Source organism: Oncorhynchus keta, chromosome 28 (genome assembly GCF_023373465.1).
Source record: "Oncorhynchus keta strain PuntledgeMale-10-30-2019 chromosome 28, Oket_V2, whole genome shotgun sequence".
NCBI lineage: Eukaryota > Metazoa > Chordata > Actinopteri > Salmoniformes > Salmonidae > Oncorhynchus > Oncorhynchus keta.
This window is the reverse complement of record NC_068448.1, coordinates 64,814,140-64,958,318: the sequence shown is the minus strand read 5'-3', so window position 1 is coordinate 64,958,318 and position 144,179 is coordinate 64,814,140. Positions and strand designations below refer to the sequence as shown.

The window sequence follows — 144,179 nt, the reverse complement described above, 5'->3', positions numbered from 1 at the left end:
AAGACACAAAGAACAGTAGAGAGAAAGAAGAATGGAGGGTCATCGAGGAGAGAGAGAGAGAGAGAGAGAGAGAGAGAGAGAGAGAGAGAGAGAGAGAGAGAGAGAGAGAGAGAGAGAGAGAGAGATGGCAGTGCAATTAACAGCTAACAGTCTGGTTTCCCTCTCCTTACTCAACTGTCACTGAGCATGATTAATCTACAGACCACACACACACACACTCACACTCACACACACACACAGCTTCATGGGTGCAGTTAAAATTAGATGTTGTAAATAAGACTGAGGAGGACAATACATACTGTAACAGTGCGCTGGACCAACATTAATAGTTCATATTGTTATAGTAGAGATCAGATTTGATGTGATCTGATCTAGGGCACATCTATGATTTATACCAGGGGCGTCAATCCTCCTAGGTGTGCTGGTGCCCTGTGGATCATGTAGATTCAGGTATGTAAGAGCAGGGTTGGAACACAACCAAGCAGGCGCACTAGAGTTAATGTATAGCCTACACTGAATCCAAATATAATCATCATCTTTATTGTGAATGATTTATTTGTCATAGATATTCACTGCTGAGAAAATAATAATAATAATAATAACTGACCACCCACCAAATGACACATTAACTCTAAACACGCTACAGACAGGTCTCCAAAATAATCGAGGCGATCTGCAATGGTAACCCCATAGCTTTAGCTAGATACACGTTGACAAACTCTCCAAAAAATGCAAGTGGCAACCAATCAAAGCATGAAGTTCCACCACCAGCATGTTTTTCTCATATAGCCTACCTTTTCCTCTCCGCACCGGCTAGGCGAGCATCCCTTCATGTATAACTGACCCTAGACAACAACACCAGCCCGGTTCTAATAGCGTAAGACCATTTAGCTTTGGGTGAATAAGAGGGAAATGGTCTGGAGCGTCGAAGCTGCACCATCACATACATTCACATACGAAACACTAATGACTAAATACAATCAGTTGACACCATCTACAAAAATACATGTTCATAACGGCATCAAGCCGTATCCATTCCGTGCATCAGCGTGCAGATCGGTTCTCAGCCCTCCCTTCCATCATCCCCTGCCCCAGGATGCACCCGAGAGCCACCACCACCACTAAACGGAAAATGACGAAGAAACAAACCGGTAACTTACGTGCGAACGGGAGAGCTCCGTGCAGGCTGCGGAAACTGTTAAAAATCCACAGCATTGACGTTAACGTGAATGTTGAGACCAGCCCAGGACGGTGCATCTTCGCGTTGATAAAATGCCGAGGGAGAAAACAGGATAAATGAAAGTGGCGGAGAAATATATCCTTTTAGCACGAGACAATGCCTCCCTGCCGCTCGAGAGCTACAGACTGGCGAGGAGAAGACTCCGCGCGCGCGAATCTCTCTTTTCTACCACTTGTTCTCTCTCTCTCTGTCTCTCTCTCTCTCTCTCTCTCTCTCTCTCTCTCTCTCTCTCTCTCTCTCTCTCTCTCTCTCTCTCTCTCTCTCTCTCTCTCTCTCTCTCTCTCTCTCTGTCTCTTTCTCTCTCTGTCTCTCTCTCTCTTTCTCTCTCTCTCGTTCTCTCTCTCTCTCTCTCTCTCCCTCAATCTTATTGCCTACCAACCAACAGTAGCTATCCTATCTCATCAAGAGAGCGGTGCTCGCGATCCCCAACTTTAACGACGCCACAACCAATAACTAACTACATTAGAGGATAGATAGAGACTGTTAATAATTGTTACAATATCAAGCCATTTTTCAGGTAGGCAGCACTCAATGCACTGTCGACTAGTAAGATTGAAAGCTATTTGCTGATGGCTTCATGAAAGAAGCTTCGTTTCGCTCGGAAGTCCAGTGCTGATTGGTGCTGAAGTTGCTCTCTCGCTCTGTCCCTCTCTCCGCTTCCCACTTTCCGGTGGCAGTTGGTATGTTCCTCGCGACGTTCCCGCTGGAATCCTCTTGGGACACCATGTATTTGTAACCAGCTCTCATATTTAGAAAAGATTGCCAGACCTGTTGATTTTTATACATTTAGGATTATTTGAGTATAGATCTACTGTGTTTTCCAGTGATATTCATTGAAACGACACCTATTACAATAACAATTAAACACATTATAGATAGCATATGGGCTATATAAGCCTACTCTACACATTTAAAAGGGATTGATTCAGGGATTGATTCAGGTGATTCAGTCATGATTCAGGTATTACATTCACATTAAGTGTTAAATTAACAGTCATTGGTGTAAAAGAACCACAGTGTTGGTGTTAATAACTAGTGTCAGCCCAAAACCACACCCATCAATATCACATTTCCCAGCATGCTCTGTTTTTGGAATTGTTTGTTTCAATATCTATGTTTTTACATGCACATTGATTGAGTAATTCATATTATGCTACTCATACATAAATAACATACATTTGTCTAAACCAATCTGTTACCTGGATTTTTGCACTCACTGTTAAAATAGTTATTCCAGTTTAAAAGGTTATATAAGATGTATACAACAGTAAAAAGGGTAGGTAGTCTCATAGTGTAGTCTTCCCAAGCTAGCAGTCATTCTGGATGCAGGTTGTGGGTGAATAGTCATTCTAAATGTTGGATATCCCCACTCTGCTGAATTCCAATAGAAATTACACATCACTTTGCAAGCCAGCATAATGTGATTTACAGGCCTGATGTGACCTGTAAACAAACTATGAGTTTCAGGCGACTGTAAAACTATGCCTGCAAAATAAGGCCTTCTGAAATACTTGCTGTATTGCGTTAAGGATTTACATTTTAATTATAACATATTTAATTTCGATTTCACTTGGTGAAGGCCACAGGACTGAACATAGTTTAAAGAAACAACCATGTCTCTTGTCACTAACAGATACACATGTACAGTCATGGGTGGTAACTCTACAATTCAATCAAAAGTCAAGGCATGGTATAACATATGCAAATAAAGCTATAGACGAAGCAGTGTGTTAATGTAACCCTGAAAAGTGTGGACCCAATTTAACACTGGAGAATATGCTGTATCGTCAACAAGAGTGGGATAGAGAAAGGGTAGGTTGATCACTCGGTCATATGTGAATTTGCATTCCAAAAATGTAAAATGTTAATGTATCTATCCCTTCAAGAGTATCTTAAATAAGACAAAACATCTGTCGTCAAAACATCTGTCTTCAAAACATCTGTCGTCAAAAAATAAAAAAGCTGTGCTTTACTTTTCCTACTCGCACTGACTTTGCTGATAGCTTCTTTATTGAGGAAAAATATACTGACTACGACTGTTATATGTGGGGGTCTCTCCTAGCTATCTTAAGATGGATACGCTAAGTCGCTCTGGATAAGAATTTCTGCTAAATGAGTCAAATGTGAAGTGTGAAAATGTAAATTAGTTTCATGATATGATCTTGTAGACCTATATTTGATAGATACTGAAGTATACTAAACTCAGAAGCCTATCAACTAAAATGACTGTAAATTAGTTTTTTCAAAGTTGCCGAATGCCAAGTATGTCCACTTATATCAGTGCATTCGTAACCACCTAACCATTACACAACTTATGTTAGAGCAAGCTTCACGCAGCAAATTAGCAATTACATTTTTTGTTAACCAAATTCAACTCTCTCGTTGACATCCTTACAAAATTCCTCACTTCCTGGTCTTATTTTCGTGGGCAGATTTTGTGCGGAGGAGACGCTTCACCGTTTCCTCTCTGACAACACATAAGAATGCCAAAATGGCTCCTACACTAGACTATATTTTCAGCATTTCGCTCCTAAATGAAATTCTGCAGAATTGACTTATGTTAATTAGTGACCTTCAGTGTCAATCGCTCTGTGGATTATTAGCATATTCTCAAAATAGCACTGGAAATACTGAAGATTATAAACATCTACACTGTCTTGTGCACTAAGCTTTCCATATGTCTGCTTGTATTATGTCACACTTTACACCATTATTATAATAATACCGTATGTAGTCTAAAGTGTGACCAAATACAAGAAGACATATACATTTCAGTAGGCTAATGTTAGAATATTACTAATATTAGTAGTAATATTATAAAATGATTATTATAATATGTATTATTATATTAAATAGCCTAGCTTCTATCAGAATAGATCATTGTATGTTATAGTATCTGAATATACGGTTAGCCTACATGTTATATTGTCAGAATGTACTGTACTTGTGTACAGTATGTTGAATGACTGAAATATACAAAAAGAAAAGTGGGTTGAGCACACACCTGTGGAGGAAAACATTTTGGAGTATACAAGTATACCAATGTCCTGGGGTTCAAATAGGTGTTAACTCCAATATACTCCCATTTGTTTTTGTAAGCATACTATACTGTTGTAGATCAGTGTGTTGTGAAAAGCCAGAGCAAGGCTTGAACCAGTGACCTTGTAATTACAGGGTAAGTACATTATCTCCTGTGCCATAAATGCACAGACTACTATGTCTGGGATTCTTGAATGTCAGGACAATCCTAGTCTGATAGAGAACATTTATTTTTATAGTAGAGCTACATGTATATTTTTTATTATTTGAACTTTAAAAAAAATACATTTAGGGGTATTTTTCTAAATATTTTCAATATTATTAATTTCCATGTCAGGAAATTCCCTTCTCCAGAGCAAAGGATCACATTTTCAAAAAAACTGTCAAGAATAATCAATAACTGATAAAGGATCTCATGTAGTTTCTTCCTAATAGCCCTCTCTGACTAATATTTCTCTCATAACTGTGATTCCTGAAAAAAAAACTAAATGAATCAGAAATGAGCATCTATACCATGACAACTCCTTCTTCATCTCCTGATTACGTGTAGTGCAATGAGACAACGCATGGTCCTGAAAGTCGTCTACTTTTGAAATCACCAAACAATATCGAAATCACCATGGTCACAACCATAACCTGTCAACTCCATCTCCCTTATAGATTAAGATAGAATATGAGGTTTTTTTCAAATATGTTCATTTTAAATAGGTTTTATAGTCATAAAGCAACTGAGGAAAAACACAATTGCTACTAAGTGTAGCACTTCAACAATGAAGAAAAGATGCAATTTGTCAACTCCGTAAAACAGAAACTCCATCAGATGTTTGACAGTCACCACCGTCAGAGTGCTGAAAGGTCTAATAGAATGGTTATGTTTTATTGGGGATTTTCAAATTAAGAATTTTTCACATTTTACAAATGTTTTTATTGAACTTTTGTTTTTAGAGACAAAACTGTCTTTTGAGTATCTGTTGTCAACTCCATCAGAGGCTTGTCAACTCCGTCACGAATGGCTAAACCCCTCTAAGATACATTTTCTTGTCAATATTTGGAATGCATTTTTAATCACTGTTCTGCAAAATATGCTTAAATTAGTACATTGAAGTACATTACACGGCCAAAAGTATGTGGACACCTGCTCATCAAACATCTAATTTCAAAATCATGAACATTAATATGGAGTCGGTCCCCCCTTTGCTGCTGTAACAGCCTCCACTCTTCTGGGAAGGCATTCCAATAGATGCTGGAACATTGCTGTGGGGACTTGCTTCCATTCAGCCATGAGAGCATTAGTAAGGTCGGGCACTGATGTTGGACGATTAGACCTGGCTCGCAGTCGGCGTTCCAATTCATCCCAAATGTGTTCGATGGGGTTGAGGTCAGGGCTCTGTGCAAGCCAGTTACAGTCTTCCCAATGATCTCGTCAAAACATTTCTGTATGGAAATTGCTTTGTGCACGGGGCCATTGTCATGCTGAAATAGGAAAGGGCCTTCCCCAAGCTGTTGCCACAAAGTTGGAAGCACAGAATCATCTACAATGTCATTGTATGCTGTAGCGTTAAGATTTCCCTTCAATGGAACTAAGGGGCCTAGCTCGAACCATGAAAAACAGCCCCAGACCATTATTCCTCCTCCACCAAACTTTTCAGTTGACACGATACATTCGGGCAGTTAGCGTTCTCCTGGCATCTGCCAAACCCAGATTCGTCCGTTGGACTGTAGGATGGTGAAGCGTGATTCATCACTCCAGAGAACACATTTCTACTGCTCCAGAGTCCAATGGCTGTGAGCTTAACACCTCTCCAGCCGATGCTTGGCAATGCGCATTGTGGTCTTAGGCTCGCGTGCTGCTATGAGGCCATGGAAACCCATTTCATGAAGCTCCCGACAAACAGTTCTTGTGCTGAAGTTGCTTCCAGAGGCAGTTTGAAACTCGGTAATGAGTGTTGCAACCGAGGACAGATTATTTTTATGCGCTACGGGCTTCAGCACTCGCCGGTCCCATTCTGAGAGCTCGTGTGGCCTACCACTTTACGGCTGAGCTGTTGTTGCTCCTACATTTCCACTTCACAATTAAACACAAAACACTATTATTTTCCATCAATATTGCCCCTGTCTGTCGGTGTGGTGCGTGCGTTTGTCTAACACTGTGTGTAGCCAGTTGTGATAACCATCTTGTGGCTGGGTTGAAATAAATACTTTCCCCAAAACCTTATCAATTAAATGTTAACTGCAAAATAGGCTTACCTAACAGAAGTATAACATGACTAAGTATATTATTTGTATCTATTATTTGTTATTTGCAATCTTTGCCATGAAATGAGCAGCAGCAATACCAAACCATCTGCTATACCGTCACATTAGATGACACTTTCATTACTAGCTAGATGCACAATTAAAGGGCCAGATATGCAATTAAAGGGGCATTACACCAGCAACAAAAAAAATCGAAATTTGTTTGTTTTCTTCCAGACTTTTTCTTAATTAAAAAAAAATTCTGATCTGATTTATGCATTGACATGGACACAGAACATTCAAGTTTGTTGTTTCTGTATGAACAATTGTAATTCTAAAACCATGAACATTTTCAGAGTGGTGCAGCGGTCTAAGGTACTGCAACTCAGTGCAAGAGATGTCACTACAGTCCTTGGTTGAAATCCAGGCTGTGTCACATCCGGCTGTGATTAAGAGTCCCATAGGGCGGCGCACAATTGGCCCACCGTTGTCCAAGGTAGGCCGTCATTGGAAATAAGAATTTGATTTGAAGTGACTTGCCTAAAATTGAGAACATAATTTGGGAAAATAAAGATTTTAAATCAGTTTTTTATGAACCCTTAATTTACCAGGTATATTGACAGAAAACTTTTATAGTGCAACTAAATATTAGGAAGGTGTTCTTAATGTTTTGTACACTCAGTGCTATAAAACAAAACAAAAATAAGTTTGGAGATGTCTATTACGTATTTGAATCATCTGATGTTAGAATGAAACAATCCAGGCCTTTAAACAGTCCTCGGACAATACATGTAGATGTACAAAGCCTTTTATGTTGTCTGATGGAGTTGACATAAATCCACTTTATTGCATTTTATGAAGATTCATTTTTTAAAAGTTGTTCATTTACATAGACTAAAGTATCAGCTATCACACCATTTAAATATATACAGTGACAAGAAAAGTATGTCAACCTTTGGATTTCCTGGATTTCTGCATACATTTGATCTTCATCTAAATCACAACAATAGATAACCACAGTGTAGAGAAACTAATAACACAAACATTATTGTTTTTTTCTTGAATACATAATTTAAACGTTCACAGTGTAGGTTGGAAAAAGTATGTGAACTCCTAGACTAATGACTTCTCCAAAAGCTATGAGATTAAGAAGAATCCTAGAGTGTCAGCTAAAGACTTCCAGAAACCTCTGGAACATGCTAACATCTCTGCCGAGTCTACAATACGTAAAACACTAAACAAGAATGGCGTTCATGGGAGGACACCAAGGAAGAAGCCACTGCTGCTGCACCTCTGAAGTTCGCAAAAGAGCACCTGGATGTTCCACAGCGCTACTGGCAAAATATTCTGTGGACAGATGAAATTAAAGTTGAGTTGTTTGGAAGGAAGGAACACACAACACTATGTGAGAGAAAAAAAAGGCACAGCACACCAACATCAAAATCTCATCCCAACTGTAAAGCATAGTGGGGGGAGCATCATGGTTTGCGGCTGCTTTGCTGTCTCAGGGCCTGGACAGCTTGCTATTATCGACGGAAAAATGAATTCCCAAGTCATTTTGCAGGAGAATGTTAGGCTATCTGTCTGTCAATTGAAGCTCAACAGAAGCTGGGTGATGCAACAGGACAACGACCCAGAACACAGAAGAAAATCAACAACAGAATGGCTTCAACAGAAGAAAATACGCCTTCTGGAGTGGCCCAGTCAAAGTCCTGACCTCAACCCGATTGAGATGCTGTGGCATGACCTCGAGAGAGGTTCAAACCAGACATCCCAAGAATATTGCTGAACTGAAACAGTTTTGTAAAGAGGAATGGTCCAAAATGCCTCCTGACCGTTGTGCAGGTATGATCTGTAACTACAGAAAACATTTGGCTGAGGTTATTGCTGCCAAGGAGGGTCAACCAGTTATTAAATCCAAAGGTTCACATACTTTTCCACCCTGCACTGAGAATTTTTACACAGTGTGTTCAATAAAGACATGAAAACGTATAATTGTTTGTGTGTTATTAGTTTAAGCAGACTGTGTTTGTCTATTGTGACCTAGATGAAGATCTGAAGATCAGATCAAATTGTATGACCAATTTATACAGAAATCCAGGTGATTCTAAAGGGTTCACACACTTTTTCTTGCCACTGTATTTCAAATGTAGTTAATATAATGAAAAGATTATAGATTGTCCCATCGTTCAAACATCTCTGAGGTAGATGATGCAGTGCTCTGTCATACAGAGATGTCTACTTTGGTTGCCACTTAGCACTGGCCCACTTCACCCATTAATTGTCATGTTGCTATCTTCAGGTTTCTGCACCCAACATTCTGCTAATAGGCTATTCATTCCATGACAATACCTACCTCTGGATGATGTAGCGTTTCTGTATTCTTGTAGTTCCAAGCCTCCAGCCAGCCAATGACGTTAACATCTATTCAGTATTCAGGATAAAAGATCCAATATTGCCATGGCCTCGCACTCATATGTTCATTCACTCCCCAAATTAACTAAAGATCCAATTTAGCACCTTCATAATGTTCTCCCGTATCTGATCTCAAGCTCTTTTCAACCCCAATAACATGACACAGAGGAGAATTCAAAGGTCTGTCATATCAACGCAGGTGAAAGCTACTGTACATACACTAAGAAGATAGAGAGTAAGAAACAGAGAAAGGGAGGGGAAGAAACCATCACTTTAGAGCAGCGGTCTCCAACCTTTTCTAGCATCAGAGCTACTTTTTTAAAAAAGTAATATGTTGCAAGTTGCTCATGTTTTTCTAGCTTTCAAATGATAGAATAACTATCTTTGAAGTAATGACTCGGGATGTCGGTTGTAAGATGAACACTTATTTGTAGTAATAATACTTCTGTTACATTTTACCACTTAGAATTCTACAAAACAAAAAAAGTTGCTAGCAAAAGCCAGAATAATCACTTGTCACTTGTACATAACTGCCACGCTCTCGTTTTTCTTACTTCCTGTTTCAAGGCATTCTGGTACTTGTACATTATTGTACGTATGTAAAAAACTGTAAAAGAAAAATCTTTAGATACAGCTCAATTAATTAACTGTAAACATTCACTCTCTAACCCATTAAAGTTACAACACAAGAAGGCACATTCTTCACTTCTTCTCTCCCTTGCAACTCTTCCGAAGGTCCTTAGTGTACAAGAGAAAGTAGTGCACTATCTTTTCTGTTAATACACCTGGTAAATCTGAGATTTTTTCCCGAAGTCCGTTTGATATTTTCCCAAATTATCTTCTCAGTTGACATTTCCTGGTTTTAGATTACTTTTGTATTTTTTTATGTCTGGAAGAAAACTATCACGTTTATATATTTTTGTATAATTCCCCTTTAATTGAGCATCCGGCCCTTTAATTGCACATCTAGCTAGTGAGGAATGTGCCATCTAATGTGCTGGTCTAGTGATGGTTCTGTACTGCTGCTGATCATTTCATGGTAGAGTTTGCAAATAACATATAATATACAAATTATATACTTCCTCATGATATACTTCTACTAGGTAAGCCTACTCTGCAGTGAACATTTAATTGAGAAAGTTTTGGGGAAGGTATTTCTGTCAACCCATAAGTTATCACATCAACTGACTACACAACTGGATTGATAGACAAACACTCGCACCACACAGACAGACAGACGGGCAATATTGCTGGAAAATAATTGTCAGATATTGTGTTATGTTTGGCTTTTTAAGCCAAGAATGGCTAACCAGGGGTGTGATAATGTCAACATTGCGTTGATTAGATAATAGTTGAGAGCTCGCCGTGTCAGATACTTGTGAGATTTGTTTATGACAGTTTGTGGTGTAACGTGAAAATTGCATGTACTTTCAGAATAGTTTGGCGAGCTGCTCGTAGGTGGACTGCGAGCTACTGGTAGCCCATGATCAACCTGTTGGAGACCTCTGCTTTAGAGTGAAAGAAAAAGACAAAAAGAGAAAGGAAATTGCTGACCTCATTGATTTACTGTTAGCAAACAGGAAAAACAATTTCCCTTTCCAAAAACCTCTAGGGTCATACAAGTTTCATTTTCTCAAAAAAAGAGAGAGGGAGATAAAGTAAGTGCTCTCACATAAGCAGCTTTATTGTAATGAATAATGTCAGGGAGTAATTGGTTTCTGAAACGTTTCATGAGCTCAATTAGCTAAATGAGTCTAAAGGATAGAGAGAAGAGGGGAAAGAGAGAAGGAGAGGCAGAAGTAGGGACAGAGAGAGAAAAATAACATATAGAAAAAAACAGAAGAAAGAAACGGCACAGATCCTGATGACACCCTCTCTCTCCTTCCCCCATGATTGGTTGGGCAAGGATTCTGAATATCTACTTCCTTTGTCCTCATTGGCCCTCAGATCTCTAAGAGCTTAGGATAGGTGGAAGAGAGGAACATTGGGGGCATTAACCACAGAACTGTTCACATCAGAAAGTTTAGTTCATTATAGCATTACAGAATGGTGCTGTCCTCACACAGGTCAAAGAAAGAAGACACTGATGGTGGTATTTTGTATTTGTATTTATTATGGATCCTCATTAGCTGCTGCCAAAGCAGCAGCTACTCTTCCTGGGGTCCAGCTAAATGAAGGCAGTTCATACCATTTTAAAACATTACAATACATTCACAGATTTCACAACACACTGTGTGCCCTCAGGCCCCTACTCCACCACTACCACATATCTACAGTACTAAATCCATGTGTTTGTATAGTGCGTATGTTATCATGTGCGTGTGTGTGTGTGTCTGTGCCAATGTTTGTGTTGCTTCACAGTCCCTGCTGTTCCATAAGGTGTTATTTTAATCTGTTTTTTAAAATCTAATTTTACTGCTTGCGTCAGTTACTCTATGTGGAATAGAGTTCCATGTAGTCATGGCTCTATGTAGTACTGTGTTCCTCCCATAGTCTGTTATGGACTTGGTGACTGTAAGGAGAGACCTCTTGTGGCATGTCTGTTGGGGTATGCATGGGTGTCCGAGCTGTGTGCCAGTAGTTCAGACAGACAGCTCGGTGCATTCAACATGTCAATACCTCTCATAAATAAAAGTAGTGATGAAGTCAATCTCTCCTCCACTTTCAGTCAGGAGAGATTGACATGCATATTATTAATATTAGCTCTCTGTGTACATCCAAGGGCCAGCCGTGCTGCCCTGTTCTGAGCCAATTGCAATTTTCCTAAGTCCTTTTTTGTGGCACCTGACCACACGACTGAACAGTAGTCAAGGTGCGACAAAACTAGGGCCTGTAGGACCTGCCTTGTTGATAGTGTTGTTAAGGCAGAGCATCACTTTATTATAGACAGACTTCTCCCCATCTTAGCTACTACTGCATCAATATGTTTTGACCATGACAGTTTACATTCTAGTGTTACTCCAAGCAGTTTAGTCATCTCAACTTGCTCAATTTCCACATTATTTATTACAAGATTTAGTTGAGGTTTAGGTTTTACTGAGTGTTTTGTTCCAAATACAATGCTTTAAGTTTGAGAAATATTCCTTGCCACCCACTCTGAAACTAACTGCAGGTCTTTGTTGCAGTCATTTCAGTCGCTGTAGCAGCTGACGTGTATAGAGTTGGGGAAGTTATTATTATTATTATTATTATTATTATTATCTCAGAGCTCATAACCTGAGGGGAGATGGCCTGAGGGAAGATGCAGTTAGTTTCAGAGTGGCCCGAGAGCCCGTGGCCTGAAGGGAGATGCATATAGACCACATCCCCCTCATCCAGATTTAATGTCAAAGTATTAGATATGTACTCATTATACCCATCATCCTGGACATTATTATACATCAGTCTCTTGTCATTGTGGTAAGGGTAAACACCAAGGGTTTGTAAACTGCACTCCTCAAAGGCATCTGATGTAGTAGACTTCTCTCACTGGTGCTGTGAAGATGCCTGCATCAGAGGAGAAGCAGGGAGTGATCATCACTGTCCATCTCTCATAGACACTGCTAGTAATACTGAACTGTAGCTGGATCCAGTGTGTGTTCAACTCACATTTTATTTGTCACATGGGCTGAATAGAACAGGTGTAGACCTTACTACGAAATGCCCCAAGACATTTCGAACTGGCAACAGACAAACAGAGAACACAGGTATAAATACACAGGGGATAATGGGGCGGATGGCCGACACCTGGAGGGGGGTGGAGACAAGCACAAAGACAGGTGAAACAGATCAGGGTGTGAAAGTCAGTGTCGAGGCACAGATCTGGGGAAGGGTATCAAAAAATGTCTGCAGCATTGAAGGTCCCCAAGAACATGCCTCCATCATTAAATGGAAGAAGTTTGGAACCACCAAGACTCTTCCTAGAGCTGGCCGCCCGGTAATCGGGGGGGGCTTGGTCAGGGAGGTGACCAACAACCCGATAGTTCCTCTGTGGAGATGGGAGAAACTTCCAAAAGGACAACCATCTCTGCAGCACTCCACCAATCAGTCCTTTATGGTAGAGTGGCCAGACGGAAGCCACTCTTCAGTAAAAGGCACATGACAGCCCGCTTGGAGTTTGCCAAAAGGCACCTAAAGACTCTCAGACCATGAGAAACAAGATTCCCTGGTCTCGTGAAACCAAGATTAAAGTATTTGGCTGGAATGCCAAGCATCACATCTGGACGAAACCTGCCACCATCCCTACAGTGAAGCATGGTGGTGGCAGCATCATTCTGTGGGGATGTTTTTCAGTGACAGCAATTGGGGTGAAGGTTCACCTTCCAACAGGACAATGACCCTAAGAACAAAGCCAAGACAATGCAGGAGTGGCTTCAGGACAAGTCTCTGAATGTCCTTGAGTGGCCCAGCCAGAACCCGGACTTGAACCCAATCTAACATCTCAGGAGAGACCTGAAAATAGCTGTGCAGCAATGCTCCCCATCTAACCTGACAGAGCTTGAGAGGATCTGCAGAGAAGAATTGGAGGAACTCCCCAAATACAGCTGTGTCAAGCTTGTATCATCGAGGCTGTAATCGCTGCCAACGGTGCTTCAACAAAGTACTGAGTAAAGAGTCTGAATACTTATGTAAAAGTCAAGGGGTCTGAATCAAAAACACAATGAAAACCAAACATCAATTCTACTTTTTTTATAAACAGGAATTCAATTTGAGTTAATCAAAAATGTTGATTAGACCATTAAGTCACAATTAGATTGAATGATCCGTGTTCATTTCCTCTCTCTTCATCTCCTCCAACTCCGTCTCACTGGAACTCAGTCTGCCCTCCAAGACTGCAGTTAGTGAAAAACAGTAGTTAACCAATGTAATGGAGTTGGTCTGGTGAGCCATGCTCCTGTGATGAGTAACCTGGACTGAGAACTAAAGGCTTGCATTATCTCCCTAACCTAAGCGTCTTTTAGGACAGACAACAAAGGTTCAAACCCACTCTGTCACACTCACATACACTAAAATTATGCGAAGGATTATAGTGAATCTCTTCTTTTCCTTACCTGCTTTCCCACTCTCGCTGGCTGTCACTCTGGCCTCCGGGGTTAACATCACTTGCAACCAAACACACACTGCGCCACCCGGGAGGTTAGTCTTTAATTTGTCACTTTAATTTGTAAAGTGACTACGCATAGATAATAAACAGCGAGTAACAGCAGTGTAAATAGTCTAGGTGGCTATTTGATTAATTGTTCAGCAGTCTTATGGCTTGGGGGTAGAAGCTGTTAAGGAGCCTTTTGGTCCGAGACTTGACGCTGCGGCATCGCCTGCCATGCGGTAGCAGAGAGATCAGTCTAGGACTTTGTTCCCTGTATACAGCCATGTTGTTTTTCATCGTTAGTGTTACTCTATATACACTGTGTTACTTCCTTCTGTCACTATTTACATTTTTTATCTTATTGTTTTAATCTTATCTTTAACTTATCTTTAACTTACCCGCGTAAGTAATGCCACGTTTAGATGGTACGAGGTAGACGGTAGACCAGATGTCGCATTCTGTTCCTCCAGCCAAAGTTGAAATCGTTGCTCATCTACCAGGTCCCCACTGTCCTTCAGTTTTATCTCCTTCTCTTTATTCTAAGACTCAATCATGGACACTCTTACTGACAGTTTAATCTCTATCTCTTTATTCTAAGACTCAATCATGGACACTCTTACTGACAGTTTAATCTCTATCTCTTTATTCTAAGACTCAATCATGGACACTCTTACTGACAGTTTAATCTCTATCTCTTCATTCTAAGACTCAATCATGGACACTCTTACTGACAGTTTAATCTCTATCTCTTCATTCTAAGACTCAATCATGGACACTCTTACTGACAGTTTAATCTCTATCTCTTCATTCTAAGACTCAATCATGGACACTCTTACTGACAGTTTAATCTCTATCTCTTCATTCTAAGACTCAATCATGGACACTCTTACTGACAGTTTAATCTCTATCTCTTCATTCTAAGACTCAATTATGGACACTCTTACTGACAGTTTTATCTCCATCTCTTCATTCTAAGACTCAATCATGGACACTCTTACTGACAGTTGTGGCTGCTTGGCGTGATGTTTTGTTGTCTCTACCTTCTTGCCTTTGGGGTGTTGTCTGTGCCCAGTAATGTTTGTACCATGTTTTGTACTGCTTCCATGTTGTTGTTATGTGGTGTTGCCATGCTATGTTGTTGTCTTAGGTATCTTTTTATGTAGTGTTGTGGTGTCTCTCTTGTCATGATGTGTGTTTTGTCCTATATTTTTTTTTTATCCCATCCCCCGTCCCCACAGGAGGCTTTTTGCCTTTTGGTAGGTCGTCATTGTAAATAAGAATTTGTTCTTAACTGACTTGCCTAGTTAAATAAAGGTTAAATAAAATAAATTCAGCCTGGCTTCAATGTTCTTCAGCAGTCTTGGACAGTCAGCTCCGCTCTCTGTTTCACCACCATGTCTCTCAGCTCCTTTAGCCGTCTCTGTAGCTTCAGTCTTTTGGCTCTCGATATGAACCACTTCCACCCTGATCTCTCCCTTCACTGTGACCTTGTTGAGTGATGCCATTATCTCTGACCCCTCCACTCTCTCTCTGACTCCATGCTCCAGACAGACAGACCAGCAACACCAGCAGAGCTACAGCACCACTTATTCTGAAATAAAACCCCTTCGGAAATGATGTAGCCTATGAATCTCAGTCCCCTTCTTTCTTTAAATACACTCACAACATAGTGAGCCAATGAATTAGAATTTAGCATATGTTTCTGAAGCACACTTTAAAACTGAAGCCAAGTATTCGGATAAAGGGAGAAACTGGGTGAAGTGACCACAGCAGGTCATTTAAATATGTTGCAAAAAGGCCTTTGGAGGGTGTATTTTTATATTCGGAAGCTTTTATCGGTAAACTGGTCACCAAAAAAAACTTGTTCGTAATCGCCAACATGTTGAGTTGTGTGGGGTGTCATATGTTGTAAGGGTTGTATCTCTGTGGCGTTACCACGGTGACAGTGGGAAAGTTTGTGTCAGAAAGTCATGTGCTGCAATGGCTTAGGCTGATAAGTAACATGACTGAGTCATCATTTTAGGTCTGCCTCTGCCGCATATGCCTCCACTCCTCCCTTCTCCCCCCTCTTCCTCATCTCTCCCCTCCGTACTCCTCCTTTCCTTTCTCTTCCATAATCTTCCCCTCTTCTCCTCTCTCTTGCCTCCATCCCCTGTTCTCTCCCTCTCACTTGATCTCCTCTTTTCTTTCTCCTTCCTTCCTTCCTTCCTTCCTCTCTGTCCCTCTCCCCTCTCTCGCACATCGACATTAACCTAATTATCTAGTGGCTGTTAGTTTACAGTAGGAAAAGAAGAGAAACCATTTCCAATTACCTCTAGGGTCATACAAGTTTCATTTTTCCAGGAAAGAGAGAGAGAGAGCTACGGTATGGTCTCAAATAAGCAGCTTTCTTTTAGTAATGTCAGGGAGTAATTGGTTTCTGAAACGTTTCATGAGCTCAATTAGCTAAATGAGTATAAAGGATAGAGAGAGAAGGGGAAAGAGAGAAGGAGAGGCAGAAGTAGGGACATAGAGAGAACAAGCAAGAGATAGAGAAAGAGGGAGAGAAACAGAGAGAGACAAGGGGAAAGAGAGAAGGAGAGGCAGAAGTAGGGACATAGAGAGAAAAAGCGAGAGATAGAGAGAGAGGGAGAGAAACAGATAGAGAGAGGGGGAAAGAGAGAGGGAGAGGCAGAAGTAGGGACATAGAGAGAACAAGCGAGAGATAGAGAGAGAGGGAGAGAAAAAGAGAGAGAGAGGGGGAAAGAGAGAAGGAGAGGCAGAAGTAGGGACATAGAGAGAGCAAGCGAGAGATAGAGAGAGAGGGAGAGAAACAGAGAGAGAGAAGGGGAAAGAGAGAGGGAGAGGCAGAAGTAGAGACATAGAGAGAGCAAGCGAGAGATAGAGAGGGAGAGAAACAAAAAGACAAAGAGAAGAGGTCAAATTTGAGAAAAACGTCAAGGATCCTGATAAAGCAATAATCCCCTTTCTCCCTCACTCATGATTGGTTGACAAGGATTCAGATTCGGTAACTCTCTCCCCTTCCTCTGCCCTCATTGACCCTCAGATCTCTAAGAGCATAGGATAGGTGGAAGCTGAATACTATAGCTCCAACTTTATCAGGATAAAGCAATAACAATTCTTATCACTTCAAGTTGCTGATACTAAAATATCAATGATACAAGAGAGGGTTATCTGGCTTTTGTAATGCTTATTTATTGGTTAGAGAGGAACATTGGGGGCATTAACCACAGAACTGTTCACATCTGTAAACAGGATTAATTACAGCATGGTGCTGCCTTCACATAGGGCAGAGCAGGAAGCCACTGAAGGTGTTGTGGTTATTACTATTATCCCAGAGTCCACGGCCTGCAGAGAGACGCATGTAGACCACATCTCCCTCATCCAGCTCTAGAGACAAAGCATTAGATATGTACTCATAATACTGATCATTGGTGTCATTATTAAACATCCGTCTCTTGTCATTGTGGTAAGGGTAAACAGCCATGGCTTTCCCAGTGCGGTTTTCAAAGGCGGTGAACCTGATGTAGTAGACTCCTCTCACTGGTGCTGTGATGATACCGGTATCAGAGGAGAAGCAGGGAGTGATCATCACTGTCCATCTCTCAGACACAGTTAGTAACACTGGACTGTAGCCTGATTCAGTGTGTGTTGGATTAGTGTGGTCAGTACTTGTAGTTGTGTTGTAGGCCCTGCCAGTGTTGGTGAAGACTTTACTGTAGATCAGTGTGGTGTCAGTATTGAAAGGTCCTACCCCTCCTGAACGAGTCAAAGCAGCAGAGAGGCCACTTTTGATCTGTCTGAACACAGATGATGTACTGAAAATAAGCACACATTATTAAAATGCATCTTCATGGCCTTCAGACCCAGGTTCGATCCCAGGCTGTGTCACAACTGGCTGTGACCAGGAGTCCCATAGGGCAGTGCACAATTGGCCCAGCGTCGTCCGGGTTAGAGGCTTTGGAGGGCGGACTTTACTTGGCTCATTGAGCTCTAGCGACTCCTTGTGGTGGGCTAGGAGCCTGCAGGCTGACTTCGGTCATCAGTTGAACTGTTTTTTTCTGGTGCAGCTGGCATCCAGGTTAAGTGGGCAGGCATTAAGTAACGCGGTTTGGCAGGTCATGCCTCTCCCGAGCCCATTGGGGAGTTGCAGTGATGAGACTAGATCACAATTGGATATCACGGAATTGGGGAAAAGGGGTATTTAAAAACAAATGCATCTTCATACTGAGAAGAACAATTGATATTTTTTGTCAACGACTAAATTATAATTACCTTACAATCAATGTAATGAGTTTTTAATGGCGTTCTGATTTACCTGCGTTCTCTGCAAGCACATGTGCATATCAAATACACTGCTGGAACGCCGATTAAGGTGTTTACTAATAATAAGAATGAATGCTCAGGAAAGGAGAGACAGAAAAGGTTGTCATTTTCAAATAAAATGGAATTCAATATAAGATGATGTTGATTAGATGATGTTGATTAGGCTTATCAAGTAACAATTAACTTTACTCATCTGTTTCAGCTGCTCCACCTCCCTGTCTCTGGTTTGCAGTTTGGCCTCCAAAGCTGGATTTAGAAAGAAACATTTGTGCAGTTTTACTTAGTTAACCTATGTAATGTAATGTAAGTGGTTAGGTGAACCACGCTCATGTGATGACTAACTGTCACATCTACTCCCTCTTCCCCCCCTCCGGAGTTCGACATCGGCAGTATACTAACATAGGTCCTGGAATCCATCATTTCACACAACTGGCACCAATCATTACGCACACCTGCACTTCATCATGAGGCACTCCTGGACTCCATTACCTCGCTTATATCCTCCCCTATATCTGGAACTCCCTTAGGTTTTCCCTCAGTCAGTATTGTTTATGTGTAGACGCCACTGCTATGTTGTCTCGGTCTGTGTTTGTTGTTTTATTAAACGTACCACCTGCTTCTTGACTCTCAGTGTCTTTGTTACAGAATACTGATTCAAACAATGGAAGCAGCAGGAAAACAGTATCTCCCAGACAGTCGATGAGCAGGGCTACCTTCTTTGTCAAGACCACGACCAGCTGGCACAACTGGGGACTGCTATGGAAGAGGTTCTTCGCAGTGTGCAACGTCTCGAATATACCCAGGAGGCGTTGCCGTCAACTAGCGGAGGATACTCTACAACCAGTCCACCCAGCAAGCCAGCACAACAGCCCATTCTGCAACTCGCTCAGGTCAGCAATGCCCGTTTTTCCCTCCCGGATAAATATGACGGCACCCCATCTAAATCCCGGGGCTTCCTACTTCAGTGCTCCCTCTACTTTGCCACCAGATGGGAGCCCCCACCACCAGGAGGTCCAAGGTTGCCACGGTTATTTCTCTAATGACTGGGCGGGTGTTGGAATGGGCCACAGCCGTCTGGGAGAGAGGAGAGGAGATGAGAGGAGCTAGATTCATATGTGGGGTTCATGGCTCTGTTTAAATGTATCTTCGATAATCCCTCGGAGGGCAGGGAGGAGGGGGGGTGGTGGTGAGTACCTACTCCAATTACGGCAGGGGGACCAGATGGCATTAGCCGGTGTTTTGTACGGTATTCAGAAGAGGTCTGCGAGAGGAGGTCCAGACGGAACTGGCCTGTTGAGACGACAACCTCTACATGGATGCACTCATTGCGATGGCCGTCTATCTGTATAATCTACTTCGCGAGCATCAGTACTCTCATCGCCTCACTCCCTCCCTCAGGGAACACGCTGGTTCAGAGCCTGAACCCACTGAGGTAGGGGTCACATGCCTCCCTGCAGCAGAGCGATGCAGACGGAGACATCTGGGGCTCTGTCTTTATTGTGGTCAAGGAAGGCACCAACTCCAGCAGTATCCTGTACTTCCTAACCTGGGATCCATCATAGCAGCACCATCATCTTCCACCTCCTGGGGAATGAGTGAATATTCCCTCTTCGTCACTTCCTGCTAAACTCTTTTTTGTGTCCATCACACTAGTTGACTGTCCCTCATGTACTGTGTCTACAGCATTAGTGGATTCCGGTGCTGCGGGGAATGTTTCGGGAGAGGGTCCTATCCAGATTGTACCTATAATCCCATCCTTTCCCAGCCCCTGTGGTCTGGGACGTAGATGTGGACATCAGTCAGTCTCTGGAGAGGGAGCCCGCACCCACTAACTGTCCTCCCGAGTGCATCTATGTTCCCACAGGGATAAGGGATTGGATCCAGGTATTTCTCGCACTACCAAATCCATCTCTGAAAAGTACTGGTGGCCAACCTTGGTGCAGGATGTCACTCGCTACGTCGTTGTTACTGATCTCCCCTCTTCTGACGGTTTTTCCAAATACTGTCATTTTATCCGTCTCTGGTCTCTCAACTGCTCTCCAGGTTGCTGAGGCACTATTCCAGCAGGTCTTCCGGCATTATTCCCTTCCGGAGGACATTGTCTCTGACCGTGGCCCCCAATTCACATCACGGGTATGAAAAAGCTCGGGGTCACGGTCAACCTCACTTCCGGGTATCGGCCTCAGTCCACCAGGCAGGTGGAAAGGATGAACCTGGAGCTGGGGAGGTTCCTGAGGAGTTACTGTCAGGACCGGCAGGTAGAGTGGGCCCGATTCCTTCCATGGGCCGAGTACGCCAAGAATTCGCTACATATATATATATATATATATCACTCCTCCACTGTGCTGACTCCCTTCCAGTGTTCTGGGTTTTCAGCCGGCCCTGGCTCCGTGGACCCCAGTCCAGACCGAAGCTCCTGCAGTTGATCAGTTCAGGCATGCAGAGGTATGGAGCGACATTCATGTGAGACTCCGGTGTGCTGTCTACCATCAGAAGGAGCAGGCAGCCCGCCACCGCAGTGCGACCCCCGTTTTCCATCCTGGAGATCATGTCTGGCTCTCTGCCAGGAACCTCCCACTCCGCCTGCCCTGTAAGAAGCTGAGCCCCTGGTTTGTGTTGCCGTTAAAGGTTCTCTGGAGGATCAACGAGGTGATGTATAGGTTACAGCTTCCCAGTGGGTTACCTTATCTCACCTTTCATGTCTCCCTTCTCAGGCTGGTGGTTCCTGGTCCCCTAGCTGATGCTGTCCACACAACACCCCTCGGCCCCCCCTGGACATCGAGGGGTTCCGGCCTATGCCGTCAGATCCCTACTGGACTCCTGACGTCGTGGGGGTCGGCTCCAGTAATTAGTGGACTGGGAGGGGCATGGCCCAGAGGAGCGGTGTTGGTTTCTGGTGGAGGACATTCTGGATCCCAACAACATCCATGATTTCCACCTTTGCTGCCCGGACCGGCACACTCCTCGTCCTTGGGGCCGTCCCTCTGGTTTGTGTCGTCCTGCCGTAGGAGCCGCGTGTCGGGGGGTACTGTCACGTCTACTCCCGTTCCTCCCCTCCAGCATTCGACATCGCCGGTATACTAACCACCAGTCCTGGCATCCATCATTACGCGTACGTGCACTTCATGAGCGACACCTCGACGCTATTACCTCCCTTAGATTCTTTCCCCAGTCAGTATTGTTCCTGTATTCATGCGTAGATACCACTGCTATGTCTCGTTCCATGTTTTACTGCTTCTCGACTCTCAGCGTCTTTGTTACAGTAACCTTGACTGTCACAAGCTAACGGCATATCTGACTGACGGTCTTGCAGCATGCAGAAAATGCCAGTTCAAACCCAGTCACTCGCCTACTTATACAACAGATGGCACTGTCTTGTTTTCCTTATGTGGTCTCAATCTCACTGGCTGTCACTCTGGTATCCAGGAATAACACCACACGAAAGGAAAATCAGTTAACTAAACAGTCACTTCTGAATGAACAACCAGTTCAATGATCACGAATTGCTACAAAATTGTAACCTTCATTTATTCTTACACATTGGTCATGTGTGATGTGGATTCAAATCACCTGCATTCTCTTTCTGCAGATCCTCCACCTTGTTCTCTCTGGCCGTCACTCTGGCCTTCGTGGCTGACAGTTCCGCTGCTTGTCCTGGAATTATGGGAACACTATTTAATTCTCAAACTGATCTTTTACTGAATTATCCTCAAAGAATGACCAAATGATCTTCCATATCCATGCATAGTGGTCGCTTACCTGAGTTCTGTTTCTCCAGTTCCCCCACCTTGTTCATTTGGCGCTGCAGTTCAGTCAGTGACAGTCAGCTCTACTATGCTCCACCACCATGTCTCATCTCCTTCAGCTCAGTCCAGATGTCAGGGGTGGTGGTAGTCTGGCCAGCCATCTGTTTGTGGGTCGTCTCTGTAGCTTCAGTCCCTTGGCTCTCAATCTGAACCTCTCTCTCCTTGCTCTCTCCCCCTTCACTGTGACCCTGAGTGATGTAATTCTCTGACACCTCCACTCTCTCCCTGAGCCCATGCTCCAGACAGACAGAAGAGCAGCACCAGCAGAGCAACATCACCACTTATTCTGAAATAAAACCTCTTCAGAAAGGATGTGGCCTGTGAATCTCAGTCCCCTTTCTTTATATACAGTCACAACATAGTGAGCCAATGAATGAGAATTGAACGTGTTTCTTACATAAGCTTTAAAACTCAAGCCAAGTATTCTGACCTCATAGAAGGTACTTTGAATCAGATGTTATAAAAAGGCCTTTGGAGTGGTGTATTTTGATATTCCTATGCGTAACAGTAAACTGGTCAATCTTATGCTTTGTTGGTAAACTGTTCAATAAACTCTCCTCTTCCACCTACATTTCCCTTCTCTCCCTCCTGCTCCATCTGCTCCTTTCTCCCTCACTCTCTCTCACTGCAGAATTAGACGTTCATCCACGTTTTCCAAACGTTTTCAAAGTGTTTTTGTTGCTCATGCTGCTCTGTATCGTTCCATTTCTCCAAATGTCAAAATTTGATGTTAAGGGTTAAGTTTAGGCACTAATTCCCTAAAGTTTATTGATTCACTGGTGTGTCAATCTAAGTAAAAAAATAAAAATCCCCATAACAATCTGTCAGTTTAAGCTAGAGACATGTTTTTTGTCCATTGGATGCATCTCAATCCACCACATCAACCAGTGTCACACTTCCGTATCAGTGGTGAAAGGTGGCAGAGCTACAGCGCGGTTTGTCAGATCATGAGACATAATGAAAATTGGTCTTCTCACAAAAACGTCTGTAGGGTCCAAACTGTTTGACCTACAAACTTTTATTATGACCACTTTCAGTTTCAGAGGACTCGTCTGAAGTCGGTACCATCGATGTGCCAACATCTGTTTGTAGCGTCCGAACCGTTTGGGCTACAAACTAATGTGACCCCACTGTGGAAAGGGGAGATTCCCACAAACAATGTGGTGTACTCCATTGTGCTCTTCAACCCCTACAAGTGTCACGGGACTTGTCTAAAGGTAACTGGTACCGTTTGTTTTATGAATGGAACTATGAAGGTGAAATGGGATTAATGAAAAGGGGTTAAATACAGTGCCTTAAGAAAGTATTCATACCCTTTAAGTTATTCCACATTTAGTTGTTACAGACGGAATTCAAAATGGGTTAAATATATTTGTTTTCTTACCCAGCTACACACAATACACCATAATGACAAAGTGGAAACATGTTTTTAGACATTTTTGCAAATTAATTGAAAATGAAATACAGAAATATCTAATTTACATAAATATTCACACCCCTGTGTCAACACTTTGCAGAAGCACCTTAGGGTAAGCGATTACAGCTGTGAGTCTTTCTAGGTACTTCTCTAAGAGTATAGCTTTCCTCACCTGGATTGTGTAACATTTGCATGTTATTATTTTCCAAATTCTTCAAACTCTGTCAAATTGGTTGTTGATCATTACCAGACAATCATTTTCAGGTCTTGCCATTGATTGTCAAGTAGATTTAAATCAAAACTGTAACTCGACCATTCACTGTCTTAATGGTAAGCAACTAGATTTGTTTTATGTTTTAGGTTATTATCCTGCTGAAAGGTGAATTAATCTCCATGTGTCTGGTGGAAAGCAGTCTGAACAAGGTTTTCCTCTAAGATTTTGCCTGTGCTTAGCTCCATTCCATTAATTTTGTATCCTGAAAAACACCCATTACTTAACAATTACAATCATACCCATAGCAGCCACAACTATGCTTGAAAATATGGAGAGTGGTATTTAGTAATGTGTTGTACTGGATTTGCCCCAAACATAACACTTTGTATTCAGAACAAAAAGTGAATTTATTTTCCACATTGTTTTGCTGTATTACTTTAGTGCATTGTTGCAAACAGGGTACATGTTTTGGAAGAAATGTATTCTGTACAGGCTTCATTTTCTTCACTCTGTCAATTAGGTTAATATTGTGGAGTAACTGCAATGTTGTTGGTCCATCCTCAGGTTTCTCCTTTCACAGCCGTTCAACTTTGTAAATCTTTTAAAGTCACCATTGGCCTCTGTTTTCTTCCTCCCCGGCAACTGAGTTAGGGAGGACGCCTGTATCTTTGTAGTGACTGGGTGTATTTATACACCATCCAAAGTGTAATTAAGAACTTCACCATGCTCAAGGGATATTCAATGTCCATTTCTTTTTATACCCATCTACCAATAGGTGCCCTTCTTTGTGAGGCACGGAAAAACATCCCTGGCCTTTGTGGTTTAATCTGTGTTTGAAATTCATTGCTGGACTGAGGGACCTTCCAGATAATTGTATGTGTGGGGTACAGAGATGAGGTAGAATACTTATTTATTTCAAGACATTTCAGCTTTTCCTTTGTCATTCGTTTGTAAAAATTTCTAAAAACATTAGACATTGTGTGTAGGCCAGTGACAAAGAAATCTAAGTTTGATCTATTTTAAATTCAGGCTGTAACACAACAAATGTGGAAAGTCAAGGGGTGTGAATACGTTCTGAAGGCACTGTAATGAATTAATGAAATTCATTACATTTTATTTTTGTGTCTAATGTCCAGTTGGCAACCCATCACTTATGGGATTAATTGACACATAAACAAACATTACAATAATTCAATGTGATAATTCAGTGATAATTCTTCTTCCGGTGTTCTCTGCAGTGCGCATCGCATACAGAGTGAAACAAATTAAAGATAAAATCAATACGTAATAATAAATAAGGTTATCCAAACAATTATGTCCCTAGAGCAGTAAAAAATATACTTACTGTACATACATACATGCATACATACATACATACATACATACATACATACATACATACATACATACATACATACATACTGTACATACATACATACTGTACATACATACATACATACATACATACATACATACATACATACATACATACATACATACATACATACATACATACATATATACAGATAAATAAATAAATAAAATGAAACAGAAGGCATTTGAGCCCAGTCTGACACAAACAGACGATTCATGTGGGAGACAATTTCAGTTTCTCCTCATCGCTCAGCCTCATAATGCCAGGGTATATCTGGTGTGCTTTCTGGAATAAGATCAAGCGTATATCGTGGAACAAAGGGCAATAGAGAATAACATGAGTTTCATTCTCTATTTCTTCGAGATCACAATAGTTACATCGTATTTTCTCTTCCATTTCACCACAATACCTGTTTCAATACGCAGACACAATATCCCTGATCGTACCTGTTTCAATACGCAGACACAATATCCCTGATCTTACCTGTTTCAATATGCAGACATAATATCCCGATCGTACCTGTTTCAATACGCAGACACAATATCCCTGATCTTACCTGTTTTAATACGCAGACACAATATCCCGATCGTACCTGTTTCAATACGCAGACACAATATCCCTGATCTTACCTGTTTCAATACGCAGACACAATATCCCTGATCGCACCTGTTTCAATACGCAGAGACAAATACCTGATCTTACCTGTTTCAATACGCAGACACAAAATCCCTGATCGTACCTGTTTCAATACGCAGACACAATATCCCTGATCGTATCTGCTTCAATACGCAGAGACAAATCCCTGATCTTACCTGTTTCAATACGCAGAGACAATATCCCTGATCTTACCTGTTTCAATATGCAGAGACAATTATCCCTGATCTTACCTGTTTCAATATGCAGAGGCAATGCAATATCCCTGATCTTACCTGTTTTAATATGCAGAGGCAATATCCCTGATCTTACCTGTTTTAATATGCAGAGGCAATATCCCTGATCTTACCTGTTTCAATATGCAGAGGCAATATCCCTGATCTTACCTGTTTCAATATGCAGAGGCAATATCCCTGATCTTACCTGTTTCAATATGCAGGGGCAATATCCCTGATCTTACCTGCTTCAATACGCAGACACAATATCCCTGATCTTACCTGTTTCAATACGCAGACACAATATCTGTAACGTCGTTCTTCGTTTGTAGAAAGAGAGTCGGACCGAAATGCAGCGTGGTGGTTACTCATGACTTTAATGGAAAAAGTGACACATGAAATAACTATATACAAAATACAAAACAACAAATGGAACGTGAAACCTAATTACAGCCTATCTGGTGAAACTACACAGAGACAGGAACAATCACCCACGAAATACACAGAGAAACCCCGGCTACCTAAATACGGTTCCCAATCAGAGACAACGAGAATCACCTGACTCTGATTGAGAACCGCCTCAGGCAGCCAAGCCTATACAACACCCCTACTCAGCCGCAATCCCAATGCCTACAAAATCCCAATACGAAACACAACATATAAACCCATGTCACACCCTGGCATGGCCAAATAAATAACGAAAACACAAAAATACAATGACCAAGGCGTGACAGAACCCCCTCCCCTAAGGTGCGGACTCCCGGACACACCTCAAAACCATAGGGAGGGTCCGAGTGGGCGTCTGTCCATGGTTGAGGTTCCGGCTCGGGACGTGGACCCCACTCCATTAATGTCCTAGTTCCTCCCCTTCGCGTCCTGGGATAATCCACCCTCGCCGCCGACCATGGCCTAATAGTCTTCACCCAGAACCCCACAGAACTGAGGAGCAGCTCGTGACTGAGGGGCATCTCGGGACTGAGGGGCATCTCGGGACTGAGGGAGCTCGGGACTGAGGGGCAGCTCGGGACTGAGGGGCAGCCAGGAACTGAGGGGCAGCCCGGAACTGAGGGGAAGCCCAGTACTGAGAGGAAGCCCAGTACTGAGATGAAGCTCAGGTAGGTAGTAGGCTCAGGTAGATCCTGGCTGGCGGATCTGGAAGATTCAGGTTGACTAGCAGATCTGGAAGATTCTGGTTGACTGGCAGATCTGGTAGAATCTGGTTGACTGGCAGATCTAGAAGATCATGGCTGACCGGCGGATCTAGCTGCTCTATGCAGGCTGACAGCTCCTTGCAGACTGACAGCTCTTTGCAGACTGGAGCTCTGGCTGCTTTATGCAGACTGACAGCTCTGGCTGCTTCATACAGACTGACAGCTCTGACTGCTCCATGCAGGCTGACAGCACCCTGCAGACTGGCAGCTCCTTGCAGACTGACAGCTCCTTGCAGACTGACAGCTCCTTGCAGACTGGCAGCTCTTTGCAGACTGGCAGCTCTTTGCAGACTGACAGCTCTTTGCAGACTGACAGCTCTGGCTGCTTCATGCAGACTGGCAGCTCTGACTGCTCCATGCAGGCTGACAGCACCCTGCAGACTGGCAGCTCCTTGCAGACTGACAGCTCCTTGCAGACTAACAGCTCCTTGCAGACTGGCAGCTCTTTGCAGACTGACAGCTCTGGTTGCTTCATGCAGACTGACAGCACCTTGCAGACTGACAGCTCCCTGCAGACTGGCAGCTCAGGCTGCTCCGAACAGGCAGGAGGTCCGGCAGCGCTGTAGAGGAGGAAGGCTCTGATAGCGCTGAACAGGCGGGAGACTCCGACAGCGCAGGTGGGAAGGAGGGCTCTGATAGCGCTGAACAGACAGGAGACTCCGGTAGTGCAGGAGAGGAGAAAGGCTCTGATAGCGCTGAACAGGCGGGAGACTCTGACAGCGCAGGAGGGAAGGAAGGCTCTGGCTGTGCTGAACAGTCGAGGCGCACAGAAGGCCTGGTGCGTGGTGCTGGAACTGGTGCTACAGGATCGAGGATACGCACAGGAAGCCTGGTGCGGGGAGCTGCTACCGGAGGACTGGTGTGTGGAGGTGGCTCTGGATAGACCGGACCGTGCGTGCAGGCGCACTGGAGCTCTTGAGCACCGAGCCTGCCCAATCTTACCTGAGCCTGCCCAATCTTACCTGGCTCGATGCCCACTTTAGCCCGGCCAATACGAAGGACTGGTATGAACCGCACCGGGCTATGCACCCGCACTGGAAACACCGTGCGCTCCATAGCATAACACGGTGTCTGCCCGGTCTCTCTAGCCCACCGGTAAGCACAGGGAGTTTGTGCAGGTCTCCTACCTGGTATAGCCATACTCCCTTTAAGCCCCTCCCCCAATAATTTTTTTGGGCTGCTTTTCGGGCTTCCATCCGTGTCGCCGTGCTGCCTCCTCATACCAGCGCCTCTCCGCTTTAGCCGCCTCTAGTTCTTCCTTGGGACGGCGATATTCTCCAGGCTGAGCCCAGGGTCCTTTTCCGTCTAATATCTCCTCCCATGTCCAATTCTCCAAGTGGTGCAGCCTCTCCCACTGCAACTGCTCTTCACGATTAACAGGGAGAGTTGGCTCAGGTCTGACTCCTGACTCAGCCACTCTCCCTCTGAGCCCTCCCCCAATAAATATTTGGGGGTGACTTTCGGGTTTCGCTCTGCGCCGCCTTCTCTTTCTTTTCGACTCCATTCGCCTATAGCCCTCTTCGCACTGCTCCAGCGAATCACAGGCGGGCTCCGGCATTCTCTCTGGGTCGGCCGCCCACCTGTCTATTTTTTCCCATGTCGTATACTCCAAGCCTCTGCTGTCCATAACGTCCTCCCTTCGCTGCTGCCTGTTAACACGCTGCTCGGTCCGAGTGTGGTGGGTGATTCTGTAACGTCGTTCTTCGTTTGTAGAAAGAGAGTCGGACCAAAATGCAGCGTGGTGGTTACTCATGACTTTAATGGAAAAAGTGACACATGAAATAACTATACAAAATACAAAACAACAGACGGAACGTGAAGCCTAATTACAGCCTATCTGGTGAAACTACACAGAGACAGGAACAATCACCCACGAAATACACAGAGAAACCCCGGCTACCTAAATACGGTTCCCAATCAGAGACAACGAGAATCACCTGACTCTGATTGAGAACCGCCTCAGGCAGCCAACACCCCTACACCCCTACTCAGCCGCAATCCCAAATACTACACAACCCCAATACGAAACACAACATATAAACCCATGTCACACCCTGGCCTGACGAAAACACAAAAATACAATGACCAAGGCGTGACAATATCCCTGATCTTACCTGCTTCAATATGCAGGGGCAATATCCCTGATCTGTTTTTAGTGTAACAGTAACGTTAAAGGCCTACCATGCTATGCCATTATATTCAGTTCTGTTATGTTATGTAAAATACTAATCATTATGTGATCTTGCATGACACTGATTCAGCTTCAGGAATTATTTCCCAGAAATGATTTTTACCAGCTCTGTGTATTTGCAAATTGAATAAAAGTGAGGGGGTGCCGCTCCCGCGCACACCGGCAGCACTACATCCCTGCTCAGCTGTCTTCCTAAGCCCCTGATCCCCCCCAACATTAAAACCCACCAGACTCAAATGAGAAAACCTGCTTCAGGAAACTACATAATTCCCAGCTAGCACATTTGCTTCCTTGAAAGTTCTGGGAACGTACGTTTTTTGTTCCCCATTGGTTCTGGGAACATAGCCATAAGTTTCTTGTAAAACTGCACATTATTCAAACTTTCTGAGACCGGAAGTGAATATTTAGCCTGTTCTTGGAATGTACATTTTTAGGTTGCCGGACGGTTCTGAGAACGGAAACCATAGATTATTGGAAGGTAATTAAATAACATTCTGAGAACGTGTTTCAATAAGACTTTTAATAACACTGCCGGCTTAGGTTATATCAGGGTTTCCTTGGGACCCCAAGGGGTTCATGTTTTTGGTTTTTGCCCTAGCACCACACAGCTGATTCAAATAATCAACTAATCATCTAGTTTTGATCATTTGAATCAGCTGTGTGGTGTTAGGGCAAAAATGTGCACCCCTTAGAACTACGTTTGGGAAATGCTGGGTACACTGTTTTGGAATCCAAGCACATAGAAATGAATTTGCTTAGGCATTAATCATTCAAACCCATTAATTTTTTTATTGTGGCGTGGCATCAGTGAGATTTGAATCTACGATCTTTTGTTCCCTATCTATGTAATTAGTCCAATTGGCCACGGACGGAGCTATTGTTCAATGTTCTTTTATTCGTACAAAGCTGTTCATTTTTGTCTATTCAAACAGACCCCATTTCAAAGGAAACAAGCACTAATTAAGATCATGTGTGGCCAATTAGTAGACCCGGCCAACACACCTGAACACACTTAACCTGTTGGGGATAGAGGATGGAGAGAGTTTTTGTTGATGCCGAGAATGGAATGTATATATTTTAAAAAACATTCTTAGAATGTTTGCTAAAGTTTTCTTGTGGTTTTTAGAGACAATTTTCTTAACGTTCTCGGAAAACAATTTGACATTAAATAAAACCATGAGGAAACCTGTAGGAAATGTTATGCTGAAGTACTGAAATTCCCTCAGAAGAATGTTGTTTCTTAATGTTCTCTGAACTATTTGAGAACATTCCCAATGTCAAACCGGTTGGAGAACGTTCCTAGAACATTGAAATTAAATGTAACCATGTTTGAACTTTTAGGAATCGTTCTATTAAAGTAATGAAATACAAAGAAAATTCAATTTTTTATCGATTTCCTTAAATGTGCTGAGAATGTTCCAAAGCCAAGCAACTATCCTGCACCATTCCCAGAAAGATGTGGGAAGGTTGTATGCAAAATAACCATAGGAAAATCACACTCTCACCGAGCTCAATGGAACATATGATTCTAAGAATGTTATGCTCTTGCCACGACTCCCACCAAAGGTGGCTCCCCTGCCTGTTCGGACGGTGCTCGGCGGTCGTCGTCGCCAGTCTACTAGCCGCCACCGATCACTTTTTCCTTTTCTGTTCGTTTGGTCTTATTAGTTGCACCTGTTCCCTTTTGTGTTTCTTGATTTGTGTCTATTTAAGCCTGTTAGGCCCGCGGGATTGCTATGCTGTTAGTTTGTGGATGTTCATTTGTATTTAATGTTTCCGGACAGTTTTGGGTCCTGTGTATGGGCCGGTCAGTTGATGCTTGTGTTTTTGGCGTGACCGTTTTTCCGGTAATAAAAAATATACATTTATTTGAACCCTCTGCTCTCTGCGCCTGACTCCAAACCCACTGTTCTTGAAGAACTCTGACAGAATCCCGCACCAGGTGTGGTCGGAGAGGACACACTGCCGATCGGTGCTGGAAGAGCTCGTCTGGGAGTCAGGATGGCAGGCAGAGCACTCCTCGTTCCACCCAGGTGAGTCAGCACCAGACTCATCCAGAGCTCCCTGTTGGCCAAATGTTCTTATTATTTTGTTCCCCTGGTTTTTCTCCCTCTCTACAACATAAGGCGCTAGTTGATTCAGGCGCAGCTGAGAACTTTATGGATCGTGGGCTCGCGTTAAGGCTAGGGATTCCCCTGGTGTCATTAGACCACCCTTTCCCCATGCACTCCTTAGATAGCCAACCATTAGGGTCAGGGCTGATCAGGGAGGCCACGGTTCCACTGGACATGGTAACGCAGGGGAATCATAAGGAGCGGATTAGTCTCTTCCTTATTGATTCACCTGCGTTTCCAGTGGTGCTGGGAATTCTCTGGCTGACTAATCACAATCCGGAGATTTCATGGAGACAGGGGGCTCTCCGAGGGTGGTCAGAGGAGTGTTCAGGCAGGTGCATAGGAGCTTCCATCGGTGCGACGAAAATTCCATCACAGTGGGGTTTAGTTACCCACTACCTCTCATTGCCATGGCGGTGGAATCATTTCACGGGGCGCGTTTCTTCACAAAACTGGACCTTAGGAGTGTGTATAATCTGGTGCGTATCCGGGAGGGAGATGAGTGGAAGAGAGCGTTTAGTACCACATCTGGCCATTATGAGTACCTCGTCATGCCGTATGGGTTGATGAATGCTGCAGATTCTCAGAGACCTGCACGGGCAGGGGATGGTAGTGTATATCGATGACATACTGATCTATTCTGCACGTGTCTCTGGTGCGTAAGGTACTTGGGCAACTGCACATCTGTACATCAAGGCTGAGAAATGTGTGTTCTCCAAACAAGCCGTTTCCTTCCTGGGTTATCGCATTTCCACCTCTGGGGTGGTGATGGAGTGTGACAGCGTTATTGTCCGGCTCCGACCGTGGTAAAGGAGGTGCAGCGGTTTTTAGGGTCTGCCAATTACCCCGGAGGTTTATTCTGGGTTTTGGTCAGGTGGCTGGTCCCATTACCTCACTGCTGACGGGGGGGGGGGGCAGCGCGCTTGCTCTGGTCAGCAGGGGCGGGCAGAGCTTTCAGTCGCCTGAAGGAGCTGTTCACCAACGCTCCAGAGGGCTCATCCGGACCCCTCTTTGGCGTTCATAGTGGAGGTGGACGTGTCCGAGGCTGGGGTGGGAGCCGTGCTATCACAGTGCTCGGGCACGCCACCAAAGCTCCGCCCCTGCGCTTTTTTTCGAAGAAGCTTGGTCCGGCAGAGTGGAACTATGACGTGGGGAACTGGGAGTTGTTAGCTGTAGTCAAGGCTCTGAAGGTGTGGAGACATTGGCTTGAGGGGGCCAAGCACCCTTTCCTCATCTGGACTGACCATCGTAATCTCGAGTATATCCGGGCAGTGAGGAGACTGAATCCGCGTCAGGCCAGGTGGGCCATGTTCTTTACCCGTTTCCGTTTTACGATTTCATATCGGCCAGGCTCCCAAAATACGAAGGCCGACGCGCTATCTCGCCACTATGACACCGAGGAGCGGCCCATCGAGCTGACTCCCATCCTCCCAGCTTCATGTCTGATGGCACTGGTGGTATGGTGGACGTGGAGATCGAGCAGGCATTATGGTTGGAACCTGCACCCCCTCAGTGTCCAGCAGGGGTTCAGTACGTGCCGCTTGGTGTCCGTGATAAGTTGATTCGATGGGCCCATACACTACCCTCTTTGGGCCATCCTGGGATCGAGAGGACAGTGCGGAGTCTTAGGGGGAGTTACAGCCCCTCCCCATTCCACAACGGCTGTGGTCGCACTTGTCGGTGGACTTTCTCACCTACCTTCCCCCGTCTCAGGGAAACACCACGATCCTGGTCGTTGTGGATCGGTTTTCTAAGTCCTGCCGTCTCATCCCGTTGCCCGGTCTCCCTACGGCCCTCTGGACTGCGGAGGCTCTGTTTACCCATGTCTTCCGGAACTACGGGGTGCCTGAGGACATTGTTTCTGATTGGGGTCCCCAGTTCACGTCCAGAGTTTGGAGGGCGTTCATGGAACGGCTGGGAGTCTCGGTCAGCCTGACCTTGGGTTTCCACCCCGAGAGTAATGGACAGGTGGAGAGAGTAAACCAGGATGTGGGTAGATTTCTGCGGTCGTATTGCCGGGACCGGCCTGGTGAGTGGGCGAGGTATGTCCCATGGGCGGAGCTAGCCCAGAACTCCCTCCGCCACTCCTCTACTAAAATGTCTCCGTTCCAGTGCGTGTTGGGCTACCAGCTGGTCCTGGCTCCATGGCATCAGAGCCAGACCGAGGCTCCTGCGGTGGAGGAATGGGTGCAGCGCTCAAAGGACACCTGGAGAGCCGTCCAGGAACCTTTAAAACAGGCTAGTGGACGGCAGAAGAGGAGCGCTGACCAGCACCACAGTGAGGCCCCCGTGTTCGCACCGGGGGACTGGGTCTGGCTCTCGACCCGAAACCTGCCCCTCCGCCTGCCCTGCCGGAAGCTGGGGCCGCAGTGTGCATGGCCATTTACAGTCCTGAGGAGGATAAATGAGGTGTGTTATAGGTTACAGCTTCCTACTTACTATCGTATCAACCCCTCGTTTCATGTGTCTCTCCTCAGGCTGGTGGTGGCTGGTCCCCTGCAGGAAGGTGAGGGGCCTACAGTACCTCGTGGACTGGGAGGGGTAAGGTCCGGAGGAGAGGTGCTGGGTACCGGTGGGGGACATTTTGGACCCTTCTCTACTGAGGGACTTCCACAGCCTCCGCCCGGATCGCCCAGCGCCTCTCCCCCCGGGTCGCCATCGAGGCCATTGGCGGTTTGCTGCAGGTACCGCGCATCGAGGGGGGATACTGTCACGACTCCCACCAAAGGTGGCTCCCCTGCCAGCTCGGATGGTGCTCGGCGGCTGCCACCGTTCCCTTTTTCCTTTTCTGTTCGTTTGGTCTTATTAGTTGCACCTGTTCCTGTTTGTTTTTCTTGATTTTTGTCTATTTAAGCCTGTTAGGCCTGCCTAGGTTTGTGCGGAATTGCTATGCTGTTAGTTTGTGGATGTTCGTTTTTTTTTTTTTCCCCGGACAGTTTTGCGTCCTGTGTATGGGCCGGTCAGTTGATGTGCTTTGTGTTTTGTTTCTCCGGACAGTTTTGGGTCCTGTGTATGGGCCGGTCAGTTGATGTGCTTTGTGTTTTGTTTCTCCGGACAGTTTTGGGTCCTGTGTGTGGGCCGGTCAGTTGATGTGCTTTGTGTTTTGTTTCTCCGGACAGTTTTGGGTCCTGTGTATGGGCCGGTCAGTTGATGTGCTTTGTGTTTTTGGCGTGATCGTTTTTTCCGGTCATATTTAAAAAAGAAAATTCAATTCCTCTGCTCTCTGCGTCTGACTCCAAACCCACTGTTCTTGAAGAACTCTGACAGCTCTAGCTGGGAGAGAAAGAGAGCCCCCCCCCCCACAACCCTGCACACTTGGCATAACCCATGACTCAAGTTCCACTCTGATAACACCAATGTACACAAGCAAAACTCCACAACGTCCACAAACACACAGCATGCACTCTCTCGCTTTTCCTCTTCTCCTACTTCTCCCTGCCATCTTGTTCCATTATAAGGCATCTTTACACCCAGGCTGGTATTAGTATTATGTTAGTGGTGAGTGGGTGGGATTGGCTCCTATATAAAACCTGATTATAGTGATGAGGAAGGATATTTTGTGGTGCAGTTTAGCAACTGATTTGAGATGCCTGGTCAGTCAGTATATGGAATCAGAGGGAGCTGAAAGTAATTTACATATGCCCGCTGCACTGTTGTATGATAATACTGATTTATTTCATTTGTACAGTACACTTTTTATTTTTAAATCATCATCGCTACGTGCTTAACGGCAATCATAAAACAGATTATCTCTCTCTATCTCTCTCTCTCTCTCACTCTGTCTCTCTCTCCATCTCACTCTCTCTCTCTCTCTCTCTGTCTCTCTGTCTCTCCATCTCTCTCTCTCTCACTCTGTCTCTCTCTCCATCTCACTCTCTCTCTGTCTCTCAATCTCTCTCTCTCTCTCTCTCTCTCTCTCTGTCTCTCCATATCTCTCTCTCTGTCTCTCTCTCTCTCTCGCTCTCTCTCTCTCCATCTCACTCTCTCTCTATCTCTCGCTCTCTCTCTGTCTCTCCCTCTTTCTCTCTCTCTCTCTCTCTACCTATTGGCATGCACATTCTTAGTCTCTAACTTTCTTTCTTCCTCTCTTTCTCTTGTCTCCAAGAATATTGCCATTCAAATTCTTAAGCGCTGGATCCACCCAGAGGGGGAAATACAAGGGTTTATATTTGATCTCGTCTCCTCTCTTCCTGTGTGTGTGTGTGTGTGTGTGTGTGTGTGTGTGTGTGTGTGTGTGTGTGTGTGTGTGTGTGTGTGTGTGTGTGTGTGTGTGTGTGTGTGTGTGTGTGTGTGTGTGTGTGTGTGTGTGTGTGTGTGTGTGTGTGTGTGTGTATGTATATATATATATATATATACATATATATATATATATATATATATATGCACGTGTATGTGTGTTTGTTTGTTAGTATGTGTGTGTGTATGCGTGTGTCAGATGAGGTAAATAAGAGCAGGCATCCCCATCCATCGCTGTCTCCATCGATCTCTAGAGATGACAGGCAAAGTGCTGACACCACCTTATTTACTCTCTCTCTCTCTCTCACACACACACACACACACACACACACACACACACACACACACACACACACACACACACACACACACACACACACACACACACACACACACACACACACACACACACACACACACACACACACACACACGAGCGCACGCTGACACCAACTTATTCTAGAATTGAATTTAATAAATCATAAATTTCTGGTTTAATGTAAGAGGCAAATCATGGGCAAATAACTCTCTTGTTTCTGTCTCCCTCTTGTTTCTCTGTCTCTGATGTTTCTGTCTCTCTCTGCCTCCTGTTTATTTCTCCTACCTGTTTATCTCTCCCTCCTGTTAATTCTCCTACCTGTCTCTCTCCCTCCTGTTAATTTCTCCTACCTGTTTATCTCTCCCTCCTGTTAATTTCTCCTACCTGTTTATCTCTCCCTCCTGTTAATTTCTCCTACCTGTCTCTCTCTCCCTCCTGTTAATTCTCCTACCTGTCTCTCTCTCCCTCCTGTTAATTTCTCCTACCTGTTTATCTCTCCCTCCTGTTAATTCTCCTACCTGTCTCTCTCCCTCCTGTTAATTTCTCCTACCTGTCTCTCTCTGCCTCCTGTTTATTTCTCCTACCTGTTTATCTCTCCCTCCTGTTAATTCTCCTACCTGTCTCTCTCTGCCTCCTGTTTATTTCTCCTACCTGTTTATCTCTCCCTCCTGTTAATTCTCCTACCTGTCTCTCTCCCTCCTGTTAATTTCTCCTACCTGTCTCTCTCTGCCTCCTGTTTATTTCTCCTACCTGTTTATCTCTCCCTCCTGTTAATTCTCCTACCTGTCTCTCTCCCTCCTGTTAATTTCTCCTACCTGTCTCTCTCCCTCCTGTTAATTTCTTATACCTGTCTCTCTCTCCCTCCTGTTAATTTCTCCTACCTGTCTCTCTCTCCCTCCTGTTAATTCTCCTACCTGTCTCTCTCCCTCCTGTTAAGTTCTCCTACCTGTCTCTCTCTCCCTCCTGTTAATTTCTCCTACCTGTCTCTCTCCCCCTCCTGTTAATTTCTCCTACCTGTCTCTCTCCCTCCTGTTAATTTCTCCTACCTGTCTCTCTCCCTCCTGTTAATTTCTCCTACCTGTCTCTCTCGCTCCTGTTAATTTCTCCTACCTGTCTTTCTCCCTCCTGTTAATTTCTCCTACCTGTCTCTCTCTCCCTCCTGTTAATTTCTCCTACCTGTCTCTCTCTCCCTCCTGTTAATTTCTCCTACCTGTCTCTCTCCCTCCTGTTAATTTCTCCTACCTGTCTCTCTCCCTCCTGTTAATTTCTCCTACCTGTCTCTCTCCCTCCTGTTAATTTCTCCTACCTGTCTCTCTCCCTCCTGTTAATTTCTCCTACCTGTCTCTCTCCCTCCTGTTAATTCCTCCTACCTGTTTCTCTTTCCCTCCTGTTAATTTCTCCTACCTGTCTCTCTCCCTCCTGTTAATTTCTCCTACCTGTCTCTCTCCCTCCTGTTAATTTCTCCTACCTGTCTCTCCCTCCCTCCTGTTAATTTATCCTACCTGTCTCTCTCCCTCCTGTTAATACCTCCTACCTGTCTCTCTCCCTCCTGTTAATACCTCCTACCTGTCTCTCTCCCTCCTGTTAATTTCTCCTACCTGTCTCTCTCTCCCTCCTGTTAATTTCTCCTACCTGTCTCGCTCTCCCTCCTGTTAATTTCTCCTACCTGTCTCTCTCTCCCTCCTGTTAATACCTCCTACCTGTCTCTCTCCCTCCTGTTAATTTCTCCTACCTGTTTCTCTCTCCCTCCTGTTAATTTCTCCTACCTGTCTCTCTCCTTCCTGTTAATTTCTCCTACCTGTCTCTCTCTCCCTCCTGTTAATTTCTCCTACCTGTTTCTCTCTCCCTCCTGTTAATTTCTCCTACCTGTCTCTCTCCCTCCTGTTAATTTCTCCTACCTGTCTCTCTCTCCCTCCTGTTAATTTCTCCTACCTGTTTCTCTCTCCCTCCTGTTAATTTCTCCTACCTGTCTCTCCCTCGTCTGTCTGCTTCTTATTTCTATTTCACACCGTTCTCTCTCTGCCTGTTTTCTCTTCCTCTTTCACTACTCTTTCTTTCTCTCTCTCTATCTCTCACTCCTCTCTTAATTATCCCTGGCGAAGACGCATCCAGCTGTATAAGGTATACAGTATAAGGTATGTATGATATAATATACTGTATAAATACATACAGATAATTTTAGCATACTTTATACCACAGAGTATTCAAATTAACATTCACATTCAAATCAGTTCCCTGTGATGGAAAGTGATCTTTGTTTCCCTGTAGCCTATAACCTTGCTTTCTTTTATGTGTGCATTTCATTAGATTCCTGTACAGCCATTAATGCTAGAGTGTGTGCATGGGAAATAAAACATGTTTTTTATGGGAGGACATCTTTCACGCACACACACACACACACACACACACACACACACACACACACACACACACACACACACACACACACACACACACACACACACACACACACACACACACACACACACACACACACACACACACACACACACACACACACACACACACACACACAGAGCCACAAGGAGTTCCTATAAGCACCCTAGTGTGTGTGGTCATCTCGCACCATGAGGAGGAGATCTGTCATCTTAGACCAACAGTATTTTTCTCTCCCTCTGAGCACAACATTGTGCCTCAGCCTGACTTTGTTTATAATTTGTTAAGTGAAATGTTGGGGTTGGGACAGGTGAAGTTGGAAAGTCATTCATCTCTACCTTGCCTCCCTTCTCTCCCGTGTAACTAGCCAGAGGGGATGTGTGTGTGTGTGTGTGTGTGTGTGTGTGTGTGTGTGTGTGTGTGTGTGTGTGTGTGTGTGTGTGTGTGTGTGTGTGTGTGTGTGTGTGTGTGTGTGTGTGTGTGTGTGTGTGTGTTTTGTGTGTGTGTGTGTGTGTGTGTGTGTGTGTGTGTGTGTGTGTGTGTGTGTGTGTGTGTGTGTGTGTGTGTGTGTGTGTGTGTGCCAGCCCTAGCCAGAGCAGACGTTTCAAGCAGGGTGACAGATTGGCTAGACGATTGCTTTTAACAAGCCAGAAAGAAAGTAGGGCAAAAATACTAATGTCTTTCCCCATAGGCTACTATCCCACTCTTTATACACACTCTCTTTCCAGACAACTGGATAGAATGTGCGTGTGAGTGTGTGTGTGTGTGCGTGCGTGTGTGTGTGCTTGTGTGTGTTGGTGTGTGTGTATAAATGCCATTCAATGTATTTTTGCATTCCTGCATGTGGGGGGCAGGGGTTGTATTTGTATGCACTTGAAAATGACTGAAGGTTTTAGTAGACTGATTAGTTCATGGGCTCCATATATTTATACCCCTGATTCACAGTATATTTTGAATTCACCCCCTGTATTGTCTGTCATGTTGCAGGATACCCTTCAGATTAAGGTTTTTACTTTTGGAGGATTAAACCCCCATCGGACAGACAGCTGGTGTACTGTGAGTGTGTGTGTGTGTGTGTTGGTTTTGGGGGGCATGGATTATGATTCACTGTTGTTGTGTGTGGCTCCTAAGACTCCAACACAATCTATATACATATATTTTTTTATTTTATTTTAAATTTGACCCATTTTTCTCCCCAATTTTGTGGTATCCAATTGTTTTAGTAGCTACTATCTTGTCTCATCGCTAAAACTCCCGTACGGGCTCGGGAGAGACGAAGGTTGAAAGTCATTGGAGGAAACACAGTGCACCTGGTTAGCGCGAACTGCGCCCGGCCCGCCACAGGAGTTGCTGGTGCGCAATGAAACAAGGATTTCCCTACCGGCCAAACCCTCCCTAACCCGGACGACGCTAGGCCAATTGGGCGTCGCCCCACGGACCTCCCGGGCGCGGCCGGTTACGACAGAGCCTGGGTGCGAACCCAGAGTCTCTGGTGGCACAGCTGGCGCTGCAGTACAGCGCCCTTGACCACTGCGCCACCCGGGAGGCCCGACTCCAACGCAATCATTAAGTTTGCCGATGGCACGACGGTAATAGGCCTGATTACCTCCTATAGGGAGGAGACCTGGCAGTGGGGTGCAAGGACAACAACCTCTCCCTCAACGTCAACAAGACAAAGGAGCTGATCGTGGACTACAAGAAACTTAGGGCAGAGCACGCCCCCATTCACATCGAAGGGGCTGTAGTGGAGCGGGTCGAGAACATCAAGTTCCTCAGTGTCCACATCACTAAGGATCTACCATAATCCAAACACACCAATACATTTGTGAAGAGGGCACGACAAAGTCTATTCCCTTTCAGGAGCCCGAAAAGATCTGGCATGGGTCCTCAGATCTTCAAAAAGTTGAGAGCATATTGACAGGCTGCATCACTGCTTGTTATGGCAACTGCTTGGCATCCGACCACAAGGAGCTACAGAGGGTAGTGCGTACGGCCCAGTACATGACTGGGGACGAGCTCCCTGCCATCCAGGACCTCTATACCAGGCGGTGTCAGAGGAAGACCCTAAAAATGGTCAAACTCTCCAGCCACCCAAATCATATACTGTTCTCTCTGCTACTGCATGGCAAGCGGTCCCAACGCACCAAGTCTGGAAGCAACAGGACCTTGAACATCTTCTACCCCAAAGCCATAATACTGGTAAATATTTAGTTAAATATTTAACCAAATAGCCAACTGGATTATCTGCATTGACCCTTTTTGCAGTAACTTTTTTGACTCCTCACATACGCTGCTGCTACTATTTACTATCTGGCACTTTCTTCCTAGTTACAGAGTGCATTTGGAAAGTATTCAGACCCTTTGACTTTCCCCCATATTGTTATGTTTCTACCTGATTCTAAAATTGATTAAAACATTTTTTTCATCAATCTACACCACAATACCCGATTATGACAAAGCAAAAACATTTTTTTTTAAATCTTTGCAAAATAAATACAGAAATATCACATTTACATAATTATTCAGACCCTTTACTCGGTACTTTGTTGAAGCACCTTTGGCGGCGATTACAACCTTGAGTCTTCGAGTCTTCTTGGGTATGATGCTACAAGCATGATTCACCTGTATTTGGGGAGTTTCTCCAAAACTTCTCCAAATCGTCTCTGCAGATCCTCTCAAGCTCTCAAGTCAGGTTGAATGGGGGGCATCGCTGCACAGCTATTTTCTGGTCTCTCCAGAGACGTTCGATCGGGTTCAAGTCCGGGCTCTGGCTGGGCCACTCAAGGACATTCAAAGACCTGTCCCAAAGCCACTCCGGCATTGTCTTGGCTGTGCGCTTAGGGTTGTTGTCCTGTTGGAAGGTGAACCTACGCCCCAGTCTGAGGTCCTGAGTGCTCTGGAGCAGGTTTTCATCAAGGATCACTCTGTACTTTGCCTCGTTCATCTTTACCTCGATCCTGACTAGTCTCTCAGTCCCTGCCACTGAAAACATCCCCACAGCATGATGCTGCCACCACCATGCTTCACCGTAGGGATGGTGCCAGGTTTCCTCCAGAAGTGACGCTTGGCATTCAGGCCAAAGAGTTCAATCTTGGTTTCATCAGACCAGACAATCTGGTTTCTCATGGTCTGAGAGTTCTTTAGGTCCCTTTTGGCAAACTCCAAGCAGGCTGTCATGTGCCTTTTACTGAGGAGTGGCTTCCGTCTGGCTACTCTACCATAAAGGCCTGATTGATAGAGTGCTGCAGAGAGGGTTGTCCTTCTGGAAGGTATTCCCATCTCCACAGAGGAACTCTAGGGCTCTGTCAGATTGACCATTGGGTTCTTGGTAACCTCCCTGACCAAGACCCTTTCACCCACGGATTACTCAGTTTGGCCGGGAGGCCAGCTCTAGGAAAAGTCTTCTTCCATTTAAGCGACTGTGTTGTTGGAGCCTTCAATACTGCAGAATATTTTTGGTACATTCCCCAGTTCTGTGCCTCTACACAATCATGTCTCGAAGTTCTACGGACAATTCCTTTGACCTCATGGTTTGGTTTTTGCTCTGACATGCACTGTCAACTGTGGGACCTTATCTAGACAGGTGTGTGCCTTTCCAAATCATGTCCAATCAATTGAATTTACCACAGGTGGACTCCAACAATGTCTCAAGGATGATCAATGGAAACAGGATGCACCTGAGTTCAATTTCGAATCTCATAGCAAAGGGTCTGAATACTTATGTAAAAAAGGTATTTTCTGTTTTCACTTTGGCATTATGGGGTATTGTGTTTAGATTGATGAGGACATTTTTTTATTTAATCACTTTTAGAATAAGGCTGTAACGTAACAAAATGTGTAAAACGTCAAGGGGTCTTGAATACTTTCTGAATTCACTGTATGTACATACCTTAATTACCTCGTACTCCCCTGCACATCAACTCTGTACTGACATGTAGCCAAGTTATCATTACTTGCTGTGTATTTATTATTACATGTTTTATTTTTCTATTATTTGTCCATTTTATTTTTCTCTACATTGTTGGGAAGGACCCGTAAGTATTTTATTGTTAGTGAACACCTATTGTTTACGAAATATGTTACAATTCAAATTTGATTGAGGCACAGATCTAGGATTCATTCTCAGTACTGGATAGATGGACCTATAACCTAAAAGTCATTATATTTTATGTTGGCTCACCGATAGATGGCGCCATCACAGAGTCTATGGACCTTTTCCACCAGAGCAGGATGTCTTGCTGTCAGATCCGGAGCTGTTGTTGACTATACACAAATCTGACCAGGAACTCTTGCCGTTAGTTACTTTACTCAGTGAGTATGAATTTACACCTAAATACGACATACATAATTGTTCTACCAAAGTTACATAGCTAGATGTGTTGAGAGTAAATGGCGATTGTAATGTGTTTGTGTATCTAAGCATGTGAGAGCAAACTCGGCATCTCTGTCCTTGCCGACTCCCGGTTTACTGAGGTAAAATGAGTTAATATTGAATATTCGTTTTTTTAATTCACAATCGGGAAGATGGACAAATGTATTTTTATTTTTGGGGTCTTTCAAACTTCAATAGCTCTTACACAAAGCGTGCCATGACTGAAAATGATCCTGTATATTCTGAATCAGGGAGGATAGAGAAAAATCTAAACAATTTGTACTTTTTCGTTGTTGTTGTGTTTGTTGATTATTTTACTCCCTACAGAATTTATTCTGTATAATGGGAACCTGTTGACACCATCTGTCTTTAACCATGTCACATGTAAAACCTCACAATATATTGACTGTTGTCATAGTATCTGCCGCTCTGTCACTTTCAGTTACCCTCAAATATTATTCAGAACTATTCCCACCACTCTTCATATTGCTGAGATATAACTAACTGGTATGAAGCTGCCAATGGCTAACTGATCCAAAGTTCAGGTTGCAGATTAGAGATTTAATTATTTTGCTACGCTCAGATAAGCAATCAGTGTTGGGGTCAGAGGTTGTTAGAATGTTGGGAAACCTGTTCCTTTAACTTATTCCTCCTAGAGTCTGCCTCTTGGCTTGGCAGGTATGGTATGTTGTTGACATGTAATTGGGAGGAATTGCCTTAATAGTGAGAGTTTATGATAATGGTTTGTTACTTGTTTTCAAACTGTTGGGTGTCAGGCAATTATTTTGAAGGTTTGATGAACTTTGAAGAAATAAATAAATAAAGGAAGAAAGAATAGTATGGAGTGACTGTGTGTGTTTCTCTGTTCCAGTTGAGTACTTCTGCAGAAGAGACGGAACATCTGGATGATCATGGATGAATTCACTCCTTTAGACTGTCTGCTGCCTACAGGTACTGTATTCCCTCTCTCTCTCTGACAGACACACTTAAAAAAAAATATATATATATTTCACCTTTATTTAACCAGGTAGGCTAGTTGAGAAGAAGTTCTCATTTACAACTGCGACCTGGCCAAGATAAAGCAAAGAAGTTTGTCACATATAACAACACAGAGTTACACATGGAATAAACAAACATACCGTCAATAATACAGTAGAAAATAAGTATATATGCAGTGTGTGCAAAGGAGGTAAAATAAGGGAGGTAAGGCAATAAATAGGCCACAGCGGTGAGGTAATTACAATATAGCAATTAAACACTGGAGTGATAGATGTGCAGAAGATGAATGTGCAAGTAGAGATATTGGGGTGCAAAGGAGCAAGATAAATAAATAACAATATGGGGATGAGGTAGTTGGATGGGCTATTTACAGATGGGCTATGTTCAGGTGCAATGATCTGTGAGCTGCTCTGACAGCTGGTGCTTGAAGTTAGTGAGGGAGATATGAGTCTCCAGCTTCAGTGATTTTTGCAGTTCGTTCCAGTCATTGGCAGCAGAGAACTGGAAGGAAAAGCGGCCAAAGGAGGAATTGGCTTTGGGGATGACCAGTAAAATATACCTTCTGGGTTGGTGCTGCTATGGTGACCATTGAACTGAGATACGGCGGGGCTTTACCTAGCAAAGACTTGTAGATGACCTGGAGCCAGTGGGTTTGGCAACGAGTATGAAGCGATGAGCCAGCCAATGAGAGCATACAGGTCGCAGTGGTGGGTAGTATTTGGGGCTTTGGTGACAAAACGGATGGCACTGTGATGGACTGCATCCAATTTGTTGATTAGAGAGTTGGAGGCTATTTTGTAAATGACATCGCCGTAGTCGAGGATCGGTAGGATGGTCAGTTTTACGAGGGTATGTTTGGCAGCATGAGTGAAGCATGCTTTGTTTGCGAAATAAGAAGCCGATTCGAGATTTAATTTTGGATTGGAGATGCTTAATGTGGGTCTGTAAGGAGAGTTTACAGTCTAACCAGACACCTAGGTATTTGTACCTGTCCACATATTCTAAGTCAGAACCAACCAGAGTAGAGGTCGACCGATTAATCGGAATTGCCGATTAATTAGGGCCGATTTCAAGTTTTCATAACAATCGGAAATCTGTATTTTTGGGCATTTGCCGATTTTTTTTAAATGTATTTTTTTACACCTTTATTTAATCTTTATTTAACTAGGCAAGTCAGTTAAGAACACATTCTTATTTTTAATGACGGCCTAGGAACAGTAGGTTAACTGCCTTGTTCAGGGGCAGAACGACAGGTTTTCACCTTGTCAGCTTGGGGGACCCAATCTTGCAACCTTAAATAGTCCAACGCAATAACGACCTGCCTCTCTCGTTGCACTCGACAAGGAGTTACGCGAATGCAGTAAACCGATGTAAGTTGCTAGCTAGCATTATACTTATCTTATAAAAAACAATCAATCATAATCACTAGTTAACTACACATGGTTGATGATATTACTAGATATTATCTAGCGTGTCCTGCGTTGCATATAATCTAACTGAGCATACAAGTATCTGACTGAGCGGTGGTAGGCAGAAGCAGGCGCGTAAACATTCATTCAAACAGCACTTTTGTGCGTTTTGCCAGCAGCTCTTCATTGTGCGTCAAGCATTGTGTTGTTTATGACTTCAACCCTATCAACTCCTGAGATGAGGCTTGTGTAACCGAAGTGAAATGGCTAGCAAGTTAGTGCGCGCTAATTGTCGTTGTGTTGCTGGTTCGATCTCAGGGGGGAGCGAGGAGAGGGACGGAAGCTATACTGTTACACTGGCAATACTAAAGTGCCTATAAGAACATCCAATAGTCAAAGGTTAATGAAATACAAATGGTATAGAGGGAAATAGTCCTATAATTCCTATAATAACTACAACCTAAAACTTCTTACCTGTGAATATTGAAGACTCATGTTAAAAGGAACCACCAGCTTTCATATGTTCTCATGTTCTGAGCAAGGAACTGAAACGTTAGCTTTCTTACATGGCACATATTTGACATGGAACATATTGCACTTTTACTTTCTTCTCCAACACTTTGTTTTTGCATTATTTAAACCAAATTGAACATGTTTAATTATTTACTTGAGGCTAAATTGATTTTATTGATGTATTATATTAAGTTAAAATAAGTGTTCATTCAGTATTGTTGTAATTGTCATTATTACAAATAAATAAATAAAAACCGTCCGATTAATCGGTATCGGCTTTTATGGTCCTCCAATAATCGGTATCGGCGTTGAAAAATCATAATCGGTCGACCTCTAATCCAGAGTAGTGATGCTGGACGGGTGGGCAGGTGCAGGCAGCGATCGGTTGAAGCATGCATTTAGTTTTGAGAGCAGGAGAGTTGTATGGCATTGAAGCTCATCCAAAGAAGACCTTAGAATGGCAGGGTAGGATAGATATAGGTCTGTAGCAGTTTGGGTCTAGAGTGTCTCCCCCTTTGAAGAGGGGGATGACCGCGGCAGCTTCCCAATCTTTGGGGATCTCAGTCAATACGAAAGAGAGGTTGAACAGGCTAGTAATAGGGGTTGCAACGATCTCGGCAAATAATTTTAGAATGAGAGGGTCCAGATTTGTAGCCGTAGAAAAATGCTATCGGTGGTGACAGTGTTTATCGGTGGTGACAGTGTTTATCGGTGGTAACAGTGTTTCCTAGCCTCAGTGCAGTGGGCAGCTGGGAGGAGGTGCTCTTATTCTCCATGGTCTTTACAGTGTCCCAGAACTCTTTTGAATTTGTGCTACAGGATGCAAATTTCTGTTTTGAAAAGCTAGCCTTAGCTTTCCTAACTGATTGTGTATATTGGTTCCTAACTTCCCTGAAAAGTTGCATATCACGGGGGCTATTTGATGCTAATGCAGTACGCCACAGGATGTTTTTGTGCTGGTCAAGGGCAGACAGGTCTGGAGTGAACACAGGCACATACAGGAGTTTTTCACTGCATAATGCAGCCATTCAGTTTTTCCTCTTTGTTGTGGGCTATGTTGGGCATCATGCATTGAAGTAGCCTATCTAAACAATTCAGTGATTTGCCCTGCAGATATATTGTAGTAGATAACATAGAAAACTAACTCCTAAGCAGTGATTTGACCTGCAGATATATTGTAGTAGATAACATAGAAATCTAACTCCTAAGACAATTCACGGTAGCCAAAGTATTTTCCTATTACAGTAAGTGGGACTGAGTGTCTGAGTTGTTTAAACACCTCCAGCCCCTAGAGTTTTCCTGGGCTTTACTATTTTTACAGAGAGCAGAGCTCAAGGCAAAACAAGAGACATGCATCTATTAACATGGTCTGGAATAACTCTGACATGGTCCTGCACTTAACAGAGGGCTAAAATATCGCTGCTTTGTTCCCCCGGTAGTTTACACACATTCTATCCTTCCTTATCCCACTCTCTTTCTGTGTTGGTTTTGAAATTCAGAATAGGGAGGAAAAGAGGGGCGATGAATTCATGAGCCACTCCTAAATCACTGTTATCTACTGTTAATACACTGCCTAGAAGTGTGTGTGTGTGTGTTTGGGTTCGCGTGTGTGTGTTTGGGTTCTCGTGTGTGTGTGTGCGTGCGTGTGTGTGTTTGGGTTCACGTGTGTGTGTGTGTGTTTGCGTTTGCGTGCGCTCGCTGTTTAAGTGAGTGCAGGCAAATTTGTTCTGAAACAGGCTTTTCATTCTGCTATATGGCTCTATATCGGTGATGTTCAATTGCAGAAAGGACCATATCTGATTATTATTTTTATTGAAGATATAATACCATCTTCCAGACATCTGAGTGTGTTGGACATGTTGTTTGTGCTTGTAGAGAAAACTCACAGGTTTTGTATTATCTCTTCTCCCTCTCTCTTTCTTGATCTCCCCCTCACCATTTCTCCATTCCACTCATGAGTCAGACTCTTCTAACATGAGACTAGCTTAGTCCTGAGTGATTAATCGAAATGCTGGTTGTTTTTGTTTTTTTAAACATTTAATTCACCTATGTAGGTTCAATTATTTGAATTCCATTTAGTTTTTGTTTTTTTCTTCTGTGAACTCAATGTGAACATTGCAGTTTCTCCAGAGATAAATCAGATCCAGACTGAATTTTGCGATGTAGTACGGAGTTGTAGTTTCCAACTGGCCAATATTCTACCATAATCCATTGCTCATCTTCTTGTTCAGTCTGTGCTTCTTTTACGCATGCTACAGAAGAGGAAAGAATGCATGATGGTGAGGCGATATAGAGAGAACAGCTGTTGCTTTGTAAGTTATCTAAGTGACTCATAGTTGTTATTCAGCAGTCATAAAAATGCCTTATTTATTTTGAAGAACAACAAAACAGTGATTTTTTTCAGACAGCATAGGCAGCAGCTCTATAGAGATGAGGACTTGGAATGAAATAATGAAGTCATCAAATAAAACAAATGTCAAATACACAACTGAAATATTTTATTAAATTCAAATAATGTTAATAAATTGTTAATAATTGATAAGCAGTAATGGGCAGTCACTACCATCATGAGACTTTTATTAATTAAAAATAATTGAGATCAATTAAAACTGTGATTATTTTGTAATAATCTAACCGAATCAGACTTAAAAAACCACTAATCGCTCAGCACTAGACTAGCGCTACATATTTATTACACGTAGGTATTCCATGGGGTGTATTAGGATCATATTATGAGTCCAGCATGCTAAATTATTAGGAGAATGTTCCATTGTATTTTAATGAACACAAATTCCCTGAGCACAGTCATTTGGGTTATATGATAATGTGTAAGTGACAGACGGCTATCTGCAATAAGACACTAAATGAGAGTTGATGAAAACAGCTTGGCTCTCTTGCTGTCAACAGATCCTCATTAAGAGGAGACATCAAAGTATATAGACTGTCAGACTGGATTGACAGATAACTGACAGAGAGAGAGAGAGAGAGAGAGAGAGAGAGGGATTTCCTCAACCATAGTAGCTGACTATTGTTGTACCAGTGCCCATTTAAGAGTCCTTGAAATAACTATTCCGACTTTTTCAAAGTGTTTAAAAAATATATATAAAAACAAAGAACATAACAGTACGTACGACTGAAAAACAGAAAACAACAGTCCGCAGTACCAAAACTTGAACGGTCATTGAAAAAATCCTCTCAACAGAAAGTACAAGTTTCCTTTGATAAAATGCCGGTAGTCCTTGAAATGACATTAGTCAAGAGATGATAGTGTAATAAAAAGCAAGGTATTTAAAAGCCTGTCACCAATAGACACCAATACATTACCTCCCAAAACAGTCTTTCATGGGCCACTCCCCATTTGTAAAGCTGGCACCCATACACATATACACTACATGACCAAAAGTATGTGGACGGTTGCTTGTTGAACATCTCCTTCCAAAATCATGAGCGTTAATATGGAGTCGGTCCCCCCTTTGCTGCTATAACAACCTCCACTCTTCTGGGAAGGCTTTCCACTAGATGTATGAACATTGCTGCGGGGACTTGCTTCCATTCAGCCTAAAGAGCATTAGTGAGGTTGGGCACTGATGTTGGGTGATCAGGCCTGGCTTGCAGTGGGCGTTCCATTTCATCACAAATGTGTTCGATGGGGTTGAGGTCAGGGCTTGTGCAGACCAGTCAAGTTCTTCCACACCTATCTCGACAAACAATTTCTGTATGGACCTCGCTTTGTGCACAGGGGCATTGTCGTGCTGATATAGGAAAGGACCTTCTCCAAACTGTTGCAACAAAGTTGGAAGCACAGAATCATCTAGAATGTCATTGTATGCTGTAACGTTAAGATTTCCCTTCGCTGGAACTAAGAGGTCAAGCCCGAACCATGAAAAACAGCCCCAGACCATTATTCCTCCTCCACCAAACTTTACAGTTGGCACTATGCAGGTTCCGTTCTCCTGGCATCCGCCAAACGCAGATTTGTCCATCTGCCAGATGGTGAAGCGTGATTCATCACTCCAGAAATGCGTTTCCACTGCTCCAGAGTCCAATGGCGGCGAGCTTTACACCACTCCAGTTGACGCTTGCCATTGCACATGGTGATCTTAGGCTTGTGTGCAGCTGCTCTGCCATGGAAACACATTTCATGAATCTCCTGATTAACAGTTCTTGTGCTGACATTGCTTCCAGAGGCAGTTTGGAACTCGGAAGTGAGTGTTGCAACGAGGACAGACTATTTTTACGCTCCACGTGCTTCAGCACTCTGCGATACCAATATGTGAGCTTGTGTGGCCAACCACTTCACGGCTGAACCGTTGTTGCTCCTAGACGTTTCCACTTCACAATAATAGCACTTACAGTTGACAGGGGCAGCTCTAGCAGGACAGAAATTTGACAAACTGACTTGTTGGGAAGGTGGCATCCTATGCCAGACCCACGTTGAAAGCCACTGAGCTCTTCAGTAAGCCATTGTACTGCCAATATTTGTCTATGGAGATTGCATGGCTATGTGCTCGATTTTATACACCTGTCAGCATTGGGTGTGGCTGAAATAGCCAAATCCACTAATTTGAAGGTGTGTCCACATACTTTTGTGTATGTAGTGTATAAATACAAAGTTGTATCTTCACCTTTCACCAGGCTTTGTATATGATCTCCTCACCACCGAGAATGTTAAAATCTCTAACTGCCTTCTATGAAAACGGACAAAGCATCATTAGTATAGTAACAGATTTGTTATAACATATCAGCACAAAAGATTGATGAGTTAGTAGTAATACAAATGATGTTATGATGAATATGGAGTTGTTTTAAAGGTATTACAAATGTTCAATATACAGATAGCTCATTTCTTCTGGCCAGACTTGTTCCCAGTGCAGTAGACCTCCTTAGTCTTGTTGCCTTGGCAGTAGTGACCGATCTTCTTGTTGCCAGGGCCATAGACACGGGTCTTCTTGTTGCCAGGGCAGACATCACCGGTGGTCTTGTTGCCTTGTGTTGCCAGGGCAGTAGTCACCGGTCTTCTTGTTGCCAGGGCAGTAGACACTGGTCTTCTTGTTGCCAGGGCAGTAGTCACAGGAGGTCTTGTTGCCTGGGCAGTAGTCACCGGTCTTCTTGTTGCCAGGGCAGAAGTCACAGGAGATGTTGTTGCCAGAGCAATAGTCACAAGACGTCCTGTTGCCAGGGCAGTAGTCACAGTAGGTGTTATTACCAGGGCAGTGGACACCGATGCAGTGGCTGTAGTGTTCTGTTTAGAAGTCTCCCTCCAGTGGAAATGGTTGAGCTGCAGGTTCCTCTGCTTCCATTGGAAATGTGAAAGCTGCAGACAGGAATGGACACATTACCAATGAGGGTCAATAATAAATTGCTCTGGATAAGAGTGTCTGCTAAATGACTCAAATGTAATGTAAGAGTAACAGTGATGGGCACTGATCAATCTATCGATATTGGTTGCATATTTTTCCATTACTCTATCGATAAATATCGTGGTTAAACAAAAAAATACTACAACTGTATGAATGTTCATTTCCACAGCTCTGCGCAGACAACCATTTGTGGATTGTCAGGGCTCTACGCTGACCTTTTCTTACAAAGGAGCATGTGTGCGTGGCGCTTATGTTGAAAAATGTAGGTGCATACAAAGAAATTTAGGAGCACAACGAAAAGATATTTGAGATTATACATTTTTGAGGTAATAAAAGTTCTTAATTTTTCGAGACGCACTGGTGCTCCTAAATTAAAATTCCAAGCCGCAAAATATATAATATGTACTGTATACTGAAAAAATATATAATATGTACTGTATACTGAAAAAATATATAATATGTACTGTATACTGAAAAAATATATAAACGTAACATGTAACAATTTCAAAGGTTTTGCTGAGTTACAGTTCATATAAGGAAAGCTATGGATTTCACATGACTGGGCAGGGGCGCAGCCATGGGTGGGCCTGGGAGCGCATAGGATACCTTGGGAGCCAGCCCGACCGACCCGCTGGGGAGCCAGGCCCAGCCAATCAGAATGATTGGGCTTTATTACAGACAGAAATACTCCTCAGTACTTATGGAACATTTCTGGGATCTTTTATTTCAGCTGATGAAACATGGGACCAACACTTTACATGTCGTGTTTATATTTTTGTTCAGTGTATATGCAAGTCAAATGCTTGCACTGTAAAATGCTGAATTGGCCATTTGGCCAGGTGTGAATTTTCTGATGGCTTAATCCTACCCACTCAATATGAATTCAATGGATGCCCAGACAAATGTGTGAATGTTTGCTTTTCTTTTCACTTGCATGCCTCAGTCCAGACAACTGTTTGCAGATAGGTTATAATGCCAGGTGTGAATGTTCGTGGTGTAGGACCTACCCAAAAAGTGTGAATTCAATGGGAAATCCATCCACCTTTATGGCCTATCATTTTTCAAATGTAAGAACAAATAGTTTGTGTTTTTAACTAATAAAAACATCACCATGTTAGAATTGTGTATTGGAGGCGAAGTCAGGTGCAGGAGAGCAGAGTGTAGTGAACAGGCGCACTTTTTATTCCGGTCAAAATGACAGCACAAAGTAACATAAAATGTGCCCAAAACACGGAACATAGACAAAAAGTAATGCGCTAACAATATCCACAATATCAAAATACACGTAACACAAAAGACATGGGGAACAGATGAATAAATCCATATGAATTGATTGGGGAATGAAAACCAGGTGGATACACGAAAAATTGAGCGGCGATGGCTAGAAAGCCGGTGACGTCGACTGCCGAACGCCGCCCGAACAAGGAGAGGAGCCGACTTCGGCGGAAGATATTTGTAAATATATATGTATATATTATAGGTACATTTAGTAGTTTTATCAGCAGTTTTTATTAGTTGTTTTATCAGTAGTTTTTATTAATTGTAGCAGTAGTTTTTATTAGTTGTAGCAGTAGTTTTTATTAGTTGTATTAGTAGTAGTTATGTTAGTTGTATTAGTAGTTTTTATTAGTTGTTTTAGCAGTAGTTGTTATTAGTTGTAGCAGTAGTTTTTATTAGTTGTAGCAGTAGTTTTATTAGTTGTAGCAGTAGTTTTTATTAGTTGCAGCAGTAGCTGTAGTTTTTATTAGTTGTGTTAGTAGGTGTAGCAGTAGTTTTTATTAGTTGTGTTAGTAGGTGTAGCACTAGTTTTATTAGTTGTAGCAGTAGTTTTATTAGTTGTAGCAGTAGTTTTTATTAGTTGTAGCTGTAGTTTTATTAGTTGTAGCAGTAGTTTTTATTAGTTGCAGCAGTAGCTGTAGTTTTTATTAGTTGTGTTAGTAGGTGTAGCAGTAGTTGTTATTAGTTGTAGCAGTAGTTTTATTAGTTGTAGCAGTAGTTTTTATTAGTTGTAGCAGTAGTTTTTATTAGTTGTAGCAGTAGTTTGTATTAGTTGTAGCAGTAGTTTTATTAGTTGTAGCAGTAGTTTTTATTAGTTGTAGCAGTAGTTTTTATTAGTTGTAGCAGTAGTTTGTATTAGTTGTAGCAGTAGTTTTATTAGTTGTAGCAGTAGTTTTTATTAGTTGCAGCAGTAGCTGTAGTTTTTATTAGTTGTGTTAGTAGGTGTAGCAGTAGTTGTTATTAGTTGTAGCAGTAGTTTTTATTAGTTGTAGCAGTAGTTTTTATTAGTTGTAGCAGTAGTTTTTATTAGTTGTAGCAGTAGTTTGTATTAGTTGTAGCAGTAGTTTTATTAGTTGTAGCAGTAGTTTTTATTAGTTGTAGCTGTAGTTTTTATTAGTTGTGTTAGTAGGTGTAGCAGTAGTTTTTATTAGTTGTAGCAGTAGTTTTTATTAGTTGTAGCAGTAGTTTTTATTAGTTGTAGCAGTAGTTTTATTAGTTGTAGCAGTAGTTTTTATTAGTTGTAGCAGTAGTTTTTATTAGTTGTAGCAGTAGTTTTATTAGTTGTAGCAGTAGTTTTTATTAGTTGTAGCTGTAGTTTTTATTAGTTGTGTTAGTAGGTGTAGCAGTAGTTTTTATTAGTTGTAGCAGTAGTTTTTATTAGTTGTAGCAGTAGTTTTATTAGTTGTAGCAGTAGTTTTTATTAGTTGTAGCAGTAGTTTTATTAGTTGTAGCAGTAGTTTTTATTAGTTGTAGCAGTAGTTTTTATTAGTTGTAGCAGTAGTTTTTATTAGTTGTAGCAGTAGTTTTTATTAGTTGTATTAGTAGGTGTAGCAGTAGTTTCTATTAGTTGTAGGCCTATTCGTAGTTGTACAACAACGTTTTTATGTTGTTTATGTACATTTTTATTATTATTTAATTGTTATTATTATTAGACAGTAGTTGCCATATTATTCTTCTTACTAAGTATTGTGTTGTTTTTTAAATGTTCTTTTGGACACCTGAAAACGAGATGGTGCATCTCAAGAGATGTCATCCTGCAAAATGTCTAATAAATAAAATAACCTTTTAAAGTAGGCCGAGTTGAGTGCCTGCCTTTGAGAGGGTTTTGTGTATTTACACAATAGCCTGCCTGCTAGCATATTGACCCTTGACGACAAGTGCACTAGTAAGTAGCCAATAATAATGTTCAATCAAGAGAGCAGCATTCTTAACCAAGAAAGTTCACTTGTTTTCAAAATTCTCATGCTGAAAGCTGTTCTGAGAACTCCAAAAATGAACTCACCTTCAGTAATCGTTTGGTATTTGTTTTTTTGGCAATCAGACTCCTGCTCAACCTGACCCATCTAGTACCCAGCCTCTTCCTTCTTGATCTAAGTCAGTGTGGGCTCTAGTTCCCCTTGGTTCTGTCCTACAGTGGGGGCTCCACTCCTGCTCACATGGCTGCTGGTGTTGGTGTTGTGGCTCAGGGGAAACCTCCAGCCTGCTGCTTGCAGTCCAACTCAGGAGGGCAGGAGAAAGAGTTACACGTATAACTAACTAGTTAGGCAGTAGATACTTTGGGCCAGTTTCCTTGACCCACATAGAGCCTAGCTAATCCAGTGGAAACAAACCTAGTGTACAATGCATTCAGAAAGTATTCAGACCCCTTAACTTTTTCCACATTTTTATGTTACAGCCTTATTCTAAAATTTATAAAATATTTTTTTCCCCTCATCAATCTACACACAATACCCCATAATGACTAAGCAAAAATTGAAATATCACATTTGCATAAGTATTCAGACCCTTTACTCAGTACTTTGTTGAAGCGATTACAGCCTGGAGTGTTCTTGGGTATGACGCTACAAGCTTGGCACACCTGTATTTGGGGAGTTTCTCCCATTCTTCTCTGCAGATCTTCTCAAGCTCTGTCAGGTTGGGATGGGGAGCGTTGCTGCACAGCTATTTTCAGGTCTCTCCAGAGATTTTTACATTTTTTAATTCACCTTTATTTAACCAGGTAGGCTAATTGAGCAGAAGTTCTCATTTACAACTGCGACCTGACCAAGATAAAGCAAAGCAGTTCGACACATACAACAACACAGAGTTACACATGAAATAAACAAACATACAGTCAATAATACAGTAGAAAAAAGGCAATATACATTGTGTGCAAATGAGGTAAGATAAGGGAGGTAAGTCAATAAATAGGCCATGGTGGCGAAGTAATTACAGTAATTGCAATTGAACACTGGAATGGTAGATGTGCAGAAGATGAATGTGCAAGTAGAGATACTGGGGTGCAAAGGAGCAAGATAAATAAATAAATACAGTATGGGGATGAGGTAGTTGGATGGGCTATTTACAGATGGGCTGTGATCTGTGAGCTGATCTGACAGCTGGTGCTTAAAGCTAGTGAGGGAGATATGTGTCTCTAGCTTCAGTGATTTTTGCAGTTCGTTCCAGTCATTGGCAGCAGACAACTGGAAAGAAAAGTGGCCAAAGGAGGAATTGGCTTTGGGGGTGACCAGTGAGGTATACCTGCTGGAACACGTGCTACGGGTGGGTGCTGCTATGGTGACCAGTGAGCTGAGATAAGGCGGGGCTTTACCTAGCAAAGACTTGTAGATGACCTGGAGACAGTGGGTTTGGTGACAAATATGAAGCGAGGGCCAGCCAACGACAGCATACAGGTCGCAGTGGTGGGTAGTATGTGGGGCTTTGGTGACAAAACGGATGGCACTGTGATAGACTGCATCCAATTGGTTGAGTAGAGTGTTGGAGGCTATTTTGTAATGACATCGCTGAAGTTGAGGATCGGTGGGATGGTCAGTGTTACGAGGGTATATTTGGCAGCATGAGTGAATGGATGCTTTGTTGCGAAATAGGAAGCCGATTCTAGATTTAATTTTGGATTGGAGATGCTTAATGTGAGTCTGGAAGGAGATTTTATAGTCTAATCAGACACCTAGGTATTTGTAGCGATCGGTTGAAGCATGCATTTAGTTTTGCTTGCATTTAAGAGCAGTTGGAGGCCATGGAAGGAGAGTTGTATGGCATTGAAGCTCGTCTGGAAGTTAGTTAACACAGTGTCCAAAGAAGGGCCAGAAGTATACAGAATGGTATCGTCTGCGTAGAGGTGGATCAGAGAATCACCAGCAGCAAGAGCGACATCATTGATGTATACAGAGAAGAGACTCGGCCCGAGAATTGAACCCTGTGGCACCCCCATAGAGACTGCCAGAGGTCCGGACAACAGGCTCTCTGATTTGACATACTGAACTCTATCAGAGAAGTAGTTGGTGAACCAGCTCGTGACTCAGCTGGCTCTGCTGCAGCACTCTCTCAACCAGTGCTCTCTCAATGCACACACCCCCCCGACCCTCCCCCTCCCCACCATTTACTCACTCACTCATTAACAGCCTGCTCACTGCCTGATAGTCAGCAGCAAGTAACAGTGAAATATATAGTAAAAAAAGAGAGAAATGCCATGGCGCCCGCAGTGCAATTTAGAAGTACCTCACCAATACATTTTCACCCACGACATCGTTTTCAGCGTAGCCTAATTTCGTCTGAAAACCATGAACATGGCAACACTGCACAAAAGAGTGTAGCAAGATGGCTGCGTCCCATGAGAGATGAAAACATGGGGCGCCTCTCCACACCTATAGGTCAGGGGAGAACTGCATGTCCGCTGGAGCCAAACATACAGTACGTCTCTCTATCTTGCGGGGTAAGCGTGGTCCCCAAACTTGAAGGTTAAAACCGTGAGGGTTCCCGGTGGACAGGCAGGTCACACAGACAACTAAGACAAACCCTCAGTGCCGCAATACAGTACTGGTCAACCAAACCGAGTATCTCCCAGGTTGGTACACTGTCACAAGTAATCAAAACAAGGACAAAACTCAAACGAGATGGCACAAGCCAAACCGAGTGGGGGGACAGCATAGCACCCAGATGGAGAGGCAAGCTGCTCCAAGCTATTGGAAAAAAACTAAATAAAAAACTTTAACTGGCGCGCGCCACAGTTTGGGAACCACTGATCTATACCACTAACTCTGAATTACTAATAAAATAAAAGAATTTCCTACAAACTCACGACTCCCATCACTCCCACCCAAAATACCACCCACTCCCCATTCCAGTGCAACCTCTGACCCTGTCAAACAACCTCTCCTTTTGTTCAACCGTTTCCTCTGTCATACAGCCATTACTCATTCCAGTACCATGTTTCCCTATCAATTTCAAAGAGGAATTCAATCCCATATGCCCTAATCTCATCCTAGATAACATAACTTCCTCCCTTTTGCTTCCATTATATGACACTATCCTGCGTACAGATTTCCTTGTAAGAATATCCTCTCTGGAATGAGCCGAGAAAAGGAAGAGGTGGACTTCTTCTTCTGTGGTTTTTATATGGCAATTGGCAACCAACTTTAAGGTACTGCCACTAACTGGACTGGAGTGTGAACCAGAGACAGTGAAAGTCTAAATCCTACCCAATATTATCATTTCCCTAAGGAAACGAAGTACATAATAAAATACTACTTCCCCAGCAGTTCACTTAATCCTTTCTCTTTTAATTTTAATTTTAATTTAACTAGGCAGTTAAGAACAAATTCTTATTTTCAATGACGGCCTAGGAACAGTGGGTAAACTGCCTGTTCAGGGGCAGAACGACAGATTTGTACCTTGTCAGCTCGGGGGTTTGAATTTGCAACCATCCGGTTACTAGTCCAACGCTCTAACCACTAGGCTACCCTGCCGCCCCATTACTATTCCAATCTAATAACAATCTCTCCCTTTCCCTCCCATATTTCTGGCACTGAAATAGAGCGTGTTCCACAGTCTCCATCTCCTCCTGACAATGATCACACCTCACAGTCAGATGTTTCCCCACCACTTTCAATGTACTATTTAGCCTTGTGTGTCCCAGTCTCAGCCTTGTGATTACACTTTCCTCCCTTCTCTCTCGGCCCGAGGACCTCCCTGCACCCACCTTTTCCTAGATCTTATACAGGTGTCTTTCATTTCCCTCCCTTATCCACAAATCTTTCCATTTGTTTTTAACCCCTGTTTTTATTAACCCCCTGGCTTCTACTTCACTGATTAACAGTTCTATCTCAACATGAAGATGTTTTAGAGCCTGCTTGGCGATAACATCGACCACCTCATTCCCCTCTACTTCTGTTACCAAGAGGAACATCACAAATACCCACATCTTTTTCACCCTATACAAGCACTGCAAAACCTCACACAATACATCCTTTCTGATCTGAGACACAAATTAATTTAAGCTCAACAGTGCTGCACAGGAGTCAGAGCACATGACTACCCTGTTTGGCCTCACTTCCTCCACCAACTCCGCAGCCAATAGTTTGGTCAATAACTCCTTTGTGTAAAAAGATCAATTATCCGTTGCTCTTTTTATCACTTCCACCTTAAACTCAGGAACATTAAAGCTGCACCTGTCCTCCCTGGTTTAGGGTCCTTACATCCATCTGTGAATATATTCAAGAAAGCATAGTATTGTGTTTTTAAATGTTCACATACAACTGAATCTACTCCTCAACAGCTTCTTCCTCAGCTTAGGTAAATAAGGTATTTCTGTTTTTTTTATTTTTAATACATTTGCAAACATTTCTAAATACCGGTTTTCACTTTGTCATTATGGGGTATTGTGTGTAGATTGTTGAGGATTTTTATTTATTTAATCAATTTTAGAATAAGACTGTAACGTAACAAAATGTGGAAAAGGTCAAGGGGTCTGAATACTTTCTGAAGTTGCTATATATAGCATTTTCAACGCCATTCTATCTGCCCCTCACTTCATTCCTGACAAGCAATGCATCATATTCAATATTTTCTTTCCTTTGACAACTACTCTGACACTAATATGGTCCGCCCATGTCATTCGAGTGTCAAACCAGACACCCAGGAACCTAAACACCTTCCTCTCCAGATTCCTTCCATACAGCTTCAAGTAAATTTCCTCCCCAACCTTCCTTCTAGAAAAAAAACTGTGTTTTTTTTCAATTGAAAACTTGAATCCCCCCCCCACCTGAGGGACCACCGCTCAACTTCACTAATCGCTTCATGAACTCTTCTGGCTGCATGGATAATATTTCTCCCTCTCTTCCACAGTGCCCCATCATCTGCAAATAATGACATCCCAATATCAGATCTCAACTGGGAGAATACATTGTCAGTGATAATGAAGAATAACAAAGGACTAATGACACTTCCCTGGGGGGTACCATTATCTACCTCATAGCTTTCTGACATAAAGCTTTCCACCCTCACTTGTAATGATCGCCCAAAAATGTCATCCTTTATCCAGTTATAAGCCCTTCCTCCAACCCCCATGATATTCAGCTTGATAAGTAGGCCTGCCTTCCACATCATAACATAGGCCATTTCTACATTGAAGAAAACGGCTACCATCACCTCCTTATTTAGCTGTCCAAATGATCCTCCTTACTACTGCTTGTGCTTGTTTATTCTGAATCAGGTGCTGGTAATTATGGGACCGTTTCATCATTCTGAAAGCCCTGTTCCTACACTTCACTGCTTCTCTACATTCTTTAGTCCGCTACGGACCCGAACTCGGGTCTGTAGTAATGCCTCTAACACTGCGAATCAGTGCCTCATACCGCTGCGCTACTCGGGAGGCCCTCGAATGTAGGCATTTTTGTAGAGAATTCTAGCTAACTAGCTACCGGTGGTTCATACTAGTTATATAACCATGCACATCGTAGTCAAAATTTCACACTATTGCCACCTGCTGGAGTGCAGTGCAACGGAGTCTACTGCATATTGTGATACCTCTTGATGTACTGTGAGTCATTATGGAAGGTGAAGGGCAAAGGGGATACCTAGTCAGTTGCACAACTGATTTGCATTCAACCGAAATGAGCTGTCTGATGCAAGTATTTGATATCTCTAAAACATTTAAATTATTGAATTCTCTTGTTGTAAAATGGAGCCCAAAAGGGAAATAGTTCTGACTATCATTCCACACCCAACTGTAGGTAATGTTCAAACTCATGCTACCGCTCCAGACCTGAGCCCTAGGACAGTGCCCCAGGACTACCTGACATGATGGCTCCTTGCTGTCCCCATTCCACCTGACTGCTGCTGCTCCAGTTTCAACTGTTCTGCCTTATTATTATTCGACCATGCTGGTCATTTATGAACATTTGAACATCTTGGTCATGTTCTGTTATAATCTCTACCCGGCACAGCCAGAAGAGGACTGGCCACCCCACATAGCCCGGTTCCTCTCTAGGTTTCTTCCTAGGTTTTGGCCTTTCTAGGGAGTTTTTCCTAGCCACCGTGCTTTTACACCTGCATTGTTTGCTGTTTGGGGTTTTAGGCTGGGTTTCTGTACAGCACTTTGAGATATCAGCTGATGTACGAAGGGCTATATAAATAAATTTGATTTGATTTGATTTGATTTCTGTTTCATCTCCGAACCAAAGCGTGATTCCTGTCTGGCTCATCCTCATTGTGGTTAACTATTTTTAACTATTTTAACTATTAAAACAACAAGAACACTGAGTGTTAAAGTAGCATTTGATTTCTCTCAGAGCTGTTGTGGAAGGAAGAGCAGTTTATGGCCTTACCATACCTTTCTGAAGTAGACCTGCATTTCTGGTTCAGAATAGATCTGGTATTGTGTAACAAATGCAAATAATGATCTCCCTGCCTCCCTACAGGCACACAGAAAATATGTCTGATCATTCTCAACCAGCCTTTGGAAAAAGACAGTCTTCACACACTCTGGAGTAAAGGTATTCATCTTGTAGCTTTTATATTCATTAGTGTTGGGCACCAACATTGATCATTCATATGATACCAATAATATTGTTTTTTCTTTCCTCTTAGCTTACACTATTGTGAAATAAAGCATACATGACCGTTGCACAAAACTCTTTCTCAGACCTTCGTGCAGGCTATCAAGTCAGCATACTTAATTGCCCTGCTGATGGCCCATCAGAGGTGGATGATTTGAGATTGGTTGGCTTCCAGAATATTCACACCTGGCCGTTTGGCCAATTAGCAGTTGTCTGGACTCAGCAGAGCTGTGGGGGTGAATACTGAAGTGAACATTTACACCGTTTTTATTGGTATCTTGATCTTTCTTGGTATCTTTCCATATCAGTGCTCATCTCTACTAATAATCAGATTCTAAAATGTATCCTTTAGTGTAAAGTTAAGACAGCATTGTTAGGTCTGTACTGATATGGCTGTCTCTAAGCCAACCCTCCTCTTGGAGTGTCTTTCCCATTGCTAGGTCTGTACTGATATGGCTGTCTCTAAGCCAACCCTCCTCTTGGAGTGTCTTTCCCCATTGTTAGGTCTGTACTGATATGGCTGTCTCTAAGCCAACCCTCCTCTTGGAGTGTCTTTCCCCATTGTTAGGTCTGTACTGATATGGCTATCTCTAAGCCAACCCTCCTCTTGGAGTGTCTTTCCCATTGCTAGGTCTGTACTGATATGGCTGTCTCTAAGCCAACCCTCCTCTTGGAGTGTCTTTCCCCATTGATAGGTCTGTACTGATATGGCTGTCTCAAAGCCAACCCTCCTCTTGGAGTGTCTTTTCCCATTGTTAGGTCTGTACTGATATGGCTGTCTCTAAGCCAACCCTCCTCTTGGAGTGTCTTTCCCCATTGTTAGGTCTGTACTGATATGGCTGTCTCTAAGCCAACCCTCCTCTTGGAGTGTCTTTCCCCATTGTTAGGTCTGTACTGATATGGCTGTCTCTAAGCCAACCCTCCTCGTGGAGTGTCTTTCCCCATTGTTAGGTCTGTACTGATATGGCTGTCTCTAAGCCAACCCTCCTCTTGGAGTGTCTTTCCCCATTGTTAGGTCTGTACTGATATGGCTGTCTCTAAGCCAACCCTCCTCGTGGAGTGTCTTTCCCCATTGTTAGGTCTGTACTGATATGGCTGTCTCTAAGCCAACCCTCCTCGTGGAGTGTCTTTCCCCATTGTTAGGTCTGTACTGATATGGCTGTCTCTAAGCCAACCCTCCTCTTGGAGTGTCTTTCCCCATTGTTAGGTCTGTACTGATATGGCTGTCTCTAAGCCAACCCTCCTCTTGGAGTGTCTTTCCCCATTGTTAGGTCTGTACTGATATGGCTGTCTCTAAGCCAACCCTCCTCTTGGAGTGTCTTTCCCCTTTGTTAGGTCTGTACTGATATGGCTGTCTCTAAGCCAACCCTCCTCGTGGAGTGTCTTTCCCATTGCTACAGGCTGTTGCTCCAGCTCATACCTTTTTGTTGGGGGTATGTTTTGAATCTGTGCTTGAGAGTGGGAAAGTTCCTATAGAGAAGGGCGCTACATTCCTTATCACGGTGTGTTTGCCAGTACACACACTCTTGTGACACACGTGTGTGTTTAAAACAGAATATCTCTCTCTGCTGAATGCATTGGTTATTTTAAACAAGGTGCTTAGAGAATGCTTCTATTGCTCCTATGCAGTCTTTCCCCATGACACAAAAACAGACTCCTTAATAAAGCCACAGATTCAATTTGAATAGCATTAATAAATAGTGAAATTTGCAAACGGAATGCTTCAAATTCCCCAAAATACGAATAACATTAAAAGTTGGATCTGGGGACCGCATATTTTGTTTTTGGGTAAAATTAGAAAGGAGTTGTTTTTATTCCTATTGTTACACATGCATTATGTTTGGGAGCAATGGGAAATAAAAAACAAAAAGTTGTTTGCACACAAAACAGATATATACATCTTAGCAAGATTCGTCCACCTCTTTCAGCTAAGCAAGGTCTCTCTCTCTCTCTGTAGCTCTCCTGCGGGCGTGTGCAGATGGTGCGGCCAACCACCTGTATGACATCACCGCTGGACAACAAGACAGGTACAAGTAGCCACTCTGTGTGTTTGAATATTTCTCTCCTTCCTAAAGGACAGATACATTAACTCTGGGGTTCTCAAATGTTTTGGGTCTGGGCACCCCTTTTGTGATAGCAAATTCATCAGGGACCCCATCATAATCAGAACACAAGAGAATGCCAAGAGTGGGCCTTCTGTAGCTCAGTTGGTAGAGCATGGCGCTTGTAACGCCAGGATAGTGGGTTCGATTCCCGGGACCACCCATATGTAGAATGTATGCACACATGACTGTAAGTCGCTTTGGATAAAAGCGTCTGCTAAATGGCATATATTATTATTATTATTATTATTAGTGTGCAAACCTGTCATCAAGGCAAAGGGTGGCTATTTTGAAGAATCTCAAATATAAAATACAACACTTTTTTTGGTTAATACATGATTCCATATGTGTTATTTCATAGTTTTAATGTCTTCACTATTATTCTACAATGTAGGAAATAGTAAAAATAAAGAAAAACCCTGGAATGAGTAGGTGTCCAAACTTTTGACTGGTACTGTATATATATATTTTTTTATATACACAACATGACCAAAAGTATGTGGACACCTGCTCGTCCAACATCTCCTTCCAAATCATTGGCATTAATATGGAGTTGGTCCTCCCTTTGCTGCTATAACAGCCTCCACTCTTCTGGGAAGGCTTTCCACTTGTTGTTGGAACATTGCTCCGGGGACTCGCTTCTATTCAGCCACGAGCATTAGTGAGGTCGGGACACTGATGTTGGCCGATTAGGTCTTGCTCACAGTCGGCATTCCAATTCATCCCAAAGGTGTTCGATGGGGTTGAGGTCAGGGCTCTGTGCAGGCCAGTCAAGTTCTTCCACACCGATCTCGACAAACCATTTCTGTATGGACCTAGCTTTGTGCACAGGGGCATTGTCATGCTGAAACAGGAAAGGTCATTCCCAAAACTGTTGCCACGAAGTTGGAAGCACAAAATCGTCTAGAATGTCATTGTATGCTGTAGCGTTAAGATTTCCCAGCCCCAGACCATTATTCGTCCTCCACCAAATTTTACAGTGGCACTATACATTGGGGCAGCTAGCCCTCTCCTGGAATCTGCCGAACCCAGATTTGTCTGTCGGACTTCCAGATGGTGAAGCGTGATTCATCACGCCAGAGAACACGTTTTCTCTGCTCCAGAGTCCAATGGCGGCGAGCTATACACCACTCCAGCCGCACTTTGCTGCTCGGCCATGGAAACCCATTTCATGAAGCTCCCGATTAACAATTATTGTGCTGACGTTGCTTCCAGAGGCAGTTTGGAACTCATTAGAGAGTGTTGCAACCGAAGACAGACAATTTTTACGCGCTACTCACTTCAGCACTTGGAGGTCCTGTTCTGTGAGCCGTTGTTGTCCTAGACGTTTCTACTTCACAATAACATCACTTATAGTTGACCGGGGCAGCTCTAGCACGGCAGAAATTTGACGAACTGACTTGTTGGAAAGGTGGCAGCTATGGAGATTGCATGGCTCTCTGCTTGATTTTATACACCTGTCAGCAACGGGTGTGGCTGAAATAGCCGAAACCACAAATTTGAAGTGTTGTCCACCTACTTTTCTGTATATATATATACGGACCCCCATATTTCCCAAACTGACACTTTCCAAAATCCTCTTCTCTCTTTATTTTTCTTGTTCTCTCATCTAGTTTTCTTCCAGACTACATCAGTGGGGACTTTGATTCTATTACTGCAGAGGTCAAAGCTTTCTACACAGAGAAGGTGACACACACACACACACACACACACACAGCGTGCGATTGTGTTCAGAGCCTAGGGTACATAAGTGTTTACTGTTTGAAATGGAGATGACACCCTGAGTGTTTGAGAGACGAGGAGTAGGCACCCAGCCATGATGACTCAGCCATGATGAGTCATGTAAATAGCAGCGTTCTCTGTCATCTAGGAGAATGAGCCCAGTTTAACACTGATCACCCATTATTCACTGTATGCATTATATTATGGTAGTGATATTAGAGGTACATCGATCTGGTTCTTTACACCCACAGTACTCTGCTCCTTCTAATCAGAGACTGACTTGAACAACTGGCCAGTCACTATGTAGAGAAAAGAAAACCAATAAAAAACACATGACCTTCCAGTATCTACCTGGATTATGTTATGGTAATGTTAAAGATAATAGAGTTGGATTTATTCTAATGTTGCTCAGAGAATCTGAAGCTATGGTAATGTTAGAGAATAGGGTTGGATTTATTCTAATATTACGCAGAGTATAACAAGCTATGGTAATGTTAGAGAGTAGGGTTGGATTTATTATAATATTACTCAGAGAATACCCCAGGAATACGCGCAATGCCGTCGGGGGTACGCCAAATAAAAATGGGATTCATATTAAAACAAATTAAACACATTTTCAAACAGTCCATTTATATTTTCCAACTGGGCTATACATTTGGGGGAGTTTTTTTTTCTCGCCTGGGTAGCCTGTTCATTGCCAAAAATAACATTTAACCATCTAGTGTTCAGCGAAATAACAACACAATGTCAAATACAGTAGCCTAGTCAAATAATTAACATCCAATCACATTAACCGTTACTCTCTCGCAGGAATTCCACTAATGGTTGTCGTAGAATATCTAATCAAAAGGAAGAGAGAGTGCAGATTCTTTCAAACAACACTTTATCATAAGATTTGCAAAAATGGTGTATCAACCTCCCACTCAAAAGTGTATAGTTGAAAAGCTCAACAAACAGTGCCGGTTCCATGCTTTTATAGAGAAAATACATACAACCCCTTTCTGTATACGTGGCAGTCAGCAGATAGTGTGTAAAAGGTAAATCATTGTCTGTGTAAACTTAAGATAGCACAAGGAATTGATTACCCCAAGGAATCAACCGTCTAACTGCATTCACAACAACAAACACTATATCATACTCCTTTCTGCAAGGTTTCATACATGTAACTTTCTGTAGATAGTAAACCCACAGGATTTTACATGCTGCGGTTGAACCCAAACGTCTCTTAGCTGTAAAGCCCATTCTTATGACTAGGTCACACCAATACAAGTTTGTATCAGGTTAGAATAAACACTAGCATTTAACAAGAGGCTATTCTTTAAGCAGTAAAACACGGGATAGCATGACTAATTGTGTACTTTACCATGACATTTCCTCCCTTTTGAGACTAAGTCTCAGCCTAATAGAAAATTACTTACAAGCATTACCATTAAACAAGCATTAACATGAGGGAAAATAAAATATTTTCTTACACTTAGTACATTACAATTGTAAATGACCTCTGTTGTCATTGAGTTTCAACACTTCATAGAGTGCAATTCATTCTCAGAAAGGGGAAAGAAACATGAATTCAAACATCAGTACATACTTTATCACCACACACAAGGCAATAGCTTCGTTAAGATTATCCATATTGCCACAGGGTCACCATGACGGTAGGCCGTTAACTCTACTTTGGGAGCACCATTTACAGAACCCCCGCCATGAGCATGACCTATGGACAAGCAGCACCCATAACACCAAATAATGACCAAACCCATCCAAACGAATTCCAATCACCACTGAGCTCTTTCAGATGTAGAAGCTTGCCAATACAGTAGGCAAGTTACCCTCACCCTAGGGTATGAATGTACAGCGATGGTCACCTATCATTTGGCACACTCTTATGCAAGCATTCTGTCTCCGTATGTACTTAGCCTCCGGCTACGAATACATTTTGCACAATTAATCATCAAATCAAATCAAATTTTATTTATATAGCCATTCGTACATCAGCTGATATCTCAAAGTGCTGTACAGAAACCCAGCCTAAAACCCCAAACAGCAAGCAATGCAGGTGTAGAAGCACGGTGGCTAGGAAAAACTCCCTAGAAAGGCCAAAACCTAGGAAGAAACCTAGAGAGGAACCATGCTACCAGGAACCAGGCTATGTGGGGTGGCCAGTCCTCTTCTATTTAACCTGTCTAGGACTAGCGGAATCCCTCGCCAACCCCTCGCCATCAGCCAGTGAAATTGCAGGGCGCTAAATACAAATCAACAGAAATCTCATGAATCAAATTTCTGAAACATACAAGTATTAGGCACCATGTTAAAGATAAACTTCTCGTTAATCCAGCCACAGTGTCTGATTTCAAAAATGCTTTACAGCGAAAGCACCACAAATGATTGTTAGGTCACTACCAAGTCACAGAAAAACCCAGCCATTTTTTCCAGCCAAAGAGAGGAGTCACAAAAAGCACAAATAGAGATAAAGTTAATCACTAACCTTTGATGATCTTCATCAGATGACACTCATAGGACTTCATGTTACCCAATACATGTATGTTTTGTTCGATAAAGTGCATATTTATATCCAAAAATCTAATTTTACATTGGTGTGTTATGTTCAGTAGTTCAAAGACATGCTGTGATTTTGCAGAGCCACATCAATTCACAGAAATACTCATAATAAATGTTGATGAAAATTAAAGTGTTTTGCATGGAACTTTAGATACATTTCTCCTTAATGCAACCACTGTGTCAGATTTCAAAAAAACTTTACGGAAAAAGCATCATCTGAGTACGGCGCTCAGAGCCCAAACCAGCCAAAATAAATATCTGCCATGTCAACATTAGTCAGAAATAGCATTATAAATATTCACTAACCTTTGATGATCTTCATCAGAATGCACTCCCAGGAATCCCAGTCCCACAATAAATGTTTGATTTGTTCGATAAAGTTAATCATTTATGTCCAAATAGCTTCTTTTGTTGGGGCTTTTGGTAAACAAATCCAAACACGGGTTCAGGTTCAGCCGAACGTCGGAAGAAAAGTTTAAAAAGCTATTACAGGTCGTAGAAATTTGTCAAACTAAGTATAGAATCAATCTTTAGGATGTTTTTATCATAAATGTTCAATAACGTTCCAACCGGAGAATTCCATTGTCTGTAGAAAAGCAATGGAATGAGAGCTACCTCTCATGTGAAATGCGCTTGACTGAGATCGAGGCTGCTGCCAGATCTCTGACTCAAACCCCTCTCATCCGGCCCCCCTTCACAGTAGAAGCCTGAAACAATGTTCTAAAGACGGTTGACTTCTAGTGGAAGCCGTAGGAAGTGCAAAATGACCCATATCCCACTGTGTATTCGATAGTGGCTGAGTTCAAAAACTACAAACCTCAGATTTCCCACTTCCTGTTTGGATTTTTTCTCAGGTTTTTGCCTGCCATATGAGTTCTGTTATACTCACAGACATCATTCAAACTGTTCTAGAAACTTCAGAGTGTTTTCTATCCAATACTAATAATAATATGCATATATTAGCATCTGGGACTGAGTAGGAGGCCGTTTACTCTGGGCACGCTATTCATCCAAAAATGAAAATGCTGCCCCCTATCCCAAAGAAGTTAACCTCTATGGGATCGGTGTCCCCTCGCGGGACGATTGAGCTAATGTGATTAGCATGAGGTTCTAAGTAACAAAGAAAAATCTCAGGACATAGACATATCTGATATGGGCAGAACTCTTAAATTCGTGTTAATCTAACTGCACTGTCCAATTTACAGTAGCTATTACAGTAAATAAATACCATGCTATTGTTTGAGGAGAGTGCACAAGTATGAACTTGAAAATGTAATAATAATAAACCAATTAATAAACCAATTAGGCACATTTGGGCAGTCTTGATTTAAATTTAAAAAATACCGATATGCAATGGTTCATTGGATCAGTCTAAAACGTTGCACATACTACCATCTAGTGGTAAAAATCTAAATTGCGCCTTGGCTGGAATAATACATTATGACCTTTCTCTTGCATTTCAAAGACGATGGTACAAAAAAAAATGGTTTTCCTTTGTGTTATCTTTTACTAGATCTAATGTGTTCTATTCTCCTACATGAATTTCACAGTTACACAAACTTCAAAGTGTTTCCTTTCAAATGATGTAAAAAATATGCATATCCTTGTTTCAGGTCCTGAGCTACAGGCAGTTAGATTTTTGTATGCCATTTTAGGAAAACCTTTGAAAAAAAAGGGTCAGATCCTTTTAAGAGGTTTTAACATGTAATGCGCCAAATCCACAAAATACCTCAGCCAATTCCTAAGGGAAAAGATACATTTCGATGGGAGTTAAAATAGTTCACAATACTTGAGCCTCTTTCTGCCCACAACTTAAATTCAGTCAGTAACATGGACCCAATGCTATTGAAATTACCAGTAAATCCCCCAAATAACCCCATTATAATGGTTTGTTGTCTTAACAGATTAGCATCACTGTAGTGCTATTCACTCAACTGTACGACTTGATTAGTTCAGTGTTAGCTAGCTACATAGCTGTCTTTGTTTCCAAGATAATTGTGTAGTTTAGTGTGTGTAGCCTTGGAGTGATTATCTTAATTCACTGAGGTTCGCTAGCCAGCTATTTGTCGTCCTTAACGTAGGAGACTCTGCTAGCTAGCCAACGTCTACTGAATAGAACTCAACCGGTCGCATTCACAGGTAGTATCACATTTTCATTTCATTACAGTACAACGGTTTGATTTGTTTGATCGTAGCTAGCTACATAGCTAGCTACATAGCCGTCTTTGTTTCAAAGATAATTGTGTAGTCTAGAGCGATTTCCTAGGTTAGCTAGCCAGCTATTGTCGTTCTTTTAACTCAACGTAACGTAAACAACACTGCTAGCTAGCCAGCTAGCCCCCGAATAGCAGCACTGTAGAAATTATTACACTCAACGGAACGACTTGATTAGTGTAGTGTCAACAACGCAGCTACTGCCAGCTAGCCTACTTTAGCAGTACTGTATCATTTTAATCATTTTAGTCAATAAGATTCTTGCTACGTAAGCCTAACTTTCTGAACATTCGAGACGTGTAGTCCGCTTGTCATTCCAATTTCCTTGCATTAGCGTAGCCTTTTCTGTAGCCTGTCAACTATGTGTCTGTCTATCCCTGTTCTCTCCTCTCTGCACAGACCATACAAACGCTCCACACCGCGTGGCCGCGACCACCCTAACCTGGTGGTCCCAGCGCGTACGACCCACGTGGAGTTCCAGGTCTCCGGTAGCCTCTGGAACTGCCAATCTGCGGCCAACAAGGCAGAGTTCATCTCAGCCTATGCCTCCCTCCAGTCCCTTGACTTCTTGGCACTGACGGAAACATGGATCACCACAGATAACACTGCTACTCCTACTGCTCTCTCCTCGTCCGCCCACGTGTTCTCGCACACCCCGAGAGCTTCTGGTCAGCGGGGTGGTGGCACCGGGATCCTCATCTCTCCCAAGTGGTCTTTCTCTCTTTCTCCCCTTACCCATCTGTCTATTGCCTCCTTTGAATTCCATGCTGTCACAGTTACCAGCCCTTTCAAGCTTAACATCCTTATCATTTATCGCCCTCCAGGTTCCCTCGGAGAGTTCATCAATGAGCTTGATGCCTTGATAAGCTCCTTTCCTGAGGACGGCTCACCTCTCACAGTTCTGGGCGACTTTAACCTCCCCACGTCTACCTTTGACTCATTCCTCTCTGCCTCCTTCTTTCCACTCCTCTCCTCTTTTGACCTCACCCTCTCACCTTCCCCCTACTCACAAGGCAGGCAATACGCTTGACCTCATCTTTACTAGATGCTGTTCTTCCACTAACCTCATTGCAACTCCCTCCAAGTCTCCGACCACTACCTTGTATCCTTTTCCCTCTCGCTCTCATCCAACACTTCCCACACTGCCCCTACTCGGATGGTATCGCGCCGTCCCAACCTTCGCTCTCTCTCCCCCGCTACTCTCTCCTCTTCCATCCTATCTTCTCTTCCCTCTGCTCAAACTTTCTCCAACCTATCTCCTGATTCTGCCTCCTCAACCCTCCTCTCCTCCCTTACTGCATCCTTTGACTCCCTATGTCCCCTATCCTCCAGGCCGGCTCGGTCCTCCCCTCCCGCTCCGTGGCTCGACGACTCATTGCGAGCTCACAGAACAGGGCTCCGGGCAGCCGAGCGGAAATGGAGGAAAACTCGCCTCCCTGCGGACCTGGCATCCTTTCACTCCCTCCTCTCTACATTTTCCTCCTCTGTCTCTGCTGCTAAAGCCACTTTCTACCATTCTAAGTTCCAAGCATCTGCCTCTAACCCTAGGAAGCTCTTTGCCACCTTCTCCTCCCTCCTGAATCCTCCCCCCCTCCCTCCTCCCTCTCTGCAGATGACTTCGTCAACCATTTTGAAAAGAAGGTCGATGACATCCGATCCTCGTTTGCTAAGTCAAACGACACCGCTGGTTCTGCTCACACTGCCCTACCCTATGCTCTGACCTCTTTCTCCCCTCTCTCTCCAGATGAAATCTCGCGTCTTGTGACGGCCGGCCGCCCAACAACCTGCCCGCTTGACCCTATCCCCTCCTCTCTTCTCCAGACCATTTCCGGAGACCTTCTCCCTTACCTCACCTCGCTCATCAACTCATCCCTGACCGCTGGCTACGTCCCTCCCGTCTTCAAGAGAGCGAGAGTTGCACCCCTTCTGAAAAAACCTACACTCGATCCCTCCGATGTCAACAACTACAGACCAGTATCCCTTCTCTCTTTTCTCTCCAAAACTCTTGAGCGTGCCGTCCTTGGCCAGCTCTACCGCTATCTCTCTCAGAATGACCTTCTTGATCCAAATCAGTCAGGTTTCAAGACTAGTCATTCAACTGAGACTGCTCTTCTCTGTATCACGGAGGCGCTCCGCACTGCTAAAGCTAACTCTCTCTCCTCTGCTCTCATCCTTCTAGACCTATCGGCTGCCTTCGATACTGTGAACCATCAGATCCTCCTCTCCACCCTCTCCGAGTTGGGCATCTCCGGCGCGGCCCACGCTTGGTTGCGTCCTACCTGACAGGTCGCTCCTACCAGGTGGCGTGGCGAGAATCTGTCTCCTCACCACGCGCTCTCACCACTGGTGTCCCCCAGGGCTCTGTTCTAGGCCCTCTCTTATTCTCGCTATACACCAAGTCACTTGGCTCTGTCATAACCTCACATGGTCTCTCCTATCATTGCTATGCAGACGACACACAATTAATCTTCTCCTTTCCCCCTTCTGATGACCAGGTGGCGAATCGCATCTCTGCATGTCTGGCAGACATATCAGTGTGGATGACGGATCACCACCTCAAGCTGAACCTCAGCAAGACGGAGCTCCTCTTCCTCCCGGGGAAGGACTGCCCGTTCCATGATCTCGCCATCACGGTTGACAACTCCATTGTGTCCTCCTCCCAGAGCGCTAAGAACCTTGGCGTGATCCTGGACAACACCCTGACGTTCTCAACTAACATCAAGGCGGTGTCCCGTTCCTGTAGGTTCATGCTCTACAACATCCGCAGAGTACGACCCTGCCTCACACAGGAAGCGGCGCAGGTCCTAATCCAGGCACTTGTCATCTCCCGTCTTGATTACTGCAACTCGCTGTTGGCTGGGCTCCCTGCCTGTGCCATTAAACCCCTACAACTCATCCAGAACGCCGCAGCCCGTCTGGTGTTCAACCTTCCCAAGTTCTCTCACGTCACCCCGCTCCTCCGCTCTCTCCACTGGCTTCCAGTTGAAGCTCGCATCCGCTACAAGACCATGGTGCTCGCCTACGGAGCTGTGAGGGGAACGGCACCTCAGTACCTCCAGGCTCTGATCAGGCCCTACACCCAAACAAGGGCACTGCGTTCATCCACCTCTGGCCTGCTCGCCTCCCTACCACTGAGGAAGTACAGTTCCCGCTCAGCCCAGTCAAAACTGTTCGCTGCTCTGGCCCCCAATGGTGGAACAAACTCCCTCACGACGCCAGGACAGCGGAGTCAATCACCACCTTCCGGAGACACCTGAAACCCCACCTCTTCAAGGAATACCTAGGATAGGGTAAGTAAGGGTAGGTAATCCTTCTCCCCCAACAAGATTTAGATGCAAGTGGCTGTTCCACTGGTTGTCATAAGGTGTATGCACCAATTTGTAAGTCGCTCTGGATAAGAGCGTCTGCTAAATGACTTAAATGTAATGTAAATGTAAACATCTGGTACATAATAAGGACACAATTACCAGAAAATAACCTTAAAGTTCATCCAAGTATTTATTTAGCAGTCATATAGTAGAATCAACATTCATTGATTTGGAAACAGATCTGGCAAGGTCAATAAAAGTAGATCATATTTTCCCTTGCGACATAATGAAATTCCTTCATTATGTCACATTTACTCCGCAATTATTTTTTATTTGACGGAAACCCTCATTTGGTTTCTTACGTCATTACAAGTTATGTCTACATTCAGTGTTAATTCTCCCGAACTCTTACTGCGGGAAAAAAATAATTTTCAAGCCATATGTGCTATTTTATTTAAATGTATTAACCGGACCGAGAAAATCCCATAAGAGTTTATAGTTTCATTGGTTAGGGTAAGTGAATTCCCCATACTTTCATGTCATGAATTTAACAAATATTGCCCCTACACTCACTTTTCGAATGACCAATCGCCCCACACACTACGCTTCGGGTATTTTTATGCTACCCCTGCAATATCCATGCTGATAACAGGTGTCAAACCTGCCGTCCAAGCAGACGTACACATTCTATCAATATCAAATCTAACCTAATCACATTGTATTAGTCACATACACATGGTTAGCAGATGTTAATGTGCGTGTAGTGAAATGTTTGTGCTTCTAGTTCCGACAGTGCAGTAATATCTAACAAGTAATCTCACAAATTCACAATGACTACATTATATACATAAATGTAAAGGAATGGATAAGAATATGTACAGTTGAAGTCGGAAGTTTACATACACTTAGGTTGGAGTCATTAAAACTTGTTTTTCAACCACTCCACACATTTTTTGTTAATCAAATCAAATGTATTTATATAGCCCTTCGTACATCAGCTGATATCTCAAAGTGCTGTACAGAAACCCAGCCTAAAACCCCAAACAGCAAGCAATGCAGGTGTAGAAGCACGGTGGCTAGGAAAAACTCCCTAGAAAGGCAAAAACCTAGCAAGAAATCTAGAGAGGAACCAGGCTATGAGGGGTGGCCAGTCCTCTTATGGCTGTGCCGGGTAGAGATTATAACAGAACATTGCCAAGATGTTCAAATGTTCATAAATGACCAGTATGGGCAAATAATAATAATCACAGTAGTTGTCGAGGGTGCAGCAAGTCAGCACCTCAGGATTAAATGTCAGTTGGCTTTTCATAGCCGATCATTAAGAGTATCTCTACCACTCCTGCTGTCTCTGGAGAGTTGAAAACAGCAGGTCTGGGACAGGTAGCACGTCCGGTGAACAGGTCAGGATTCCATAGCCGCAGGCAGAACAGTTGAAACTGGAGCAGCAGCACGGCCAGGTGGACTGGGGACAGCAAGGAGTCATCATGCCAGGTGGTCCTGAGGCATGGTCCTAAGGCTCAGGTCCTCCGAGAGAGAGAGAAAGAGAGAATTAGAGAGAGCATACTTAAATTCACACAGGACACTGGATAAGACAGGAGAAGTACTCCAGATATAACAAACTGACCCTAGTCCCCGACACATAAACTACTGCAGCATAAATACTGGAGGCTGAGACAGGAGGGGTCAGGAGACACTGTGGCCCCATCCGATGATACCTCCAGACAGGGCCAAACAGGAAGGATATAACCCCACCCACTTTGCCAAAGCACAGCCCCCACACCACTAGAGGGATATCTTCAACCACCAACTTACCATCCTGAGACAAGGCCGAGTATAGCCCACAAAGATCTCCTCCACGGCACCCAGCATGGGGGGGTGCCAACTCAGATAGGAAGATCACATCAGTGACTCAACCCACTCAACACTCAAGTGACGCACCACTCCTAGGGACAGCATGAAAGAGCACCAGAAAGCCAGTGACTCAGCCCCTGTAATAGGGTTGGGGGCAGAGAATCCCAGTGCAAAGAGGGGAACCGGCCAGGCAGAGACAGCAAGGGCGGTTCGTTGCTCCAGAGCCTTTCCGTTCACCTTCACACTCCTGGGTCAGACTACACTCAATCATATGACCCACTGAAGAGATGAGTCTTCAGTAAAGACTTAAAGGTTGAGACCGAGTTTGCGTCTCTCACATGGGTAGGTAGACCATTACATAAAAATGGAGCTCTATAGGAGAAAGCCCTGCCTCCAGCTGTTTGCTTAGAAATTCTAGGGACAATTAGGAGGCCTGCATCTTGTGACCGTAGCGTACGTGTAGGTATGTACGGCAGGACCAAATCAGAGAGATAGGTAGGAGCAAGCCCATGTAATGCTTTGTAGGTTAGCAGTAAAACCTTGAAATCAGCCCTTGCCTTGACAGGAAGCCAGTGTAGGGAGGATAGCACTGGCATTTTTTTTGGTTCTAGTCAGGATTCTAGCAGCCGTATTTAGCACTAACTGAAGTTTATTTGTGCTTTATCTGGGTAGGAAAGTAGAGCATTGCAGTAATCTAACCTAGAAGTAACAAAAGCATGGATACATTTTTCTGCATCATTTTTGGACAGAAGGTTTCTGATTTTTGCAAACCATTCACAGAGACAAACTGATATCTTTCCGACAGATAAGATCTAAACCAGGCCAGAACTTGTCCGTGTGGACCAATTTGGGTTTCGAATCTCTCCAAAAGAATGTGGTGATCGATGGTATCAAAAGCAGCATTAAGGTCTAGTTAACAAACTATAGTTTTGGCAAGTCGGTTAGGACATCTACTTTGTGCATGACATAAGTAATTTTTCCAGTTGGTGGACCTGACTCACTTACACCAGCTCTGTCAGGAGGACAACATTTTTTTGGGAAGCTTGTGGAAGGCTACCCGAAACGTTTGACCCAAGTTAAACAATCTAAAGGCAATGCTACCAAATACTAATTGAGTGTATGTAAACTTCTGAGCCACTGGGAATGTGATGAAATAAATAAAAGCTGAAATAAATCATTCTCTGTACTATTATTCTGACATTTCACATTCTTAAAATAAAGTGGTGATCCTAACTGCCCTAAGACAGGGAATTTTTACTTGGATTAATGTCAGGAAATTAGTTAAATGTATTTGGCTAAGCTGTATATAAATATCTTACTTCAACTGTATATATAAATATATAGATGAGCCATGGCCGTGCGGCATAGGCAAGATGCAGTAGATGGTATAGAATACAGTGTAAACATATGAGATAAGTAATGTGGGATATGTAGACATTATTAAAGTGGCGTTATTTAAAGTGATACATTTATTAAATTGGCAAGAGATTTGAGTCTGAATGTTGGCAGCAGCCACTCTATGTTAGTGATGACTGTTTAACAGTCTGATGGCCTTGATATGAAAGTTTTTCAGTCTCTCGGTCCCAGCTCTGATGCACCTGTACTGACCTCGCCTTCTGGATGATAGCAGGGGAAACAGGCAGTGGCTCTTTTTATCCTTCCTGTGACATCGGGTGCTGTAGGTGTCCTATCACCTCCACCTTACCTGACACCCTAGACCCACTCCTATTTGCTTACCGCCCAAATAGGTCCACAGACGATGCAATCTCAACCACACTGCACACTGCCCTAACCCATCTGGACAAGAGGAATCCCTATGTGAAAATGCTGTTCATCGACTACAGCTCGGCATTCAACACCATAGTACCCTCCAAGCTCGTCATCAAGCTCGAGACCCTGGGTCTCGACCCCGCCCTGTGCAACTGGGTACTGGACTTCCTGACGGGCCGCCCCCAGGTGGTGAGGGTAGGCAACAACATCTCCACCCCGCTGATCCTCAACACTGGGGCCCCACAAGGGTGCGTTCTGAGCCCTCTCCTGTACTCCCTGTTCACCCACGACTGTGTGGCCACGCACGCCTCCAACTCAATCATCAAGTTTGCGGACGACACAACAGTAGTAGGCTTGATCACCAACAACGACGAGACGACCTACAGGGAGGAGGTGAGGGCCCTCGGAGTGTGGTGTCAGGAAAATAACCTCACACTCAATGTCAACAAAACTAAGGAGATGATTGTGGACTTCAGGAAACAGCAGAGGGAACACCCCCCTATCCACATCGATGGAACAGTAGTGGAGAGGGTAGCAAGTTTTAAGTTCCTCGGCATACACATCACAGACAAAGTGAATTGGTCCACTCACACAGATAGCATCGTGAAGAAGGCGCAGCAGCGCCTCTTCAACCTAAGGAGGCTGAAGAAATTCGGCTTGTCACCAAAAGCAATCACAAACTTCTACAGATGCACAATCGAGAGCATCCTGGCGGGCTGTATCACCGCCCGGTACGGCAACTGCTCCGCCCACAACCGTAAGGCTCTCCAGAGGGTAGTGAGGTCTGCACAACGCATCACCGGGGGCAAACTACCTGCCCTCCAGGACACCTACACCACCCGATGTTACAGGAAGGCCATAAAGATCATCAAGGACAACAACCACCCGAGCCACTGCCTGTTCACCCCGCTATCATCCAGAAGGCGAGGTCAGTACAGATGCATCAAAGCTGGGACCGAGAGACTGAAAAACAGCTTCTATCTCAAGGCCATCAGACTGTTAAACAGCCACCACTAACATTGAGTGGCTGCTGCCAACACACTGACACTGACACTGACTCAACTCCAGCCACTTTAATAATGGGAATTGATGGGAAATGAGGTAAATATATCACTAGCCACTTTAAACAGTGCTACCTTATATAATGTTACATACCCTACATTATTCATCTCATATGCATACGTATATACTGTACTCTATATCATCGACTGCATCCTTATGTAATACATGTATCACTAGCCACTTTAACTATGCCACTTTGTTTACATACTCATCTCATATGTATAAACTGTACTCGATACCATCTACTGTATCTTGCCTATGCTGCTCTGTACCATCACTCATTCATATATCTTTATGTACATATTCTTTATCCCCTTACACTGTGTATAAGACAGTAGTTTTGGAATTGTTAGTTAGATTACTTGTTGGTTATTACTGCATTGTCGGAACTAGAAGCACAAGCATTTCGCTACACTCGCATTAACATCTGCTAACCATGTGTATGTGACAAATAAAATTTGATTTGATGATTTGATTTGACGTTCAACTCCCTCCAAAGATTTTCTATGGGGTTGAGATCTGGAAACTGGCTAGGCCACTCCAGGACCTTGAAATGCTTCTTACGAAGCCATTCGTACTAAATACTAATTGAGTGTATGTAAACTTCTGACCCACTGGGAATGTGATGAAATAAATAAAAGCTGAACTAAATCATTCTCTGTACTATTATTCTGACATTTCACATTCTTAAAATAAAGTGGTGATCCTAACTGCCCTAAGACAGGGAATTTTTACTTGGATTAATGTCAGGAAATTAGTTAAATGTATTTGGCTAAGCTGTATATAAATATCTTACTTCAACTGTACATATAAATATATAGATGAGCCATGGCCGTGCGGCATAGGCAAGATGCAGTAGATGGTATAGAATACAGTGTATACATATGAGATAAGTAATGTGGGATATGTAGACATTATTAAAGTGGCGTTATTTAAAGTGATACATTTATTAAATTGGCAAGAGATTTGAGTCTGAATGTTGGCAGCAGCCACTCTATGTTAGTGATGACTGTTTAACAGTCTGATGGCCTTGATATGAAAGTTTTTCAGTCTCTCGGTCCCAGCTCTGATGCACCTGTACTGACCTCGCCTTCTGGATGATCGCAGGGTGAACAGGCAGTGGCTCTTTTTATCCTTACTGTGACATCGGGTGCTGTAGGTGTCCTCGAGGGCAGGTAGCTTGCCCCCGGTCATGCGTTGTGCAGACCACACTACCCTCTGGAGATCCTTGCGGTTGTGGGCAGAGCAGTTGCCGTACCAGCCCGACAGGATGCTCTCGATTGTGCATCTGTAAAATGTACTCACATACCCAAGCTGAGTTCAAATACCCATACTAATATACTATATACTACATGCTTAATGAGTATATACTATACTATTAGTTCATTTCAGTACACTGTAACCAAATGATAACCTTTTAGTTGAGCTTTGCATGTCTACCGGAAGTTAATGCTTTTGCTTTGCAGCCTGTTGCTAGCATAGCAAATTACTAGTTAGACATTTTACTACTTTGTGTTTTGGAAATTCTGTGTTTTGGAAATTTTGACTGTTTAGAGCACACACTGCCCTCTCTAATACAGTGCCCTACACTAATATTGGCATCCTTGGTAAATATGAGCAAAACGGGCTGTTAAAAAAATATAAATGTGCTGTTTATCCTCTTGGTCTTTCATTCAAAAATCAAACCTTTATATGAAGTGAAATGATTGAAAAAAAATGTATGTGAAATAAATATTTTTCTCACAATTATTGGCACCCCTAGAAATTGTTATGAGTAAAATCTAACTGCAGTATATTCCCATTCATATTTTTTTATGTTTTTAAGTTCACCTGAGTGATTAGGAACACTTAAGTGGTAAGCCATGACATCCTGTTTCACTGGGGTATAAATATGAGGTGACACACAGGCCAAGTTCCCATAGTCATCCATCACTATGGGAAAGATCCGAGAATATAGTAATGATGTGTGACAAAAGGTTGTTTAACTGCACAAATCAGGATATGGCTATAAGAAAATAGCTCAAAGTTTGAAAATGTCCACTATCAGGGCAATAATTAAGACGTTTAAAGCAACTGGAGATGTTAACAATCGGCCTAGAAGAAGACTATTGACCCCATGCACAGTGAGGAGGATGGTTCGAGTGGCCAAAAAGTCTCTAAGAATCACAGCTGGAGAATTGCAGACGTTAGTTGGGTCATGGGGTCAGAAAATCTCCAAAACTACGATTAGATGCCACCTACTTAACATAACCACTAGGGATGTCCTTATCTCATCGCGCACCAGCGACTCATGTGACGGGCCGGGCGCAGTGCGCGCTAACCAAGGTTGCCAGATGCACGGTGTTTCCTCCGACACATTGGTGCGGCTTGCTTCCAGGTTGGATGCGCACTGTGTTAAGAAGCAGTGCGGCTTGGTTGGGTTGTGTATCGAAGGACACATGACTTTCAACCTTCGTCTCTCCCGAGCCCGTACGGGAGTTGTAGCGATGAGACAAGATAGTAGCTACTACAACAATTGGATACCACAAAATTGGGGAGAAAAAGGGGTAAAAAACAAACAAAAAAAAACATAACCACTAGTTATTTGGGAGGGTTGCCATAAAAAAAACCTTTGCTGTCATCAACAACAAACTCAAGCGCCTACAGTTTGACAGAGTTCTATGGTCAGATGAGACCAAAATATAGCCTTTTTGGAAACAAACACCAGAGGTGGGTTTGGCGTAGACAGAAAGATATCCATGCAGAAAAGTACCTCATCCCCACTGTATTTGTATGCATTGTGGATCTCCATTAGCTGCTGCAAAATTAAGCCAGTTTGTGAAGTATGGTGGTGGATCTTTGATGTTCTGGGGCTGTTTTTCTTCTGTTTTTCTTCCAACTTTCTTCCAAAGGCCCGGAGATTCTGTATGGAGGAATGGTCTCAGATCCCAATTTTTTCCACAGCTCATTTTGCTCATATTTACCAAGGGTGCCAATATTAGTGGAGGGCACTGTATATGCCAATTGAACCATTTTCTAAGCTATACCCAATTCCCCAGAGTGTAGTTATGGTATTTCTGCCTTTTAATTGGTAACGGTTTTGATACCTTGTATTAGAAACAATACTGGAACTTCTGCCAATTTATTACTGGAGAATGTGTTCAAAATGACGCATCCACTCACTGACACTCCCGGCAGGTCTGAGGTGGGTCCCTCTCTGCTCCGTTTTAGTTGGAGTGTGTGGTACCCTGAGTCACGTCTAACGGCGCCCCTGCCGCAATTTAACCTCGGTCCCCTGGGAACAATCAGCAAGCGTAGTTAGCATCCCACCGCTGTCAACAATTTGTTGTGGAATATCTAATCAAAGGGAAGAGAGACTGCGGATTCTTTCAAACAACACTTTATCAGAAGATTTGTAAAAATTGAGAATCAACCTCCCACTCAACAGTGCATAGTTGAAAAGCTCAACAAACAGTGCCGGTTCCATGCTTTTATAGAGAAAATACAGTGGGGCAAAAAAGTATTTAGTCAGCCACCAATTGTGCAAGTTCTCCCACTTAAAAAGATGAGAGAGGCCTGTAATTTTCATCATAGGTACACTTCAACTATGACAGACAAAATGAGAAAATTAATCAAGAAAATCACATTGTAGGATTTTTAATGAATCGATTTGCAAATTATGGTGGAAAATAAGTATTTGGTCAATAACAAAAGTTTATCTCAATACTTTGTTATATACCCTTTGTTGGCAATGACAGAGGTCAAACATTTTCTGTAAGTCTTTCGGAACTAGAAGCACAAGCATTTCGCTACACTCGCATTAACATCTGCTAACCATGTGTATGTGACAAATACAATTTGATTTGATTTGATGATTTGATTTGACTTTCAACTCCCTCCAAAGATGTTCTATGGGGTTGAGATCTGGAGACTGGCTAGGCCACTCCAGGACCTTGAAATGCTTCTTACGAAGCCACTCCTTCATTGGCCGGGCGGTGTGTTTGGGATCATTGTCATGCTGAAAGACCCAGCCACGTTTCATCTTCAATGCCCTTGCTGATGGAAGGAGGTTTTCACTCAAAATCTCACGATACATGGCTCCATTCATTCTTTCCTTTACACGGATCAGTCGTCCTGGTCCCTTTGCAGAAAAACAGCCCCAAAGAATGATGTTTCCACCCCCATGCTTCACAGTAGGTTTGGTGTTGTTTGGATGCAACTCATCATTCTTTGTCCTCCAAACACAACAAGTTGAGTTTTTACCAAAAGGTTATATTTTGGTTTCATATGACCATATGACATTCTCCCAATCTTCTTCTGGATCATCCAAATGCTCTCTAGCAAACTTCAGACGGGCCGGGACATGTACTGGCTTAAGCAGGGGGACACGTCTGGCACTGCAGGATTTGAGTCCCTGGCGGCGTAGTGTATTACTGATGGTAGGCTTTGTTACTTTGGTCTCAGCTCTCTGCAGGTCATTCACTAGGTCCCCCCGTGTGGTTCTGGGATTTTTGCTCACCATTTTTGTGATCATTTTGACCCCATGGGGTGAGATCTTGCGTGGAGCCCCAGATCGAGGGAGATTATCAGTGGTCTTGTATGTCTTCCATTTCCTAATAATTGCTCCCATAGTTGATTTCTTCAAACCAAGCTGCTTACCTATTGCAGATTCAGTCTTCCCAGCCTGGTGCATGTCTACAATTTTGTTTCTGGTGTCCTTTGACAGCTCTTTGGTCTTGGCCATAGTGAAGTTTGAAGTGTGACTGTTTGAGGTTGTGGACAGGTGTATTTTATACTGATAACAATAAATCTTGCTTGTTTGTAGGTGACCAAATACTTATTCTCCACCATAATTTGCAAATAAATTCATGAAAAATCCTACAATGTGATTTTCTGGATTTGTTTTCTCTCATTTTGTCTGTCATAGTTGAAGTGTACCTATGATGACAATTGCAGGCCTCTCTCATCTGTTTAAGTGGGAGAACTTGCACAATTGGTGGCTGACTAAATACTTTTTTGCCCCACTGTACATACAAACCCTTTCTGTATACGTGGCAGTCAGCAGATAGTATGTAAAAGGTAATTCGTTGTCTGTGTAAATTTAAGATAGCACAAGGTTGATTACCCCAAGGAATCAACCGTCCAACTGCATTCAGAACAACAAACTCTATAATGTGGTCCTTTCTGCAAGGTTCCATACATGTGACTTTCTGTAGATAGTAAACCCACAGGATTTTACATGCTGTGGTTGCACCCAAACGTCTCTTAGCTCTAAAGCCCATTCTTATGACTAGGTCACACCAATACAAGTTTGTATCAGGTTAGAAAAAACACTAGCATTTAACAAGAGACTCTTCTTTAAGCAGTAAAAAAAAGGAATACCATGACTAATTGTGTAATTTTCCACAACAAGGTCCGTATGTAGCCAAAAGTAGGTGCTGCTCATGTTGGTGTCTGTACTGATGATACATATACAAATACCATGACAGGGAGACATAGTGAAGTGGTAACGCGCGTGCAAGCAGTTGCTCCCGACACCACTTGGGTGACTGCAGCATCCACCGAGAGGCTCTTCCTGCCAAAGGAATGTCTGACAGCTTGAAAGCCGTTTTGGACACTACAGTGAAAATGGTTAACTTTGTCAAAGCAAGGCCCCAGAACTCTTGTGTATTTTCTGCACTATGCAATGATATGGGCAGCGACCATGTAACACTTTTACAACATTAAGAAGTGCGCTGGTTATCGAGGGGCAAGATATTTACACGTTTGTTTTATTGAGAGACGAGCTTAAAGTTTTCTTTATTGACCATAATGTTCACTTGTCTGACCACTTGTATGATGACAAGTTTCTCACACAACTGGCCTATCTGGGTGATGTTTTTTCTCTCCTGAATTATCTGAATCTAGGATTAGAGGGAATCTCCACAACTATATTCATCGTGCAGGACAGAATTGAGGCTGTGATTAAGAAGTTGGATCTCTTCTCTGTCTGCATTAAGGACAACACACTGGTCTTTCCATCATTGTATGATTTTTTGTGTGCAAAAGAACTCAAGCTTACGGACAATGTCAAATGTGATATAGTGATAAGTACCTGAGTCAGTTGGGTGTACAATTACGCAGGTACTTTCCTGAAACGGATGACACAAACAACTGGATTCGTTATCCCTTTCATGCACTGACTCCAGTCCACTTACCGATATCTGAACAAGAGAGCCTCATCGAAATTGCATCAAGCGGTTCTGTGAAAATTGAATTTAATCAGAAGGCTCTGCCAGATTTCTGGATTGGGCTGCGCTCAGAGTATCCTGAATTGGCAAATCGCGCTGTTAAGTCACTGATGTCCTTTGCAACCACGTACCTACGTGAGATTGGATTCTCGGCCCTCACTAGCATGAAAACTAAATACAGGCACAGACTGTGTGTGGAAAATGATTTAAGACTGAGACTCTCTCCAATACAACCCAACACTGAAGAGTTATGTGCATCCTTTCAAGCACACCCTTCTCATTAACCTGTGGTGAATTATTCACCATTTTCTAAAAACAAATAAGGTTTTACATATAAGATGATTAAATAAAGAGCAAAATTATTGATTATTATTATATTATTATTGGTGCCCTGGTCCTATAAGGGCTCTTTGTCACTTCCCACGAGCCGTGTTGTGACAAAAACTCACAGTAATTATTTTGTTTAAAAAATGTATCGTGTGTGTGTGTGTGTGTGTGTGTGTGTGTGTGTGTGTGTGCGTGCGTGCGTGCGTGCGTGCGTGCGTGCGTGCGTGTGTCAGGCTTACAATGATGACAAAAAACAACATTTGAGAGTGCGCTGACCCTGGTGCTAGAGGGGATACGCAGCTAGAGGTTGGATGTTTGACGGGGTACGGGACTATAAAAGTTTGGGAACCACTGTTATAGAGAATAGGGTTGGATTTATTCTAATATTACTAAGAAAGAATCACAAGCTATGGTAATGTTAGAGAATAGGGTTGGATTTATTATAATATTACTCAGAGAATCTCAAGCTATGGTAATGTTTAGAGAATAGGGTTAGATTTCTTATAATGTTGGCCAGAGAATCACAAACCATGGTAATGTTATAGAGAATAGGGTTGGATTTATTATAATGTTTCTCAGAGAATCACAAACTCTGGTAATGTTATAGAGAATAGGGTTGGATTTATTATAATGTTTCTCAGAGAATCACACACTCTGGTAATGTTATAGAGAATAGGGTTGGACTTATTATAATGTTGCTCAGAGAATCACAAACCATGGTAATGTTATAGAGAATAGGGTTGGATTTATTATAATGTTGCTCAGAGAATCACAAACTATGGTAATGTTAGAGAGAATAGTGCAAGACATCTAGGGACTTTAAGGTGTTTCAGGAGATGTGCATAACTCTACATAAATGAAAGAGAGACAGAGGGGAAGGAGGGAGAGAGGGATAAAAGTATTCATCAGGGGATGGAGGAGGCATAAAACGGAGCGGGGCAGTGAAAGAGTGTGTGAGCTGACATGAATAGAACAAAGGCTGTGTGATTCCTGCTGTGAGCAGGAACTCACCTGGAACTAACTACCGTTTAGGGGCATTCACTGGAACGTTGTGTGTGGGGGTACGTTGAGTTTGAGAGAGCTCAGAGACTTATTTACAGAATAAAGAAGAGGGATTTCTGCTCTTTTTGTCTCTCTGTATCTGTCTGTCTCACCTCCCCCTCCTCTCTCCCCCCCCGCCCCCTCCTCTCTCTCCCCCGCCCCTCCTCTCTCTCTCCCCCTCCCTCTCCCCTTCCTCTCTCCCCCACACCCCTCCTCTTTCTCCCCCACACCCCTCCTCTCTCTCCCCCACTCCCTCCTCTCTCCCCCACACCCCTCCTCTCTCTCCCCTGCCCCCTCCTCTCTCTCCCCCGCCCCCGCCCCCTCCTCTCTCCCCCCACACCCCTCCTCTCTCCCCCGCCCTCCTCCTTTCTCTCCCCCGCCCCTCCTCTCTCCCCCCGCCCCCTCCTCTCTCTCTCCCTCGCCCCCTCCTCTCTCCCCCACACCCTTCCTCTCTCTCCCCCTGCCCCCTCCTCTCTCCCCCACACCCCTCCTCTCTCTCTCCCTCGCCCCCTCCTCTCTCCCCCACCCCCTCCTCTCTCCCCCCCCGCCCCCTCCTCTCTCCTCCCCCGCCCTCTCCTCTCTCTCTCCCCCGCCCCCTCATTTCTCCCCCTCATTTCTCTCCCCCCATCCCCTCCTCTCTCTCTCCCTCTAGAAGTGTCGGTTGATAGAGACCGCTGATCAGGAGCTGACTGACTTCACTAAATGTCTGGCCATCATGGTGGAGGAGATCAAGAGAAAACAGCTTCAGGTAATCGTCCTCTTCCTCCCCCTCTTCCTCGACCCCTGTCCTTCCCCTCCGTCCTCCCCCTCCGTCGTCCCCCTCTGTCTTCCCACTCTGTCTTCCCACTCTGTCTTCCCACTCTTCCTCTGCCTCTTGCTCACCTGTCAGAGAGGGTGTGTGTGTGTTTGTCTCTCAACTGTCAGAGAGGGTGTGTGTGTGTTTGTCTCTCACCTGTCAGAGAGGGTGTGTGTGTGTTTGTCTCTCAACTGTCAGAGAGGGTGTGTGTGTGTTTGTCTCTCAACTGTCAGAGAGGATGTGTGTTTATTTGGTGTGTTATTCACCTTAAGACCCTCACTGCACACATGGACCCTTCATTCTTATTGCACACACACACACACACACACACACCTGATTAACTGTCAGACAGTGAACCAGTGTCCTCAAACAGTCTGTCTAGTTAATCAGTGAGACAGATTTAGACTATGAGCTTTGTGCTAAAACAACCATTTGAACCTTCTGTTTGTTCTTTTGAGTAATGTCTAACCTCCATATCCCTAAAGTATACACATAACCTGTTGCAGTGTTGAAAGTATGACTACAATGAAAAAGACAGGCCGCGTATAGTCATGGCCAAAAGTTTTGAGAATGACACAAATTTTAATTTTCACAAAGTTTGCTGCTTCAGTGTCTTTAGATATTTTTGTCAGATGTTACTATGGAATACTGAAGTATAATTACAAGCATTTCATAAGTGTCAGATGCTTTTATTGACAATTACATGAAGTTAATGCAAAGAGTCAATTTTTGAAGTGTCGACCCTTCTTTTTTAAGACCTCTGCAATCCGCCCTGGCATGCTGTCAATTAACTTCTGGGCCACATCCTGATTGATGGCAGCCCATTCTTGCGTAATCAATGCTTGGAGTTTGTCCGAATTTGTGGGTTTTTGTTTGTCCACCCACCTCTTGAGGATTGACCACAAGTTCTCATTGGGATTAAGGTCTGGGGAGTTTCCGAGCCATGGACCCAAAATATCGATGTTTTGTTCCCCGAGCCACTTAGTTATCACTTTTGTCTTATGGCAAGGTGCTCCATCGTGCTGGAAAAGGCATTGTTCATCACCGAACTGTTCCTGGATGGTTGGGAGAAGGTGTTCCCGGAGGATGTGTTGGTACCATTCTTTATTGATGGCTGTTCTTAGGCAAAATTGTAAGTGAGCCCACTCCCTTGGCTGAGAAGCAACCCCACACATGAATGGTCGCAGGATGCTTTACTGTTGGCATGACACAGGACTGATGGTAGCGCTCACCTTGTCTTCTCCGGGACAAGCTTTTTTCCGGAGGCCCCAAACAATCGGAAAGGGGATTCATCAGAGAAAATCACTTTACCCCAGTCCTCAGCAGTCCAATCCCTGTACCTTTTGCAGAATATCAGTCTGTCCCTGATGTTTTTCCTGGAGAGAAGTGGCTTCTTTGCTGCCCTTCTTGACACCAGGCCATCCTCCAAAAGTCTTCGCCTCACTCTGCGTGCAGATACACTCACACATGCCTGCTGAGCAAGCTCTGTACTGGTGGTGCCCCGATCCCGCAGCTGAATCAACTTTAGGAGACGGTCCGGGCGCTTGCTGGACTTTCTTGGGCTCCCTGAAGCCTTCTTCACAACAATTGATCCGCTCTCGTTGAAGTTCTTGATGATCCGATAAATGGTTGATTTAGGTGCAATCTTACTGGCAGCGATATCCTTGCCTGTGAAGCCCTTTTTGCGCAAAGCAATGATGACGGCACATGTTTGCTTGCAAGTTACCATGGCTGACAGAGGAAGAACAATGATTCCAAGCACCAACCTCAATTTGAAACTTCCAGTCTGTTATTCGAACTCAATCAGCATGGGGCTGCAAGTTCAAATCCCCGAGCTGACAAGGTACAAATCTGTCGTTCTGCCCCTGAACAGGCAGTTAACCCACTGTTCCTAGGCCGTCATTGAAAATAAGAATTTGTTCTTAACTGCCTTGCCTAGTTAAATAAAGGTTAAAAAAAATATATAAAAAATCTCCAGCCTTGTCCTCGTCAACACTCACACCTGTGTTAACGAGAGAATCACTGACATGAAGTCAGCTGGTTCTTTTGTGGCAGGGCTGAAATGCAGTGGAAATGTTTTTGGGGGATTCAGTTCATTTGCATGGCAAAGAGGGACTTTGCAATTAATTGCAATTCATCTGATCACTCTTCATACCATTCTGGAGTATATGCAAATTGCCATCATACAAACTGAGGCAGCAGGCTTTGTGAATATTAATTAAATATTTGTGTCATTCTCAACCTTTGGCCACGACTGTAGTGAGTAACTACGATGTACTGTAACAGTCCACGTCTGGCGTGTTTCCAGCCAGACAGATTTCTGGGAATTAGACTAATTGATGGATCCTCATTAGATTTATCTCCCTGACAGTTATCATCAAAATGATCACATTATTACATTTTCAAGGCTGGAGTATAATCAGCAACAGAATGATTCTTTTGATTATGTTGTCTCTCAATAATAAGAAAACAGGCGCTGTCTGCAGATTTGTGGGGGCTGAAGTAGAAAGTGCTGTGTAACGGTATTTCAGTAGCCTGGTCCCAGATCTGTACGTCAATAACAGGAGGTGGGTAACACCTTAATTGGTGAGGACGGGCTCATGGTAATGGGCTCATGGTTAGTGGAATGGTGTCACATGGTTTCTAGGTGTTTGATGCCATTCTATTCACTCCGTTCCAGCCATTATTATAATCTGTCCTCCCCTCAGCAGCCTCCACTGACTTCAACCATGACAACAATTAGGGTCGGGACGATACCAGTATCGCAATACTCATTAGTATCGTGGCAAGGATAAAAAACACTAATCGGATTTAACTTCTGTAGGAAAACAGCACTAATGTTGGAAACAAACATCATTATGAGCTCAACCAAGGTCACATTTATTTATATTCCACAACACACAATTTACATACAGCAGGTTATTAAATGACCAAAGAGTTTGGTATGCTTTGTACTTGTATTGTCACAGCCCTGACGACAATAGTCATATACTTGTATTGTCACAGCCCTGACGACAATAGTCATATACTTGGACTGTTACAGCCCTGACGACAATAGTCATATACTTGTATTGTTACAGCCCTGACGACAATAGTCATATACTTGTATTGTCACAGCCCTGACGACAATAGTCATATACTTGTACTGTTACAGCCCTGACGACAACAGTCATATACTTGTATTGTCACAGCCCTGACGACAACAGTCATATACTTGTACTGTTACAGCCCTGACGACAATAGTCATATACTTGTATTGTTACAGCCCTGACGACAATAGTCATATACTTGTATTGTTACAGCCCTGACGACAATAGTCATATACTTGTATTGTTACAGCCCTGACGACAACAGTCATATACTTGTATTGTTACAGCCCTGACGACAATAGTCATATACTTGTACTGTTACAGCCCTGACGACAATAGTCATATACTTGTATTGTTACAGCCCTGACGACAACAGTCATATACTTGTATTGTTACAGCCCTGACGACAATAGTCATATACTTGTATTGTTACAGCCCTGACGACAACAGTCATATACTTGTACTGTTACAGCCCTGACGACAATAGTCATATACTTGTACTGTTACAGCCCTGACGACAATAGTCATATACTTGTATTGTTACAGCCCTGACGACAATAGTCATATACTTGTATTGTTACAGCCCTGACGACAATAGTCATATGCTTGTACTGTTACAGCCCTGACGACAATAGTCATATACTTGTATTGTTACAGCCCTGACGACAATAGTCATATACTTGTATTGTTACAGCCCTGACGACAACAGTCATATACTTATATTGTCACAGCCTTGATGACAACAGTCATATACTTGTACTGTTACAGCCCTGACGACAATAGTCATATACTTGTATTGTTACAGCCCTGACGACAATAGTCATATACTTGTATTGTTACAGCCCTGACGACAATAGTCATATACTGGTATTGTTACAGCCCTGACGACAACAGTCATATACAGTTGAAGTCGGAAGTTTACATACACTTAGGTTGGAGTCATTCAAACTTGTTTTTCAACAATTTCTTGTCAACAAACTTTAGTTTTGACAAGTCTGTTAGAACATCTACTTTGTGTATGACACAAGTAATTTTCCCAACAATTGTTTACAGACAGATTATTTAACTTATAATTCACTGTATCACAATTCCAGTGGGTCAGAAGTTTACATACACTAAGTTGACTGTGCCTTTGGAAAATTCCAGAAAATTATGTCATGGCTTTAGAAGCTTCTGATAGGCAAATTGACATCATTTGAGTCAATTGGAAGTGTACCTGTGGATGTATTTCAAGTCCTACCTTCAAACTCAGTGCCCCTTTGCTTGAAATCATAGGAAAATCAAAAGAAAACACCCAAGACCTCAGAAAAACATTGTAGACCTCCATAAGTCTGGTTTATCCTTGGGAGCTATTTCCAAACGCCTGAAGGTACCACGTTCATCTCTAAATACAATAGTATGCAAGTATAAACACCATGGAACCACGCAGCCCGCCATACCACTCAGGAAGGAGACACATTCTGTCTCCTAGAGATGAACGTAATTTGGTGCGAAAAGTGAAAATCAATCCCAGAACAACAGTAAAGGACCTTGTGAAGATACTGGAGGAAACAGGTACAAAAGTATCTATATCCACAGAATATAAATACCTATAGAGTCCTATAATCGACATAACCTGAAAGGACACTGAGCAAGAACGATGCCACTGCTCCAAAACCACCATAAAAAGTCAGACTACGGTTTGCAACTGCACAAGGGGACAAAGATCATACTTTTTGGAGTAATGTCCTCTGGTCTGATGAAACAAAAATAGAACTGTTTGGCCATAATGACTATTGTTATGTTTTGAGGTAAAAGGGGGAGGCTTGCAAGCCGCAGAACACCATCCCAACAGTGAAGCACGGTGGTGGTAGCATCATGTTGTGGGACTGCTTTGCTGCAGGAGGGACTGGTGCACTTGGCATCTTGAGGTAGGAAAATTATGTGGATATATTGAAGGAACATCTCAAGACATCAGTCAGGAAGTTAAAGCTTGGTCGCAAATGTGTCTTCCAAATGGACAATGACCCCAAGCATACTTCCAAAGTTGTGGCAAAAATGGCTTTAAGGACAAAAAGGTCAAGGTATTGGAGTGGCCATCACAACGCCCTGACCTCAATCCTGTAGAAAATGTGTGGACAGAACTGAAAAAGCATGTGCGAGCAATGAGGCCTACAAACCTGACTCAGTTACACCAGCTCTGTCTTGAGGAATGGGACAAAATTCACCCAACTTATTGCTGAAATCAGCTGAAATAAATAATTCTCTGTACTATTATTCTGACATTTCACATTCTTAAAATAAAGTGGTGATCCTAACTGACCTAAGAGAGGGAATTTTTACTAGGATTACATTTCAGGAATTGTGAAAAACTGAGTTTAAATGTATTTGGCTAAGGTGTACGTAAACTTCCGACTTCACCTGTACTTTGTCACAGGCCTTACGACAAAAGCCATATACTTGTATTGTCTCAGCCCTCACGACAACGGTCGTATATTTGTATTGTCACAGCCCTGACGCAACTGTCAGATACTGGTATCGTTACAGAGTTAACAACAACAGTCAGATAATGGTATTGTCACAAACTTAACGACAACAGTCAGATGCTGGTATGGTCACAGCCCTAACAGTCAAAGGGGTTGGCTGAAGCACATACAGATCTGGGACCAGGCTTCTTAGGTAGTTACATAAGTTGTGTAATATAGGCTATTCCATTGGTTTGTCCTGTTTCCCTTTATGTTGTCTGTCTGTCCTAGCAGAAGTTTATTTATTTGTCTTGTTCTAGGCTGTGGTTAAAGGTGCTGAAGTTGCAAAGTAAAGATTTAACATAATACTTTCTTTCTGTTTTATAATCTCTCTCTGTCTCCAAGGACCGTAGCTTGGCAACGCTTGTTTACAGAACGCTGTCATTCAGATGATAAGACAAATTATTTTCTAAAGCATTTCGGTGTTTATTCATGCGTGGGTGTGTTTGTGTGTGCAGCCTAATAAGAGAAAGGGTTTTTCTAAAGCTGTCCTCTGTTGTGTGTATGTGGGTGTTTGACAGATGTGGATTTAACCTCAATAAGCACATTTCTAAATCAGTTTAGAAGATGTAAATTAAGACGATCACTGTCTCCAAGTCATTATCATATCTTAACTCGGGTCCAAGTGCCGTGGCGTGTCAGACAGTATGAAAGTGTTTGTGCTTATGCAGTGCTATACGGAGTGCAATTCCACCGAGAGCAAACCAACTAGTACACTATCTTTATTTCCTCAATGTAAAATGGTTGCACACCATGAACTCTCCAAACTCTCTGCGACATTGTGTCCTTAGAACACTCTTGGGCGAGACACAGAGCGAGAGAGCTAGACTGAAGAGAGAGACTGGTAAGTAGAGAGAGGAGGAGGGAGTAAAGGAGAGCGGGGGTACAGGGGGAGAGATGGGTATGAGGTCAGAAGAAAAGAGGGAAAGAGAGGGAGAGAGAGAGGTTTGGGTAAATTATAGTTATTACGATGGCTCTCTGGATGTTTCAAGTGCTGAAAAGAACTCAACCTTTCTGTCTAAAGGCTACATGTTTCTCCTTCCAGACATAAATAGCATACTCACAGTTTGTAATATGTTCCAAAGTTTTCTAAAGTGGTCTGAAGTTGTACCACCTGGTGGACCCATGATTGGGAGATTATGATAATGAATCCCCCCCACCCCACCCCTCCTCCCCCAGGTGGATACTATAGTGACTCTGGGTGGTCTAGCAGGAAGATTTGACCAGACCATGGCTTCAGTAGAGACTTTGTACCACGCCCTCAATATGACAGAACTACCTCTGGTGGTTCTACAGGGATGCAGTCTGGCCTACCTGCTACGACCGGTAACTATACGCACGCACATACGTTTGTTTTCAGTGTTGGAAAAAGTACCCAATTGTCATACTTGAGGAAAAGTAAAGATACCTTAATAGAAAATGACTCAAGTAAAAGTGAAAGCCACCCAGTAAAATACTACTTGAGTAAAGGTCTAAAAGTATTTGCATTTAAATATACTTAAGTATCAAATGTAATTGTAATTGCAAGTATAAATCATTTCAAATTCTTTATATTAAGCAAACCAGTTGGCAAAATTGTATTTTTTATTTTATTTACGGATAGCTAGGGGCACACTCCAACACGCAGACACATTTTACAAACTATGCATGTGTATTTAGTGAGTACACCAGATCAGAGACAGTTTGAACAGGGATGTTCTCTTGATAAGTGTGTGAATTGGACCATTTTCCTGTCCTGCTAAGCATTCAAAATGTAGCAAGTACTTTTGGGTGTCAGGGAAAATGTATGGAGTAGAAAGTACATAATTTTCTTTCGGAATGTAGTGAAGTAAAAGTAAAAGTAGTAAAAAATTTAAATAGAGAAGTAAAATACACATACCCCCAAATAATGATTAAGTAGTACTTTAAAGTATTTTTAATTAAGTACTTTACACCACTGTTTGTTTTACTATACTTGAGGACTTTTTGGGGACCAACAATTGATTCCCATCCAAAATCTTATTTTCCCTTACCCTCCTAATTCTAACCCCCCACCCAGGGGACTACAAAGCACGTTAGTTACAAATGTTGGTATAAGGGTCCTTGACAAGGTTGTGTTGATCTTTGAATTTAACCATGTACGTTCAGTCAGTTCATTACATCCAGACTGCAGTGACAAACCAGCTTGATTAAGTGTGTGTGTGTGTGTGTGTGTGTGTGTGTGTGTGTGTGTGTGTGTGTGTGTGTGTGTGTGTGTGTGTGTGTGTGTGTGTGTGTGTGTGTGTGTGTGTGTGTGTGTGTGTGTGTGTGTGTGTGTGTGTGTGTGTGTGTGTCTGTCAGAGGAGATTAATTGGAGGTATGTACATATGAAGCAGCAAATGAGAACATGTATTTAATAATGACAAACGAGAGAGGGGGGGAAGAGGAGGGAAAGATGGAGAGGGGAGAGAGAGACAAGGGAAGAGGAGAGAAAGATGGAGAGGGGGAGAGAGAGACAAGGGAAGAGGAGAGAAAGATGGAGAGGGGGAGAGAGAGACAAGGGAAGAGGAGAGAAAGATTGAGAGGGGGAGAGAGAGACAATCCAGACTGAAAGAAAAAAGATGGAGAGGGGGAGAGAGAGACAAGGGAAGAGGAGAGAAAGATGGAGAGGGGGAGAGAGAGACAAGGGAAGAGGAGAGAAAGATGGAGAGGGGAGAGAGAGACAAGGGAAGAGGAGAGAAAGATGGAGAGGGGAGAGAGAGACAAGGGAAGAGGAGAGAAAGATGGAGAGGGGGAGAGAGAGACAAGGGAAGAGGAGTTAAAGATGGAGAGGGGGAGAGAGAGACAAGGGAAGAGGAGAGAAAGATGGAGAGGAGGGGGAGAGAGAGACAAGGGAAGAGGAGAGAAAGATGGAGAGGGGGAGAGAGAGACAAGGGAAGAGGAGAGAAAGATGGAGAGGGGGAGAGAGAGACAAGGGAAGAGGAGAGAAAGATGGAGAGGGTGAGAGAGAGACAAGGGAAGAGGAGAGAAAGATGGAGAGGGGGAGAGAGAGACAAGGGAAGAGGAGAGAAAGATGGAGAGGGGGAGAGAGAGACAAGGGGAAGAGGAGAGAACGATTGAGAGGGGGAGAGAGAGACAAGGGAAGAGGAGAGAAAGATGGAGAGGGGGAGAGAGAGACAAGGGAAGAGGAGAGAAAGATGGAGAGGGGGAGAGAGAGACAAGGGAAGAGGAGAGAAAGATGGAGAGGGGAGAGAGAGACAAGGGAAGAGGAGAGAAAGATGGAGAGGGGGAGAGAGAGACAAGGGAAGAGGAGAGAAAGATGGAGAGGGGAGAGAGAGACAAGGGAAGAGGAGAGAAAGATGGAGAGGGGGAGAGAGAGACAAGGGGAAGAGGAGAGAAAGATGGAGAGAGACAAGGGGAAGAGGAGAGAAAGATGGAGAGGGGAGGGAAAAGGGGGGTGAAGGGGGAGAGAGAGTGAAAAAAGTGGGTATGTTTGTTGTATTGCTAGAGCAAAAGATGGAAATGACTGTGCTCAGCCTCACAGTAAACTCAATCATCTGAGAAGAGGGAGGGAGGGAATGGATTGATTTGGAGATGATGTAATTTTGGAAAAGCAAATTAGACACCCTCATAACAACAAACGATTTAGGGTAATAGGAGAGGGAGATGTGTGTGTATCTGCATGCGTGTGTGCGTGTGTGTTCTACAAATGAGATTGCAGGTATTTGGTTCGGAAATACTGTATATGCTTGTTTACAATGACCTTTTAGTAGGGCATGTCAGGAGCGGAGGTGATTTACATGATGGAGGATTGTACTGTGGTGAACTGCAGCTGCTGAAGGGATGAACATGGACAGATGCAGACAGATCCCGTAGACAGATGACTTTGACATTCTAAGTTGTATAGAACAATCCAATGGAATGAAGAATACAGACACTCTAGAGATGTCCTTGACAAAAAATAACTGCAACATTTCAAGGCACTTAATCCAAATTGAGTTTTGAAAACTCCAGCTCTCATAAAGGCTTTTCAATTAAATCCCATCATGAGATTTCTGGACTCCCGAGTGAAGCACTGCATCTCAGTGCTAGAGGCGTCACTACAGACCATGGTTCGATTCCTGGCTGTATCACAACCAGACGTGATTGGGAGTCCCATAGGGCGGTGAACAATTGGCCCAGCGTCGTCCGGGTTAGGGTTTGGCCGGGTTAGGCCGTCATTGATAAATAAGAATTTGTTCTTGCTCATGTGCATTGCTGTGAGGCTACGGTCTCTCTCTCTCTCTCTTCCTCTCTCTGTACATTTTGTTGTCCCTCCATGTCTCTGTAAAGTATGTGTGGGCTGAATCTCAGGTGGGAGAAAGTTGTATTAGTGAGGATTCTATATCTCAGAGGCGTTCTATGATCACTGGTATTTATAAACCAAGCAACATAAAGCTACTGAGAAAGCTGCTTAGAACACACGCGTACACACACACCCTGAGGCCAGATTAGCACAACAGCAAGAGCTGGAGATGATTCTGTCTCTCCGCGTTTCCTTCCTTTAGGAGTTGAGAACATTCCATCTATCCCTGTCTTTCTCCCTCTGGCTACTGTCTTTATACCGCCAAGGAGGAAACACATCCGCCATTTTACCTGTCATCGTTTCAGACAGTTGTTCAGCTTCAAACTTTTCTCTTTGGGGTCCTTCTGCTAACTTTCCTTGAATGCACTGACTGTAACATCACATCCAAAATTATTGGCACCCCTGTTAAAGATGCAAAAAAGACTATATAAAATAAATCATATAAATACTGAGCTATATTGTATGCTCAAAACAATATTTTGTTTAACAATTAATATTTTTTTTAAAAGAAAGATACATGTCAAAATGATGCACCCCTGTTTACAGTGCATTGTGCCCCCACCCCTTGTGAGCATAGCAGAACTTAGCCTTTTTCTGTCATTCTTTATGGGATTGAAGTACACATTGGGAGGTATCTTAGACCTTTCCTCCATACATCATCTTTACGGACCCTTGATATCCTTTGATCTGCTCTCATGGACTGCCTTCTTTAGTTCAAACCACAGGTTTTCAATAGGGTACAAGTCCAGAGCCTGAGATGGACATAGCAAAATGTTGATTTTGGGTCAATTAACCATTTCTTTGTGGATTTTGATGTGCGCCTTGGGTTATTGTCTTGCTGAAAGAGCCACTTGAGGCCAAGTTTCAGCCTCCTGGCAGAGGCAACCAGGTTTTTGGTTAAAATGTCCTGATACTTGGTAGAGTTCATGATGCTGTTGATCTTAAGCAGGGGTCCCCAGGACCAGTGGAAGCTAAACAGCTCCGTTACATCACAGATCCACCACCATATTTTACAGTAGGGATGAGGTTCTTTTCTGCATATGCATCCTTCTTTCGAGGCCAAACCAACAAGTTGTGTGCTTGGCCAAAGAGCTCTATTTTCATGTCATCTGACCATAGCACCTGGTTCCAGTCCAAGTGCCAATGCTGTTTAGCAAACTTCAGGCATTTACATTAGTTGTTTGCTCTCAATAAAGCTGTTTTATGGCAACCCTTCCGAATAGCTTATTGGCATGGAGGTGGTGTCTAATTGTAGTTTCCAGTAATATATCCTCCCTTTGCAACTCTACGGATGACAAATGGATTTTACATGCGTGTTACCTCATTTTTATACCCCAGTGAAACAGGAAGCCATGAAAGGTCACCATACAGTTCTTTCAACTGATATTCATTTTAATTCAGATTGCTGTTTGATTTTTATTCATAACAATCGTTCGGGGTGCCATTCATTTTGACATCTATCTTTTTAAGATAGTTTTTTACAACATCTCTTTCTCTGAGCAATTGTATTAGTATAAAATAAGATAATTTCCCCATTTCTTTGAGCATACAATATAGCTCAGTATTTGTGTTATTTATTGGAGTATTTTTTGCTCATCTTTATCAAGGGAGCCAATCATATCAGATGTGACTGTAGGTGGGAATTGTTAGCGCTACGACAGTATTAGATCCAGAGTTATTCTGGAAGCTCATTCTGTGTGTGTGTGTGTGTGTGTGTGTGTGTGTGTGTGTGTGTGTGTGTGTGTGTGTGTGTGTGTGTGTGTGTGTGTGTGTGTGTGTGTGTGTGTGTGTGTGTGTGTGTGTGTGTGTGTGTGTGTGTGTGTGTGTGTGTGTGTGTGTGTGTTTTAGGACATGAGACACAGGTTGGGAGTGAATACAGGACTGGAGGGGGAATGGTGCAGTCTAATACCTATAGGAGGACCATGCAAAACACACACCACTGGACTCAAATGGAACCTGGGTGAGCACACACACGCACACACACAGTGACACACACACAGTGACACACACACAGTGACACACACGAGCACTCATCTTGCCTACGCTTTGTTCACACAATCACACACACCCCGTCTGTCCCACACACCCCGTCTGTCCCCTTGTGGTTTGTCCCAGTCCTAGGCCCAGTGGCCAGCTGTGTTCTTAATGAGTTGGCTCAGACCACTGCACCACCGGTACAGGGCGGGACCTCAACAATCTGTTGGTTGTATAACTCAGTGTCAAGGGGAATCCAGGCAGGAAGTGTGTGTGCGTGCGTGCATTTGCTTGTTGGTTGGTTGGCTGCTGGCCTGGGAATGTGTGTGTGTACTTTCCCAGTCAACCTGTTACCTCGGCACCTGATTGATAATGTAGTGGGATTATGCGTGAGAGGCTCCTTCAGATTAACCAGTCATAATAAAATGCATAATTAATCACACACATAATTAAAGAGGAGGCAGTGGAATATTTCCCCGGGGATCAGATGGATGAAGGTAGAAAATAAGAAATACACACTTTTACAAAGTGGACCCTCAGCTTTTGTGTGCGTGCGTATGCAAATGTTCCATCCTTCTGTATGTTGTTATGTGCAGGTACCTTGGTTATAGTGTTTAAAGGGGCAATCTGCAGTTTTTTTTAATTAATGAAATTATTCTTGAAGAATATCTCATAAATGCCTCATGACCTTAGTTCAACTGTCTTACCCCATCAGAACCCAAAATACACGCTTTTTTAACTCTACTGTTTGTTAACAAAGTGAATGTCAACAAACACTATATCGCCTCAAAACTTGGTTAAAAATATAATTTTGATATTCTTCTGGGCCCTATAGTTGGTTTGAGTTCATTTGAAGGTCAATTTCATTTTTGCTGCTCACTAATACGTTTCTATATCCTGTAAAGGAAGAGTCCTTATTAGTATTGCAAATGGTGAAAGTCACTGTAGAGCTGCAGATATTATCAAACTCCATACTTCTTGCAGTCAATTTGTAGAAGCAATTTGCTGAAGCACCTGGATCTGTGTCAACTTCTCTCCCGTGCAGAGAAGTCTCGGAGTGAGCTGGGATGTCACAGAGGATGTCTTCACATTTCAGGTGTCTTCAGCGGAGAAACCATACACTAGACGTGGAGTCTTGTTGACGATCAACAGCTTGTTCGACCCACTTTGATTCCCCGCCCCAGTAAGCATTCGAGGAAGGTCTCTACTTAGAGAGCTCTCCATGGAGGATTGTGACTAGAAGCCCCTCTCCCAGAAGTGAAGTTCAAGGAATGGAAGGGATGGAGAGACTCTTTGAAGGAGTTTGAGCAGGTCAAGATCTCTCCCACGTACAGATCAATCTCTCTCATACAAAAAAGAGCGTCTTCAATGATGCATCCACAAACGCCATCGCGGCAGTAGCCTACCTGAAGACAACTGATGCCAGTGGGAATATGGATGTTTGCTTCATCTTTGGTAAAGGTAAGCTCGCTCCACGTTCTGAGATCCCCGTTCCAAGACTCAAACTGTGCGTCGCTGTTCTAGCAGTGGAAATAGCAGAAGCAATCGGCGATGAGATTGACATCCAACTCGATGTTGTCACATTCTACTCTGATAGTGGTCCTGGGTTACATACAAAATGACTCCAGGTCATTCTACATGTATGTGAATAAGAGGGTGCAATGTATTAGGAGATATATTTGCCCAGAGCAGTGAAAGCACATCCCTACTGACCAGAACACTGCTGATCATGTCTCGAGATCAGTCCCAGCAAGCAGCCTGACTCATAGGACATTGTTGACAGGACCAGCTTTCTAGTTCAGGTCAGCAAAGCCAGAAATCTTTCACGCACCTTTTGACTTGGTTGACCCCCGGATCTTACTACAAGATTCGCCCCCAAGTTGCTTGTCACGCCACCATTGTCTCAAGCAACAAGTTAGACTCCAAGGTCTTTGAGAGGTTTACAAGGCTTGCACATGTGTTAGGAAGGCAGCAGCTGCAAAGAATGGCACATTTGCAACAAACCCTGCTCCACCGAAGATCTGGATCAACTCAAGACCATCCTAATCCGCAGTCTGCAACACAATGCCTTTCAAGAGGAATTGGAATGCATCAGTGAACGTGAAGCCATTCCTAAGCTGAGCCCACTCTTCAGGGTCCTTACATCAGCCTTTCTTAAAGTATGAGTCACGGACGGTGGGTCACGACGTGTCAGAGTAAATGTATAATTATTTCATTAATTACTGGAATGGATTTGGCCAAGTGCATCTGTGCTCTCTGCTTAGCAACAGTCTCTGCTCGGTTTGGCAGCTGTGCGAGTATGAGAGGGAGATGCCCGTGTGCTTTGCGGTTTACCCAATCTTTTTGTGCCGTTTTCTTGAAGATCACTCTGCGATGCACACAAGATGCAGCGCTGCCGTTCAGCAGCAGATGATGCGCTGTCAGCCACTGACTTGTCATTCCCACTCGCCATCACTCACTGCTGTCATCAAATGGACTCATGCTAGCCACCACTTCTGACTCAGCTCAATTGTCATGAAATGCATATACAATGATGAGTTTCTCTCTCTTTCATACAAACCTATAACGAAGATCGCCCACAATGTGTTTTGTGCGGGGAAGTGCTTAGTAATGAGTCTCTCATAACGAACAAATGAATAAAAGGACACGCCCCGATCCTAACATCCACAGCATAATGGCAAACCCAGGGAGTTCTTTCAGAACAGGACAGAATGCTTCAGGAAACGGTGCTTCGACAGTGGAAAAGTAAGTCAACTAGCAAGGCATTGTTGTCATTTTACAACAGGTGATGGATGATAAGCAGAAATAAGGGAGTACTAACTAACTCTCATAGTAGTACAGTTGAAGTTGGAAGTTTACATACACTTAGGTTAAAGTCATTAAAACTTGTTTTTAAACCAATCCACAAATTCCTTGTTAACAAACTATAGTTTTGGCAAGTTGGTTAGGACATCTACTTTGTGCATGACACAAGTAATTTTTACAACAATTGTTTACAGACAGATTATTTCACTGTACCACAAATCCAGTGGGTCGGAAGTTTACATACACTAAGTTGACTGTGCCTTTAAAAAGCTTGGTAAATTCCAGAAAATTATGTCATGGCTTTAGAAGCTTCTGATAGGCTAATTGACATCATTTGAGTCAATTGGAGGTGTACCTGTGGATGTATTTCAAGGCCTACCTTCAAACTCAGTGCCTCTTTGCTTGAAATCATAGGAAAATCAAAAGAAATCACCCAAGACCTCAGAAAAAACATTGTAGACCTCCACAAGTCTGGTTCATGCCTGGGAGCAATTTACAAACGCCTGAAGGTACCACGTTTATCTGTACAAACAACAGTGTTAGAGACGATTTGGACATATTTGTATAAAAGACAGAACATATAGAGCTCCATGTACATTTGTGTAAATATATTAAATATTAATGTACATGATGAAATATTAGGTACGTACCTTTATGATTTATATTTACCTGATTGAGATATATTAATTTGTTGTTAGTGTAACTCAGTTTTGGCCCCCCCTCTTGCCCATTCATTGTATTGTGGTAAGTGTGTTAGGATAAAGGCAGGAAGTTGGGCCTTCGGGGGAGTCCTTGCTAGACGTGGGAGCGGTATAGTTTTTTGACCATACAGACATACAAACAGGTCATATTATGTATTTTCCATGTCAAGTAATCTATGCTTTAATAAGTTGATTGGATAATCATTTTTTTGTTAAATATAAGAAGAATAAACCTTTTTGTTGCACCATATCCCTGGATTTCATTGAATGGTTTGGCTTTTTGGAAACCTTGACTGTGAACTGTATGCTTACGAAAACCCCGCTTCAGGCTAGGGCAGTGGCTAAGGTTAAGAGGAAAGGAAGCCACTACAATCAAGTCAAAAAACTCCTGTACAAACAATAGTACGCAAGTATAAACACCATGGGACCACGCAGCCGTCATACTGCTCAGGAAGGAGGCGCGTTCTGTCTCCTAGAGATGAACGTACTTTGGTGCGAAAAGTGCAAATCAATCCCAGAACAACAGCAAAGGACATTGTGAAGATGCTGGTAGAAACAGGTACAAAAGTATCTATATCCACAGTAAAACAAGTCCCTAAATCAACATAATCTGAAAAGCCACTCAGCAAGGAAGAAGCCACTACTCTAAAAACACCATAAAAAAGCCAGACTACGGTTTGCAACTGCACAAGGGGACAAAGATCATACCTTTTGGAGAAATGTCCTCTGGTCTGATGAAACAAAAATAGAACTGTTTGGCCATAATGACCATTGTTATATTTGGAGGTAAAAGGGGAGGCTTGCAAGCCGAAGAACACCATCCCAACCTTGAAGCATGGGGGTGGCAGCATCATGTTGTGGGGCTGCTTTGCTGCAGGAGGGACTGGTGCACTTCACAAAATAGATTGCATAATGAAGAACAACAATTATGTGGATATATTGAAGCAACATCTCAAGTAAACAACATCAGTCAGGAAGTTAAAGCTTGGTCGCAAATGTGTCTTCCAAATGGACAATGACCCCAAGCATGCTTCCAATGTTGTGGGAAAATGGCTTAAGCAAAACAGGGTCAAGCTATTGGAGTGGCCATCACAAAGCCCTGACCTCAATCCTATAAAAACTTTGTGGGCTGAACTGAAAAAGCATGTGTGAGCAAGGAGGCCTACAAATCTGACTCAGTTACACCAGCTCTGTCAGGAGGAATGGGCCAACATTCACCCAACATATTGTGGGATGCTTGTGGAAGGCTACCCAAAACTTTTGACCCAAGTTAAACAACTTAACGGCAATGCTACCAAATACTAATTGAGTGTATGTAAACTTCTGACCCACTGGGAATGTGATGAAATAAATAAAAGCTGAAATAAATCATTCTCTGTACTATTATTCTGACATTTCACATTCTTAAAATAAAGTGGTGATCCTAACTGACCTAAGAGAGGTTAAATGTCAGGAATTGTGAAAAACTGAGTTATAATGTATTTGGCTAAGGTGTATGTAAACTTCCGACTTCAACTGAAGATGTGAGTTTCTCTTTCAAACAGTCCGCTGACCTTGTACACAGCTAATACCTAACATTTGCCAAAGCCAGCTAGCTACTGATAGTGCAACCCTAGTAACAGTACAGATGAAGATGAAAAATGATCAGGCCCACTAAAATTATTGTTGAAAATTAGTCTGGGTTGGAACTGTTGCTGTTAAAATACAATAATAATTTTTATTCTTAACTGGAATAAACTGATTGAAGCAAGATTCTTTTTGAGGCAAATACTCACACAGGGTTGCTAATCTACAGCAGGAAGCAGTCTCCTGCCTGACTGAGAAAGCAGTAGATATTCTGGTCCAGTTTGGCACCAAATACCTATGCAAGTCAGGGTTCTCAACATACTTGAAAAACAAGTACAGAAACAGTTTCAATGCTGAGCATGACCTCAGTGTTACACTGTCAAAAATAGAGCCCAGAATAGATATGTTCTCATTAGGACTGTGTGTGTTCTGGTCTACATCTGTGTGATGTGATCAATCAGTTTATTCCAGTTCAGAATAAAACATGTGTATTGTATTAACAGCAACAGTTTCATCCTAGACTTTCTTTCAACAATCATTTCTACAGTAATATATATAATTTTTCATCTGTACTGTTACTTAGGGTTGCATTATCAAAAAGCCTGTGTGTGTGTTCTGTTATTCATCTGTGTGATGTGATCAGTCCGTATATTCCAGTTCAGAATGAAATGATGTATTGTATTTTAACAGCAACAGTTCCAGCCTAGACAGATATGTCAGAGTGGTTTTAATGAGGGAAAATAAACATGAATAGATATTTATATGGATATTTAATTCCATTGTTCTTTGTTTTTGTCTGTATTGCATTTGTTTTAGGCATAAGGGCAATGAAATGTACCGATATTTATGTATAGTTGCATATATTCCTAAGCTTGGGTCCCAGGAAAACACTGAATTTCTCATTTGGGTCCCAGGCTGAAAAAGTTTAAGAACAACTGCCCTACATTGACGATTCAGGCCCACTGAGGATTTGCAGGACGCCTGTCCCAAGCAAGTCTGGGTAAAGATTAAACCAAACCTCTTACTGACACCACCACGAGCAGGCCCATCATCAAGGACACCACTTCACTGAGGGCGCTTTGAGAACAGTTGGGTCTGTGGCCCAGAGGCCTGCAGAGAGTTGAAGATGGAGACCATTTAGAGCGAGAAGAAGGTCCAACAGTACCAGAGTGACAAAGGGTGTACTTGGGTCTTCAATCCACCGCACGCGTCTCATATGGGAGGCAGCTGGGAGAGAATGATCGCCGTCCATGATGCTGAAGGTGGGTCCATCCAAGCTGACTTATGAAGTCCTGATTACATTCATGGCGGAAGTCTCAGCCATTGTGAGTGCTCGTCCATTAGTTCCTTGATGACAGCAAAACTGTTCTCCCAAAAGGTTGGTGCAGCCCCCCCCAAGGTGAATTCAATGAGAAAGATATCTTCAGCCGGCAGTGACGGCAAGTTCAAAACCTTGCCAACACCTTCTGGCACCGCTAGAAGAAAGAGTATCTTCCTTCCCTGCAAAACCAAAGGAAGTAGCAGAAAGAGAAGCCCAACCTTCATCAGGGAGACATTGTGATGCTGGGAATCAGTCAAGTGAAAAGGAACGACTGGCCCATGGGCATCTTCGTGAAGTCCTTTCCTGGCAGAGGTGGGAAATTAAGAAAGGTTGAAGTCAATACAGCAAGAGATGTGTCATGCGAGACTTTTCTGTATCCAGTTTCAGAGACTGTACTAGTGATGTACTAGTGATGTTCTATTGATGTACTAGTGATGTTCTAGTGATGTTCTAGTGATGTTCCAGTGATGTTCCAGTGATGTTCTAGTGATGTACTAGTGATGTACTAGTGATGTTCTAGTGATGTTCTAGTGATGTACTAGTGATGTTCTATTGATGTACTAGTGATGTTCTATTGATGTACTAGTGATGTTCTAGTGATGTACTAGTGATAATGGTGGCATCCTTACAGATACTAGGCGGGGAGTGTTCTGGCCCCTGTAGTAGGTTTGAGTTCATTTTAAAGTCAATTTAATTTTTGTCCTCTGTATGGCACTGCTTACTGATAAGGCCTACGTTTCTATGTTCTGTCAAATAAGAATCCTTGTTAGCGTTGCAAATGGTGAAAGTCACTCTGTGGAGCTGCAGATATGATCAAACTCCATCCGTGCAGTCAATTTGAGAAGAACTATTCTGTATGGATGATCGTTTAAGTGATAGATTTAAGTCTTTTCTTGATGGCTGCATGGTTGGAGATATCTGTTCTATTTAATTGATCTTGCCATGTTTGGGGAATTATTATTGCATACGGCAGCATATTTTTGAGTTCATGATAATATAACATACGTAAAAAAAAACAATTAAATTAAAACATTTAACCTTTATTTAACTAGGCAAGTCAGTTGAGAACAAATTCTTATTTACAATGTCGGCCTACCAAAAGGCAAAAGGCCTCCTGCGGGGACAGGGACTGGGATTAAAAATAAAAATATAGGACAAAACACACATCACGACAAGAGAGACAACACTACTTAAAGAGAGACATAAGACAACAACATAGCATGGCAGCACCACATGAAAACACAGCATGGTAGCAACACAACATGACAACAACATGGTAGCAACACATCATGGTAGCAACACATCATGGTAGCAACACATCATGGTAGCAAAACAACATGGTAGCAACACAACATGGTAGCAGCACAACATGGTAGCAGCACAAACCATGGTACAGACATTATTGGGCACAGACAACAGCACAAAGGGCAAGAAGGTAGAGACAACAATACATGACATGCTGTGATGTGATGTGCTGTTAGTGAAGCTTTAATAATCAACATCATCTTACTTCTGGTTGTTTTTCCTTCTTCTATGTCAGTTTTACTCCGTTTCTAATACTGTACCTACGAACTGGTGGTAATAAATCATTATGCAATATGATAGATCAACTCTATCCAGCAACTATCTGCTAAACTTAAGAAGGGGACTCTTGCAAGGGCAGAATAGATATTGTGAATGATTAGTCCTTGCATCCATAGCTTATGAAGTTGAGAGTGGTTCCATTTCTCCAACCTCATCGCTTGTAGAAGCATTGCTTTTTTCCCGAAACAAGGGGTGATGGGAACACTTTGATATTGTTTCAACTGCTTAGTTGACAGATGATTTTAAAGAGTGCGTGCTTGTGTGTGTGTTAGAAGTCCATATAAATGATTATCCCTTTTTAAAGCGTGATTGGAATGAATAATATATGCTGTATTATAAAGAGAGACCTGAGTAGTTAGCGGCTGTCTGGCCTAAAGGGACTTAGTGTCAGGGCTTTGGCTTTGTTCGAAGTATGCACATTAAAGAGAGAAAGACAGAGAGAACCTGCACTACAGGGCATACAGATCTGTAGTGTGGCAACTGGTTCAACCCCTGTAAATCCATGTCAGAATTCAAAGTTGACAGTACAAGTTAGTTAATTGTAACCCCATTATCTATGTGAAACCTACTTATTGATCATACTTTATTTTGTGAAGCAGAGCCCTGAGGGTATATCAGGTTGTTTTAGTTGTGCATTCTGTTTGACAGGGGTTACTGTTTTAATAATGATGTTGTTTGAGGGTGTTGATGGTGGAGTTTAAAAGTCGGGGCTTAGCGGAGGAAGAAGGTAGGAGAGTAGATAAATAAATCATCTGAGAAAATGTCAATCATCAACATCTCCGCTCTGTATTTTGATCCACACACACACACCCACCCATACACACAACAAATATTTCAGAAGTGGTTGATATACGTGAACACACAGGAGGAGGGAGAGGGAGAGAGGCAGTATTCTCCTTAGCAGTAAGTCTAGTTGTGGCCTTGAACTGACTGGAACATTGGCCTCAGTCCTTCGTCTTTAAAGCTCCTGCATTGTGTGTGCCAGGCGGTGACTGTGATTTAAATAAAGTTATGGGGGATTCAAACATGGCAAGATCCCCAAAATGGCAGCTGGGCAGACACTTAGTAAGAGTAGCCTCTGACCCCCATTAATTTTAATGGCTCTGTTGAGCAAAGCTACAACCTCTCTAAAAGATCACAAAGTTAATGGAGGCCAATGTAGAAGGCCCAATTGAAAAGCTGTGGTTTTATAGAGATTCAATGTACAGTTTAATTATGTACAGTAGCATAAGTGATGTGTGTCATCGACCATTTCAGTTTGTTTTCTAGTATTCACATTTCACACACGGTCTTCCTTGTATTGTAATTAATGATGACATCACAAGGTGAATCTCTCTTCTCCTCGGTTGTGGAAAGACAGGACCCGTAGAGAGAGAAAGTCGTGTGTGTGTGTGTGTGTGTGTGTGTGTGTGTGTGTGTGTGTGTGTGTGTGTGTGTGTGTGTGTGTGTGTGTGTGTGTGTGTGTGTGTGTGTGTGTGTGTGTGTGTGTGTGTGTGTGCTATGCTCAGTAAGACATCTGTAGGAACTATTGTAGGATGTGTTTGGAGGATTAATTACATTTGTAATTGTTCTAACTGAAGTGTGTGGTTGGATGGGTAAGGTTTAATGCTTGTCGTCGGGAGAGTTGAGTCAGAAGGAGATTATTTTTTACAAAAACCAAAGGATTACTTTTGCTCTTATATTTGCCCCTTTTTCTATGATGTAATCATTGATGGAACTTTGGGCACTGGCTAGCTGGCCTAGTAGATCACATTTTCTACTAGCCACAGGATTGCTTCATTTCCATCCCTGGTTGAAATGATGTAACTTTAGGTTACGCACCTACAAAAACCTAACTGTGTGAGAGAGAGAGGTGTAAGAGTAAGTAACATCAGACAATAGTAAGGATAAAACAGTATACATTTCCATACTGTCTAGACAGGAAGTGTTTAGAAAGGTGAAAATATGTCCTCATACTAACTGCTAGAGTCAAGCCACCTCTCTATCTCCTCTGATCTCTCCTTTGCTTTCTCTGTTTGTCTCTCCTTGTTCTTAGAGAAACCAATCTGTAATGATGCACTCTTTTTTTCTTTCTTTGCACACACACACACACACACACACACACACACACACACACACACACACACACACACACACACACACACACACACACCTGAATCAACTGTCAGTCAGTGAGCCAGTGTCCTCAAACAGTCTCTCTAGTTAATCAGTGAGACAGATTTAGACTCTGAGCTTTGTGGTAAAACAACCATTTGAACCTTCTGTTTGTTCTTGTGAGTAATGTCTAACCTCCATATCCCTAAAGTATACACATAACCTGTTGCAGTGTTGAAAGTATGACTACAATGAAAAAGACAGACAGTGTAGTGAGTAACTACGATGTACTGTAACAGTCCACGTCTGGCGTGTTTCCAGCCAGACAGATTTCTGGGAATTAGACTAATTGATGGATCCTCATTAGATTTATCTCCCTGACAGTTATCATCAAAATGATCACATTATTACATTTTCAAGGCTGGGATATCATCTGTGTTTTCTTTACTTTCTTGCACGCACACACACAGGTGGATGAATACATATATTTCCGTTACCTATAGCTGCCCTGTGAAACCTCCTGTACTAATGGCTGTCTGGGTTTGGGTTTATTCTCTGCAGGCAAAGAGAGAGGGAAGGAGAGGGAAAGGGAGTGAGCTAGAGAGTTTTCTCTTGGACGGATTCAGATGCTGCTGAGCTATCCGGCTCTCACCTTGGCAGTCTCTTTTCTTTTTCCCCTTCTTATTCCCACTTTCTCTCTCTCTCTCCCCCATCTCTGTCTTAAAGTCTATAGAAAGAGCAAAACAAGAGGGAGATGAAGTACCCTGTAAGTATTCTCCAGCCATGCTGTGGGAGGGAGGGAAACTGCCATAGTACAGTTTCATTTTTTCCTTTTAGATCTTTTAGATCTGAGTCATGCTGAGAGAGGAGGAAATGGACAAATACCTGATGTGAACCACACACATACACACAGGTTTAGGGGAAGGTTGGGGGGGTGTACAGCTACCTCAGCTGACCCTGTCAAGGTACAGCATTTGACCACACACACACAGTTTCCATCCTCAATTACCCACACAAACAGACTATGGAGCCTGAGGATAGCTTCATTAGTAATCCTCTCCTCAGCCCTGATAACGATCGATGGCGGCCGGTGTTGCGCTGGGGACCGGAATGAGCGTCGCACCTCCACTGATAACAATAAAGCTGTTTGCTGGCTGTAATTGCATTTCCAGCACTGAGACCAGAGAGGGTGACCGCTTTAAATACCCACATTTACACTACAAATTACTCTGGAGAGAGAGGTGGGAGGTGTGTGGGGGGGGGGTGATTCCAAATAGTCTCTAGGGGAAGGGTGTTTTCTTTCTCCTGTTTAAAATTTTATCAGGCGCGGAGCCGCAACTTAAACTAGATTCATTAGCCCTATCCTATCTGCCGGTAAATTATAGGGCTGACTATTAAATGTTTATGATGGATTGTGTGTGTGTGTGTGTGTGTGTGTGTGTGTGTGTGTGTGTGTGTGTGTGTGTGTGTGTGTGTGTGTGTGTGTGTGTGTGTGTGTGTGTGTGTGTGTGTGTGTGTGTGTGTGTGTGTGTGTGTGTGTGTGTGTGTGTGTGTGTGTGTCAGAAAATGATGTGCATGTATCTGACAGTCTCCCCTCTTTCCACAGTGCAGCGCTTCCCCTAGTGGTTTAATTAACTACTACAGTGTCTTCAGCATTGGTTCAGCAGAGAACGGTTAAGGCTATGGTATGCCTCTGCCTCAGTGTTCTCTACGGTCAATTACTTCCTTTCAGTACTGTTTTCACTCCCTATTCCTCTTATTGGTTGTCTAATATCATGGCTGTTCACAACACACTCACCCAGTGTAATATCATGGCTATTCACAACACACTCACCCAGTGTAATATCATGGCTATTCACAACACACTCACCCAGTGTAATATCATGGCTATTCACAACATACTCACCCAGTGTAATATCATGGCTATTCACAACACACTCACACAGTGTAATATCATGGCTATTCACAACACACTCACCCAGTGTAATATCATGGCTATTCACAACACACTCACACAGTGTAATATCATGGCTATTCACAACACACTCACCCAGTGTAATATCATGGCTATTCACAACACACTCACCCAGTGTAATATCATGGCTATTCACAACACACTCACCCAGTGTAATATCATGGCTATTCACAACATACTCACCCAGTGTAATATCATGGCTATTCACAACACACTCACACAGTGTAATATCATGGCTATTCACAACACACTCACCCAGTGTAATATCATGGCTATTCACAACACACTCACACAGTGTAATATCATGGCTATTCACAACACACTCACACAGTGTAATATCATGGCTATTCACAACACACTCACACAGTGTAATATCATGGCTATTCACAACACACTCACACAGTGTAATATCATGGCTATTCACAACACACTCACATAGTGTAATATCACAACACACTCACATAGTGTAATATATTCACAACACACTCACCCAGTGTAATATCATGGCTATTCACAACACACTCACACAGTGTAATATCATGGCTATTCACAACACACTCACATAGTGTAATATCATGGCTATTCACAACACACTCACCCAGTGTAATATCATGGCTATTCACAACACACTCACCCAGTGGTGTAATATCATGGCTATTCACAACACACTCACACAGTGTAATATCATGGCTATTCACAACACACTCACACAGTGTAATATCATGGCTATTCACAACACACTCACACAGTGTAATATCATGGCTATTCATCACACAGTGTAATATCATGGCTATTCACAACACACTCACTGTAATACTGTAATATCATGGCTATTCACAACACACTCACACAGTGTAATATCATGGCTATTCACAACACACTCACCCAGTGTAATATCATGGCTATTCACAACACACTCACACAGTGTAATATCATGGCTATTCACAACACACTCACACAGTGTAATATCATGGCTATTCACAACACACTCACCCAGTGTAATATCATGGCTATTCACAACACACTCACACAGTGTAATATCATGGCTATTCACAACACACTCACACATGGCTATTCACAACACACTCACCCAGTGTAATATCATGGCTATTCACAACACACTCACACAGTGTAATATCATGGCTATTCACAACACACTCACACAGTGTAATATCATGGCTATTCACAACACACTCACACAGTGTAATATCATGGCTATTCACAACACACTCACTCAGTGTATTCACAACACACTCACATAGTGTAATATCATGGCTATTCACAACACACTCACCCAGTGTAATATCATGGCTATTCACAACACACTCACATAGTGTAATATCATGGCTATTCACAACACACTCACATAGTGTAATATCATGGCTATTCACAACACACTCACATAGTGTAATATCATGGCTATTCACAACACACTCACCCAGTGTAATATCATGGCTATTCACAACACACTCACACAGTGTAATATCATGGCTATTCACAACACACTCACCCAGTGTAATATCATGGCTATTCACAACACACTCACCCAGTGTAATATCATGGCTATTCACAACACACTCACCCAGTGTAATATCATGGCTATTCACAACACACTCACCCAGTGTAATATCATGGCTATTCACAACACACTCACATAGTGTAATATCATGGCTATTCACAACACACTCACCCAGTGTAATATCATGGCTATTCACAACACACTCACACAGTGTAATATCATGGCTATTCACAACACACTCACACAGTGTAATATCATGGCTATTCACAACACACTCACACAGTGTAATATCATGGCTATTCACAACACACTCACACAGTGTAATATCATGGCTATTCACAACACACTCACATAGTGTAATATCATGGCTATTCACAACACACTCACATAGTGTAATATCATGGCTATTCACAACACACTCACACAGTGTAATATCATGGCTATTCACAACACACTCACATAGTGTAATATCATGGCTATTCACAACACACTCACATAGTGTAATATCATGGCTATTCACAACACACTCACTCATGGCTATTCACAACACACTCACCCAGTGTAATATCATGGCTATTCAACACACTCACACATGGCTATTCACAACACACTCACCCAGTGTAATATCATGGCTATTCACAACACACTCACACAGTGTAATATCATGGCTATTTACAACACACTCACACAGTGTAATATCATGGCTATTCACAACACACTCACCCAGTGTAATATCATGGCTATTCACAACACACTCACACAGTGTAATATCATGGCTATTCACAACACACTCACACAGTGTAATATCATGTAATATCATGGCTATTCACAACACACTCACATAGTGTAATATCATGGCTATTCACAACACACTCACCCAGTGTAATATCATGGCTATTCACAACACACTCACATAGTGTAATATCATGGCTATTCACAACACACTCACCCAGTGTAATATCATGGCTATTCACAACACACTCACCCAGTGTAATATCATGGCTATTCACAACACACTCACCAGTGTAATATCATGGCTATTGTAATATCATGGCTATTCACAACACACTCACCCAGTGTAATATCATGGCTATTCACAACACACTCACCCAGTGTAATATCATGGCTATTCACAACACACTCACACAGTGTAATATCACTATTTACAACACACTCACACAGTGTAATATCATGGCTATTCACAACACACTCACCCAGTGTAATATCATGGCTATTCACAACACACTCACACAGTGTAATATCATCACACAGTGTAATATCTATTCACAACACACTCACTCAGTGTAATATCATGGCTATTCACTCACATGGCAGTGTAATATCATGGCTATTCACAACACACTCACATAGTGTAATATCAGTATTCACAACACACTCACCCAGTAATATCATGGCTATTCACAACACACTCACATAGTGTAATATCATGGCTATTCACAACACACTCACACAGTGTAATATCATGGCTATTCACAACACACTCACACAGTGTAATATCATGGCTATTCACAACACACTCACATAGTGTAATATCATGGCTATTCACAACACACTCACCCAGTGTAATATCATCACTCAGTGTAATATCACTATTCACACTCACACCCAGTGTAATATCATGTATTCACAACACACTCACCCAGTGTAATATCATATTCATGGCTATTCACAACACACTCACACAGTAGTGTAATATTCACAACACACTCACTCAGTGTAATATCATGCTATTCACAACACACTCACACAGTGTAATATCATGGCTATTCACAACACACTCACACAGTGTAATATCATGGCTATTCACAACACACTCACACAGTGTAATATCATGGCTATTCACAACACACTCACATAGTGTAATATCATGGCTATTCACAACACACTCACTCAGTGTAATATCATGGCTATTCACAACACACTCACATAGTGTAATATCATGGCTATTCACAACACACTCACCCAGTGTAATATCATGGCTATTCACAACACACTCACCCAGTGTAATATCATGGCTATTCACAACACACTCACATAGTGTAATATCATGGCTATTCACAACACACTCACCCAGTGTAATATCATGGCTATTCACAACACACTCACCCAGTGTAATATCATGGCTATTCACAACACACTCACACAGTGTAATATCATGGCTATTCACAACACACTCACCCAGTGTAATATCATGGCTATTCACAACACACTCACCCAGTGTAATATCATGGCTATTCACAACACACTCACACTAATATCATGGCTATTCAGTGTAATATCATGGCTATTCACAACACACTCACATAGTGTAATATCATGGCTATTCACAACACACTCACCCAGTGTAATATCATGGCTATTCACAACACACTCACATAGTGTAATATCATGGCTATTCACAACACACTCACTCAGTGTAATATCATGGCTATTCACAACACACTCACATAGTGTAATATCATGGCTATTCACAACACACTCACACAGTGTAATATCATGGCTATTCACAACATACTCACCCAGTGTAATATCATGGCTATTCACAACACACTCACACAGTGTAATATCATGGCTATTCACAACACACTCACATAGTGTAATATCATGGCTATTCACAACACACTCACTCAGTGTAATATCATGGCTATTCACAACACACTCACATAGTGTAATATCATGGCTATTCACAACACACTCACCCAGTGTAATATCATGGCTATTCACAACACACTCACTCAGTGTAATATCATGGCTATTCACAGGGCTTTGAAGCAGAAGGGCATTTTGTCAGTCTTTGAAGTGTATTCATCCGCCTGTGGTCATTTGATTTGTTCTCTTTGCTGTGTTCTTTCTTCTCCTTCTGTTTGTTTAGTTCCATCCTGGAGACTATTTTTAATACACATTCAAAAACAAATGTATAATTCTACATATGTTTTGTTCTCCCGTCCCAATAGACGTTTGTAAAGCAAAGTAATTATGAGATGTGTTGAGTTGATGCAGTGGAATAGAATGCTTTTTGATCCTGACTGTCAGTAAAATGGGGTAATAGAATAACGTCATTGTTTCCAAGGGAACATCAGGTGTGTTGTTAGTTCATAAATCACAAAAGACAATGTAAACAATGGCAAAACCAGACAGTCCATATGAGTTAAACACACAGAGCAGAATGTTCTGTCCATTAAACCAATCAATTAATCACTAAAACGTTATTTATAACCCCTTTTTACATCAACCCTTGAGGTTGAGTCTGTATTAAATAGATCTGGCATGACAATAAGACTTCTGATGTTCGTCATCCTGCAATACCAGAATTGGCCATAGGAGGTCAGTGTTGACCTGGTTTCAAGGCTAACATCTTCAGTAACCTCCAAGACAATATCATCCCCTTAGCTCCAGTCCTCTCACTTTGTAATGAAAAGTCTCCACTTGTGTGTTGAAGCATGTTATTTTATTAATACTAATGGCACAAATGAAAAGAGAACCTGAAAACCCTCAACTTATTGCAGCTCTTCGGTGTAAGTCTCTCCTGCCTGTCTGGACCAAAAGGTTGGCTTGGAGAGGATTTGTCGACCCACCAGTTCCCAGTTTCCGTATGCTCAGTGGTCAAGCATAATGCTAATCCTTGTGTCTCCCTCTCACCCGAGATGACCTTCCCTTCACTGTTTCCCAGGTCCCAGCTGAGTGCTTACACAGAATAGGGTGGACTCAGACTGGACCCCCTGGGGGTTACACAGAGAGGACAGTGTATTTGTAAATGGTGGTGTGGTTGGAATGCATTTGCATTACCCCACAAGTGTTTTTCACTCCACTGCTTGCTTAGTTTTTTAAAAATTTTACCTTTATTTAACCAGGCAAGTCAGTTAAGAACACATTCTTATTTTCAATGACTGTCTAGGAACAGTGGGTTAACTGCCTGTTCAGGGGCAGAACGACAGATTTGTACCTTGTCAGCTCGGGGAGTAGGTTCTGTAGGCTCAGGAGCATGTCTGACTGACTCTGTGTGTTATAGACAACCAGGTACTGCAGTTCGGGAAGCTGGTGAGCACATCCAACACCTACGAGCCTGTCGCCCAGGAAGACCAGAGGAAGCCTGTAACCGTGACAACGGACCAGCCACTGCTCTGGAGCATGGGCATCTGCAGGGACAGGAAATGACATCATCGACCAGGGTGCTCCACCTCCTTCCAGAATGAACAAATGGGTGTCATTTAAATAGGCTAATGGCTTCCTCTCTCTCCCCAACTGGAAATTCACACTTCTGCCTAGTTGAAATAGTGTAAAAATGCCTCTTTCCTTCCTTGGTGAAGGAATCTCTGAACGGTCACAAGAGGAAGCAACTTTACATTATAGATTCACCACTAGCCTAGAAAACTCTGTCCTGATTCCAAACTGGAGACTTGTCCCTTCCCCTTAAAGACTAACCATTGCATATCTGAGGTGGGGGTCAAATCCATACTTCTCAAGGGTGGATTTTAGGGTGCAAGTCTACGGTTTGGAACTCAGCCCCAATGTGCCTTCACTGTTGTCGCTTAACAAACAGAGATACACACTATATACAAGTCAAACATAAGTCAAGCTGCATATTTCTTTGATTTATTAACACAGTCAAATAAAAACATTGCAAACAATGTTTTAAAAAAATGGCAAAAAAAATGGCCCTTCACTATTCTCCCACCACCACTTTTCCACATTGCCCTGCTGCCAAAGGTCTCTGGTTATTGTAGTTCTGTAGTTGTAGTTCTGTAACATTTCCAGAGGTTAAACCGCCCCTGAGAGAGATAAGAGAACTCACAATAACAGGGCCACACAGAGGCTAATTCAGTTTCTCCCCTTTACCCAAAAGTATACAATCATCCACACCTCTTAACTGTAGTGGCAGAAATGCTATATGCCTTATGATTTAAAATAGTGTGTTTCACGCATTCCATCAAATCAAATAGAACTGCAAAACATAGTTTGATATTATCGCAGACCTACATGCATCTATGCACATATCTTGATAACAAATTAATCATATACAGTGCCTTGCGAAAGTATTCGGCCCCCTTGAACTTTGCGAACTTTTGCCACATTTCAGGCTTCAAACATAAAGATATAAAACTATTTTTTTGTGAAGAATCAACAACAAGTGGGACACAATCATGAAGTGGAACGACATTTATTGGATATTTCACACTTTTTTAACAAACCAAAAACTGAAAAATTGGGCGTGCAAAATTATTCAGCCTCCTTAAGTTAATACTTTGTAGCGCCACCTTTTGCTGCGATTACAGCTGTAAGTCGCTTGGGGTATGTCTCTATCAGTTTTGCACATCGAAAGACTGACATTTTTTCCCATTCCTCCTTGCAAAACAGCTCGAGCTCAGTGAGGTTGGATGGAGAGCATTTGTGAACAGCAGTTTTCAGTTCTTTCCACAGATTCTCGATTGGATTCAGGTCTGGACTTTGACTTAGCCATTCTAACACCTGGATATGTTTATTTTTGAACCATTCCATTGTAGATTTTGCTTTATGTTTTGGATCAATGTCTTGTTGGAAGACAAATCTCCGTCCCAGTCTCAGGTCTTTTGCAGACTCCATCAGGTTTCCTTCCAGAATGGTCCTGTATTTGGCTCCATCTGTAACGGCGTTCTTCGTTTGTAGAAAGAGAGTCGGACCGAAATGCAGCGTAGTGGTTACTCATGTCTTTAATGAACAAAGATCGTGATACATGAAATAACTTATACATATACAAAAACAACAAACGGAACGTGAAACCTATTACAGCCTATCTGGTGAAACTACACAGAGACAGGAACAATCACCCACGAAATACAAAGCGAAACCCAGGCTACCTAAATACGGTTCCCAATCAGAGACAACGAGAATCACCTGACTCTGATTGAGAACCGCCTCAGGCAACCAAGCCTATACAACACCCCTAATCAGCCGCGATCCCAAATACTACAAACCCCAATACGAAAATACAATAACATAAACCCATGTCACACCCTGGCCTGACCAAATAATATAACGAAAACACAAATACTAAGACCAAGGCGTGACACCATCCATCTTCCCATCAATTTTAACCATCTTCCCTGTCCCTGCTGAAGAAAAGCAGGCCCAAACCATGATGCTGCCACCACCATGTTTGACAGTGGGGATGGTGTGTTCAGGGTGATGAGCTGTGTTGCTTTTACGCCAAACATAACATTTTGCATTGTTGCCAAAATGTCAATTTTAGTTTCATCTGACCAGAGCACCTTCTTCCACATGTTTGGTGTGTCTCCCAGGTGGCTTGTGGCAAACTTTAAACAACACTTTTTATGGATATCTTTAAGAAATGGCTTTCTTCTTGCCACTCTTCCATAAAGGCCAGATTTGTGCAATGTACGACTGATTGTTGTCCTATGGACAGAGTCTCCCACCTCAGCTGTAGATCTCTGCAGTTCATCCAGAGTGATCATGGGCCTCTTGGCTGCATCTCTGAGCAGTCTTCTCCTTGTATGAGCTGAAAGTTTAGAGGGACGGCCAGGTCTTGGTAGATTTGCAGTGGTCTGATACTCCTTCCATTTCAATATTATCGCTTGCACAGTGCTCCTTGGGATGTTTAAAGCTTGGGAAATCTTTTTGTATCCAAATCTGGCTTTAAACTTCTTCACAACAGTATCTCGGACCTGCCTGGTGTGTTCCTTGTTCTTCATAATGCTCTCTGCACTTTTAACGGACCTCTGAGACTATCACAGTGCAGGTGCATTTATACGGAGACTTGATTACACACAGGTGGATTGTATTTATCATCATTAGTCATTTAGGTCAACATTGGATCATTCAGAGATCCTCACTGAACTTCTGGAGAGAGTTTGCTGCACTGAAAGTAAAGGGGCTGAATAATTTTGCACGCCCAATTTTTCAGTTTTTGATTTGTTAAAAAAGGCACTGTATATACACTAAACAAAAATATAAACGCAAGTGTTGGTCCCATGTTACATGAGCTGAAATAAAAGATCCCAGAAATTGTCCATATGCACAAAAAGCTTATTTCTCTCACATATTGTGTACACATTTGTTTACTTCCCTCTTAGTGAGAATTTATCTTTGGCCAAGATAATCCATCCACCTGACAGGTGTGGCATATCAATCAACAAGCTGACTAAACAGCTGCACCTTATGCTGGGGACAATTAAAGGCCACTCTAAAATTTGCAGTTTTGTCACACAACAATGCCACAGATGTCTGAAGTTTTGAGGGAGATTTGCCAGGTAATTTATTGCTAATTTATCTACCATATGGCGCTGACTGCCAGAAGAGAATTTGGCAGTATGTCCAACCGGCCATACAACGCAGACCACGTGGAACCACGGCAGCCAGGACCTCCACATCTGGCTTCTTCACCTGCGGGATTGTCTGAGACCAGCCAACCAGACAGCTGATGAAACAGTGGGTTTACACAAACTGTCAGAAAGCGTCTCAGGGAAGCTCATCTGTGTGCACGTCGTCCTCACCAGGTTCTTGACCTGACTGCAGTTCGGCGTCGTAACTGACTTCAGTGAGAAAATGCTCACCTGCAATCGCTACTGGCATGCTGGGGAAGTGTGCTCTTCACTGTTGAATCCCGGTTTCAACTGTACTGGGCAGATGGCAGACAGCGTGTATGGCGTCGTGTTTGCTGATGTCAGCGTTGTGAACAGAGTGCCCCATGGTGGCGGTGGGGTTGTGGTATGGGCAGGCATAAGCTACTGACAACTAAACCATTTGCAATTTATTGATGGCTGTTTGAATGCACATAGATACTGTGATGAGATCCTGAGACCCATTGTTATGCCATTAATCTGCCGCCATCACCTACTGTTTCAGCATGATAATGTACGGCCCCATGTCGCAAGGATCTGTACACAATTCCTGGAAGCTGAATATGTCCCAGTTCTTCCATGGCCTGCATACTCACCAGACATGGATCGACGTGTACGACAGCGTGTTCCAGTTCCCACCAATATCCAGCAACTTCACACAGCCATTGAAGAGGAGTGTGACAACATTCCACAGGCCACAATCAACAGCCTGATCAACTCTATGCGAAGGATATGTCATGTTGCATGAGGGAAATGGTCACACCAGATACTGAATGGTTTTCTGATACATGCCCTTACTTTTTTTTGTTGGCTTCTCTGACCAACAAATGTCAGTGTATATAATGCTGAAACAATCCACCCTCAGAATTATTCAACATGTCAACCACATTGACAGAAACATCTTTTACCCCCAATAAAAAAAAATGCCGTATCCACAAAAACTTTCAACCTGTCATTTCTGCAACCCAAGATGTTGACAACGTCATAGCTTTCATTGGTAAGATTCACTTTATTCACTATCAAAGTGTCCTTTGACACAGCATATTGATGAGCGCAAGATTTCTGAACACACAAAGGAACACCCATGGAAGCTCCATCAGTTCACACTGTAGTTCCACCAATCTGCCTTACAGCCTCTAAATATGATGCATTATGACTGATTCTACATCTCTGAGCCTCTCTCACTCTGCAGCGAGAATCCACCAAATGCTGCACTATGTTCTCCCCCACAATTACAACACTAAACCTTCACATTGCTTCCACATTCACCCCAATCATGTTCCCCTCTACACTTGGTACATCTTTTCTTTCCTTCACACTGAACAGCTACATGTCCCATCTTTGGCAATTTAAACACTGCAATGGAGATGGGACAAATCCTCTGACATTGAAACTAAGGAATCAAATCTACTTTTCCAGGAGAAACCTTCTCAAACCTCAACAGCACTGATAAGCTTTCACTTCTGTGACTCTTTCCTACTGATCAACCTTTTGGCCTCAATCACTCTGCCTCCCTTCACATTTGATTTACTATCATCTATGGACATAGATGCTGTGACCCCTGTAATACTCCCCTCAATCTAGCATAAGCCCCAGGGACATGGCTTTTAATCTTCTTCCCATTAAGCTTTTCCATTAGCAGAATCTTCCCTTGCTGAGCCTGGCTACCACAAAATATTAGCAATCTACCATTTCCAATTAACCATGCTAGCTCGACTTTACCCATCTCTTTCTCTATGGCATTGGTTAACCAGAGGGTGTAAATTACAACTTTCCACTCCAACACATTATTACTCTTGCTTCCTACTTTGGCCCTCTTAATGCTTTTTTACTAGACGCTCCACTGCTTTCAGTATCATGATCTCTACTTCCTATGTCTTTCAGTATCATGATCTCTACTTCCTGTCTTTCAGTATCATGATCTCTACTTCCTATGTCTTTCAGTATCATGATCTCTCTACTTCCTATGTCTTTCAGTATCATGATCTCTCTACTTCCTATGTCTTTCAGTATCATGATCTCTCTACTTCCTATGTCTTTCCACTAGATTTCATTCAGATCCTTGACTCTCTTCCTCCCACTCCATATCATCAGAACTGTTACCCATATTGTTTGCATTCCAGCTGTTGCTTCTCCAACCTTTTCTCCATTTCCTCCACTTTGTCCGCACTACTCGCTGACATTTTCAACCATCTGCCACACGATCCTGCTGGGAAGGTCCGTCTCCAGAATTCCAAGTCCCTTTGGCTAGCCAGCCGTTATCCGCTCTGCTGCCGTGTGCTTCTCATATATCCCAGCTTTACATGGGTCGGGAGAAATTCTTCGTCAAACATCAATAACACAGAAAAAATGTCCTCCTTCAGTCCATTCACAGTGTGATTTAAGTGGCGTAAATCAAATATTCCTGTTCAAATGTTCATGTTTAAACCATGAAGCCTCAATATCCACAGAGACACCTGATATGACACCTTTTATCTGTGCCCTATTCCGATAATCATAGCTTTCCACTTCATGCGTCTATGATTTGCATGGTGCTTTCACCTTTTGTTCTTTTGACACATGAAATCAACACTCCTGGTCACTCTGTCTGACTCCACTTCTCCCAAGGCTTCCTTCCATCTTTGTGATTGCAAACAGGTTTCCCCCAAAAACATCCTTGTTCATGAATCACACTCCAACAACACATGAGGCATTAATCACCCCCCTCATTTCTAATTGGCATATCACTCCTCACCTGATGGGTGGTGCGCATTGAGGCATAAAAATGGTCGCTGGGCATCACTCAGGTGGGTGGTGCACGTTGGAGGCGGGTGAAGTGATTGTTTTTTTCCCTCGTACTATGTGAAGTGCTTTGAGTACCTCAGTTGGTTAAATAAATCGAATTCAATCTCATTTTCATACCGAGGCTTATCTTGATGAACAACTTTTGGCCTTTTAGCTCCATTAGATGTTACATACAGCATTCCACTCATATCCTCTGTCTTCACTTGCGCCAACAGAATCCAACAGTGCTTCTGCCATTGCTCCCCCTTCTTCTTCCATGCCTCAGTTTTTGAAGCGCTGTGCCTTCTTTTTGTTCTGTAGATTATATATGGCGGTTATCAACCAACTTTAAGATGTTTTACCGCCACCAACTGAAGTGGAGTGTGGACCAGAGAAAGAGAAGGTCTAAATCCTACCCTATATTCTCATCTCGCTAAGGAAACGAAATACATAATTAAATACTACATCCCCTGAAGTTTTCCCCAGCACTTCACGTAACCTTGGATCTTCAACCTCTTTACTCCTTAAATCTAATAACAATCTATCCGAGATGACCACTCTGTCTGGCCTCACCTCCTCCACCCACTCAGCCAAGAGTCTTTTTTGATTGAACCTTTATTTAACTAGGCAGTATGGCCAACAACTCCTTTGTGTAAAAAGATAAATTAACCATTGCTCTTTTTATCACTTCCACCTTAAACTCAGGAACATTAAAGCTGCACCTGTCCTCCCTGGTTTAGGGTCCTTAGATCCATCTGTGCATTCAGAAAATGTTCAGACCCCTGGACTTTTTCCACATTTTGTTACATTAGACTTCTAAAATGTATTAAATATTTTTTTCCCTCAATCTACACACTATTGCATAATGACAAACCAAAAACAGGTTTTTAGAAATGTTTGCACATTTATAAAACTTATTTTTATTTTTTAATTACATAAGTATTCAAGACCCTTTACCTTTGGCAGTGATTACGGCCTCGAGTCTTCTTGGGTATGACGCTACAAGCTTGGCACACCTGTATTTGGGGAGTTTCTCCCATTCTTCTCTGCAGATACTCTTAAACTCTGTCAGGTTGGATGGGGAGCGTCTCTGCACAGCTACATATTTTCAGGTCTCTCCAGAGATGTATAATCGGGTTCAGGTCTGGGCTCTGGCTGGGCCACTCAAGGACATTCAGAGACTTGTCCCGAAGCCACTCCTTCTTTGTCTTGGCTCTGCGCTTAGGGTTGTTGTCCTGTTGGAAGGTGGTCTGCGGTCCTAAGCGCTCTGGTGCAGGTTCTCATCAAGGATCTCTCTCTGTACTTTCCTCCGTTCATCTTCCCCTCGATACTGACTGGTCTCCCATTCCCTGCCACTGAAAAACATTCCCACAGCATGATTCTGCCACCACCATGCTTCACCGTAGATATGGTGCCAGGTTTCCTCCAGACATGACGCTTGGTATTCAGGCCAAAGAGTTCAATCTTGGTTTCATCAGACCAGAGAATCTTGTTTCTCATGTTCTGTGAGTCCTTTAGGTGCCTTTTGGCAAACTCCAAGCAGGCTGTCATGTGCCATTTACTGAGGAGTGGCTTCCTGGTGACTCTATCATAAAGGCCTGATTGGTGGAGTGTTGCAGAGAAGGTTGTCCTTCTGGAAGGTTCTCCTATCTCCACAGAGCTAGGAGACGCTCTGTCAGAGTGACCATCGGGTTCTTGGTCACCTCCATGACCAAGGCCCTTTTCCCCTGATTTCTCAGTTTGGATTAGTGGTCAGCTCTATGAAGAGTCTTGGTGGTTTCAAACTTCTTCCATTTAAGAATGATGGAGGTCACTGTGTTCTTGGGGACCTTCAGTGCTACAGACATTTTTTTAGTACCCTTCCCCAGATCTGTGTCTCGACACAATCCTGTCTAGGAGCTCGACAGACAATTCCTTTGACCTCATGGCTTGGTTTTTGCTCTGACATGCACTGACATGCACTGTCAACTGCGGGACATCAACTGATGTCCAATCAGTTGAATTTACCACAGGTGGACTCCAATCAAGTTGTAAAAACATCTCAAGAATACATTTGAGTCTCATAGCAAAGGGTCTAAATACTTGTAAATAAGATATTTCTGTTTTTTTAACACATTTGCACAAATGTTTTTTTAAACTGTTTTTGTTGTGTCATTATGGGGTATTGTGTGTCGAAGGGTTAAATATTTTTTTTTCTTGTAGATTTTAGAATAAGGTTGTAATGTAACAAAGTGGAAAAAGTCAAGTGGTCTGAATACTTTCCAAAAGGCACTGTATTCAATAAAGCATAGTACTGTGTTCTTAAATGTTCACTTACAACTGAATACACTCCTCAGCAGTTCTTACCCTCTCAAGCAACCCTAGATATATCACTGGCTGAGGGAGCAACCAAGGTGGGATAGCAGGAAGAACCACAGAGTGGGTAAACTCCTTCACAAACAAACCCATCTCTCTCATTATGCCATTGCCTATCCACCCAAAACTTGTATTCAGATTTTGTTCATGTTTTCCGCAATCTAGGAGTAATTTGTAACCTTATGTCCTTGTAGATTTACCCAATAGGTTAGTTGTTGTATTCTTAACTTTACCGGCATCTCTCCCAACTCTACCTGCTTTGCTGTCACTGGGGAGGTCCTGATTGATCCACAACATATTCTTAGGGCTTGGGTCTGGATTACATCTAGAGTTTTTTTTTTTTATTATATGTCTGAGCTGCTGATCCATATGCTACTGTTGTGGAAATTCTACACAGGGACACTAAGTCTATCTTAAATGAATCATTGTTTATTATCAGCGCGCTGGAAAGGTTCCAACCAACTCAATGCACCAAGTACACATGTCAATCAGGATCTCTACCCGGGGCAGTACTGTTAGTTCTCTTATATACAGACAAGTTATATTTGCATGTTTTATCTTATACATCATTCATCCTTAACGTTTGTTTCCTTCATGTGACCATGCATGTGTGGGTCATGCATGTGACAGACCAATAACTGACAAGGCTTCTTCTTTAAGCTGAGACCTAGAAACTGAGATAAAACGAATCCTCACTATCAGTCACTTGCATGAAGACAGAAATTGTTTATTAGAAAAGCACATGACTAGAACACAGAAATTGGTTATTAAAATGGCAAAAACATTTCCATCCCTTCCCTAATCTAGTGATGACCTTAACAGCGCTATATATACTGTATATGTATATATATATAGCATTTTCAATGGCATTCTATCTGCCCCACACCACATTCCAGACAAAGAACGCATCACATTCACATTTTCTTTATTTTGACAACTACTCTGACACTAATATGGTCCGCCAGTCATTCAAGTGTCAAACCAGAACCCCAGGAACCAAATACTCCCTCCCTCCCTCTCCAGATTCCTTCCATACAGCTTCCTCCCCAACAGTTTTTCTAAAAACAAAACAGTCTGTTTTCTCAACTGAGAACTTGAAGCCCCACCTGAGGGACTCAAATTTACTGATCACTTCTTGAACTCTCCTTGTTGCATGGGGAAAATGTCTGTCTCTTTCACAGTGCCCCGTCATCCGCAAACAATGACCGCCCAATATCGGGTCTCACCTGGCAGAATATATCGTCAATCATAATGGAGAACAATAAAGGACTAATGACACTTCCCTGGGGGGTACCTTTATCTTCATATCCTTCATATCTTTCTGACATAGAGCTCCCCACCATCAACTGTAATGATCGCCCAAAAATAAAATCCTTTATCCAGTTAAAAGCCCTTCCTCCAACCCCCATGATATTCAGCTTGATAAGTAGGCCTGCCTTCCACATCATATCATAGGCCATCTCTACATTAAAGAAAACGGCTACCATCACCTCCTTATTTTCCTGTGCCTTCCGTATGACTGACTCAAGGCACAGTACAGGATTCATGGTTCCCCTGCCTTTCTTGAACCCAGTTTGAGCTGGTGACATTAGTCCTCTACTCTCCAGAAAGTAAGTCAGCCTTTCCGTTATCATCCTTTCCATAAGGTTACATACATCAGATGTTAACGCTATCGGCCTATAGCATGAAGGGCAAATAGGGTCTTTCCCAGGTTTCCATATCGGCATCACTACCTCCTGCTTCCAACTTCCAGGCAGTTTATCTTCCTCCCCCACCTTATTGTAAAGACCCAATACTTTCCCCATTGCAGTTCCACTGAGATGAGCCATCATGCTGTAACACATCTCATCCTTCCCAGGAGATATTAGGGTGGCGTACAATTGGCCCAGCGTCGCCAGGGTAAGCCGTCATTGTAAATAAGAATTTGTTCTTCACTGACTTGCCTAGTTTAAAAGTATGTTACCTCAACTTTATCTAATGCTCTCTTCATCTCAGCCAACGTAAAAGGGGCATTCAATGCATCCCCTACCATCTCTCTGATTCAGGACCCCCGGATGTTCTCTTCTGACACCCTAATGTCACATTATTTGAGCTGTGCACCTTCACAAATGCCTGGGCTAACATCTCTGCCTTCTCCATATCTCTCACAATCATGCCACTTTTCAGCACAGGGAGATCCTATCTTGTCTGACCCCACTCATCCTCTTAATCATCTCCCACAGGAGTGGTCTGGTCTGTTTCCGTCTGTTTCCACAGAACAGTACAGGCTCTTAGCTGACCTAATGGTCCTTCTTACTACTTGTGCTTGTTTATACTGTATCAGGTGCTGGTAATTATGGGACCTTTTCACCATTCTGAAAGCCCTGTTCCTACACTTCACTGCTTCTCTACACTCTTCAGTCGACCATAGAACTGCATTATTCCTTATTTATTTATTTTATTTTTATTCCACCTTTATTTAACCAGGTAGGCTAGTTGAGAACAAGTTCTCATTTGCAACTGCGACCTGGCTAAGATAAAGCATAGCAGTGTGAACAGACAACAACACAGAGTTACACATGGAGTAAACAATAAACAAGTCAATAGCATAGTAGGAAAAAAAATCTATATACATTGTGTGCAAAAGGCATGAGGAGGTAGGCAATAAATAGGCCAAAGGAGTGAATAATTACAATTTAGCAGATTAACACGGGAGTGATAAATGATCAGATGAACATGTGCAGGTAGAGATACTAGTGTGCAAAAGAGCAGAAAACTAAATAAAATAAAAACAGTATGGGGATGAGGTAGGTAAATTGGGTGGGCTATATACCGATGGACTATGTACAGCTGCAGCGATCTGTTTAAAGTTGGTGAGGGAAATAAAAGTCTCCAACTTCAGCGATTTTTGCAATTCGTTCCAGTCACAGCCTGCAGAGAACTGGTAGGAAAGGCGGCCAAATTAGGTTTTGGCTTTAGGGATGATCAGTGAGATACACCTTCTGGAGCACGTGCGACGGGTGGGTGTTGCCATTGTGACCAGTGAACTCTGATAATGCAGAGCTTTACCTAGCATAGACTTGTAGATGACCTGGAGCCAGTGGGTCTGGCGACGAATATGTAAGCGAGGGCCAGCCGACTAGAGCATACAGGTCGCAGTGGTGGGTGGTATAAGGTGCTTTAGTAACAAAACGGATGGCACTGTGATAAACTGCATCCAGTTTGCTGAGTAGAGTATTGGAAGCTATTTTGTAGATGACATCGCCGAAGTCGAGGATCGGTAGGATACCCTAGTAAAACTGACTAAGTTTGGCGGCGTGAGTGAAGGAGGCTTTGTTGCGAAATAGAACGCCGACTCTAGATTTGATTTTGAATTGGAGATGTTTCATATGAGTCTGGAAGGAGAGTTTGCAGTCTAGCCAGACACCTAGGTACTTATAGATGTCCACATATTCTAAGTCGGAAGCATCCAGGGTGGTGATGCTAGTCAGGCGTGCGGGTGCAGGCAGGGAACGGTTGAAAAGCATGCATTTGGTTTTACTAGCGTTTAAGAGCAGTTGGAGGCCATGGAAGGAGTGTTGTATGGCATTGAAGCTCGTTTGGAGGTTAGAGGTTTGGAGGTTAGCACAGTGTCCAAGGAAGGGTCAGAAGTATACAGAATGGTGTCGTCTGCATGGAGGGGGATTAGGGAATCGCCCGCAGCAAGAGCAACATCATTGATATATACAGAGAAAAGAGTCGGCCCGAGAATTGAACCCTGTGGTACCCCCTTAGAGACTGCCAGAGGACCGGACAACATGCCCTCCGATTTGACACACTGCACTCTGTTTGCAAAGTAGTTGGTGAACCAGGCAAGGCAGTTATTAGAAAAACCGAGGCTACTGAGTCTGCCGATAAGAATATGGTGATTGACAGAGTCGAAAGCCAGATCGATGAAGACGGCTGCACAGTACTGTCTTTTATCGATGGCGGTTATGATATTGTTTAGTACCTTGAGCGTGGCTGAGGTGCACCCATGACTGGCTCGGAAACCGGATTGCACAGCAGAGAAGGTACGGTGGGATTCGAGATGGTCAGTGATCTGTTTGTTGACTTGGCTTTCGAAGACCTTAGATAGGCAGGGCAGGATGGATATAGGTCTGTAACAGTTTGGGTCTAGGGTGTCTCCCCCTTTGAAGAGGGGGATGACCGCGGCAGCTTTCCAATCCTTGGGGATCTCAGATTAATTTTTAAAATTAGAAGTTCGAACTGTTTGGGCAGTTAGACCTGGAAAGTATGACAGAACTTTGCAGGCTATCTCTGCAGTAGATTGTAACTCCTCCCCCTTTGACAGTTCTATCTTGACGGAAAATGTTATAGTTGGGTATGGAAACCTCAGAATTTTTGGTGGCCTTCCTAAGCCAGGATTCAGACACGGCAAGGACATCAATGTTGGCAGAGTGTGCTAAAGCAGTGAGTAAAACAAACTTAGGGAGGAGGCTTCTGATGTCAACATGCATGAAACCAAGGCTTTTTCGATCACAGAAGTCAACAAATGAGGGTGCCTGGGGACATGCACGGCCTGGGCTTACCTCCACATCACCCGAGGAACAGAGGAGGAGTAGGATGAGGGTGCGGATAAAGGCTATCAAAACTGGTCACCTAGAGTGTTGGGGACAAGGAATAAAAGGAGCAGATTTATGGGCGTGGGAGAATATATTCAGGGCATAATGTGCAGACAGGGGTATGGTGGGGTGCGGGTACAGCGGAGGTAAGCCCAGGCACTGGGTGATGATAAGAGAGGTTGTATCTCTGGACATGCTGGTTATAATGGGTGAGGTCACCGCATGTGTGGGAGGTGGGACAAAGGAGGTATCTGAGGTATGAGGAGTGGATCGAGGGGCTCCATTGTAAACTAAAACAATGATAACTAACCTGAACAACAGTATAAAAGGCATATTGATATTTGAGAGAGACATACAGCAAGGCATAAAGTAATCACAGGTGTTGATTGGGAGAGCTAGCTAAAACAACAGGTGAGACAACAACAGCTAGTCAGCTAACACAACAACAGTAGGTATAATGGCGATGACTAGGCTAGACTAGGGTTGGATTAACTACACACAGAGCCTGAGTTCGCGGCTGGGGCCGACTGATAAAACATAAATAAGCAGAATGGTGTACCGTGATTAATGGACAGTCCAGCAGGCATCTGTTATGTAGCCAACTGATCATAGTGTCCAGGGGGCAGCAGTAGATGGAGTAGGGAAACCGCCACTACGCTAGCACGCGGGCGACACGGCATTTAAAGTTAGTAGCCATGGGGTGGTAGGGGGGTCTGCTCAGACGGAGGCCGGTTGAAGGCACAGCGGATGGAGTATTCGTCGGCAGACAAGACGTGGTGGTGCGGCGGGGTGCCGTGTCGATAGAGAATCCAAGCCAGATGGCGAAAGAGGTATTGTAGAATTTTGTTTGCTAGCCGGGAGATGTGCCTGGCTTACGGATAACTGGTGCTAGCTTCGTGGCAGTGGCATTAGCCACTATAGGCAATCGGTAGCAGCGGTGATCCGGTGCAAAGGCCGTGTATGAGTGGGGTTCGGGTGAACAGCTGAGTAGGCGGGAGGTGGGCCTCAGGGATAGCTTCGGTACTGGGTGCCACGGAGGGTGCGAGCTAGCTGTGAAGATTAGAAGTAGTGGCCCAGGGATTACGGCAGGAATCCGGCGTTGTTGTGGAGAGACAGTCTGATACTGGTAGATTGGCGAGTAATATCCAGGCTAAGAACAGGGCTGGTATCTGTGCAGAAGGTAAAAGCCGCTAGCAGTGGCTAACATTGACTAAATAGCTTGTAGCTAATTAGCTGGTTAGCTTCTGGGGGTTCTTGAATGTGTTCTAAAGTTTAAAATAATAGTGATTCCGTATCACATTGGGTGAGGCAGGTTACCGGAAGGTAAAATCAAATTAAAAATCGAAAAGAGATTGAGAATTATTTTTTAAAATATATACAAAAAATACAAAAGTACACGAGAGGACGAACAAAACACGTCTTCACTGCTACGCCATCTTGGATTTTTTTTATCGCCCTATACCAGGGTTCCCCAACTGGTGGCACACGGGCTGAATTCGGCCTGCATTTGATTTTATTTGGCCCCCCACATTTTCTAAGCAGAACAAAGTTGTTGGACATAACAGACTGTAAAAACATTAGCAATTCAGCTCCAATTGATTTTATTTGTGGAAATCTGTTCCAAAGTATTATGACGCAAATTAGCGAGAAATACTGTATGTGATCATATACAGATGTAAGCAAGGTTTGAAATTATTATTCTTTCGTCAAATATATCTGTTTGGGCTTCTTGCGGTACATTTTTAGTCTATAAATTCATTTTAATTATGTTTCGGTCCCCTGACCATCCTCTCAAGAAAAAAAACGTCCCATAGGAATCGTCTTCTTTGTAACTTCTCCCCCTTGTACCCATACTGTAGGAATCACCTGCCTTGCAGCCCCTACTATTGCTCCTCTTACTCCATCACTCACTCTTTCTATATCTGAACTGAGATCAACCTGAGACAGCTCCTGTTCAGTCAACTCCTGAAACATACTCCGCTTTCCCAAACATCCATCTCTTCAACCCATCTCTCCACCCTCAATCCTACAGTACACATGATGGGATAGTGATCACTACCCCCTGTAGATTTCTACTAAACCTCCCAACTACATCTGCCTGCCATTCAACTTGAGATCAGAGTAAGATCCAGAGCAGATTCATTTCCAGTTACTGGGTCAATCCTGATTCCCCAGCCGTCATTAAGACTCACAAGCCCTTTCTCATCCAATATTTCCTCCAACACTTGTCCATTTACATTAGTCTGTAACCCTCCCCAGAGTGTACTATGAGCATTAAAATCCCCACACCACATTACCCATCTCCTATCTTGACCTTCTACACTCCCATCAACTCTAATCTCTTACACAGGTCGTAAAAGTTCACTATTACCATATTTCCCCCTCCCAACCACACCTCTTCCACGACATGCTCCTGTTCAACTCCCTCTTCCACATTCCTATATGAGATCCACCACTTTTATAAAGGTAGCACCCCCTGCCACCCTACCTCTACGGACTGCAACAAAACCTGGTATTACAAAATCTAGAGTAGGTTTAACCCATGTCTCCTGGAGACAAATCACTTCAGGTTTGGCTGGTAACTCCTTAAGAAACTTGTTGAACTCTTGCCCATTCTCCATCAAACTTCTGGCATTCCATTGGAGGAATAACACCATTATGAAAATGAACCAATACACGATTGCTGGCTGGACTGATTCTCAATCGCCTGCTAGCTAACCAACAACTAACGATGTATTTGAGAGACAACAAGTGGTCAGTGTGCAAATGTATTTATGTTCAATAAACATTGGAGATGAAAAATAGCTTACATGTTGTCAGCAATCTAAGCCAAACTCATCTGTTTTGCCCGATGGCTGCGCACACGTCTTTTTTGTTGCTAAACAACCATCCTGTCTATTGAGCCTCACAGTATGAGTCATAATACCCATAAAACCTACGGTCAAACATGGAAATGTTTCCAATCGTTTTTCCACTATTCATTTTATGCATTATAGATTTTAGAAACACTTAAAATAAAGGCTGTGTTTCATGTAGGCTTACCCTAATTGGCTGCTAATGTGGCTATCATACACAACTACAAATGCCTGTCTGAAGCTTCACATCACTACAGGGCCAAGATGATCTGGACGAGACTGCCGAAGCAAGGCAAAGGTAAGAATATCTGGATTAATTATCTAATGTTAGCTAAATTCAGTAATTAATAAATTGCCTAAAGTTGTTTTAAATGGGCAATTCTGTGAACTGTCTTGGGCAAGTTTTAAATACAAATAGCTAGCTAGGTAGCACATGGTTAATTAATTAGCAACATTAGTACAAATAGAACAATGAGACATATTACACCAGATATATAAATGTGAAGTGTCCGCTTGGTGTTTCCACTCGCTACCAAATATGGCAGGCAGTGGGAGAAGATGGAACGAGATGGATTTTAGCTGACATTCTGCACACATTTTCTCATCAATGACACATTTGATCTCAATAGAGTTTTCTGTTCCCAAAACTAGAATATGTTTTGAACAATGTGGACTAAGTTTTGTAGACTTCACCCTTCGCAAAAGGTTTTAAAAATCGAGTTGTTTAGGAGTGCAAAGGCGAATTGAGTTATTGCCACATGCACACTTCACAGAGGAAGCGTTCCCTAACGGAAATATGCTAGAATGCGCCAATACGATCTCACTAGTATGTGCTTGGCTCTGCCCACCTTGTTCTTCCTGCTATGACTCATTTGTTCCCATCGGAAAAAACAGTCTGTGGTCTATCTTGGTTTAGTTGTAAAAAATATTTGACATTAGCCTCTCTAGATAGCAACACTAGCTGTATATTTGTCTAGTCATTTAAATGCATGAGAGGTTCATAAAACTTGTTTAGCTTTCTTTGGCCTTTCTTTGGCCTTTATAAACCAACTTGCTAGTTAACTAGCTAGCTGACTTATATGGTGGAACTAGGACCAGGGGTTCTTCTACTGGTTTTGCAACCTTTTTTTCACCTGTGTAATGCTGTCATCCTGCTTGTTACGGGGTTCAGAGGGAAAGCAGTGGTAAATATGCTGCTTACTGAGTCTAAGTGTGTTTCTCATTCTGCTGGAGTTGACCTAGAATTTTATGTAAAACCTACCTTGTGCATCCGGTTTTTGAATTCGTATCTCCACCCACCAAAATCCCAATATGCTGTTTTACATTATGTTATTTGTGTCCTAAAATAGAAAAGCAGAAGAATCTGTGTGCTCTCAGATAGTAATGATAGTACATATGGTGCTCATCGATGGCCCAGGTTTGTGGCATTGATTAACAAGTTATTTAATGTTTACTTAAATTCAGATGTTTTTTATATAATATATATGCTATTTGGATTTCTTTAAAACAATTGTTTGAAGTGAGGGGTTTGACATGATTGATGGGTGACTAGGTTAATTATTGTCAAATATGCTTATTCATTCATATGTCACGTTCTGACCTTTATTTCCTTTGTTTTGTATTTATTTAGTATGTTCAGGGCGTGATTTGGGGTGGGCAGTCTGTTTGTTTTTCTATGATTTGGGGATTTGTATGTTTCGGCCTAGTATGGTTCTCAATCAGAGGCAGGTGTCATTAGTTGTCTCTGATTGAGAATCATACTTAGGTAGTCTGGATTGCACTGTTTGTTTGTGGGTGATTGTCTATGTTAGTTGCTTGTGTCAGCACAGTCCTTATGATAGCTTCACGGTCTGTATTTGTTTATTGTTTTTGTATTCAGTGTTCAGTACTTTCTTTTACTTAAATATTCATCATGAACACATACCACGCCGCATTTTGGTCCTCCGATCCTTCTCGCCTCTCCTCTTCAGATGAAGAGGAGGAAGACGGTGACATCATGATTATGGATACATTCTGCCATATAAATTAAGCTGGCTTTGAATCTGCAACAAAACATGTCAACAAGTTGGTTCTGAATTGCTTTAATAAAGCAGTGCATTCTGTCACCTTGAATTGAAATTGATTTCACCTTGTTCATATAGTTGGCAGAAATGATAAGGGATTAAATAAAGACCTCCACCGCCTGAAGGAGAAGACGATCAGCTACTATCATCTAGGAACACTATGGTTCAAAAGTTTGGGGTCACTTAGAAATGTCCTTGTTTTCTATGAAAACATATATGAAATGATTTGCAAAATGAATAGGAAATATGGTCAAGATGTTGGCAAGGTTATAAATAATGATTTTTTTTTTCAAATTTGAAATAATAATTCTGTCCTTGCTTTCGTCAAAAAAATCCTATATTTGCAGCAATTACAGCCTTGCAGACCTTTGGCATTCTAGTTGTCAATTTGTTGAGGTAATCTGAAGAGATTTCACCCCATGTTTGCTGAAGTACCTTCCACAAGTTGGATTGGCTTGATGGGCACTTCTACGGTCAAGCTGCTCCCACAACAACTCAATAGGGTTGAGATCCGGTGACTGTGCTGGCCACTCCATTATAGACAAAATACCAGCCGACTGCTTCTTTCCTAAATAGTTATTGCATAGTTTGGAGCTGTGCTTTGGGTCATTGTCCTGTTGTAGGAGGAAATTGGCTCCAATGAAGTGCCGTCCACAGGGTATGGCATGGGATCGCAAAATGGAGTGATAGCCTTCCTTCTTCAAGATCCCTTTTACCATGTACAAATCTCCCAATTTACCACCACCAAAGCACCCTCAGACCACCACATTGCCTCCACCATGCTTTACAGATGGCGTCAAGCACTCCTCTGGCATCTTTTCATTTTTTCTGCGTCTCACGAATGTTCTTCTTTGTGATCCAAACACCTCAAACTTAGATTCGTCTGTCCATGGCACTTTTTTCCAATCTTCCTATGTCCCGTGTCTGTGTTCTCTTGCACATCTTAATCTTTTATTTTTATTGGCCAGTCTGAGAGATGGCTTTTTCTTTGCAACTCTGCCTAGAAGGCCAGCATCCCGAAGTCGCCTCTTCACTGTTGACGTTGAGACTGGTGTTTTGTGGGTACTATTTAATGAAGCTGCCCATTGACTTGTGAGGCGTCTGTTTCTCAAACTAGACATGCTAATGTACTTGTCCTCTTGCTCAGTTGTGCACCGGGGTCTCCCACTCCTCTTCTATTTTGGTTAGAGCCAGTATGCACTGTTCTGTGAATGGGAGTAGTACACAGTACACAGCGTTGAAGATTTTCAGTTTCTTGGCAAAATCTTGCATAGAATATCCTTCATTTCTCAGAACAAGAATAGGCTGACGAGTTTCAGAAGAAAGTTATTTGTTTCTGGCCATTTTGAGCCTGTAAATGAACCCACAAATGCTGATGCTCCAGATACTCAACTAGTCTAAAGAAGCCCAGTTTTATTGCTTCTTTAATCAGAACAACAGTTTTCAGCTGTGCTAACATAATTGCAAAAGGGTTTTCTAATGATCAATTAACCTTTTAAAATGATAAACTTGGATTAGCTAACACAACGTGCCATTGGAACACAGGAGTGATGGTTGCTAATAATGGGCCTATGTACGCCTATGTAGATATTCCATTCAAAATCAGCCGTTTCCAGCTACAATAGCAATTTACAACATTAACAATGTCTACACTGTATTTCTGATCAATTTAATGTGATTTTAATGGACGAAAAATGTGCTTTTCTTTCAAAACAAGGACATTTCTAAGTGACCCCATCCTTTTGAACAGCAGTGTAGGTATATAGATTCTTTGCAAAAAATAATTGCCTAGTATTCTTGGCATATTATAAATATCTGACTGCTACCAGGATAGTATTCTGTACAAGTCACAATACCAAACATAAATAAATAAATAAATAAAACATAAAACAAATATTAGTTAAATAAAATATGGTACAGTAAATTAAAATGTTCAATATATATTTTGTTTTGGATCAACGTAGCTAGCTAGATGACATGCAGGAGCTTGCAAGGATTTGTAGTAGTCCCATGTACAGTTGAAGTCAGAAGTTTACATACACCTTAGACAAATACATTTAAACTCAGTTTTTCACAATTCCTGACATTTAATCCTAGGAAAAATTCACTGTCTTAGGTCCAGTTAGGATCACCACAATATTTTAAGAATGTGAAATGTCAATAATAGTAGAGAGAATGATTTATTTGAGCTTTTATTTCTTTCATCACATTCCCAGTGGGTCAGAAGTGTACATAAACTCAATTAGTATTTGGTAGCATTGCCTTTAAATTGTTTAACACAATCTTCCCACAATAGGTTGAGTGAATTTTTGCATGTTCCTCCTGACAGAGCTGGTGTAACTGAGTCAGGTTTGTAGGCCTCCTTCGCACACACTTTTTCACTTTTGCCCACAGATTTTCTATAGGATGGAGGTCAGGGCGTTGTGATGGCCACTCCAATACCTTGACTTTGTTGTCCTTAAGGCATTTTGCCACAACTTTGGAAGGATGCTTGGGGTCATTGTCCATTTGGAAGACCCATTTACAACAAAGCTTTAACTTCCTGACTGATGTCTTGAAATGTTGCTTCAATATATCCATATAATTTTCGTTCTTCATGATTCCATCTATTTAGTGAAGTGCACCAGTCCCTCCTGCAGCAAAGCACCCCCAAAACATGCTGCTGCCACCCCCGTGCTTCACGGTTGGGGTGGTGTTCTTCGGCTTGCAAGCCTCCCCTTTTTTCCTCCAAACATAACGATGGTCATTATGGCCAAACAGTTCTATTTTTGTTTCATCAGACCAGAGGACATTTCTCCAAAAAGTACGATCTTTGTCCCCATGTGCAGTTGCAAAACGTGGTCTGGCTTCTTTATGGCGGTTTTGGGGCAGTGGCTTCTTCCTTTCTGAGCGGCCTTTCAGGTTATGTTGATATAGGACTCATTTTACTGGTGGATATAGATACTTTTGTACCTGTTTCCTCCAGCATCTTCACAAGGTGCTGTTCTGGGATTGATTTGTACCCTTTGCACCAAAGTACGTTCATCTCTAGGAGACAGAATGGGTCTCCTTCCTGAGCGGTATGATGGCTGTGTGGTCCCATGGTGTTTATACTTGCATACTATTGTTTGTACAGATGAACGTGGTACCTTCAGGCATTTGGAAATTGCTCCCAAGGATGATCCAGACTTGTGGAGGTCTACAATTGTTTTTCTGATGTCTTGGCTGACTTCTTTTGATTTTCCCATGATGTCAAGCAAAGAGGCACTGAGTTTGAAGGAAGGCCTAGAAATACATCAAACAGGTACACCTCCAATTCATTCAAGGATGTAAATTAGCCTATCAGAAGCTTGTAAACCATGACATAATTTTCTGGAATTTTCCAAGCTGTTTTCCAAGCTGCCACTTAGATGGCGAGCACACCACCCACCGCTTCAGAGCATATTACTCGCCAATGTCCAGTCTCTAGACAACAAGGTGGACGAAATTAGGGCACGATTTGCCTTCCAGAGAGACATCAGAGATTGTAACATTCTCTGTTTCACGGAAACATGTTTCACTTGGGATTGTTGTCAGAGTCGGAACAGCCACAGGGTTTATTCATGCGTCAAGCCGACAGAAACAAACATCTCTCTGGTAAGAATAAGGGCTGGGTGTATGGCTCATGATTAATGACTCATGGTGTAATCATAACAACATACAGACACTCAAGTCCTTTTGTTCACCTGACCTAGAATTCCTTACAATCAAATGCTGACCGCATTATCTCCCAAGAGAATTCTCTTCGATTATAGTCACAACCATGTATATCCCTCCAAGCAGATACATTGACGGCCCTGAAAGAACATAGAGTCACTGGACTCTATGTAAACTGTAAATCATATATCCTGAGGCTGCATTTATTGTAGCTGGGGATTTTAACAAGGCTAATTTGAGAACAAGGCTACCTATATTCTACCAACACATTGATTGTAGTACCCGCTCGAGCAAAACACTGGACCACTGCTACTCTAACTTTCGCGATGCATACAAGGCCCTCCCCTGTCCTCCCTTCAGCAAATCTGACCATGACTTCATCTGGTTGCTCCCCTCCTATAGGCAGAAACTAAAACAGGAAGCACCCGTGCTTAGGTCTATCCAACGCTGGTCTGACCAATTGGATTCCACGCTTCGACTGATTCAATCACGTGGACTTGTAATAAACATGATGGGAGACAGAGAGCTGGTTTCAAGCGCAGCAGGTGTTTAGTATTAAAGGACCAGAGGACGAGGCAGGTAGCTGGGTCCAGGGCCAGGCAGAAGGTCATACACAGTGATCCCAAAAAGGCAACAGTAGAGGCAGGGAAAAGGTTAGTAACGTCATCTGGGACATCAGGAAATATGTTGACAACAGGAAATCCGAAAGGCTAAAGTACAGACAGGGAATAGGCAAAAGGCATCGTTAGTGAGGCAGGCAAAAACTGTCATAGACGGGAGGATTAAATTATGGGAAAAACAGAGCTCTGAATACAAGTGTGTCACAAAACAAACAATACCTCATAATGATGGGGTGCAAATAACTGAACTAAATAGTGTCATAATGACATACAGGTGATCAGAATTCAGGTGATTGGGATCTGGAGAGCCCCAAAAGTGTGCGTTCTCAGCCCTCTCCTGTACTCCCTGTTCACCCATAACTGCGTGGCCATGCACGCCTCCAACTCAATCATCAAGTTTGCAAATGACACTACAGTGGTAGGCTTGATTACCAACAACGACGAGACAGTCTACAGGTAGGAGGTGAGGGCCCTCAGAGTGTGGTGTCAAGAAAACAACCTCACTCAACGTCAACAAAACAAAGGAGATGACTTCAGGAAACAGCAGAGGGAGCACCCCCCTATCTATATCGACGGGACAGTAGTGGAGAAGGTGTAAAGTTTTAAGTACACATCACTGACAAACTGAAATGGTCCACCCACACAGACAGCCTCAGGAGGCTGAAGAAATTTAGCTTGTCACCTAAAACCCTCACAAACTTTTACAGATGCACAATCGAGAGCATCCTTTCGGGCTGTATCACCGCCTGTTACGAAAACTGCACCGAACCTCAACCGCAAGGCTCTCCAGAGGGTAGTGCGGTCTGTACAACGCATCACCGGGGGGGCAAACTACCTGCCCTCCAGGACACCTAAAACACCCGATGTCACAGGAAGGCCAAAAAGATCATCAAGGACAACAACTACCCGAGCTACTGCCTGTTCACCCCGCTATCATCATGCTATTATGCGTGTGTACATGCGTGTGTGTGAGAGAGTAAATACTAAGTGACACAAGGTAAAGTCAGTTGTTTTGAACTAATACATGAAAGGCTGCAATCATCAATTCATCAGTCATCTGTGACAGTGAGTGCTCCTTTGCCTGTCATATGGGGCGGCAGCGTAGCCTAGTGGTTAGAGCGTTGGACTAGTAACCGGAAGGTTGCGAGTTCAAACCCCCGAGCTGACAAGGTACGAATCTGTCGTTCTGCCCCTGAACAGGCAGTTAACCCACTGTTCCCAGGCCGTCATTGAAAATAAGAATATGTTCTTAACTGACTTGCCTGGTTAAATAAAGGTTAAAAATAAATAAAAATATATAATTGTTAAATAGTTGTATTAAAGACTCCATCAGATTTCATGGCACCATTTGTATTTGACTTTCTACCCATAAAACAACAGCTGACCCATAATATACCCATTACACAACAAAAACAACACTTGACACATAATATACCCATTACACATCAAACATAACAGCTGACCCATAATATACCCATTACACATCAAACATAACAGCTGACCCATAATATACCCATTACACAACAAAAACAACAGCTGACCCATAATATACCCATTACACATCAAACATAACAGCTGACCCATAATATACCCATTACACAACAAACATAACAGCTGACCCATAATATACCCATTACACATCAAACATAACAGCTGACCCATAATATACCCATTACACAACAAAAACAACAGCTGACACATAATATACCCATTACACATCAAACATAACAGCTGACCCATAATATACCCATTACACAACAAAAACAACAGCTGACACATGGGCGTAGTAATGAAATTTCATGTTTGTGTGTAAGACTCATAATACAACAAAACTAACAGCTGGTATATTGGAGTAGTGGCTCACTAGCGACTGGTTTATTCCTATAAAATGTGTGTCTTGTTTGAGTTCCAGGAAATGTTACACATTGTATTATTGGTAGATAAAGAGACACTGAATGGAAGGTTCAGTTCTGTCACAGCCTTTTACAGTGTCAGATTTAAAGGACCTGCTGTCTTCACAGCAGTGTTTCACTTGATCAGAATCCTTGACTTTATTTTCAGATTTGACATCAGACAACATAGACTACATTATTTGTGAGAACGTGCCGTTTGAGAATGAGAGGTGCAGTAGCTCTGCTGGTGTTGCTGTTCTGTCTGTCTGGGGCATTGCCTCAGGGAGAGAGTGGAGGGGTCAGATCTGAGCTGAAAGAGCTGAGAGGCACGGTGGTGGAACAGAGTGTCACTAAGCCTGAACTGCGGCAATGGTGCAGGATTAATTAACTGAAGAAAGAGAATAAAGGTAATGTAATTATTATGGGTGACTTTGTTACCCAGAAATGATTTGATTTGAAAAGTGCTATCTAGAACCAAACGGGGTTCTTTGGCTATCCTCATAGGATAACCCTTCGAAGAACCCCTTTTGGTTCCAGGTAGGACCCTTTTGGGTTCCATGTAGAACCCTTTCCAAAGAGAGAGCGAGAGTTCTGTGCAACTATGTAAACAATGTTGGTGTAGTGTCGGTGTCTGTGTCTAATGGAGTGGTTTCAGAGCTGATGGATGTGAATCAGATCTACATGACTCCCCCCTCAGAGCAGGAACTCTCTGATAATACTGATAATAAACTTCACATCTTCAGTGGCTTCATGCTCTTTTAAGATTACATACTGTAATGTTCTGATTAACACTTTCTGGTGTACACAGTTCTAGGGTTAAACCCCCCACACACACACACACACACACACAAATGTTCCTCTCTGATCAATAAATAAGCATTAGAAAAGCCAGACAGATTTATTTTGTGTCATTGATCTTTTGCCATGAGTGACGATAACGTTATGAACTACAACCACTCAGAACAAGTCATAATGATTACTACACCTTCTACAAGCGTATACATTTTTTACCACATCCTTCAGTTATTAGGATGTTAGTCGGTTTGTTACACTTTTTACACCCACATGAGGGGAACTATACATGATATTTGGTGCTTATGAGTTAGGCCTAGATTCAGTCAGATAAAGCATTAACCGGTGAAAGCCGACACCTCCAGCTCTGATGTTTTGGTGCTGTCAGATCAAATCTGTGAGCAGCTGCTTCATTGTCACGAAGCCACATCGTTCCACTCTCGTTAGAAGTTAAGAATGAGAAAATGTATGTTATATGGAAATATTGACGTACAAATTGATAATCCTTAAACAAAATAAGTAGGATTTCTATCAGCCTAATCAAGATGTAGATTAAATCTCACATTCTAGTGTTCAAACGTTTTAATAAACAAGGCTGCATGGAATTTTAAATGCGACTGTATACAGCCAATGACAATGTCCGCTTTCGGTACAATTCTAAGAGCCACTTCAAATACAAAAATAATACACGTTTTATTTGTCACGTGCGCAGAATACAACATGTAAACTCTGCAATGCTTACTTACGAGCCCTTTCCAACAATGCAAAGTTAAAAAGTAAGAAAATTAAATATAAAGTAGTAACATGATAAATAACAATAACGGGGCTTTATACAAGGACTACCAGTACCGAGTCAATGTGCAGGGGTATGAGGTAGTTGACAGCTCTGTGGCTGTTGGCTATAGCGGATCTGCTTTCAATAGAGCCCTTAAACTAACTTAATTGTTAAGAGTGTAAGCCGTTCGCTATTTGGTCAAATATTGAATTTGGCCTTACTACTATAGTCTGTAGAAACACATTGAATAACATGTTCATGAATGGCAAAAAAACAAATCATAAGGAATAAAGTTTTGAAGTGTCTGTCCTATATCTGGAAGGCATAAGAAAGTGACCAATATCCTCTTCAGAATACATAACAAGCTCTTAGTTTCTAGAACTGGAAGACCATTGTGTCTGTTAAAACGGCCAGCTTCAGTCAGCTGATTCTAGCCATCCCTTCTGGTTAGTTCTAGTCGGGCAGCTTAGTCTCCCATTCAGAAAACCCACACTTGTTAGTGTCTTATTGGTCAAGGTCACGCCAAATACTTATCACCACATCTCATTCTGCCTTGATTCCAGAGACTTCTGTTTCAGTTAGCCTATGACACCAGCACGCTATGTGGTCAGAAACGTGCTTTCCCCATCCTGATGAACACTTCCACAGTTTGCCTTCCTGCTGGAGTTTTCCCTCCTGTGGACCGAATCCGTGTATGTCTGATGTTTAATTGTGCTTGCATCTAAACGTAAGTGCCAAGCGATCTGTGTCATTATGTGGAGCTGTTAAGTCTATTGCCATGTGACTAGGCCTTATGCTTGCTGTAGTGTATAGCCCTTGCTCTTGTGCCAGTTTATACAGCCTTGTCATTCATATAATAGCAATACTATAGCCTAAGTTTTCTTTCTCCACATAGTTAATGTCAGTTCTCCACATCCCAGCCTAACCCTAAACCCAGCTTCTACCCTAACGTAATGTCCGCATCCCAGCCTAACCCTAAACCCAGCTTCTACCCTAACTTAATGTCCACATCCCAGCCTAACCCTAAACCCAGCTTCTACCCTAACTTAATGTCCACATCCCAGCCTAACCCTAAACCCAGCTTCTACCCTAACTTAATGTGCACATCCCAGCCTAACCCTAAACCCAGCTTCTACCCTAACTCTAGCTTGATGTCCACATCCCAGCCTAACCCTAAACCCAGCTTCTACGCTAACCCTCGCTACATCTCCACATCTTGGCTCAATCCTAACCCTAACCCTAATCCTAACCCTAGCCATAACCCTAGCCATAACCCTAACACTAGCCATAACTCTAACCCTAACTTCATCTCCACATCTTGGCTCAATGCCCTAACCCTAGTCATAACCCTAATTAACCCTAGCCATAACCCTAACCCTTTCAATATGTTTTCAATTAACCCTTGATTTAACCCTAACTTAGTCTATCTTTAACCCTGCCATAACCCTGCCATAACCCTAGCCCTAACCCTAACCATAAAACCCTAACCATAACGGAATCTCCACATCTTATCAATAAACCCTGTCATAACCCTAATCCTAACCCTAACTTCATCTCCACATCTTGGCTCAATCGCTAGCCCTAACCCTAGCCATAACCCTAACCCTAACTTCATCTCCACATCTTGGCTTTAGCCCTAACCCTAACCCTAACCCTAACTTCATCTCCACATCTTGGCTCAATGAACCCTAACCCTAGCCATAACCCTAACCCTAACTTCATCTCCACATCTTGGCTCAATCCTAACCCTAACCCTAGCCATAACCCTAACCCAACTAGCACCACATCTTGGAACCCTAGCCATAACCCTAGCCATAACCCTAGCCCTAACCCTAACCATAACCATAACTTCATCACCACATCTTGGCTGACAGTTAACTAGTTAACCCTAAAACCTAGCCATAACCCTAACCCTAACTTCATCTCCCATCTATCTAAAACCCTAGCCATAACCCTAACCCTAACTTTCTCCACATCTTGGCTCAACCATAGCCCTAACCCTAACCCTAACCCTAACTTCATCTTCACATCTTGGCTCAATCCTAGCCCTAACCCTAGCCATAACCCTAACCCCAACTAGTTGGAATCTTGGCTGTTCCTAGCCCTAACCCTAGTCATAACCCTAATCCTAACCCTAGCCATAACCCTAACCCTAACTTCATCTCCACATCTTGGCTCAATCCTAACCCTAACCCTAGCCATAACCCTAACCCTAACTTAATCTCCACATCTTGGCTAACCCTAGCCATAACCCTAGCCATAACCCTAGCCCTAACCCTAACCATAACCCTAACCCTAACCATAACTTAATCTCCACATCTTGGCTCAATCCTAGCCCTAACCCTAGTCATAACCCTAATCCTAACCCTAACTTCATCTCCACATCTTGGCTCAATCCTAGCCCTAACCCTAGCCATAACCCTAACCCTAACTTCATCTCCACATCTTGGCTCAATCCTAGCCCTAACCCTAACCCTAACCCTAACTTCATCTCCACATCTTGGCTCAATCCTAACCCTAACCCTAGCCATAACCCTAACCCTAACTTCATCTCCACATCTTGGCTCAATCCTAACCCTAACCCTAGCCATAACCCTAACCCTAACTTAATCTCCACATCTTGGCTAACCCTAGCCATAACCCTAGCCATAACCCTAGCCCTAACCCTAACCATAACCATAACTTCATCTCCACATCTTGGCTCAATCCTAGCCCTAACCCTAGTCATAACCCTAATCCTAACCCTAGCCATAACCCTAACCCTAACTTCATCTCCACATCTTGGCTCAATCCTAGCCCTAACCCTAGCCATAACCCTAACCCTAACTTCATCTCCACATCTTGGCTCAATCCTAGCCCTAACCCTAACCCTAACCCTAACTTCATCTTCACATCTTGGCTCAATCCTAGCCCTAACCCTAGCCATAACCCTAACCCTAACTTCATCTCCACATCTTGGCTCAATCCTAGCCCTAACCCTAGCCATAACCCTAACCCTAACCCTAACCCTAGTCATAACCCTAACCCTAACTTCATCTCCACATCTTGGCTCAATCCTAGCCCTAACCCTAGCCATAACCCTAACCCTATCTCCACATCT

The 144,179-nt window shown here is 42.9% G+C and overlaps 2 protein-coding genes and 2 long non-coding RNA genes across 10 annotated transcripts in view; 2 read left to right on the top strand and 2 right to left on the bottom strand.

Annotated features, from left to right (window-relative positions):
- cntnap2a (contactin associated protein 2a) overlaps positions 1-1,833 on the bottom strand; it is a 315,711-nt gene extending 313,878 nt beyond the window's left edge. For both annotated transcript variants that reach the window (XM_052483622.1, XM_052483624.1), the window contains exon 1: positions 1,161-1,833. In XM_052483622.1, coding sequence (XP_052339582.1) covers positions 1,161-1,257 — 97 coding nt within the window. In that variant the 5' untranslated portion in view covers positions 1,258-1,833. The remainder of the gene's footprint in view (positions 1-1,160) is intronic.
- A 23,705-nt stretch (positions 1,834-25,538) lies between these two features.
- LOC127912869 (uncharacterized) lies at positions 25,539-25,904 on the bottom strand. Of its 2 annotated transcripts, XR_008083762.1 has the most exons (4): positions 25,825-25,904; positions 25,725-25,788; positions 25,652-25,688; positions 25,539-25,615 (listed from the first exon to the last, which is right to left on the bottom strand). It is a non-coding gene; the product is annotated as an uncharacterized LOC127912869 (long non-coding RNA). The 2 variants fall into 2 exon arrangements; XR_008083761.1 differs by lacking the exon at positions 25,652-25,688.
- A 16,808-nt stretch (positions 25,905-42,712) lies between these two features.
- On the top strand, positions 42,713-118,376 carry tpk1 (thiamin pyrophosphokinase 1). 4 transcript variants are annotated; one of them, XM_052483615.1, is made up of 9 exons: positions 42,713-42,780; positions 43,713-43,792; positions 60,818-60,892; positions 62,913-62,982; positions 64,671-64,743; positions 85,773-85,868; positions 92,689-92,835; positions 97,661-97,772; positions 115,382-118,376. In XM_052483615.1, the coding sequence occupies exons 2-9, from the start codon at positions 43,747-43,749 to the stop codon at positions 115,525-115,527; spliced, it is 765 nt and encodes a 254-aa protein (XP_052339575.1). In that variant the 5' UTR covers positions 42,713-42,780; positions 43,713-43,746; the 3' UTR covers positions 115,528-118,376. The 4 variants fall into 4 exon arrangements, with proteins under 4 accessions (XP_052339575.1, XP_052339577.1, XP_052339578.1 ...); XM_052483616.1 differs by lacking the exon at positions 42,713-42,780 and adding an exon at positions 42,787-42,942; XM_052483617.1 differs by lacking the exon at positions 92,689-92,835 and having other exon boundaries at positions 42,714-42,780.
- LOC127912861 (uncharacterized) lies at positions 61,364-62,886 on the top strand. Of its 2 annotated transcripts, none has more exons than XR_008083734.1 (3): positions 61,364-61,523; positions 61,587-61,842; positions 61,907-62,886. It is a non-coding gene; the product is annotated as an uncharacterized LOC127912861 (long non-coding RNA). The 2 variants fall into 2 exon arrangements; XR_008083733.1 differs by having other exon boundaries at positions 61,587-61,970; positions 62,099-62,886.
- Positions 118,377-144,179: the final 25,803 nt, after the last annotated feature.

Coding starts and splice junctions, on each gene's coding strand:
- tpk1 (XM_052483615.1), top strand. CDS start 43,747: ATGATCATGGATGAATTCACTCCTTTAGACTGTCTGCTGCCTACAG. Junction 43,793..60,817: donor AGACTGTCTGCTGCCTACAG/GTACTGTATTCC, acceptor GCCTCCCTACAG/GCACACAGAAAATATGTCTG. Junction 92,836..97,660: donor TGGCCTACCTGCTACGACCG/GTAACTATACGC, acceptor TGTGTGTTTTAG/GACATGAGACACAGGTTGGG.